This window comes from Cydia fagiglandana, chromosome 15, assembly GCF_963556715.1.
Source record: "Cydia fagiglandana chromosome 15, ilCydFagi1.1, whole genome shotgun sequence".
Classification (NCBI taxonomy): domain Eukaryota; kingdom Metazoa; phylum Arthropoda; class Insecta; order Lepidoptera; family Tortricidae; genus Cydia; species Cydia fagiglandana.
Genome location: NC_085946.1, coordinates 1,993,750 through 2,137,928, shown reverse-complemented (window position 1 = coordinate 2,137,928; position 144,179 = coordinate 1,993,750). Strand labels below are relative to the sequence as shown.

At 37.4% G+C, this 144,179-nt stretch overlaps 2 protein-coding genes across 8 annotated transcripts in view; one reads left to right on the top strand and one right to left on the bottom strand.

The window, feature by feature from the left end:
* Positions 1-46,739: 46,739 nt before the first annotated feature.
* LOC134671164 (uncharacterized) lies at positions 46,740-139,829 on the top strand. 4 transcript variants are annotated; one of them, XM_063528937.1, is made up of 15 exons: positions 46,740-46,805; positions 62,150-62,216; positions 106,004-106,104; positions 109,067-109,207; positions 128,793-129,286; positions 131,253-131,472; positions 132,528-133,158; positions 133,866-134,006; positions 134,176-134,335; positions 134,568-134,680; positions 135,049-135,268; positions 135,700-135,820; positions 137,598-137,752; positions 139,097-139,241; positions 139,472-139,822. In XM_063528937.1, exons 1-15 carry the CDS (start codon positions 46,749-46,751, stop codon positions 139,667-139,669), a joined length of 2,964 nt encoding a protein of 987 aa, XP_063385007.1. In that variant the 5' UTR covers positions 46,740-46,748; the 3' UTR covers positions 139,670-139,822. The 4 variants fall into 4 exon arrangements, with proteins under 4 accessions (XP_063385007.1, XP_063385006.1, XP_063385005.1 ...); XM_063528936.1 differs by having other exon boundaries at positions 62,147-62,216; XM_063528935.1 differs by lacking the exons at positions 46,740-46,805; positions 62,150-62,216 and adding an exon at positions 99,490-100,453 and having other exon boundaries at positions 139,472-139,829.
* Positions 139,830-142,319: 2,490 nt separating this feature from the next.
* LOC134671180 (uncharacterized) overlaps positions 142,320-144,179 on the bottom strand; it is a 24,846-nt gene continuing 22,986 nt past the window's right edge. Inside the window, exons 6-8 of one of the 4 annotated variants that reach the window (XM_063528964.1) lie at positions 143,965-144,179; positions 143,812-143,856; positions 142,320-143,758 (exon numbers count right to left, since the gene is read on the bottom strand). The exon at positions 143,965-144,179 is cut by the window's right edge and continues 506 nt beyond it. The gene's annotated coding sequence lies outside the window, so the exon portion shown is untranslated. Of the gene's footprint in view, positions 143,857-143,964 lie in introns of all 4 variants that reach the window. The other 3 variants (XM_063528965.1, XM_063528963.1, XM_063528962.1) reach the window with 3 other exon arrangements.

Below are 144,179 nucleotides of genomic sequence, written 5' to 3'. Positions count from 1 at the left end.
GAAAGATACTCGCAATTTGTGCACTTCGGTTTTCGCGGTTATAACCCAGAGCCTCAGGGAATATAAAAATTGAATAAAGGCTTGGCCACACACAGAGCGCGACGCAGCGCCGCGTCCGCGCCGCGTGATGCCGACGCGAAGCCTGGTCAAACAGGGCGCGCGCCGATCGCGCCGGCCTCACGCTCTCAACACGCCCTCAAGGCGCGCGTGAACGCGGCGCGGCCGCGCGGGAACGCGGCGCACCGCTCGCTGCCTAACGTCCGAACCTACTGATGTGACCTTGCGCGACGCGGCGGGCCGCCGCGTTCGCTCGGCGCAGCGCTGCGCACGCGCCGCGCGGACGCAAGGGGCCGCGCGGCGCGGGGCGCGACAGAAGCGGGGCGTGATACCGGCGGGACGCAGTCTGTTTGACGTCGGTAACCTGTTAGCATGTGCCGCGGTCGCGCGGCGTGGACGCGGCGCGGACGCGGCGCTGCGTCGCGCTCTGTATGTGGCCAAGCCTTTAGACTGCTTCTGAAATACCCCCCGCTTTATGAATGTATGTCGCGGGCGAATTCCGCAAAGCCTTAGGGTGGGGATTTGCGCAAATAATATTATGAAACAAAAACGGGCCATGGGGTGAAAAGGAAAAACAGCTTCTTTACTGTCACTGGAGGTTTTATTCTTGTACATTAAAAAAAATTGTGGCTGTTCTTTAATTGTTAGAAAAAAAGCTGTAGCGCGGTGGGCTAAGATGGTAAGGTGGCGTAAGAGAAACTATGGGACATGACAAAGACTTGTAGGGATAATAAATACTTTGAGATAGGTACTGGAAGATAATTACAAACTAATTAAAGATCATAGGCTGGTACTAAAACTAGAACGAATTGATAAATACTTACAACGAAGGACTTTATTACCTCATACGGCGGTTTCTTTTGCCCCGAGTAAATTAAAGTATGATCCACCTGACCTTCGGATTTTACATGATTAGTAGATTGCCTATAAATGGTCTTAAAATTAATATAACATGTCGGTTTGCTGCGATAAAATTCCATATAAGGTAAGGAGGGGTAAAGGTGGAGGTTCGCGCCGTGACAGAGACAAGCGACCGAGACAGAAGCGCGCGACCGGAGACCGCGACCATCACTTGACCATAGGCAACATATAAGCGACAGTTCGCGAGGAGACAGAGACCTCTCGCGTCTCTGTCGCCTGTATCTGTCTCCTCGTGAACTATCGCTTATATGTATAGGTCAAGTGATGGTCGCGGTCTTCTGTCTCGGTCGCTTGTCTCTGTCGCGGCGCGAACCTCCACCTTAAGAAGTTAAGACTAACATAGTTTATTTGCTCGGGGCAAGACAAACAGTATGAGGATTCAAGTCTTATCTTACCTTACCTTACCTTACCTTAATGGTCATTTTTAAGCGTGACTTAACCATGTTGCAAAAAATGCCTCTTTATTGATTATCACAGTACTTTTATATAAACAAAATAATAGCTGAAGAAAGAAAGGATATTAAATCTTATTCTTTCACGCCGCCTTACTTTGATTCCCCGGAAATTGCAAAATATACAGATTTTTATTCCATTTGTGTTAATGTGCATTGGAAGTGGATGATAAAGATATTATAAGTGTTTGGGGGAGAGAAATATGAATTTAAGAAGCTTTTGGATATACAGAGTGTGGCTTGCAATTGGGGCAAATTATTAAATTGAGGGGCGGCTAACGCAAAATTGTAGTTTTTATACCCCATTTTGTATAAACGCATAGTACGAATCTAAATATATATTAAATATTATAGCTTTAATAAACATACGCTTGGAGTTTTATGTTTGAGCATTAACATTCAAATTCGTAAATACATATATACGTGTTTATAGTCGTAAAACCTTACCAAATTGGGAGCTTCCACGGAGTTTTAATTAACATTTAATCCGACTTTAACACAAAATTGGTGCGATTAAGAAATTTGCGTATATGTTTGTGAAAATAGACCTTAATGCAACTTGGAACGGTCTAAATTCCCATTTTATTACAAGTTTCACAAGGCTCCTTTTCGCGACGAGAGACAAATTTATTTTAACGGCAGGATTTGCTAAATATAAAGGTTTCCGCTTTTAGATTACTTCCGATGAGGTCATCAAAAGTTTTCATGTTGCTTCAATTATTATTATAACATAGAAGACAGGTATCTTCTATGTATGTAGGTAGGTACAGTCAACTGTTAAAATATGGGTGCATAGCTTTTATGTCAGCGAATTAAGAATTATGGGACATATTTTTGAATAATTTGGCTGCAACCATATTTTTACAGTTGACTGTATATACCTACATATTTAAAATGCTCGTTCACGACAATTAAAACAATCATTAATTGTATTAAATTATCAGATGCCCCACGAAAACAAATCTGAATTTCGATACCTGTCTCTCTATCGTTCATCAGCAGCTATAGAGGCAGATAACGAAATTTCGAATTTGGTTTTCGCGGAGGCCCTCCATCGAGTCGTTAAGCACGTCGAATTTTGTAGGTAAAGTACGCCCTTAAGGCCACTTGCAACCCTGGGTTAGCCGCCAACTCGGTTTGTACTGGTCACTCCGGGTTTGTTAACCAGTTAACCACGAGTTAGTGGCAAACTCTGGATGGCGCAAGTGGCCATAAATGAACTACTTTCACGATAAAAAGAAAGTCAAGATAGACACAAGCACATCACAGCCTAGATACCGAAATACCTACACATGGTTTTATTCGCTCGAAAAGCCTGGCATCTATTTCTGGACGAGGGTCACGCAGCTTTACCTAGAGGTTGATTCTAATTTAGTAATTTGTTATGGTTTTGATACGACATTGACGATCGGTGGAAGCGCTGGTGGCCTTGCGGTAAGAGCGTGCGACTTTTAATCCGGAGGTCGCGGGTTCAAACCCCGGCTCGTACAAATGAGTTTTTCGGAACTTATTTACGAAACATTGTTTGATATTTACCAGTTTCTTTTCGGTGAAGGAAAACATCGTGAGGAAACCGGACCCGAACTAATCCCAATCAGGCCTAGTTTGGGTTGGAAGGCCAGATGGCAGTCGCTTTCGTAAAACTAGTGCCTACGTCAAATCATGGGATTAGTTGTCAAGAGCGGACCCCAGTCTCCCATGAGCCGTGGCAAAATGCCGGGATAATGCGAGGAAGAAGATTGACGACCTTGGTGATTGGTGCGCATCTTACGCGCGATTTTCAATCACCGCCAGCGATCTCCGTATCTGAACAAAATCAAAACCGTAACAAGTTGTTAAGTCTGAATTGGGTTACTACTCGATAACAAACCTCGAAGTAAAATGACTGGCACAAAATGACCAAAGGTAGGTAATGGGTATAATCTGCTAACCGTTCTATAAAGCGACATTAAAGCACTCTACTGTATTAAAGTGTCCCGCGGGACAGAGCCGTGGGCAAATTTGAACGGAATGGGCGTTTGATACGGGGGAAATAGCACAGAGGGCGATAATGGGGAGCTTAATGAAATTGCTGATGTGAATGTGTGCGGTTTCATTATACTTTTCATACATTTTGGCGCGGCCGTGCGGCATGTGACGTCCTGACGTTGTGACTTTGTGTATGGGTACCGTGTGGCTTTTGTATGCACTGCGTCACACTTATTTTCGCAAAGTTTCTGAGGTACAATACTAGATAGCAGGTTTATTAGAAACATATAAATATCACGGGATAAGATTTAAGAGACAGCATTCTATTTTAGTTTAATTTAAGTTAATGTAGTTAGTAATTAAGTTAATTTAAGGTAGTCTTATTTAGTACAAATTTAATGTAATGTATTATAAGGACCCATTTGCATGCTGTCAAAACAGCTAAAAAGGCTTGGACATGTAACTCTATAACACCTTATTGTAAAACCCTTTTTATGTGCAAATAAATGATTATGATTATGAAAAATCGATTGACATCTTTCGTACAACTAAGCTAGTAGGTACCTACAGATGTAGTGCATAATTGAAGGGATGTTTACAAAAACAACATAACTGCTTAGAGCGGTTGACACTTTTTTTAAGAACATTGTTAATCGTTTCAGGTGTCAACCAGTGTAGTCAGTTATGTTGTTTTTGTAAACATCCCTTCAATTGTTTTTCATAGTATTTTCTCGGAAACGTTCATATTTGTTATGCTCAGTGTTGCCAACTCGGATTTTGAAAAAATGCTAGACTAATGTCTAGATTATGCCAAAATTATGCCAAAGCTTTTTGAATTATGCTAAAAAAAAAATGCTAAACTGTCACTTGAAAATAAGCATTAAAAATAATATGGTGTCTAAAAATATTCAGTAAAAAACAATTGTCTGATCATATCTGCAAAACGGAACTCAAATATGTCAATCCACGAAAACATCAGAGGTAAATTTAACTGAATTTATTTGCTATTTTAAAAAAAATTACACATATAAGATAGTCCGTCGACGTCCATCCGCCCACAAAAGTCAAAATTCATGTGAAAATATGAACCACTTAAGGCGATGGCGCATATTGCTGCTGCCAAGTTGGTGCAAATTTGGCTTAGACTAAATTATGCTAAAAAATATGCCAGATGCTAATTGGAAAATTTTGGTGCCAAAGCTAGTGAAAATATGCCAGATCTGGTTATGCTACTTCAGTCAACCTCAGTAAGTTTTGTACCGAGACTGACTGAAATAACAAGACACATTTCCGTGTAAAAACGATGGAAAATAATTATACACTACCTGTGTAAATAGGTAGGTAGCTTATTGCGTTGCTTTCGTTCCCGCATAAGGCACTGGTCCCACCGCGAGCTAGTAAGCTATGAGCTATCGGCTATAAACACGAACAAAAGACACGGCGATATTTATAGCTCACCGCTGGGCGAGCAACTATAAATATCGCCGTGTCTCTTTTATTTACACGGGTGTTTATAGCCGATAGCTCATAGCTTACTAGCTCGCAGTGGGAACAGTGCCTTATTGCGTTGCTTTCGTTCCCGCATAACTGTCGCGATTGATGAAAAGGCTTTATAATCATTACAGTCGTTAGTCGTCTGTTTTCTTATCTACTTGATAATTCTCATATCCTTTTGTTCCGTTTACTTTACAAAAAAATACTTATCTATTCAAGCCATTTCAAGTTGCATTAACATAATATTACTTATCATGAAACTACATAATTATATCCACAGTAATGAATAAACAAACCACCAAACAGTTTAACGTAAAAAGGGAATTTCGCATAAAAAAACCAATAAAATATCATTTAACGAGGCATTACCGAACCCGGTCACGAATATATGGGATATTTTGGCATATAACATGCAAATTTGGCTATACATCCGTCGTATTTATGCCGTAAAAATGTCCCTCGTGTATTAAATATACGAGTTCGTAAAACTATATCCCAGTGACCTTCGTGACCCAAATATTGGTTTTGGTCGTAATTGTTTCCTGTCATAGAGATTATAGAGGCATGTGGTATAATAGCTTTTTTATTACACGGAGAGTTTTTAGAAAGACATATTTCGCGAGCTGTATACACGGTGGCCAAAAAATAAGTGCATTCCCGTATCAGGGAGGTTTTGGAATTATACTGAGCAACTGTTACTATGGAACCTACGCCGAAATCACGAAAAAAAAATAACCCTCCCATAGAAAATGGACCAGCCAAATGTGTGTGTATGAAACAGGCAAATTTTTTTTTCGCGATTGGTCCCATAGTCTAAGTTGCTCAGTATATTCCCAAAACCTACCAACGGGAATGCACTAATTTTTTGGCCACCCTGTATAATATAATAATACCTCTACAACTCGCGAAGTACCTTTACCTAAAAAATTTCCGTCTCCACAACAAGTGGCCTACGATGGTCATTTTTAAAGGCCTCTTGTTACTTCTTCCGCTTCGTACTAAGTAGGTAAGCAAGCTTCTTCTCTTCTTCGACCTAGCGTTTTCCGGCCTCGCGCCAGGGTCCGGCTTTCCTTTCCAATCTTCGCCACGTTGCCCGGTCTTCGGTATTCTCTGGTGTGAGATTGTTCTCTTCCATGTCGGCTATCACGACGTCCAGCGCTTAGCCTACCGCGGCCGCGTGATTTACTAAGCAATCAATAAAAAATATTTCTAGTATATTTTCCATTACCTACAAACTGAAATGGAAAATATGTCTGCAATCAAAACTAACGAAACAAACAAATTAAATGTAGCAATATTGGATTTTTTTAGACCCAATCGGGAATACTAAAAACGATTGGTCCGTCGTTTAATTGATACGAAAACACTCTGCGAATAAAATAACCATTTGTTTTCGTAAGATTGAAACAGATTGATTTTTAAGCTCAAATTGGATTTTTTTTGCGATTGCTTTGAAGTAAACTAAAGTTTAATTGAAATTAATAAATACTATAGGAAAATTTTATACAGTTAGACCTAGTCCCACAGTCCAGTGTTGTGGGTATTAGACGAATAGTGAATTGCAAAAAAATTGTACATAGTTAAGCACCTGTAATTAATCTAAAGTTAATTGATTCCAGTGTGTTACCACAGTTAGGCCAATTGTGTTAAAAGTTAGATGCATGAAAGTATGTTAGCGCATGCTATATTAGAGTTATATGTGTACGAATTAAGTACAATAAACACAATTTACATAGTAAATTTTCGTAACACAAATGAATCAATTAAGTTAAGACTAATCGAGTAGCTGATAATTAAATAAGCCGTTTCTTAACTGCGCTTGGTTACGTACAATTTTTTTGAAATTCACTCACAAATATAATTAAAATAGATTATCAAGCCGCTGCTTTTAACTCCTAATTTCTTATAACCCAAAACAGAACTAAAAATTAAAAAAAAACAAACAGAAATAAGGCGACCGAAGTCCCAATGCTAACTTTTAATTAAAATTAAGGAAGCCAAGGTTTCTGCGGCGTTTAATAGAAATGTATTAAGACTTGGAGGGCACTCGAACAACGATTATTCATTCTCGTTTTGCATAATCAAATTCGTTTCTATTTGGCCCTGAGGTTTGTGCGGAAATGGCGAATAGATTTTAAATGGTAAGTGTCAAGTCAAGAGTTCAATATTTCTTCCTAACAATTGGTAGTGAAAAGTTTAACCTTGCGACCCCGCAATATGACCGCTTTTCTATACAAAGGTCTTCTATACAATGTCCCGGAAATGGGAATTCCAGGTTATCGCCATACAAACTGAGGGCAATAACCGCGAAAATCGAACTTCGTAAATTTAAACTATCTCTGTCACTCTAATCAATCCTTAATAGGAGTAAAAGCAAAGCAATGCCCGAATTTTGCGAATTTCGGTGTTCAGGGCAGGCCCTCTGTACAGGGAGCAGTTTCTCCGTAGATTCCAATTCAATAGTGACTCTTGTTATCGCTTGAAAACCAAAGCGAACATGAAACGTACAAACAGCAACTTAACTGTCCATCGGTGGACCTTATGCCTTTTGTAATAAGGTTTACGAACTGTCAGTTAACAGTGTGCGTCATATCAAACACCAAAGATCCGCTTCAAGATGCTCAACCTTTTCCAAAACGCAAACTTTGCTGTCCCACTTTGAAAAGTCGTTAAGATATTAGTGTAGTTATATAGCTTGAAAGAATCCTGAATCAAGTCTGCAAGCTCGTCCTATTGCTTCTGACCATTCCTTTCAATCGGACTAACATAAGCTTGAGCTGTGATTACCCATTAACAGCACCAGCTTCGAGCTCAAACTTAAAATAGTTTTTCTATAGTAAATATCTTGTAAAATAGGAATAACAGCAATGTCAGACGACGGTAAAGTTATTCTAAACACGTCCCGTGCCCTAAGTGGTCTCAGCTTGATGCAATTTCTTGTTTAAAGAAAGCTCCATACATACGGTGTATTTGTGGAGATTTTTACGGAGCTGGAAAGTTCGAGAAAATTCATGAAAGTCCGTGAATAATTCAGTGATTGCACTAAGGATGTGTTCTATCAACGTTACAGTTGAAGTTAACGTGTACCTACTAAGTAATACCTGGGGCATATGTATAGGATTATAAATAGTACAATATTGTTCCAGTCGACGGCGCCGAGTTCGCTAAGGTCTTGGTCTAAGGTCTGCACTTCGTCTCTCCAGCGGCTACGACACGCGGCCACTACAGGTTTGGACATAATAGCATGGATGGCCAAGATTCATTTCGGGTCGTTGCGCCACGGCAGTAAGTAAGTAAGTAAAATATTGTTCAGAACGCACCCTGATTGACGTCACAGACGGCAAATTGCCTCCAAAATACGAAGATCGGCGACCAACGGATACATATAAGACTGCCGAGTGCAATCAATGCCAATCTTTCAAAAATCCATTGAACGACAAACACGAGTTGTTGGTACTGTAATTGAATTCTAATTTATAAATTAATCTTTGTAAACAAATTTATATAACTAGTCTTCATTAAGGATCCAGTTAGGCATTCCTGCACTTCCTAGAAAGGATCCTAGGCCTCGACAAACATGTTAAAATTCATATAAAGCTAAGCTAGCATTTGCAGAATTATATTTAAATATAGATGACTTATGTAAAACCGTTTTCTATAAAATTATCTACATAAAATATACTAAATGAGTAATTGAGTAGGCATAAAAATATTATGTTAAACGAGTTGTATTATCCGAAAGCAATATTATAATCCTTTTCAAAACATTATTTGAATTTGTCTTTACGCGACATTGCTAATGAGATTAGACTAGGCGCTTTACTTAATTATTGTCAAGTCACGAGTAGATGAAGAAAGTCTATATGTATTAACATATGTTTGTAATTAGTAGAATAAATATTATTTATCTACATGATATCTCGTAGTACCATCGACATGGTTTGATTAAGTGAGACAGATGATCGAAGTTATTTCTTGAACTACTTTATGGCTGCACAGAACAAAGTACTTTTTTGATAGTTTTGTAGCTGCTGAGCTTCATGCTGAGCTAAATAACCAAGTATTGCTGGCACTAATTATCACCTATAAGTGCTTTTTAAAAGTGCCAAAGCCAAAGACTACAGAAAGCAGAAAGCTAGCTGCGCGCACGCTGCGGAAGCAGACCGGTTGTACCGGAAGGCCGGCGCCATATTGTTTTAAAGCTCATTTGAATTTAAATCGCCTTCGCAGATAAGATGCCGCGATAGGGAATTGTCTTAAAATGGCCGCTGTAAAATGTTGTGAATAAATTGTTGACGTATTTAATTGTCTTTACATTGTAGTATTGTTCCTATATACTGCCGCCTTAAGAAAAAAAACCATAAGTGACAATTTTTGCGAAATTGAGTTATTGACACCCTCGAAATCAGGAAGAAAAATGTGATTTTTCTATCTAGCAGTTATTTCTTTATCTCTAATAGGTCACGATTTAGACAAGCATAACTACACGCCATTTTGGTAAAACTACTGCCTTTTCGAGAAAGAAAAAGCATAAGTATACATTCATAGACAGAAAAGTACTAAATTGACGACTTGTGTTTTTCTCCTTTGTCTTGAATTTGAGCCCAACAATTATTTCAGAAGAAGAAAAACCATAATATTGGTTTTATATAAAATTTCTATGTAAAAAACCCATAAGTTGACAGAAGTATTCATTCTTGTTAGTATAAAATTTTGGAATTCACGGGCCTACAAATCCCGGTCTTTTGATAGGCTTGCGTGGGGATATAGATCCAACACGTAGAGGCCCCTTGGAGAGCTTTAATGTCATGTAGAACGCCTGCTGGAACCCGTTCACAGGCGCAACAATAAACACCCATGAACCGGTCGCAGCAGGCATTGGGACTATTGCAGAAAAAGTGAATAGTATACCGGTCTATGGATTGAAGTTTGGATGGACAATGAGACTGGGCTATTGTAGAGAAGTCCGGACACCTGCCATAACAATGCTAAAACACGTTATCGAGGCAGGTGGTGACTTGCCGCTGACTAGATGGGCCCCTGAAACTGCCGTCGCGAAGACGACCAGGAGCAACATCGGTGTGAGCGGCTCAGGGGTGTCGAGAGGTGTGCGCCGCTTTCTACCCAGTGGCTGTTAACAGCCACTGTGCCAACTCGCGTCTTATGCATCTTTCACTTCCACCCCTGGAGCATATAGCTCTAACGACTCCTCTCTGGACGGCCAATGAAGGCAAGCTAGAGCTGAGAGTCCTGCGGGTCCCCTTGATGGGGTCCACTCCGACCGACGAAGACACGCCGGAGACGGAGACCCTGACCGACTCTTGGGAGCACTCGGGTCCGTGGGGTCGTTACTCCCCAACAGCTCGCCACAAGCTGCCCTGCGGGCAAATAATAACAGTATAAAATAATTATTAGTCATAACTCTGGGAATCTGAAAAAACATAAGTTGCACGTTATGTCTTTTCTATCTCGTATGACTCTTCCTTATGCTTTTTCTGCTTAGTGTCGGTTGCAAAAAAGTAAACATGTGCTTTATTTATTAAACGTTGTGGTCAGTTATGCTTTATCAGGCTAGTACTTAGTCCCCCTCCGGTCCCCTATAAGGACAGATTTTGGCCGGTTAACTCCTGGTTATATACTTCCCTTCGGAAGAGGTTGCGCGTACGACGCACGTATTAATTACTCCTAAGCCTACTTCAAAAAATATTAGAAGTGTTAATGTGTATACGTGATTGTAATACGTGTAAAAGTTATTCGTAAGTATACCTTTATCCATGTTACGTTTCTCATATTGTCGCGTATTCCAGATTTTGCCAATATTTTTGAATAACTTTAGGTAGGTATAGTTGTCGCGGTCATTCTAGTAGGTACTACGTTAAGGCTTGGGGCGCTTATTCAAATGTATACCTATGCGTATCTGTAATTAATATTATCTATTTATTTATATTGGTGTTAAGTAACTTGTCTATTGAGACTGCTGTTGAACATATTATAAACCTAAAACATATCATACCTGTGAAACATATTATAAACCTAACCATGAATTTAAGGTACAATGGTTTATAATAACGTTCCTTTGAGTTTCGGTCCTATGTATGATCACACCGAGCTTTATGTATGTTGCAAAATAACACGTACAATTTTACATTGGCACATGGCTTAATTTTAGTACGGGATACACCGCTCAAAGTCATGAAACAGGCTTTTCCCAACTACTTATTTTTCATTATGTTTGTTTCATGAGTATCGCTTTGTTGTTATTTTTATGATTGCAAGTTTTGTTATAATGAAATAAAATTGATAATTTTCTGAGTGTTTGAGCTGTATCTAACATTCTAATTCTAACCAAATTTTATTCTAGAACTCAAAGGCTGTTTTTGCTTGCTTCTTGGCTGTGGGTGCGTTTTTTTTTGTTTTGGTTATCAGGTTACTAACGATGCGGCAGTCGTCCAGGAGCAGACGGTTGCTTCGTATGGCCAGATGTGACTTTCAAGAAAATAATGCAAACACAAACATCAGCAGCATCTCAATAAATTAAGGACTAGTACTTAGTACAATCTACTTGTACCTCATTTCAGTTTTATATTACATTATGACATTTTAAAGGTCTCTAATAGCATTTGTAGGTACTTAGGTAGTGTAATCTAATTGTGCAATTTTTTAGTTTTATATTACATTATTAATCAAATATCTCTAAAAATATCTCATTTATTTTCTTTTAATAATAATTCTGTCCCTTCATCGTATTTTTATGAACTCCTTTAACGAGATAATTTAACAACAAGATTTAATTTTATAACGTTAATTAAGCTAAAAAAAAACATAAAGTACGCAATTGTGCTTTTTCAGCTTCGAGATCGGTCAGTAACATAAGCACAACTGTGTACTTGTGTTTTTATTTCTTAGAGATCGTAGTGCAAAACTAACACAAAGACCATAAGTACACACTTATGTCATTTAATGTTAGTAAAGATATTTTTATTTTATTTATATCACGAGGCAGTAACTATTTTTTCTAAATAACTTAATTAAATAAAAAGATAATCGAATAATTTACAACGCATAAAAATTCTACACTATTACTTTGTTCATTAACAAAAGTTTCAACTTTGTACTTTGAATTTAACCTATCTGAACAGGAGTGCAAAGTTTTTTGGCTTTTTCTCGAAACTTACTTTTTGTCAGTTATGGTTTTTTTTCTTAAGGCGGCAGTATACGTAGTAGTAAGTACCTAAAACAGGATGGTTTTTATTTAAATTGTGAATTAAAATAATAGTATATCGCTAACATATTATTATAATATTGTGTTACAGACTACATACGACTATTTGCTCCACTATTGCGTCAGTACCGTCACGTTCCACTTACGAGTTTTTGCCGCCTGGCGACTTGGTCACGCAGGCGGGACATGGCAACTTAATTAAGAGCACACCCTTAACGGCACCACACGGCACCATTTCATAAGTGCTGAAACAGAAAAGGCATTACTTGCATTAATAAAAGCAGTAAAAACAATAGTATTTTAATAAAATATTCAACCATCGATTGATATTTTTCCAAAAATCAACTCAGTACCGTAAAATGGGGTGAGTTGGTTGAAATTTGACTTTCAAACCTCGATAAAATTTTATTTTTACATGTGAAAACTGAATGGCGTATATAATAAGTGGTTCGGACGTTTGTATTTTCGTTTGTATTTTATTTTGGGTAGTTCCGTTTCATAACTTTGACGATAAAGAGGAAAACCAACCTCACCCCTTAGTGCGTCGTATTTGGGGTGAGGTGATGAGATTGTTGGATCGATTTTTTTTATTATGCGTATTACTATAGCCCCATTTTAAATTGGAATACATTATTTTTGTGGCAGTAGCCTTAAAATCCCTTCTCACCCCCTCTCAAACCTTCTCTCCCCATTCATAACCCAACTCTCCCCGCGAAACCTAACTCACCCCGTTTTACGGTACCTTACCTACCTAGTTTTAACACTACCTACGGATTGAAAAAATCAGTACCTACTTAACCTTTGGTTTTTTTGTTGTTGGCATAAATAAGGTTACGATGCGAAGAGTTACATAAAGCTCACATTACAAGTAGGTCAGTAAGGTAACGAATTTCATCCCAGCACGACATCGAAATTCAATTTTGACACGACACCTCATCGAATTATTGAGAAAAGGAAAATGCAAAAATGTATTAACATTCAGGGAAGTCGCTTTATGAAATGGAGGGTGACAAATGAGGACTTGATAAAAGGAGAAATATACCTGCGAGTGATGGAATTAATAATAATAACATTTAACAATAAAATAATGTAGGTACTTCACAGTACTTTTGGTGCTCCAATACGACACCTTGTGCTATAATAAGCACTTAAATTTTAAGGGCCGTAATATATTATGTAGGTACTGTAAAACATTGTATACGATACACGTCCGAATAGGTAATTTACAACTCGTCACTCGTTGCAAATTTCGCACTTGTATCGTAAAAATTTAATTCCACAATCCACAACCAGTATGCTATAATTGTATAGTTTTCGTTTCCTTTTAATCTAAATTTAATTTTTCGATTGAAAATGTAGGTAATAAGTACGTAAAAACCCTGTCAATAAAAATAAACTGTATCGGGTACTAGGTAGGCAAGTTTAGTGAGGATAATCGTGGGAACTCATATTAACGATTTATTTTATATGACTTATTGTCAGAATAAATATTTGCTTTGCGATAACAGATAAATAAGTTAATAAATTGTAGGTTAGAACGAATTAATGGCTTTGAAGGAAGTAATTAATTTTAAACAATTTTTTGTGTAAATATATTTTTATTGTGTAATAAATAAAACTATTAAAGAGGCAATAAAATCTACGTTAAAATTCGGGATTTGAAGATAAAGAACAATTTATCTTAAAGCGAAGTGGCTAGGCAACGTTGACTTGCTTTATTGGGGTCCTAAGACATCGAAAATATATATGTGTATCTATATGTCGGCGGCCGATCGTAAGGTCAGGCAGATCGTAATCTTCCTGTGTAATGTTTTGACCATAGTTAAATTAAACCAATAAATAGGTAGGATAGGTTCGTTAGGTTGTTTCAGATGCCCGAAGGGCAAACTGCCCAGAAATAGGAGCCCCGCGTAGCGGGACTCAAGGAACGAGTTAAAGATTTTCAAGATATGCCTTGGAATTTCACGATATGCCTAATCTTACGATCGGCCGCCGACATATATATAAAAAAAACCTTATATTATTATCCTCTTATAAATAAAAGTTGACACATATATTTTGACCCGGGTATGTCCTTAAACTATATACGTCCAGGACCCGGGTATGTCCTTAAACCACGTCCAAGACCACCGGTGGATGGGCAGCAGCGTCCCTCAAATTCGGTGTACTCAACTGCGATCGCCAACCCGCCATCGCAGTTGAGTACACCGAATTTGAGGCCCGCCAAGCGTGGCGATTATGGCATTCAACCCCCAAAAAAGAGGGAGGCCTATGTTCAGCAGTGGATGTCTTATGGCTGAGATGATGATGATGACATATATTTTACACTCGCAATGACATCACGTCACTTTATATGGAATTTAAGAACCCGTTTACCAATAGGTACTACCATCAATTTCTTTTGGGTGTTACTAAGTGTAATACAAAGATAGTATGATTCTCTCTGTCTATGTTTGAAATGAGAAAGTCCTTTGACAAACTATACATATTACAGTTTTGTAAACCAATTTTATTTCGGTTCGAGTAACAAACTCCATATTATTATGTTTTAGGTAAAACAGCACTCAGAATTCACTTTTGATTACATCATCGTCTCCCAAATTAATATGTCGCGCGTTCACGTCCCATTTCCGAGGATAAATTTGGCGTCAGGCGTTCCACAAGGTAAAGTAGGGGTCTTAAGGCGTTCGCAAGGCAAAGTACTTGCTATCTACACTCCAGGGCAAAAGTATGGAGACAAGCATGACAATAAAAAAACTGGTTTTCATGCTATGGATTTGTATACATTATGGCTGCTCTACACGATGGGCCAACGCCGGCCACTCCAAGGGACGCAGCCATGCGGTAGGATGAGATAGCTCACTTGCTCCCTCTAACGCATAAAAGCGTCCCTTGGAATGGTTGGCGTTGGCCCATCGTGTAGAGGAGCCATTAGAAAACAAAATACATACTAATAATGATGTAGATGGTAGTTTAGGGACGCCCGGCCGAAAGCAGGCGGGCTGTCGATCACGTGTCGCGTTCATTCAGTAATAATTTTGTAAATTCTGGTTATGATAATTGCCAGTTCAACATTATGCGTTTATCTTTTTCAAAATTTCTATGTATTTTTATATTTTCTACAATTACAATATTTTTGTATTAATTATAGGATGTTGTAATACTTAGGGTGTATTTTAATATTGTGAAGTTGCCTAATATTCGTAATGATAGTTTTGGTTACCAATATACAATAATAATAATATAAACATGACATATTAAAGAAAACAACGCTATTTCCATACTTTTGGCCTGGGGTGTACATCGCAGGTCGTTTGCAAGGAGTGCTCGGGTATGTCGTAAAAGTGAGACACGTACTGCGAGATTGACTCTCACCTGCTTGCCTCCCTTCCTTGTCTTAATATTTTGAACAAATCCTCCCTGTGATTTTCATCAAATAGAGACATCATTTACCTAAGTGTTAATATTTCAGTAAGTATCGTCCTTCTAAAGGGGCCCTTATTACCAGTTCGCCGGACGATATCAACCAAATTTGACAGCTCCGAACAACTGGCAGGCTGATATCGTCCGGCGAACTGTTAATCTGTGGGCCCCTTAAAACAAAAAATCCAGCCGTTAATTTTCAATCAACCCAAGAACAAATGCAACCTTACCGTAATTCGACACACAACATATGCAAAGGAAACTACACTTAAGTATTAAATTATTCCATTCTCGCTCGTTATGATTTATTTATTTATTTATTAGTCAAATAAGTAACACAGCATTACAGTAAAACCAAGGCACTGTGAAACTACAAAATAAAATACAATAAGTACAAAGAAACTACAAATAAAAACCAAAGACAAATTAAACATTAGATTTGGGCGACGACGTAACAGCGTGGCTCCGTTGCGTCGTTTGACTTGGTGTAGGATTCGGCAGGTTGTTGATATGTAATTAAGTTCAAATTCTTTCGCATAACTTTTACCCAAGCGTCTGCCGTATGACACCTTATTCTTCGTCCTTATACAATTGTTATAAAGTTCCAATTCCAATGACATTTAGTTCCAAGACGGCAAAATAAGTTGGGGTATTAAGGGAAGTTCACGCATTGCGAAGCCAACTTTTTTCCTTTCTTAACATATCCTATCTCACGTACATATCCTGTGTCCGGCGAATATATAATTATTCTTATGACAAGTACAGATTGCGGTGGTGAGGTTTTAATATTCTGTTTTTGACCAACTTCACTATCTAGATCAAATTGTACGTGGACACAATGCCTGGGGGAATAGCCAACAAGGCAACAAAAGATGGCAATCGATAGAGAACACCACTCGAAACTTAAATTATGTATGGAAATAGGAACAAATATTCGTGATATACATACACACAAATAAATTCCCTTACCGGGATTCGAACCCGGGACGTCCTGCTTCACAGGTAGGGTCACTACCGACTAGGCTAGGCGGCTAACAGCCGCCTATCCTAGTCGGTAGTGACCCTATCATACCCTCATCATCATCTTCCTCGCGTTGTCCCGGCGTTTTGCCACGGTTCATGGGGGTCCGCTTGGCAACTAATCCCAAGAATTGATGTAGGCACTAGCCACTAGTTTCTACGAAAGCGACTGCCACCTTCCAACCCAGAGGGCCTTATTGGGATTAGTCCGATTTCCTCACGATGTTTTCCTTCACCGAAAAGCGACTGGTAATTATATCAAAGATATTTCGTACATAAGTTCCGAAAAACTTATTGGTACGAGCCGGGGTTTAACGAGGCTGTTATATTTGCGCATTATTGTAAGTTTGCCGTGTGGTGGCCGGCTTTAGAATAGCGCCAACCTTCACATAGGATAGTATGTCGTACGAGGCGACTAAGTCCACAAACGAAGCAAGAAGCTATTTCGTCACAGGGGAGATGGTCCTCTTAGCATTGGTTTGCAATCCATCTAGGAGAAGGATACTCCAAAATAAAACCAGGAATGGAGTTTCCGTAAGGCGCGAGTAGGGTCCAACCTGAAATATGCGGCAGATTCCTGCAGCTGACCTGTCTCCACAGGTATTGGCTCGCCTTTCCTGTGGGATAAGACAGTGAAGCCGAGAGGGTAATGCAGGTGCTGGGCATCCATGCCCATACAACCATTTCCAGTCGCCGTTACGACGCGGTGTAGACACATCTTGTGTCGACACCGTCTGTTTCGGTCACAATTCCAGTCGCAGAGTCGTCGCCGTGTCGACACAGTTACCAGAAATGGGGAAGGGTCGACACATGACACAAAGTGACATAAAGTGTGGTCGCCGTGTGCACACATTGTTACTAGTTTGCGACTACTTTATGCCAAAATCATTCGTTCATTCGTTCATTTTGTTCCTGTCAAATGGAAACTGTCAGATGGAAAAATAGTTAAATAAAAATAAGTGACATTAATACGCCATCTCTAAAACGGATTACAAGACGTAATTATATATTGTTTGCATTTATATTACAATAGGACTTAAATTATTATGGGGAATTAAACTGCTCGAGTGATTTGATAAACTAAGTGTAATATAATCAACGCGCCACCACATTGTTTTAGTTTAGCCGGAAATGAAATTGTTTACTTCTCAGTGCTTGTGTTCATAAATATATTATTTGATGCATTTTTAGTACTTCGATGCGTATACTATACTTAAATAACAGAAATAACGCTTTACATACTACGAAACTTGTTAGTTATGATGTATAAATATGGTTTAAGGCTGAGAAATATTGCAGTCACAAAGTAGTCGCAAATGTTTCGACTTTGTGTCGACTCTGTGTAGACACATGACACGCGCTGTCAAAAGTAATAACAAAGTTACTGGATTTGCAAAATGGCTCCTTGTGTTCATTTGTTTTCAGATATTCTCAAAGTGTAAAAATGACGTGGTCAGAGATGGGACTTAATAGATTAACTGTTTATTCGACTAATTAATGGAATAAAAAAAGTTAATCCTCAAATTTTAATCACGATTAGTTTAGTCGACCTAACATAGATTGAAATTGAATTAATCTGAACATTAATCGAATAAATTATCGATTAAATCTCGGTTGGAAGTTGACAGGGGGCCATTTTTGTACGTAAAAATAATAGAAATGTCTTGCATGCAGATGGTAGCCAAACACTTTGTCATAAAAGTCGAGATGGGTGTCGATTTATAGGTTTTAGGGAGTGCCGATTTCGAAAATGATGACCATTTTAGAATCCAAAATGGCGGCCATGCACTGTGTCATAAAAGTCGTCATGGATGTCGTTTTATACGTTTTAGGGGGCCCCAATTTTGAAAATGATGACCATTTTGGAATCCAAAATGGCGGCCATGCACTATGCCATAAAAGTCGTCAGGGGTGTCGTTTTATAGGTTTTAGAAGGCGCAGATTTCAAAAATGATGACCATTTTGGATTCCAAGATGGCGGCCATGCACTATGTCATAAAAGTCGTCATGGATATCGTTTTATAGGTTTTAGGGGGCCCCGATTTAGAAAATGATAACCATTTTCGATTCCAAAATGGCGGCCATGCACTATGTCATAAAAGTCGTCATGGATGTCGTTTTATAGGTTTTAGGGGGCCCCGCTTTCGAAAATGATGACCATTTTGGAATCCAGATTCCAGAATGGCGGCCATGCACTATGTCATAAAAGTCGTCATGGGTGTCTATCTTTATTTTCAGATCTAACAGATTGCTACAGAATACCAAGGACAAAAAAAGAAGCGAGGAGGTAATGAAACAAGCAAAAATACAGATGATTCCTCGACGCAATGGGATGCTTCTTAACCTCTAGCCGCCCAGAGACCTATAAAAAGGTCTCCTGTTCCATTCGAATTAGAACTTTGTATTGACAAAATAAAATTTAATTTCGCTTGGCAAGGTTTGACGTATGGGCGGCTAGAGGTTAAATTGTGTCCAGATTTTTTTGTCATAAAAGTTTTTATTTTTCACGTATTACTCTCACAAGTTCCGTGACATTTCGACCTTGTAATTTTTTAAGTAAATGTTTATGTTTATCTGTGAGGATCTCACTAGAATAATATAATCAAGGAATGTTTATATTTGATGATTGAAATAGTAACGCAAAAAAAAAATATTTGTGTCTTATATTCCTGCCGAAGACTTTTATTTTTCCTTTTCCTTCTACACAAGTTTGGTCAAGTAATAAGAATTTAGGGCTCTCAATTTTATTTTGACTTCTACAACAGTAAAGCTACGAGGCCATGTTTGGTATCGTTTTCGTATAAATTCGCAGTACCAAATTTAGTTATGGTATCACATTGACACCATTCCAAAGCAAAAACATATACCTAAACTTACTTTCTTTTAAACTCCTCTTCACGCAACTGCTGAACAGTTTTAATTTAAATTTAGTACACATATATTTTGAGTCCCGAGACAGGACATAATAAGTTATCTCAAAAATCATCCTTCAAAAGTGTGAAATGAGGTGTAGGGGGGAATTCAGAATTGACTTCTTGAAGTAAATACTGTTTAAGTTTAGGTTTGAAGTCATGTTTTTTTAATCATTTTTAACTAAATCAAAGATGTAGACCATCCCAAATTTAATATAAATCGGTTCATCGGTTATTGATTTTCCGTACAAATTTCCACGCCACTTTTCACACCTTCAAAAGATGATTTTGGTTATAAGATCTATCCTATGTCCTGTTCCGGGACGCAAACTATTTCTATACCAAATTTCAACGAAATCGGTTCAGCGGTTAAGCGTCAAGAGGAGTTTAAAAAAAACCGACCAAGTGCGAGTCGGACTCGCGTATTAAGGGTTCCGTACATTAAGTCCGACTCGCGCTTGACTGCACATTTTTAATAGGTTTTCCTGTCATCTATAGGTAAAGAACTATTTTGTGTATTCAGACAGACAGACATACAGACGCACGAGTGATCCTATAAGGATTCCGTTTTTTGCTTTTGAGGTACGGAACCCTAAAAAGTTTTTTTTTTTGTGGAATGGTGTCAATGTGATACCTTAAATGGATTCAGCAACCCAGATTTATACGAAAACGATACCATACACGGCCTAGCACCTTCACTGACGTAGATATATCAAGATAAAATTGAGAGCCCTAAATAAACTTTCAAGAGCGGATATCTCAAAAACTATTCAACATATCGAAAAAATTGACTGAATAATTTTGTAACAAATTAACTTTCATTTTGTATAAGTGGCCATGTTGCTAAGATGCATAGTTTCCGAGATATAATCGAAAAACCGGAAAATGGGACCTTCAAAGCCCCCTCTCTTCTCCCCGCTCAAGGGCTACGGCCGGGGACTTTTGATATGTTCACCTCCTAACTTGTCCAAACCAAGTTACAGAGTCAAAAATTGTGTTCCGAGCATCTTCCCTCTACAACTTTTTTGAGCATTCGTTGGCTGACCTAAGTAGCTTATTGCATTTCTTTAAAAACTTTTCTGTAAAAGGTTGACGGGTGTTGGGTGTTTATATGGTTTTGGTCGATTATTATCATTTGCATCGCCCATGATGACTTACTAGAATTACTTACGAGCACACGAGACACTAATAGTAGTTTGACAAACCTTGGTTTTCAAGAGGTATTTTATATTGACATTTGCTGTCACAAATTTGCTGTCAGATTTAGTCGCAAACCGCACGCAAAGTGCACACAAATGTGTCGACACCTTGTTACGGAAAAGTGTACACACGGCGACGACACTTTGTTTCGAAACAATTCTAGACACATTGTGTGGACTCTGTTACGACACATCTGACATTTAGTTACCACTTTGATGATTCTGCGACTGGAATGGTTATATGGGTGGGTTTCCTTAATTCCGTCCCAGGCGGTGTAATGTATGTTACACCATAAATCGTCTGCAATAGACGCAAAGGCCAATGATTGTAAGCAAGAGAAAAATACTGACGATTCTCAGTAATTCACCTGTTTCTCTATAAAAAGTATGTCTATCTACTTATAATAATCCAATAAACATTCTTAGCATTTAATGAAGTAGGTAAGTATTGTAATGGAGAAATTCGCAGCAGCGGCCAATTCGAACGTAAATCTTTGACATCGAAATGATCTCATTTAAATCATTCACTCACTGATTTCCCTCGTACTTGTCCGTACATGTATTGGCGCGAGCGAGACGCACAGGGGAATGAGAACAAAATGATATCATTAGAAATATCACGTTGATGTCAAAATCTAAGTTTGAATTGGCCTTACATACACATTCAGTTCAGTAGCTCTCAAGTAAAACAATGAGCCGTGGGAACTATCTCAACGGGTTTTTGTTGTAACGCTGTAAATTACTGAGGGCGTACCGCGGACACCGAAGTTCGCAAATAGCGGGCATCTTTCTCTTTTTCTCCAATTAAAGCGTAATTAAAGTGACAGAGACAGATGCCCGCAATTGACGAGCTTCGGTGGTCACGGGTAGGCCCTCCGCTTGCCGTTATCATTCCGCTTCATTTTGTGTTAAATATGGAGTATGTCCGGTTTTTGGGGACACTCGGAACGGTGATTGTCCTTTGCTGTGATCATATTTTTTTGTGAACGTTCTGCGTATGTATTATGGATGGCTTTATCCACGTTTATTCACGTGATAAAATAACTATCACCTTTAACAACGTGGGATGGAAAGTGACTGATACCGTTTTATCACGCTGTCACGTAGACAAAAACGACCATCACATCCGGGCTGGTTTGGTCTTTGCTGTGTTTATAGGTACGTAATAGGTACTCGTTTGTAAGTGATACTGCACTGAGTGTGACGGAAGAAAGTGTATGGCGTGCATTAAGAGCCAATAGGAGTGGTCATTCCTCCATACAAACGTAGGTACTCCTCGTTTTCCTCCGTGGTTTTTGAGGCTAGAGCAATGATTTTTTCAACACAGATTAATATTGTCAATATCTGTGTCGGACCGTTTTGCTTTTTTTGATATTTTTGTTTTTTAAGGCGCTAGAGCCCTTCAAAAATGGCCAAAATGGCCTAATTGACTGTGGCGCAATGAGAGCCGTGGTATTAAAAACTGATATCTATTAGCCAAAAAATCAAAACGGTCCGACACAGATAATTTCATAATCATTTAGATTTCCAAATTTGGTTACGATTGGTTAAGTTTTGGAGGAGGAAACAGAGGAGTACGAAACCTCGATTTCTGAGTTTTTTACGCAGGACTTTTCGCCTTGTCCTTATCGCACTAGTTTTAGGAGCCGCTTCCGTTAGCGAGACGGGTATATTTGCCTAAAATGTTTAAACCTCAGCTCCTGATTCGTCTTAACGCTGGCACGGTCTGGGTCCGGGCCGCCATCTCGTCATAACTCAATATCGACAATATGGGCCTATCGCCCATGTATTGACATATAATAAAGTTCAAAATAAAGTATTTATTCATCATCATCATCTCAGGCATAAGACGTCCACTGCTGAACATAGGCCTCCCCATGTAATTTTGTATTTATTAGAAAAAATAAAAATATCAGCTAACTACGACCGGTCTAGCCTAGTGGGCAGTGACCCTGCCTGTGAAGCCGATGGTCCTGGGTTCGAATCCCGATAAGGGCATTTATTTCTGTAATGAGCACAGATATTTGTTTCTATGTATTTAAGTATTTGTATATTATATACATCGTTGTCTGAGTACCCACAACACAAGCCTTCTTGAGCTTACCGTGGGACTTAGTAAATTTGTGTAAGAATGTCCCTTTAATATTTATTAATTTGTTTAACTCTATTAGAATTTTGGCTATTATCTATAGATGCTCTTATAGTATTAGTAGTTAGCTTAACTCATAATCCCATCAAAAACATAAATGTAAAAAAGGAGAGCCAAGTTCAATACAAAAATTATGCTTGGCTGTGGGGTTCGCCGCAAAAAGAATGGAGATTTAAATGAGTGCCAAGTTCTATGCAAAATCCAAATATGTATTTATAGGAACAAAATAACATTATAAACAAGTATCAAACTCTATTTCTTTGCTTTATTGGATACCTATAACAATTGCTGTTATTTAAAAAAAATGCGAGATCTTAAAGCAGGTTAGATTTGACTTGGCCAGTTTTCATTACATCAGTCATTTTATAAAGTTATTCAACATATATATTTTGTAATTCTGATGAAAACTGGCCAAGCCAAATCTAACCTACTTTAAGATCTCACATTTTTTTTAAATAACAGCAATTGTTATAGGTATCCAATAAAGCAAAGAAATAGAGTTTAATACTTGTTTATAATGTTATTTTGTTCCTATAAATACATATTTGGATTTTGCATAGAACTTGGCACTCATTTAAATCTCCATTCTTTTTGCGGCGAACCCCACAGCCAAGCATCATTTTTGTATTGAACTTGGCTCTCCTTTTTTACATTTATGTTTTTGATGGGATATCAATACTTTTTGTAAAGAAAATTAGGCAGGTATTGAGATTTAATGTTTTTTCTTGTGTTTCCGCTGCATGTTTTTTACTTCTGTTCTTTGTATTAATTATGTGGTGCCGCGCGCCGCCAACGACACACCGTAGGCCGGTTGTTTAGCGTGTATTACAGGTTTTTTGTATGGGGACCCCCCCTATTTTTTAACTTTTTTTATTTTTAGATTTTTTCCTACGCTTACACACAATTACCGAGCTGGATTCCAAATTTCATCCTTCTAGGTCATCTGGAAGTAGGTTAGGTTTAGGTACTATATGTCAGTCACAATAAAAAAGAAATTTGTATGGGGACCCCCCCTATATATTATTTTTTTTTGTTTTTAGATTTTTTCCTACGCTTACACACAATAACCGAGCTGGATTCCAAATTTCATCCTTCTAGGTCATCTGGAAGTAGGTTAGGTTTAGGTACTTATATGTCAATCACAATAAAAAATGGTTTTTTTGTATGGGGACCCCCCCTATTTTATAACTTTTTTTATTTTTAGATTTTTTCCTACGCTTTCACACAATAACTGAGCTGGATTCCAAATTTCATCCTTCTAGGTCATCTGGAAGTAGGTTAGGTTTAGGTACTTATATGTCAGTCACTATAAAAAATGTTTTTTTTGTATGGGGACCCCCCCTATTTTATAACTTTTTTTTATTTTTAGATTTTTTCCTACGCTTTCACACAATAACTGAGCTGGATTCCAAATTTCATCCTTCTAGGTCATCTGGAAGTAGGTTAGGTTTAGGTACTATAAGTCTGTCAGTCAGTCTTAAAATTTACGACTTTTTGACCTTCATATCTTTATAACCGTTTGAGCTAGCTTCATGAAATTTGGGCTTCTAGATGTCCTTATGGATATAATTAAACACACGTAGTTTAATGTGTTTACGTTAAAGATGTTTTGAGTTACAGAAGGGTCAAAAGTGGCACCAAGTGGTTCGTGTAATATTACACTTGGCGCTGGCTAGCCAGTTCCTTTGCTTGAACTTGGCTTGACACGCTGCCGCGTGTCTAGATATTAGTAGTTACAAATACGACCATTGAATATCCATTTCGACTGAAATATATAATACTCACTCGGAGAACGTAATAAAATCGCAATCATATATTTGTTCGTTACATAGACGAAGAGCTCTGAGTAAAAGAAATGCGATACGAAAATGTCTTATTCATTTCTATCGAAAGCTTATCCTTGTAATACCTCGATTCCGTTTTGATCAGAAGCAACTAATGAATTCAAGATTCTAGTGTCAAAATCAAGTATTAATTTGAAGAGCGAGTCAATAGCGGAAAGCAGCTTTTATTTAACTTATTGAAGAATTTTAATTTGGTGAAGTTTTTAGCTACATTAGCGGCTCTATTTGATGCTCCAAATAAATAAATAAAATAAAAATTTGACTTTAAAATATAGAAACAGAAGATAAAGAACTACCTCTCTGAATATACATTATATAGTAAAATGCTTTTAAAAATTTGTATGGAACTGTTTTCACTCCTAACTTATAACAGTTATAACAATCATAAAAACGAAGGGACAAAGCTATGGTCATACATTAAATTGTGTAAAAATATCTATAATGTCATCACCCAGGAAGGAAAACGAGGACTACATTTGTATGGAGCATCGATCGTCCCATTCGTCCCCTTTCCTCTTAACAAAGATTTTCTTGCTAGGGCGTGTCCATTGTGACAGATGATGTGGTTAGGAGGTAGTCGTCTCTCGAGAACGAGTGAGCGCTTTATGATTTCTATATAGTTAGACTGTAAAAAGACTGCAGTGATTTTGATAGCCCACGCAGTGCAAGTGTCATATTAAACGTCAAACTTCTATGAAATTATGACGTATTAATAACACTTACACTGCGTGGGCTATCAAATCCGCTGCAGACTTTTATTGGTGTGACTATACCAGTCCACGACGTTTCATCATTAAACATTTTATATCATTGAATATTTGAGAAGCTTTTTTGTCTTCCAGCTGATCACTCCTTAATTTTGGTGGCCAGCCACTTTTGTTCACTTTTCTCTCGTATCACAAAAAAAAATCTAAAAGAGTTGCTCTCAGATTGTGAACATCTTTAATTTGCTCTCCGAAAATAGTTGTACACCTGTTCAATTAAAATATAGACTCCAAAAGAGTTAAACCTTGCCCTCGCGTGCCAACACGCAGTCAGTAATCACCGAGAACAAAAGATCCAATAAATGAGTTTATTGCACACGCCGACACGGACGGTATCATACTGTATCCTCCTGAGTCCCGTTGTCCTTTTCAAAGTACATATAAAACAAACAATTATGAACCTTTTTTCCTAAGGCATCGTAAGCTCCCGAAAGAACAACAAAGCTCTGACGCAATAAGATTGAAATTTCGTTTATTAATTCTTTGTGTCGGGGACTTAGGAGGGTATGATCCGAGTTAATTGGAAGACATTCTCGACATGTCCTAATGCCTTGTGGCCATATAAACCGCACAGGGATATATTTAGAAATATAAAGGGTGTTTCGGTCACAGCTGGCTATGTCCAATAATCACGACATTCCCGATCAAGAGAGACGGTTCGGAGAAGATATATTATAAGTAACTAGCTTTTGTCCGCGACTTCCTCTACGTGGAATCAGTAACAGTAGCTAAAGTATAGCGCCTGGATAAAGTGTAATAGCAATCATTCAATATGATAATAAACTTAACTGCTTTCATCAATTATCAGGCAATTTATTGCCTCTCTCAATTTCACCCCCCTTTTCACTCTCTTTAGGGATGATTTCCGACATGAAAACAATTCTATGTCCTTCCCCGGGATTCAAGCTATCTCTATGCTAAATTTAAACTAAATCCGTTCAGCGGTTTAAGCGTGAAGAAATAACAGACAGACAGACAGATACACTTGCGCCTTTATAATATTATATATATATATATTATATAAGTATATGGATTTATTTGTTAGGCTGTTATGTTGCCACTGCTGGGCAAAGGCTTCCCTCTTTTTCTTTAACGCGTCTCGTTCTATGGCAATATTAGGCCAATCTTTCCGAAAGACATCAAGATCGTGCCGCCATCTCCTTCGAGGTCTGTCGTGACGCCGTATGTTTGGTGTCCAGTCGGTAGTTTTCTCCTAATAGACCGTAAGTTTACAAAGTTAAATCTTTTACTTAACTGACAAAACGGAATATTAAACACATTTCGATTCTATCTGTATTTTCTTTTTGAAACTCAAACAACTTGATGGTTTATGTCGATATCTAGCCGAGCCGAGGCGAGCCGAGGGAGCAAAGTGATATTTACCTACTTACTGTATGTAATCTAATCCATCGCCATATTTTATTCGTTGGTAAAAAGCCTCATTAGTCTCCTATAACACTTCCCATACTTCCACATGCCATACTTAGAGCGCTGGGGTGTTATCCATTCGCTCACAGAAAAGAAAAGTAGACCTCAACCAGTATAAAGTATGCTCTTTCATTTTGTAATTTTCTTTCATCTCGTCTATCTGCGTCCTTGTCTCCCAAATGAAGCAAGAGCGATAAAGAAGGAGATAGACATCTCCCACAATTTCCGAGCGTTCTCGTTTGCGTCTATGTGATGGGAACACCATCGTCGATACGAATTGACCATTCGAGAACCTTATTGGAATGGCACAAGGACTAGGGTTAATGTTGCTTTTACTACACGGCGTAACATGATGTGCGGATATCCGTAAGCCTTGCGTAAATACGCATAAAAACTAGCGTACCAACTTGGTTAGCTTCTTAGTTTGTTTTGCTATTCCCGGAACAGGGATACAACACTTCAAGTAAGAAGCCGTATCTTTCAAATAAGAATTTAAGTACGTTTGCCATCAGATATATGAGATAAATCAGAGCTGGTCGCTCACAAATATCTCAACACGCCTCTGTTGTCAAGACATTAGAGAGCGTGTTCATGTTTTGTGAACACCTTGGCCGCTCCGATATATGATTCCTATTCGGTAGTACTGAAGTAGGTACGATTTGATAAATGTGCTTTGCACTCTCCAGATTTTTTTTGTCATAACGAAAATTGTTTAAGTTTTCATATAATTTCCGTTAAAATCCTGAAAAACGCTTTTTACTGACATTATTTTGCCAAGCAATAATTTCCGCGCCGATGCTTCCTGAAGATCGACTTGAAATTATTAGCTCGAGCGAAACGCAATGTTGGCGATTTGTTTTGTTACTGACCCTGACCTGACTAATTTCCAAGGCTTATAGACTAGGAGGCGTATTCTGATTGTAATAATAGGTTATGAATTTGATCTGGATTTTTTATCAATATAATCTACCCACTGACAATGCATATGATGGCAAAAACGACATATGTTTTGACAAAAAAACGTCACTTTTGACAATGAGAGATCACATCCCAAGTGAAAAACCAAATTTATAACCTGTTGTGACAATCGTTTATAGAATACGCCAACTGAAACTTTAATAATGTAGGTATGGAAATGATCAAATGCATCTGTTACCCTCACCCCGTACATTTTTACTACCAATGAAATGGCAATGAGGCTCCAATTGTTTTGATTCTTCTTTTACCTTGTCCGTGGGACATTGCATATGGGACATGTCCTCAGAACAGTACCAATCTAAAGCAGGTACAAAATTAAGATTTTCTCCTATTACATTATCTAATACTTAGCACTATCCTTTCACAAATCATAACTTTTCAATGGTAGCTTCTCAAATAAAATACTATTGGTATTTCATTTTCTTACTCGTATAATTCAGCTGTCCATGAATTCAAACAAAGTAAATATAAGAAAGATACTCGTAGCGAATAAAAACAATAAATCTCATGAAATGTTGCCTATAAGATTTATCGTTATTTCCTTTGATCTCCTTAATAAAATACTTACTATTTCGTTTTTGTCCTTGACTGGAACCACTGGGTTATTGGGTGTACATTATTATTTATTACCCATTAAAAAGCCATAGTCGGCTTTCCATAGTAAGTTGGCCCTTAAATCAATTTGATTGGGGTTTTTTTTATGAGTATGGTGAAGGATATTTTTGCTGAGTATCAACATCCTACTAGTGACAGTTTTTGACTTATGATTTTTTTTTCTTTAATGTATTGTTTTTCGGGATGTATTCAAGCGATTTGCTTTTTTTTTTAATAGTGTTCTTTATTTAGGTATGCATCGATACTCAAAAAACGAATACCAGTTATCATATTAAAAAAAATCCTTCATCATAAGAGGTACTCACAAAAAAAAACCCGAATCAAATTGAGTTAAGGGCCAACTTACTATGGAAAACCGACTATGGCCTTGGTTTCTGTCAACAAAATTTAATATTGAGGATTTTTCTAGTTTTAATTTTATAATAATATAATATTTATATGTAAGATAGTGCAAATGATGACGTAATTCATAAATAAAAATATTGTGACCAAATTGTAATTTTTGCTTCGCCCAAAAAGGTCAAAATGACCCACGTGTTTCTCGAAAAATCTACATTAATCTATACAAGTATACACCCAAACATTTTCAATGAAAACTGTATTTGTTAATATGTATTTACTATCGAACATTATTTTAGAAACCGGTTACGTATGAATCTATGAACGCGACGCATATTCTGCTTACGATGCGATGAAAATTGCTGTCTCTGAGGCCAATTAGAACTTAGGTAAGTACATTTAGATATCAAATTGATGTCATTTTGTTTGCTTTAGCTCGTATATAGACTGGCGCGAGCGAGACGCACATGGCACGTGCGGATGATGTCAAAATGACATAAAAATGTAGGCTCGAATTAGCCTCCTTGTTCCAAAATTGAACTCTAAGCTACAATTTACACGAATCTGAAAACCTATATGTTACTAATACCCGTGTAAGTATTAACTTAACTTATATTGGCATCTATAGCTTTACGCAGCTTTCCAGATGCGATTTGATTGGCTTTGATTCCCAAAGTCCTTGCTCCACAATCAAGTCACAATGTTCCTCGGACGCGCGCACGCCGCACGCGTTCTCCGAATCGCGCGCGCCGCCCCGTGACTCGCACACTGATGCGTACGCGCCGAATGCGCGCGCAACTAACAATACGTTCTTGTGTCAAGTGTTAGTGATGTCCTTTTTATATGTGAATTATGACGTATGGTTATGTCAAGTGGACATTTTATTTTAATTTTGGGTGAAAACTGTTTCTAAAAATTTTGCGTTTTTTTTTGTGACTTTGAGATTAGTGGCATGTGTTAATTTATATTGTGTGCTTATAGTTATTAGATCAGAGTAGAAAAGTAAACGGTAAGTTTATATTTCTTTACGGTTCTGTAGCCATAATAGACAAAACGGAAACCTTATAGTTTCGCCATGTACATACGTCCGTCCGTATTTCCGGGTCCAAAAAATGTACAGCCATATCTTTTACTCGAAAACTATAATATAGATATATTTTAATGAAATATTGAACAAACGTGTATTTTGCGACTTTCTAAAGAAGTTAAAATAAAAGGGGCACAATTTTAATAAATTTAATCTTTAAACTTTTGTGTTAATTTCATTTGCAAGTTACACGCAAATTATACACAAACAAACTACGAAGTTTGGAGATGAAGCACTACTCAGACTTAAATTTTAGCAATAATAAAACTTGTTTTGAATGAGATAAGCTTGAATACGGAATGTGTTGACATTCACACAACGCATGTGAAGGATTGCGATGAGTTTTTGTCTATGTCTACGTTTCGTTTTTGTGCTTCCGGAGGGTCTGGTCTAATGTCTTATTTAAATAGTCTTCAAGCGTCGGCGAAAGGGATTCCATTCTATTTTTAACAGTTCTGTAATATTTAATTTTTATAAAATGAATGTTTAGTTAGGATTTTTCCTAACAGACTTCGTAATATATAAGTACAGTTTAAATTTCGGTTTCAATCCTCCTTATCTTATATGAATTTGAACTGAATAAGTGTAATTTATCTCATCTATTACGTTACTGCCAAATTGGATAAAAAGAGTTATGATATCGTCTCGTCTACAATACACAAAAAGTACACCTCTATTTGACTCTATATAAGACCTCACTTAGCCCGGACAATAAATGCAGTATTACAAAATCTTGTCCTAAAAGTAAGTATTCCAGGATTTTATCCTATAAAGATGTATTGTAGATTGTAATCAATTCAGCAGGTCCTTATATTTTTTTTCATGTTTTTCTTGTAAAAGTACAATAAATAATGACTACCTACTTTAAGATTTAATGATAAAAACAAAACAATTTATTCTAGTTCACAGCAAACTAGTTTTGCAGCAAGATTCCCAGTCGTAGTACCAATTTTAAAATCAAGTGGCTGGAATAATCGTCTGGTCCCCGCCCTAATTGCGAAGATATTGTTCGAGGGAATTAAGAATTACAATCTATTTTGTATGTAATAAGCGGGTACTAGGAATCCGTAGCTTTGCGCATTCATGGGACTGCTTGTAGGTGGGTGATTCATAAATTGTGTCCAAAAAATTTTTTTTCCATAAACGTTTTTATTTTTTCACATATTATTACATATATCAAAAGTACATACAAAAAGCAATTTTTTGATACATATGGTCAAGCTTAATACTCTCAGGAAAGGTAAATAAAATGAGTAAGTACATAAACACGGTTTTGACAAAGTGTCCCTCAGTCGTGACATTTCGGCATTTTGGTGGCCAACTCAGCTATTTTGATTTCTATAGTTATTTTAACATAGCCTTAGTCACTCCTATGACTACGACAAACCTAGTGACAGCTCAGACGTTGAAATCCGTCAAACTATAAAGGCTGTAGAGCGTGATAAAGAATTTGATACACATCATACATACATACAAGCGAAAAACATTTTTTTTTGCTTTGACAGTCGAGCAATAATAGCAATAAGTAGCTAATAAAAATGCATTTCTGAAAAAAGCATGTGCCTCTAAATTAATCAAACGAATTAAGAATGACACGACCATGTGTCTATATGTCACGAATGTGGACTCAAAAGTCCGTGGCTGTGACAGATTTTTGAGGCCACGGTCGTGATAATTTGGAACATGTTCGATACGTGAGTGACATAAACATTTCCTTTGATTTTCCAAATGTTAGATAATTAGCTTAAACTGCAATGTATGAGGTATATCGTATGTTACAAACAATAACGTGAAACTGCAACTTACTTTTAAAACTCTAACACGGCGGTGACGCGTTAAGGTTGACCGTTTTTTCAAATGAACACAAATAAATAATTTTCGACAAAACTTCTCCCTTCAGCCATTTGTAAACCTGACAACAACACAGTGTTGCTGTTCTAAAAAAACTTTAATAAGGCTGCCAGTAGTAAAGACAATTTCCTACCGAGTACCGCATGTGTATATTACCACGCGCGGTGGTGACGCGAAAACTAATCACAAAATGTATGTTGTTTAAAATGATATAAAATCGTTATAAATCCATACAATTTTTAAAAAGTGATGTAGGACAAGGATTATTGTTTTATATTTGATATAAATTATTTCAAAATCACTTTATAATTTTTCAAAAAAAAAATATCACAAAATCTAGGGAAGTCACACTACACGATCCGTGACATTTCGCACTTGTAATTATTTTTTTATATGTTTCTAATACTCTTAGGCCAATACCTAAGGTTGACCTAAAACTAGAGGTAAATTGCTAAGTATATTGATATAGAGTTTACCTATTTTCACAAAAATACATGCTATTCTTACGTGTTACACAAAAAATGCATAAGAATAAGAATTACCCAGGTAAAATAACTATCAATAAAGTTTTATCGTTATTTGCCCTAAGAACCTACTTATTTTTATTTGCACGTATTAAACATAAGTACTTAGATTTATATCAAACTAGTTTATAGGAAAAATTACATGTAGCGCAAAATTTTTATCATAAATTTGTATGTAGGTACCATTACCATATCGATGAAATATGTGAACGCATATACATAATACATAGGTAAGTAATTTAATTTACGGAATTGGGTAATTTGAAAAAGTTTATAATTCTAACTATGTATGCATGATATATAACCATCACTGTAGAATTTTGTTTAAAAACAAATGGCCTGTTTTAATTTAGATTTCTTCTCGGTTTCACCATATCAATCACCATATATGTCATTATGTTCATAGGTGATGGATATAATGTCGCAAAACCCATACAAAATACATAAAAAAAACGTATAAATTCGAAAACATCACCCCCTCTCCTCCTTAAATCCCTTATTTGTTCCGTCAGTAGGATAAAAAAATGTATGCAAACGACTTCACAAACGGTTTTTATCGTATTCAAATCTAACCATGCCATTGAACAATTCCAATAACACATAAAACTATGCCCAAATGATCGTCAACTCGCACGAGTACGTGTTTAGGCTGGCAAGAGCCTACGGTCGTTACACCAACTTATCTAATACTTAAATCACCCGGGAATATAAATAGTGACATACTGTTTAATTCAAGGGCAATCAACTTGATTTTACGGCTTTTAAAAGAATTTACTGCTTTTGGGGTGTGTTTTTTAAGTTTGTTTAGACAATTTTAGAGAACTGAATAGTTTAGGTAAGCAGATTATACCTAATCTGCTAATAGTTTAGGTAGTGAATAGTTTAGGTAAGCAGATTATACCTAATCTGCTTACCTAAACTATTCAATTCTCTAGTAAGTATAACTAAAATTTACAATAAAATAATCCTTGAAGAATAACAAAAAAAAATTTTTCGTTATAGGTATAGAAAAAAATTTAAAGTACCTAATATTACATGTATTACATAACAATATGAATCTTTATTACATGCATTATTAACGGTTATTGCATATATTGTTTATATTTTTTTTGTTCAATTCTGACTCGACAACCTTGTTGATTTTATTAAAAACCCTTGTCGTTAGTTTGATGCAAAAATATTTTTTGCCCTAAACTTTTAGTCATCGGCACCACTGGGTGCCTAAGTGCCTATACAAATTAATACAATGTGTATGACACGTACAAACACTCACTATGGGCCCGATTCGGATTTTGAAATAGACATCTATTAGATATCTTTTAGACATCACCAAGATACGATAAGGATATGATTAAAATCTAACTTGTCAAAAATGTCAAATTTGACATTTGCGCGATTCTGAAGATACTCTTGAACAATTTCCTCAGGATATGACTTAGAGATCCAATTCATATCTAATAGATATCTTACGCTATCTAACGTAAAAGTGACATTGGTTGTCGGAATTGCGCTGCAAAAGAGAACTAGTTGATATCTAAACTATAACGTATCTAGAATGGATCAAGTACGTGTCGTATCTTGTGAATATCTTGAAGTTCGAATACGGCAGTATGTGTGTCAACATGACGATGGGCGTTGCTGTACGTTGATCCGATACTGTCAAGTGTCAACGCACAGTGAATCTACAGGGTGGCCTATAACAAAATACAAATAATTTATTGAGAAAAGTATAACAATTCGTTGGCAGAGATATTTTTGCGATGTTTTATCTCTTACTTACACTTACCTTACTACAAAACTCAAAAAACACAGTAGACACGTCCAAGAAATAAAAATGTCTTGTATTATAAATCTTGGGGCAAGGATTACTTTCTTCTATCAAATAAAAAAGGCCAGATTTTAATCAATATGTATTTTGACATATACATATATGTTTATCTTGCATCCACATATATCAGATGAGAAATATCTGGTTCTTAACTGTTTCAATTTGTGATTGTTTGCCATCGAATTTTAGTTAAAAAATGTCCCCGACCTATAAAGACATAGGCAATTTAAATTTCTATTGGCACAATATGCGTAGTAAAATACTTTCTATACTTCGCAATACAAAAAGTAAGTAAAATAAAAGCTACTAAAGTTTTTATTGCAAAGTGATACAAACTGAAATGGCAGTAGCCTTCAAAGTCCCTAAGAGATTTACCAAAGGGCAAAATGAGTTTTTGAGTGTTCCTTTCCCTCGTTTCGAATGGAAATGAGGTATTTGCTCTCCGGCTATTTAGGAGGTATTTCTTATATATTTGAGGTTAATTTATAATAAGTTTTCAAACGAGCTTTTGGATAACAGTGTTACTTAATAGACTTTGGGTCAGATACGGCCGAGTTCACAAACATGACGTTCACGGAAAATTATTAAAAAGTGCAATCGCAATAATGCGTATTTATTATTTACTGAACACATTACTCAAATTTGTGATAAAATGTGTTAGTCTCCGTACAAAGCTTTGGTACAACGAGCACTTATTTCCTAGGAAATGATTCCCAAAGGGGGTGAAATAAATGATATCCTTCGATCTAATCTCGATAAAAACACCGAGAATCAGACCCACCGGAAGAAACCGACTCAAACAATTAACTTTAAAAAACCGGTTATCGCTTCAAATTCAATGAATGACCAATTAAATCTCGTTCAAGTCCGTAGTTAAAACGAAGCGGTTGTAAAACTAATCTAACCTACAATTAACTGCACGCGATACAAAAGAGCACTTTTATTTAACAAAATTACGGCGCTTACGACGTTTTAATGTGAGCGTCACAATTACTGCTCGCCTGTAAATTGTGAATGCAGCCATTATGTCGAGATTTAATGAAATTATACTTTAACCTTTTAATAATAAGAGTCAGATTGAAATGAGTAATTAAGAGAAACGGGTCTTTGGCGCCAGGAAAGTGTTAGGTTTAGGGCTTGTTTATAGTATTTTTAACAGGTTTTCAACTACGTATGACTCATCTTTATACAATTATAACCAAGAGAGTTCGCCAAGTATAACTACTACCTGTGATATTCAGAAACTCATTCGTTTTTTTTTATAAAGCGTCGTCCTCATCTGCCCTTGTCGTGTTGTTAGGTAATACGTAGTCAGTTCGACCTATATAAATTCTCTTGTCTCCGCTACCTACCTAAAAGATGTCTGGAATATCGCACTTAAGCTATAAGAACGCGTAATAAATATGTTCCATAAAGTCAATATCCAGAGAGAAAAATGAGGACTAATTCCGACGACCGTTTCTGCGGAGAAACGGTCGTCGGTCGTCGACCACTATCGTCTTAAAACGGTCTTCAGAACAGAAGAGAAAGATGAATTGTGTTTGACGCCAAACAAAGGTACATTAAACCGTTTGTCAGGTATAAGCACCCCTAACTAGGTAATTCAAGAGTTAAGAGTGTTATTGAAATCGCTAACGACCCCAGGCGAGGTTTTGCTTCAATTAACTAAACTTATGAGTAGTTGAGTGGTAGAGTTATGGTGCTCGGAAAAGTGGAAGGCGAAAGACCACAGAGCCCTTCACCAACTAGACAAGATGGTCTGACCAAGTTAAGAAGGCCACCTCAAGCAAACTCGATCAAGCGGTGAGGGCTAGGGGATATCGAGACCGATGGAGACAAATCACAGGAACTGCAAGACTTAGTGCCAGTTGCACCAACCACATCTGTCTAAAGGATAACCGTCAGCCGGCGCGCCCCGGCGCTTTAGGTACTGAGAAACTTTCCATACATAAAAATTTAGCGAACTCTTTAACGATACGAACACTTTGGGACCACCGACCCTAAGTGGTAAAGATCCTCCTCGATTGTTGTACTAACCTTCTCTTGTAGTGACCAACAATTGATAGAAAATCAGGCACCTTTCTGGGATGTACGATTACGAAAATCCAGGGATGATGGATGATTATCAAATTTCTTAAACTGTCGATCTGAATCCCTGTCCCTAAAATAAAGCAAGACTCCGACATGAGCTCGATTTTAGAAAACCGAATTAAAACCCTGAAAACTTTGAAGCATAGCGGAATTTGCATGACAACAACGCTTACGTAGAGTTTTTTAGGATTTCAAATTTCGCGAAAGCTGTCTACCGGGCTGAGATTGGTTCTTCTGCAGCGATGGCAATAACTACCCAGCTAATCCACACGAGGCAGGCTCATTCACAAAACTGCCCGTAATTGCCATATTATACACTAGCCCTTAGTTGCCGTTCTGTTCCCTTTCCAAAACTGGTTGAGTCGAACTCTCAGAAGAACCAAAATACAAATGAGTAGCAAAATTTGTGAGATAATTGTGCTTTCTGAATACACATACCGTAAAATGCGCCTACTTTCATTTATTACAAAACTTCATTTAAGTGTTAGAGTCTGGCTACTGAAATTTTACTTAAATGTTTGGCGGGAAATTAAAAAAATCTTGGGCTGGTCACACTTTGTGGAGTAGGAATTATAGTTTTGATACTAGACGATATTTTTGATATTCTGTGCACAAGTAAGGTACCTAAGGAAATAAGTTAAATAAACGTTTACGTGCACTCAAAGTCAGCTCATATAATTTCTACCACTATTTAAAGTACAGTCAACGACAAACACATATGTTTACGTTCCAATATTTAGATTTTATAGATATTTTTCAGAACTTTTAGTTTATCCGTTTCTTTATACACTTGTCCTATTTATGAGATTCGGGCATTAATAAATTCATGTACTTAATCAAAGTAATAGGCAAATGTTAGAACTAGTACTTGAAGTATCAAAACATTTATAGAGCACCAACCTCTAATTTGTTTACATTTGGTTAGGAGTTGTAAACATTGCAGTTTTTCATTATACAACGCTACACGTCAACTTCGCACATTGTCGTAATTATTTACGACCTTAAATAATAGTTTGCGAACCTCACTCAGTATAGAAATTATTAATATTATTTAAAATAAACGCCTTATAAACCGCAAACAATTTGAATGAATGACATAAATTGACAACTGACTTTTAGCTTTTTTTTTAAATCATAGACAATTGGTGATACAACAACGAAATATCTGTCAACAATTTTTGGCTAGCCAGACTCTACAACATGACAGTAGTGATGGTCATACTCTACCTACTTTAAATCGGCATATATATTTATCAACAGACCACGCTATAATAATAAAAAAAATTTTTTTAAGTTTTTTTAATTTTGGAACAAAGTAGGCACATTTGACGCTATACTGTCTTTAGGATTCGACTCAGTTGAAGACTCTATTTCTTAAGCAGGCCACTGACCAGCCTTCCAAATGGATGTCGTTACAATTGATTTATCCAAATGGACGGCATCCTAATATTAAACGTTGTACGTTTTTGACATTCACGGACCGATTTTGGATTGCAGCCACGCAATTTGGACTGTTGGAAAGCTTGTCAGTATACCTTTAGGTAGGTATTTCGTTGAAGCTTAACCTAATAATAGCAGACTACAAGCCTATAGGGTACTTGTAAATTGTTACTTCATTAAACCGGGGTTCACTATACACTGTTTCTATTAAGATCTCGATTAACCCACCAACATAACACAAAGTGCAAGACGAATATTACCTTAATAGTTCCCTCGTTTGGCTGAATTATAGTGGTGTTTTGGATGGGGTTTTAAATCTAACTCCGTTCTGGTTCGGCGATTATGATGCGTTTTGTTTAGGTTCATTGTACTTTTTGAGATGACCTTGTAGTTTTTTTATAGGTTGAAGATCCTTTGGATAGGTTGTCGGAGAAAGGGTATTATAGGTAAGTAATGTTTTTTTTTATATAAAGGCATTCCATTTCAGGGTGGCTGAGGATAGGGTCGTGATACTAGTTTTTTTTAAATTGTTTAGTTAATTATTTTTCATATTAAGCCCAACCTAAAGAGGGTTGAAGGAACTATCATAGGATCCATTTTTCGACGCGAGAGTTATCGATTAATAAATAAATCGTATTAGACTTCGATCTCACTCGAACTACTAAGGAGATTAATTAGTGAATTATTCGTCTCAATCAGCGACTTCCGACAACTAACTAGTTGCCAACAAAGTTGTCGAACAACTAGGAAAGCATGGGAACGGACGGTAATGAGGTTTACAGGCGACGGAATGTACCTAGTGATCGTGTCGGAGTCGTGACGTACGGCTCGATTCTGAAAATGTATTAGATCTCTACTAGACCTCAACAAGTTACGATATGGATAATTTAAAGATATTTGTAAGATAGATATGTCAAATTTGACGTTTCCGCGATTCTGGAGGCCCTCTTGAACGGTATCGACAAGTTATGACTTAGACATCCAAGTCACATCTAGTCGATATCTAATGTAAATCTAGTTGATCTCTATATCGTTTCTAGATCTTGTGATTATCTCGTTTCCCGAATACGCGTGGTAGTCGCGTCAGCAAACTAGGTATATGTGTTGACCTGACTGAGCGCCAATGCTATTGGAATCCGTATTTTACAAGCTTTTACATAAGTAACTTCCAATTCGATTGAGCTTTGCGTAAACCCAACTTACGCAATATTTAACTATGGTACCATCGAGCTGATCTTTTGATGAACACCGAAGGTGGCTATAGAAACATTAGGAACTCTATGAACAACGCATCCTCATTGTTGTTGTTAGAATTGTCTCAATTGATTGATTGTTAAAAGAAAGATACAATCAGAGATAACCTGTATTAGAACTGAATTTTTTGCCAAACAACTTATTTTGCTTCAATTAGCGCCGAAAGTTAGAATAACGGCCATAGAGAAGATCGAAGCGCCCATCAGGCATCACATCACAGTGCTTCAACTTTATGCACTCATAGTTACAGTAACGTAACCGATCAAGCGGTACTGCCCTTATATGGCACATTCGTGACTAGTACTATTCACCGAACGGTCCAGAGTTGCAATCTATACTGACTTAACTAGTTGAACTAAGATCTCCTCACACCAATGTCATTATTGTTCGAGCACTTAGAACATTTCCCGCGCCCGAAAAGGCCATTATTATGACTATTTATGTATTACGAGTAAGATATCTTTACTGTTTCTTTTTCTTTTCTAAAATTTCACCCGTAATTAACTTCTCATATATCTGTATAACCCAGAATTAGGCGATTAGGATCCGTCACATGAGTTTCTCCCTACGCATCACATGCCCGTATTACGCTAGGCGATTTGATCTTAGTTTTTCTGTTTAAAATAAATATATTATCTATATCTATAATTAACAGTTAATCACCGAGTAGCAGTAGTGGCAGTAGGTAATGCCGGCGTGAACTTTTCCAAGTAAAAAACACTCGCGAACAGATATCAATATCATCGCTACTCGATTAACTACATCGTATGGTCGACTTTTCGGATCTGAGGGCCTATCGGGAAACGAGAAAATCGAAATTTAGGTATCAGCCTCTTTATCACTCTAATAGCAAAGAGTGATATAGAGTTTAGATAACGAAATTCCGATTTTCTTGTTTCTCCGTAGACCCTCTGGTTCCAATTCGCCCGTGCTCTGACAGCTCTAGGAATATAGCCCAATACAGCAGAGAAATCGCATTGAGAAATGTTACCGCTCATTAGAACACAGTTTATTGGTACTGGCGCGTTTGAGATGGCTACTGAATGCAGTTACTGTATAAATAAGTGTATCGAACGGTGTAACGATATGCACTTTCGATTTAAACAATTTAGAACCATGGGAATATGTTGCTATTTTGTTGTGACTTGAAACGTAGTCCTCATTTCCTTATCTGGAGAACCTTAAATTTGTATGGGTATTCGTTTTTCGCTTCTAACTCTTATAATAATCACAGTTTGAAAAAGTCAAACGACCCTTTTTTTGCTAGCCTTCTTTGTTGGCTATATAACGTACATTAAATTGTGTAAAGATATATATATATATATATATATATATTAGGTCCTTACATATGAAATTGGCGTTTCATATGGCAGAAATGAAAACGATTTTTTTTTATGAAACTATTTTTTTATTTAGTCAAAGTATGTACCATGGCTATCTATGCACTTTTGCCATCTCGAAGGTAGTTCATTGATTCCTTTACTAAAAAAAGTGTGTGAGCGAGAATCAATAAAATCTTTGAAGGCCGTTTGGACAGCCTCGTGAGAATTGAATTTTTTTCCTTGCATGAAGTTGTCCAAATTCCGAAAAAAATGGTAATCAGTTGGAGCAAGGTCCGGGGAGTATGGTGGGTGTCGAAGACATTCCAGTCGCAGCTCCCTTAGTTTTGCGGCCGTCAAACGTGCCGTATGTGGTCGAGCATTGTCCTGAAGCAGCAGTGGGCTAGATCGATTGACCAGTCTGGGTTGTTTAATGGCTAGCTTTTCCATCATCGTTTGCAATTGTTGACAATACACATCAGCCGTGATTGTTTGCCCAGATCTTAAGAAACTGTAATGGATGACACCGGCACTAGTCCACCAGACACTTACCAGTACCTTTTTCTGAGTCAACTTTCGTTTCGGGCAGAATTTGGCTGGTTCACCTGGGTTCAGCCATTGTGAAGAACGTTTCCGGTTATCGTACAGGATCCATTTTTCATCACAAGTAACGATACGATTCAAAATGCCTTCATTATTGTGCCGGTTGAGAAGTGAAACGCAACACTCGACGCGTGTTTCTTTGTTTGCGTCGCTCAATTCATGCGGTACCCATTTTTCAAGTTTTTTCACTTTTCCAATTTGTTTCAAGTGAATCAAAATGGTTTTATCACTCACACCGAAGCCTGCCGCTAACTCTGACGTGGTTTGCGATGGATCTGCTTCCACAATTGCTTTTAATTCTTCGTTATCAACTTCTGTCTCCGGCCGTCCACGGGGCTTGTTCTGTAGGTCAAAATTTCCAGAACGGAAACGTTGGAACCAATAACGTACCGTATTTTCTTTTGCAGTAGCTTCCCCATACGCATTGTTAATCCTACGAGCCGTTTCTGCAGCACTAGTGCCGAGGTGAAACTCATATTCGTAAATATAGCGATATTTTAAGTTCTCCATATTGTGAACAGAACGATGTGAAAGAAAAACAAATGACGCGATAACAAATAAATTTCGTAATTCGAACACAGAAATACATGGTCTTAAATTTGAAATAAATTTGAATTTGGAATTCCTAGCCGAACGCCACATATTTTGAACCAAAGTTGCCAGTTCGCCAAACGCCAATTTCATATGTAAGGACCTAATATATATATATGTCGGCGGCCGTTCGTAAGATCAGGCAGATCGTAATGTTCCTGTGTAATGTTTTGACGATAGTCACATTAAACCAATATATAGGTAGGATAGGTTCGTTAGGTTGCTTCAGATGCCTGAAGGGCAAACTGCCCAGAAATATTATAGGAGCCCCGTGTAGCGGGTCTCCGTCGACTCAGGGAACGAGTCAAAGATTTTCACGTTTCACGATATGCCTAGGAATTTCACGATATGCCTGATCTTACGATCGGCCGCCGACATATATATTTATGTCAAGGCCCACTACCTGTACCTATACATGGTTTAGATCGGTTTTCTGAAGTATGGTTTTTTTATCAGAATAAAAATAAAATAAAATCAGTTACTGCACGTAAATATATATTGAGGGTTCCCCACAGCTTGGGTGTTTATTTTACATGAAATCACTTATTTATAATTTGTGTTATAACTTATAGCGTCGCCACACCAATATGTAAAATATCGTATTATGATATAATGATAACAGAATTGTTAAAGCAACAACATATTTTAGTACTACCCTGAGGTTTACACGTCTAATTAAATATTTCCTCCCCTCGTTCTCAAATTAACATGTAACGAAGCAATTCAGAAAGGAATCCTGAATTTTAACGACCTGCGGTAAACGGTGAGAGCGAAACATATATTTTAGTATGTTAAATCCCGAAAGTACATTCGCCATCAGATATATCGGGGCGGCCAAGGTGCTCACAAATATCTGAACACGCCTCTATTGTCAAGGCGTTAGAGTGCGTGTTCAGATATTTTTGAACATCTCGGCCGCTCCGATATATCTGATGGCGACTGTACATGTACAAATTATTTCGTCTATCTCTTATCTAACACAAGCCTTTCATACAATAATCGCCCGTGTTCTTAGTACATTAAGAGTTAGTATTCCGTAAAAAAACATAGCTACTAGAAAAGATTTGAGAAAGTGAGTAACTGAGTAGTGTGAAATATACTTACAGGTTTGTTCATTCTCTCTACTTCACTGTTTCAATATTAAAATTTAACCACTTGTTAAGATAAGATAAGATAAGATAATCATTTATTGCATAAAGGTGTTACAGAAAGGTGGATTACATGATGTATATATTTTAGTTGACTCACTATAATTTGCCTGTCAGGCGTACAATATTTGTTTACTTAAAATCTATATTAACTATAACTATAATCTATGTATATTAACTATTTACAATGTTTGTAATTGCCATATTTTTCTTTCTTAGCCTAGTTTTACCTAAGAAGGAAAAATAAGGCACGTGCTATCAACTATCCTATTACAAAGTGGTTGAGAAATCTATATAAAAAAAATCATTTATATTGTAAGGCATCTTCTTTTTCAATATGTGTACTAAAGATTTTTTAAACGCCTTTGCATCCTGATCTTGAATTGAGTCAGGTAATTTATTAAATAATTTAACAGCCATTACGTATAAGCTTTTATTATAGTAGGCGGTTTTTACAGGGATTTTTGGGAGTATCTCATACTTATTTTGATGATTTCGGGGCAAGTTTTTTTTCTATTTTTCTAAAGAGATTTATATTTTCTTTGACAAATACGCACGCTTCCAGTATAAAGATTGAAGGGAGAGTTAAGATATCAAGTTTATTGAATAGAGGCCTGCAACTATCATTATATCTTGCTCTTGCAATAGACCGAACACATTTTTTCTGTAGAATAAATACGTCATTTTTATTACAAGAATTTCCACAGTGCAATAAACCATATCTCAAGATAGAAGATACTTGGCCATGATACGCACAAAGTGCAGTTTTTTGGGAAGACATAGTTGAGATTTTCCTAAGAGCATAAACATATTTACTTGGGTTTTTACAAAGATTATTTGTATGTGCTTTCCAGCTTCCATGACAGCTGGAAAGCACATACTGAACTTGTTACTGAATTAGTAATGTTTTCAGCTATTAGGTACCTTTGATTACTAGCCAGGTCTAAACTAAGGTCTGTCAGATGGGTTATGTACAAAAATTTAGTAACATTTGGCGTTTTTAGGGCTTCTTTTATTTTGAGCTTTAAAAAGTAGCAAATAAAATTCCTCAAAACCACGCCGGCGTCGGGGTCAATTTTTCACGTTATGTCATTACCAAAAATTGGACCCTTGTCCAGCAGATATTTAAAAAAAAAGATATTAGTAGTTAGTAGTAGTAATCATTTTATTGTTGTTGTATATTTTTATATTTGTATGCCAATTGGTAAAACATAGTGAAACATAAATTATTGTATAAGATCTTTATTTAACCTATGTTTACAAATAAATAAATTTTGATTTTGATTTTGATTTTGACACTACACAGGTTTACAAAAATAAATTACAGTAATGGAAGTACAAAGGCGATAAGGGATCTCTTCCAACTAACCTTCGATTAGATGAGAGGAAATTGTTGTCTACTCTTGTATTGTCAACTTATAAAATAATAAATAATATTATAGAATAAAATACATAAAATACATACTAGCATACATACATACAATACAATATATATATACAAGTTTAAAGTAACTAGAAATAAAGGTTAGTACTTAACCAGATCACGCTGATTGGAAAGCCACAGTTTCTTCAGATTAGTTTTTTTTTGTCTTTGTGTACTTGTATCGTATATTTGTGTAGGCAGCGTCACTACCGACTAGGCTACCGAACAACATTTTTACAAGTTCAGAAGTTTTACAAGGACAGATCAGTCTTGTTATTTTTTGTCTATGGTCAGGATCAGTTTTGGGCGATATGTCACAACCAGAAATTGTCCAGTAGTCTCAACTTCCGGGTATCTAAAGAGGATATTATTTATTTCTTTGTCTTTGTACTCGTAGAACCTACTTATAAAAAAAGTCCGTTCACACAGCCGGTCGATGGCTCGGCATAAGCCACGGGGTAAAATAAGCCACAGACCACATCCGGCGCTGATATTTTATTGACCACTTGCACTTGCTGTGTCTGTGAATTATTACTAGATTATACTTCTATACTGCGTTCTACAGGGTGTTACTGACCATCGGGCTTTAAATTCAGGGCACTATTCTACTCGCTAAACTGAGCTACTTTTATTACGGCACCAACCCCGAAATCTCGATATTTTTTTTTGTACGTTTTCATACATTTTGTCTGATCAAATGTCGATGGACTGATGAATTTTTCTATGGAAAGGCCAAAAAAAAATTCCCCGATTTTAGGGTTGGTCCCATAGTAAAAGTAGCTCAGTTTAGCGAGTAAAATCAAGCCCTGGAATTAAAGCCCCATGGTCAGACATACTGTATAGCCGTAGGGTAAAATATTTTATTTTATTTTTGTTGTATGGCAGGTGGGAATAAGGTAGGTAGTAGTTTATTTTAATATGAAAGTTATTGGCAACCGAGTGCTGTGTCGCTTGATTTTATTAAACTCGTACTATCGATCTTATGGTATCTTATCTTTAATCTCAATATAACATAAATTAAAGTTCTGTTACGGACAGAACTTCTGTATAAACGAGTTGGTACACAATATGTGACGTTATCTATGAAAAGGGACCTTATTGTCGATGGCGCTTACGTCATTATTAACGATGCTCCAATATAAATACAATGCCGCGCGACACTGTGCTGTGCGGCGTATGCGCCATCGTCAATAAGGTCCCTTTTCATAGATGAACTGAACTGAAGTATATATATATATATACATACATATATATATAGATAATGCCCCCTAATATATTTAAATTTATTCCAAGGCATAGTTTTATGGCCCAGCAAAAAGAAGAGTGGCGATTACTCCACCGACAAGAGCATAGCTCTTAAATACTGATGATGATAGTTTTATGGAACAGATTTCAAAAATAAAATAAATAACCTGCAATTATCAATGGGATCCTACAGTAGTTGTCAGTTGTACATATTTTTACAAGAGGTATATCAAGGCAGGATTGAAATACATATATATAATTAATATACATAATATCGAATGTTTGATGCTTGAATATATTTCAAATATTAAAAAGTGCTCCTACTACAAAAATGTAATCGAAGAAATTCAGACAATGAACGAAGTTACTAACAAAAACAAGATTCAAATGAGCTACTTAAACAAAAGAAATGATTCTAGCGGCTCCAGGCGCGCTTACAATGCTGTGAAATATCTACTCACGGTCTTTCGAGAGGAAAATGAATGCTGTGAAAACTAGGCTAAAGAGAAATACGGGCTTTAAGACCGTACTCGAATGGAAAACTGTTACTGAGACTCGAACATCACATCGATATAGTTACACCAAACAAAGTCTGCAGCGGATTTGATAGCCCACGCAGTGTAAGTGTTATGTATACATAATTTCATAGAAGTTTGACGTTTAAAATGACACTTGCACTGCGTGGGCTATCAAAATCGCTGCAGACTTTTTACGGTTTGACTATACCTCCTAAGTATACTGAGATTCGAACAACACATCGATACCTCCTAAGTATACTGAGATTCGAACATCACATCGATACCTCCTAAGTATACTGAGATTCGAGCATCACATCGATACCTCCTAAGTATAGTGAGATTCGAACATCACATCGATACCTCCTAAGTATACTGAGTTTCGAACATCACATAGATACCTTCTAAGTATACTCGGTAAGTGCAAAATCAGGATTTTGCAGGAGAGCGGTTCAAAGCTAGAACGAAACGTAACTTCCTTATTTGTTAAAGTAAAATTCCATAAAATTTTGAAATTGTTCTGGTTATGTCTGCAATAATGAAATTCTAAATTTTATCGTTGTGTATGACATAAGACTTATAACTTATTTTTGAATAAGTTAGTTTATATGTATGGCGTGAGCACTCTAAAAGACTTAGATACTTTCTTCTCAATGCTTGATACTAGAGCTAGCTTGAGACCAAGTTTCGTAGTATTATAAGTAGGGTACGACTGGACCAACAACGCTAACCTCTGTAGGACTTGTAAGTACATAATAGTAAATTAAAATATTTTGCGACAATGCGTCTAAGCTTAGTAAGCTTATTTCGCTCTCTTGTCAAACTTCTCAAAGGCCGTTTTCTTATTGTGTGTTTCACATTCAATTGTTTCTTTATATCGCAAGCCACACAAAAAAGGTTACACTTTTACGTTGTAATAAAACTCGTAAAAAGTTGAAGACGTTCCGATAAATATTCAAAAGGTGTTTTTGTATGAAAGTTATGAAAGGTTTTGGCTGTTCTGAATACTGATAATTTTCTATTGTTACAGGTATCGGAAGGAAAATGCAAACTAAAAACATCAATCTTAGCCTCGATCACGCGCACCACAACAGTGATAAAGTGAGTCGATTTATTTTCATACTGAGTGTATCTTTTAATGATGCTTTTATTTGCAAGGACGCCTTCAGACTGAATTATTGTGGTTAGCATGTAATACAATCAGCAGCAGAAGTTGCTAAGCGGGCGAGGTGTTCAAAATTACCTTGGCACGATGTTATTCTCTTAACAAGAAATTCGCGTCAAAATTATTTTGAATACCTGGCCCGCTTAGCAACTTCCGTTGCTGACTGTACCTATGTAAAATATTTACTACCTTGCAAGCAGTGCTGATTACAGCTACTGATTTTGTTTATACTATTGTATAATTCATTTAATAATTCAGATTTTTGTGTAATTAAAAAAAAGAAAGTAGATTTTTAGGCGCACCTTATTATTATACTCATACTTAACTGTGTTGAAAAAATAAATTTTGTTTAGTAGCGCCATCTATACAATAACTTAGTAACGTCTTGGGATCGTACACCACTTGTGGGTTTACTCGAATGAAATGCTGTACTTTTATTAGTTCAAACGGACACGCATAGATGGCATTATTCTCAAAGTATTATTTTGCATTTATTTATAATTCCAGGATTTTCAATTTCCAGGATTAGACCAGCGGTGGAACAAAAATGGGTTTTGATAACATTAAAGTTTTTTCTTTTTTGATATGTTATTGTAAGCATGTTAAATAACATTCATGTATATTTTAGGTGGAGCGTTCGGTCATATTTAAATTTTCAATTTTTGCTAAATAACTATCTAAATATAAAATTAAAGTTACAAAAAACTTTAACATATTCAATAACACTTTAATTTATTCACAATATTCGGTTTTTAGAAATCTGGAACAGCTGCTTTCTGGTGAACGTAAAAACAGGAATTATTATGTAAATACAGAATTAGAGTAGCTGATATTGCAAAATTACGATATTATCTATCAACTTAGTATACATGTAAAAAGTTAGAAATGTAGACAATGTGCTTGTCTAGATATTGATTTCTCGTTAAGCAGTATAGCCAATATTGAATTAAAGTTTGTAGAGTTAATATTACACGGTCATAATAAAGATCTTACTTCTCACACAAAAGATTAGAAATATAAAATCACGGCGACACTAAATACTGATACGTAAGTATGCATTCCGAGCTTATATTAAGTTACATTTCAAACGCGCGGCGTTTGCGCGCGCCGCGCTGTGCGCCGTGGCAGGAGGCAGCGATCGACGGTCGCGGGCTAGCGGTTAGCGCGGTGCCCTTAAAAATACGCAAAGCGTTTATAAAATTATTATCAATGGTAAATAGTTATTTTACACAGTACACTAATGGAAACTTACCTTCCCTTATTTATTTCTATATGTACTAGGGATTGCCCGCGGTTTCGTTTACGTAGAATTCGTTATCGTGTTAAGTATAGAAATAATAGATACATTTGAAAATTATTTTAGGTGCATACAGATAACTACCCTTATTAAAGTATTCTTCAAATTCAATACACAGGTGTCATGTCAATATAATTTTGCGTAATTTGGCGCTTTTAGGTTATAAATGACTAGCGACATATATTTTTTAAGAGCGATCTCCGATAATATTTACTTAATCATAAAATCAATTTCAAACTAACGTTATTCAATATTTATCATTTTAAAGTCAATATTACCAACCAACTGATCCAATTTACCTACGGTAACAACTCAAAATTTGCATCAAATTAAATGCCACTTTTCTTATCCGTTTCGAACAATCAAGAGGGCCTTTACGAGCTGATGTGGTGAAAATTTTATTTAACCTTCGTTCCTTGAAACCTTCACTACGCTCAAGGTTTAACTTTACGAACCACTCGCTACGCTCGTGGTTCAATTTTAGAATGTTTGAATTTGTTAATGTGCTTCCTGCCTCGCACAGCCAAACTGTGGAACGAACTGTCCGATACGACCTTCAAACCTTCAAAGACCCCCATCTTAAAGGTCGGCAACGCGCTTGCAACCCTTCTGGTGTTGCGGGTGTCCATGGGCGGCGGTAATCGCTAACCACCAGGTGATCCGTCTGCTCGTTTGCCTCCTATTTAATAAAAAAAAATGTTTCGCTTGTTTGGGTATTAATATTAGCACGAGCGGTTAATCAACAACTTTTCCCCTTGTAAAACAAATAAATAAGGTAGGTGAGGTGCAGGCATATGAGGCCCGGCGGGTAACAAGGCCCAGCATTCAAAAATAGCAGTTGCTCCCTAATATTCCCAATTATTCTGAATTTGTACTTGTTGCTAAGAAGGCCCACTGTCAGTGCAGGTAAAAAGGTCTAGTCCCGGGCCTTATTGAACGTATGAGATGAAATATTAGATTAAAATATTTTAAGATAATTTTCAATATTTTTAATCTCTTATTAATAAGGTCGATTTGAAGAAACTTCTATGAAATTATGACTTATAAATAATACTTGCACTGCGTGGGCTGTCAAAATTGCTGCAGACTTTTCTTGGTCTAACTCTAATAATTTTTCACTTGCTTTATTGACCTAAAGACGTTTTAAAGAATCAAAAAGTCTAATAACATTGAGGCACTTATACTTTTTAAAGGCAGTAACTAATTACAAGTGACTTTTTTTTGTTAATACATAGGTAGGTATTTACGATCATCATCATATATTTAAGAGTATGACTCTTGTCGGTGGAGCAATTTCCATGTTTGGCGGTCCTCCACCTTCTCTTTGACAGCCCGATACGACACGACGTTGATCTTTTTAACCGACTTCCAAATCTCAAAGAAGGAGGTTATCAATTCGGTTGTATGTTTTTTTTTATTTTTTTTATTTTTTTTATGTTTGTTACTCCATATCTCCGTCATTACTAGACCGATTTTGAAAATTATTTTTTTGATTGAATGTATATGCATACAGATTGGTCCCGTTTTTATCAAAACCCAGTTCTGATGATGGGATCCATGAGGAATCGAGGGAACTCCTCAAATCTTAAAGGCATACATATAGTGATTTTTGGGTTTTTATCAACAAATCAAGCATATACATCCAAAAAAGTGACATTTGATGAAGTGGAACTGCTGATGATGATCAGAACGGAACTCTTCAACGACGCATAGTTCACGGTTGGCGATTTGTCCTCTTCGTTACGTTTGTTAAGCAAGTTAAGTTTTTAAGCCACATTTTTGTCAAGCTCGAGTTCTGATGATGGGATCCATGAGGAATCAAGGGAACTCCTCAAATCTTAAAGGCATGTGTATAGAGATTTTTGCATTTACATCAGAAAATCAAGCATTTTCATTAAAAACTGTTGCATTTGATGAAGTGGAACTGCTGATGATGATCAGAACAGAACTCTTCAACGACGCATAGTTCACGTTTGTCGATTTTTCCTTTTCGTTATGTTTGTTAAACAAGTTAACTTTTTAAGCCACATTTTTGTCAAGCTCGAGTTCTGATGATGGGATCCATAAGGAATCGAGGGAACTCCTCAAATATTAATGGCATACGTATAGATTTTTTTGTATTTTCATCATAAAAACAAGCATTTACATTAAAAACTGTCGCATTTGATGAAGTGGAACTGCTGATGGTGACCAGAACAGAACTCTTCAACGACGCATGGTACACGTTTGGTGATTACGAATTTCGGTTTTGACTTGGACTGGGACCCGGACTCGGGCTCATACCCGGATCCGGTTCGGACCCGGACCTTGACCCGGAAAACCACTATGATACCTTAACTAAATAAATCACTAAATAAAGTATGATGATGCCAATCTTACTAGCCCTTCTCGCTTAAACCCCCGTACACCGCACCGCATGCGCCATTAAGTGGGTTAGGTTAGGTTTGAACTGCGATCCTCACAGAACCGAACTGCTATCTGAGAAGTGGGTTAGGTTAGGCTAGAACTACGACCCTTATGGCTCCTCTACACGATGGGCCAACGCCGACCACTCCAAGGGACGCATTTATGCGTTAGAGGGAGCAAGTGATATTGCTATCTCATTCTACCGCATGGCTGCGTCCCTTGGAGTGACTGGCGTTGGCCCATCCTGTAGAGGAGCCATTACAGAAGCGAAATGCTAGTAGAAAAGTGGGTGGTTTTACCTCCTTTTCTACGTAGTGTACCAACTACAATAATCTTTCACCGGCCCCCATGGAAGTCGGTTTTTTTTCTTAAAAATTATCCTTTATTTGATCCATGTACGCTCTCCTTGGTCTTCCCCTCTTCCTGTTTGCTTCAACTTTCCCTTATATGATACACATCTGAGCATCGTGAGGCGTTGGTATGGTGAATTTAGTAGAGACAGTATTATTCTAGATAATGATTTTCGTGAAGGTCGACCGTCCACGGCGATCATTCAAGGAAACGTGGCTACTGTGAGACGACTCATTGAAGAAAACCCACGAATCACCTATGACGAAATTTGAGGACAATTAGGGATAGTTATGAGACAAATACAATACAAAAGATTTTACAAGAATATTTAAAAGTCGGGAAGCCTTGTTGTCTTTGGATTCCTCACGAATTAACTTCAGTCAAAAAACAGGTACTTTTTGACTGGTGCCGAGAAATGCTGCGTAAGTATAAGCAAGGAAGTTCAAATCCTGTATATAACATCGTTAGAGGAGATGAAACCTGGATTTACTGCTACGATCCGGAAAAAAGGCATTAGTCCAGTCAATGGGTCTTTCGAAGGTGACAGGAGGCCCATAGAAGTTCAACAAGCCAAAAGCGTTGCCAAACATTTTGATCGTCTGTTTTTTTTAAACGCGACATTTTTGTACCGTACTTTTAAATAATAAAAGAACGTTAAATACTGAGTAGTACACTACCATTTGTGTGCCCGCAGTCATTGAAAAAGACCGCGAGAGACGACCGAGAAGCTGCATCCTCCTGCGTCATAATAATGCGTCCATCGATACCGCAATAAAGGCAAAAATATTTTTTAATTACGAAAACGTGGAAAATGTCTCTTATACGGATTATAATCCAGACATTGCACCCTGTGACTTCTATCTATTTCCCAAAATTAAGGATTTAATTTGGGGTTTGACATTTAAGACCCCGGATAAGGCAGTTACTACGTTTCATCACCACGTCGAAATCATGCAGTCAAGTGATTGGGCCTCATGCTTCCAAAAATGGTCCGAGCGAGTGAATATGTGCATAGAATGTAAAGGGAAACATTTTGAGAAGCAATAAATGTATTATTATGGTTATAAATGGTTTTATTCAAAAGTTACGCAAAACTTTCAGTGTGGCCCTCGTATGCGTAAAACCTCTTCGTTAGTTTTCTTTTCTTTTACGATAGAATTGCGAAAAATAGATATTTTGCAACGAGTGACGAATTTTAAAACACGGTCAAAGCCGTCAAAGGGAGTGAATAAATATTTATACTGTAAAAAAATATCCCACCGAACACATTTTCATGTAAATTTTGTTGCTAAGACGAAACCATAAGACTCGCACTGTCAAAAAGTTGTCAGATCTCTTGTCGAGCCAAGCTTCAAACTCTACAAGCCCTAACTTCACTAACTCTATACCTTAGTCAAAATATGTGGCTTGGCTGTTTCGCTACCGCCACATGGGCATAAGGTGAAAAATTTATTAAATTCATTATTTTTAGGGTTCCGTACCTCAAAAATAAAAAATACTGAACCCTTATAGGATCACTCGTGTGTCTGGCTGTCCGTCTGTTGCAGCCTATTTGCTCCGCAACTACTGCACCAATAAGTTGAAATTTGGTGTACACATGTAAGTCTATAGCCCAAGGACATACATGTAAAGTAAATAATAGAAATTCAAATAAAGGGGTCACTTTTGAGATGAATGATAAATAGAAGAAAAAAAAACCATATCTTGTTATAATTAATATAAGAGAATTAGAATAAGAATGAATATAAGAAAATTTTGCTAGAATTTTAATTAGTATAAGATAGATATGTATATTGTCATGTTATTTTCTCGAACTCCCCATCGGCATACAAACCTCCTCAAGGTTTTGCCCACGATGGGTCTTGTAATAATAATGTACTTTATTTGGCTTATTGTTCAATAAATTAAAAAAATATATATATATATACATATATATATCAAATGAAGGGGCTCATTTTAAGAATCTCAGATATATTTTTTCATAATTTTAAAATAAATAGTTTAGAAGTTATTTAAGAAAATACGCAAAAAATGACCATCCCCCCCCTTATCTTTGAAACTACTGGGTCTAAAATTATGAAAAAAATACACATATTAGCTCTTTTCCTATAGATGACAGGAAAACCTATAAGAAATGTGCAGTCAAGCGTGAGTCGGACTTAAGTACCTAGTTTTCCGATCCCTACGGGTTTTTTAAAGACATTTTACTCACTTTTCTCTAAAAAAATATATTGTTAAAAATTGTGTAATGTACAGAACCCTTGGAACGCGAGTGCGACTCGCAATTGAGCGGTTTTTGTATTATACTTACATACAATAGTTCTTGTAGAAACGAAACGGCCAAGCCACACACTTTTGGTGTAGAGCTAGTAAAGTTAGAGGGCTTGTAGAGTTAGAAGCTTGGCAAGAGATCTGATAACTTTTTGACAGTGCGAGCCTTATGGTTTCGTTTGGGCAACATTTTACATCAAAATGTTTTTGATGGGATTTCACTTCTTTTTGTAAGTTGTTTATGACAATCTTCCATCCCCTAATTTAAAGGGTTGGGGGTGATTTACTATTAAAAATCCTGAAATAAGTATCTGGGGGCATCTGTTACACAATGTACTTCTTACTGATTCCCCATATAAACCCTTCACCCCGTAAGGGTAAACTTTGGGGTTGAAATCTGCCTTCACCCCGTAAGGGTAAACTTTGAGGTTGAAATCTATTCTATATCCTTCCCCATAACAATACCTATCTACATACCAAATTTAAACTAAATCGGTTCAGCGATTATTGATTTCCCATACAAAATTAAACCCCATCTTCATCCCCTTAGGGATAAATTTTTTTTTAATTTATTTGTTGTTTATGTACTAAAACTATCTTACATACCAAATTTCAGCTTCTTAGAGGACTTCAGGAAGTACCCGGTATTGATGATCATCAAGTGAGTGAGTCAGTGACGAAATCGAAGTTTTTAGATATGAATAAAATCTAAAGTATAAGAGCTATGCAATTGATATGCTTAATAAGTCCGAGAACTTTGTTTATCTGGTATAATCCAACCCCAATTTATGAGGGTTCCAAAAAACGACGAAGCGCTTCGAGAAAAGGTAGATAGTGCCCTTGCGCTTTTCTCGTCTTGGCGGGGGCACTGCCGTGCCCCCAGATGTTAAAAGATGAGACTACTGTAACTAATAAAGATTTATGTTTAGTTACCTACTATTTTCGCGTAAACTAGACAATTTTTATATCTTTAGTTATTAAGACCCAAAATAATTATTTTCACTTATTATAAATAAATCCTCCTGTTATGAAGTATCAAATATTGTTATTTGTATATGTATAACTCTTAAGTTAAAAACAATAAAATCTGTTATTACCTACTGTCAACATGATTATTTTTTGCGAGATTAAGTAATACACTGGTAGTGTTCAATAAGGCCCATAATAGGACTTTTATAAAAGGTATATTTTCCAAGAGTATCGTAATATTTTTATAACTATTTTGGTATAATGAAGAAACTTAAATAAATGAGAAACCTATTTGAGTGAGTTTTTCATACTTCATATCCTGTTTATTAAAAAAAAAACCATTTTAATTTAAGGTGGGCTGTATATAGGCATATACGGCCCACACGGAATATACAATAAGGTAAGTGAGGCCACTTACCTTATTGTATATTCAGGATGTATACCGTGTAATATTGAGCAGTTGGTTTATAATATACATATTATGATATTGACATTGAATAGGACAGGACATGACAATAGGAACCAGAAATAGGTATAGTTGGTCAAACCAATTTGTCAGTAAATAAAAACAAAAAACTATATTCATTCTTTTCTTTTGGGTGCTAGTACTAGTGTAAGTCAAAGATAGTATGATGATTCTCCCTGTCTATGTTTGAAATGAGACAGTCCTTTGACAAACTATGTATAGTAAAAAATAGTTGTGAATATCTTGTACATTTTTATTGCAATATTAGTCAAGATAATGAAATCATCATCATCATCATCTCAGCCTATATACGTCCCACTGCTGGGCACAGGCCTCCTCTCGAGCGCGAGAGGGCTTGGGCTATAGTCCCCACGCTAGCCCAATGTGGATTGGGGACTTCACATACACCTTTGAATTTCTTCGCAGATGGATGCAGGTTTCCTCACGATGTTTAATAAAATGAAATATACAATAATGATAATGAAATAATAATAATAATAATAGCGATGTGATAATGAAATATACAATGAAATAACACTTGCACTGCGTGGGGTATCAAAATCGCTGCAGACTGTTCTTGGTCTAACTCTACAGTCCTACAGTGTGACTACCACCAGTTTGGCACTGACATAAACGTTATTGAGAACGTAACTTACTTTCTATGCATCTCGCTCGTACTCGCATATTATTGTGAGCGAGATGTCTAGAAAGTAAATTACGTAGACGTTAGCGTAGGTATATAAAGATGGTCAAGCAAATCTTGTCACTAAAAAAAGGCGCGATATTCAAATTTTCTATGGAACGATATCCCTTCGCGCCTACATTTTTCAAATTTGCCGCCTCTTTCTACTGACAAGATCTGATTGACCAGCTGTAGGTATTTTTACTTAATAAGATATTTTAATTTCACGTAATGTCCGCATCTAATTTATATATGTGCACGGTAAACAAACAAATGAATGATAAGAAAAGACAGACAGTGTTACTGAGCGGGAGGTGTGGCGAGGGGCGAGGTATAGGTAGGCTATGATAGGCTCTCGAGCGCCGCGCCGGCGACTGACGGACCAGCGCGGCGTATGTATGAATTTCGCGCCTTTTTAACTAGATTTTACGATTACAATGCAAGCTACACACAGAAATTTCTTACTTTCCATAATATGACTGCGTATATTATTTTATAGTAATAGACTTATTTTTACAGACTCTAATTCAATATTAGATCTTATAGGACAAAAAACGCATATTAATTCTAAAGCATATATCTTATTCTTCTAGCTTTTTAGCTTACCTATTAACTTATAAATTTAGATATGTTGTTGTGGATTTATTAAACTTTAATTCAATATCGACAAAATAATAAGCTAATTGTAGTTTGACAAAGAAGCACGTTAAAAAAATTTCTAATAATTTTACATTATAAAGCGTCACACATATTATAAACAATGGAACTTAAACATTGCACTTTAATTCAATATTAAAAAATCATTACTAAAAATATATAAATACCTAATTTATATCTAACGCTCGTTCTAACTTTTCATCATATATAGCATATATGCTTAAAAATATGTCCTATATCAGATAAGTATCACTTTTTCAACTTTAGAATTATCAAAACTTTTAGTGCAAAAATCCGGTCCCACTATTGAGCTAGATTACTCTTTAACAGTGTGTTTATTTATGCATTGTACACAATAATAAAAGTGTATTAGTAGTTTATGTGACTGCTACATAATGAAAGGCATTAAAATACGAGTGTGGGTTCTTAAAAGGATCACACGAGTGTTTTAATGCCTAATTATGTACAGTTACATACACTACTTTATCTATACACATATTATTACCTTCTATTATATATTCACTAACCTCATATTTCAACCGACATCCATCGTTGCTGTCTGACTTAAATCGCAGATTTGAGAGGTGGCGGCTCCTAAATATCTCTTTATCACTCATTTTACACGATACTTTTGCTTAAAGTTTGTTTAAAAACTGTATGATCTTCAATAAAACGAAAGTAGAAAGTCTACGTGTATTTATTAACAACGTTCTCTTAAAGATATGCACAATATTATTAATATTATATGAGAGCAAGCTGTGTACCATGTCAAGGATAATGGCATAGAGAGAGCTGTCACAGTGACACTTCCTAAGGTTTGACAGCACGTCGTATTTACAAAGGATGTTATGAAAAGTGCGTTTATAGAGTATGCTACATCTTTCCCTTTTCAACGAAAATAAGTTTACAATTTTCAATTTATTAAGTTTTAGACTATTATACAATTAGCAATACAAGTTGTTTACTATTATACATTGGTTTTTCTCCTTCCCTTAAAACAAAGACATTCTCTATCTATTAAGCTAGTAAGACTTAAGATAATAACATTACAAACTATTATATACTAATTACATGCAAACTAGAACTGCGCATTCGACCGACCTGGTGACTGTTTGGCTAGTCTGGTGAAACATCAAGTATTCATGCCGCCCTTATATGATACGATGTTCTCGTATATTTAACATTATTTTTATCTATGAGATCATACGACCTCATGCCATTACAATTAGTTATGTTACCCTGTAACCATACATTTTTATTAACATCTTTCTTCCACCAAACATCTTGACCCACAACAAATGGTTGCTTATTTCTAGATCTCTTATTATAATTTATTACATTATTATTTCTAGTTTTATTAAATATATTTTCTACATTTGTGATGGTCTTTGGTTGTAAATACTGTGAAGTAACTAGTAACTTTGTTTTTAAATTTCTATTCATTAACAGTTCACTAGGAGTGACATTGGTGCCAGATGTGGGTGAAGCCCTATATTTTAGTAAAGCTGATCTGTAATCACTTTTATCTTCTAAACATTTGTATAGCATTTTTTTAGCTATCTGAACACCTTTTTCCGCCATTCCATTTGATTGGGGATATCTGGGACTTGTATATGTAAACTTAAATCCCCATTCCTGTGCAAAGTCCCTACACTCCTTAGAGTCAAATGGAACATGGTCAGATACTACTTCCGCTGGAATTCCAAAATTAGAAAAAATATCTATTAATGCATCAATTATGGATTTGGAGCTTTTATTTGTTATCTTTTTGATGTCCAACCATTTTGAATAATAGTCGTAAATAATTAAATAATTCTTTGTTTTAAAATCCATAATATCAACAGCTATTTTGTAAAATGGTAAACAAGGTATGTTGTGCGACAGTAGTGGCTCTTTAACATTATTATTTTGAAAAGTTTGGCAAGGGAAGCAACGCTTTACATATTCTTCAATATGAGAGTCGATATGTGGCCAATAATATAAATTTCTCGCCAGTTGCTTCATTTTTGTCACACCGATGTGTCCTTCATGTAAGGTTTTAATGTATGACTGTCTCAAACTTTTAGGAACAATTAATCGATTATTAAAAAATATTAAATAGTTATCTATAGTCAGTTCACCTCTTAATTTATGGTAACTATGTAGACCATCAGGAATATCCTTATTATGAGTGGGCCAGCCATTTGTTATGAAATTCCTTAATTTCTGTAATTCGTTATCGTTGGAACTTTCATTTATTAATATTGTTTTTTGTTCCTCAGAGCATTCTAAATTATGTGCTAAGCCCATGCAATGTATCACCTCATACATGTAAGACTCATCGGTGTCCGGTGACAATTGATAAGAGCGTGATAGCAAGTCCGCAATGTACATAAATTTACCTTGTAAATATTTAAATTCTATGTCATATCTTAATAGTTTTAGTTTCAATCTTTGTAACCTTGGTGACGGTACTTCATGAAGATGTTTCTTAAGTAAACTTTCTAGGGGTTTGTGATCGTTAAGTATTGTTACTTTACGTCCATATATGTAGTAATGAAACTTACGTGTAGACCAGGTTACACTTAAGAGTTCTTTTTCAATCTGTGAAAAATTACGCTCAGCTGATGTTAAACTTCGTGAAGCGAAACAAACTGGTTTGCCATTTTGAAGTATACAACATCCAAGGCCATCTTTGGATGCGTCACACTGTATGATAATGGGCAAATTATCATCAAAATTTTGAAGGACCGGAGCTGTACTGATTTTATTTTTAATATTATTATATACATCTTCATGAATTTCCGTCCAAAGCCATTCAACATCTTTTTTCAGTAACAGTTGTAACGGTGCTGCAATATTAGCTAGGTGTGGAATAAATTTTCTTAAATAATTAACCATTCCGAGGAAAATTTGGAGTTCTTTCTTATTAATAGGACTTTTCATATTAACTATAGCACTGACTCTGTCTGGATCAATTTGCATACCTTGTTCTGAAAAAATATGGCCAAAATACTTTACTTGCTTTAATTTATATTGAAATTTCTCTTTATTGAAGCGAACATTGTGTTCTCTGGCCCTACTAAACACCTTGTCCAATATTGCATCATGTTCCTGTTCGGTGTCTGCACATATTAAGAGGTCGTCACAATAAACAATAACTCCGGGGATGTCACCAAAGGCAGTTTCGCTATATTTTTGGAATACCTCAGGAGCTACCGAGATCCCGAAGGGACACCTTAAAAATTTGTAACAGCCAAACGGGCTATTAAAAGTACACAAGTCACTTGAACTGTCTGTCAATTTAATATTATAAAACCCGTCTGAAAGATCCAGCACAGAAAATATCTTCTTATTATTTAATTTTGACACAATGTCCTCTAAGGTTGGTATTAAGTGGTGCTCTCTTATTAGCACTTGATTCAAGTCCTTGGGGTCTAAACAAATTCTAAGTGAACCATTTTTCTTTTCAATTATGACTAAATTGCTAACAAAACTTTTAGGATGGTCTACCTTAGCTATGACTTTATGCTTCACCAGAGCTGCCAGTTTGTCCGCGAGGCGCGGCTTCAGGGAGTTGGGTACCCGCCGTGGAGGTCTCACCACAGGCTCAGCATCGGGTCGAATGCGCAGTTGCAGTGGCGTTTTGAACTCGCCAACACCCTGAAATAGTTCAATGTTTTTATTAATGATACTGTTTTTACTATTATTATTAGTTATCAGATCAGTCTTTGAAGTATTAGTGGTGACATGTTCAGTTTCAATTGTATCAATATTAGTATTATTCAATAACTTCAGTTTTACTAATGAGGCTAATCCTAAGATTGGTCTGACACTTTCTTTAACAATTAAAAAATCAGTCATGACTTCATCACTTTTAATTGCATTAGAAAAAACTTTTAGTGTGACTTTACCTAAAGGGAACAATTTTCCACCACCGAAGACTTTAATTATTACTCTTGTCTCAGATATTTTAAAATTGTTATCATCATTGACAATTTTCTTAAAATCCCTGTTACTAATTACGTTAATTTGGGCTCCTGTGTCACATTTAAAACATACTTTTTTATTTTCTACTCTGAGTGTCTCAGTCCAATCATTTTTACCCAAATCTATGGAATAAACCTCATAAGTAATATTATTTGACAGTCATAAGTCATGAACATTGTTACAGGCTTCTTCGCTGTCATTGTTATTAATGTTATCAACCCGTCTCTTATTGAAAGTGCAACCCACACTAAAATGATTTGGCTTGTTACACTTCGAGCAGGTCTTACCATAAGCAGGACACTGTTTAGGACCATGCTCGGTGTTACACTTTCTGCAGTTATAAAACCATTTATTATAACGACCCTCCATATTAACATTTCGAGACATAGTCTTTTTATGATTACTGAAATACTTAGCTTTATTGGGCTGCTGCTGCTGCTGTGCTGCCCGGCCCGTCTGAACTGCGTGCACCTCCGGGTTGTTGAGCGTCTTCACAAATTCTCTGGACAGCTCCGCAGACCTACAGATGTCGATGGCCTTCTCCAAAGTGAGATCCTTGATTTCTAGTAGCTTCTGTTGAATACGTTGCTCCCGAACACCAATAACAATCTTGTCCCGAAGCATCTTCTCTTTTTGGTCTCCGTAGTTGCAGTTCTCCGCTACTTTTCTTATTGCTGTGTAAAAAGCATCAAATGTTTCTCCCTCTTCTTGGTTCCGCTTGTTAAGATTGAATCTGTTTATAATTTCATTTTGTTTCGGCTTGAAGTAGTCGTCGAAAACTTCGATCACCTCCTCCAGCTTGTCCTTATCTTCCACTTTAAGGACGTTAAAATATAATTCTTGCGCTTCGTGGCCAACGCAATTAATAAGTATTGCAGCTTTTCTTGTTTCTGATATTCTTTCTAACCCCGCCGCCAGCACGAAGTTGCGAAAAGCTAGCTTGAAACGTTGCCACTGAGGCCAGCAGTTATCTATATCTTCTAAATTGAGCCCCTCGGGCATTTTATATTCGACGGCAGACATTTTGTTAAAATTTTCACTTGTTTCTTCACTGGTTTCTTCAAATTTCATAATTAATATTAGAAATCCTCAGCCATTTTAGCCGGTATGTATCAATTTCTTTGTTCAAAGAAAATGTGCACTCAGTAACTATTTGTAGGTTACCTTATCCAATCCAGTTTAATCTTCCTGAATTTGACTCCTTTTCGGCTGCGCCATGTATGATCTTCAATAAAACGAAAGTAGAAAGTCTACGTGTATTTATTAACAACGTTCTCTTAAAGATATGCACAATATTATTAATATTATATGAGAGCAAGCTGTGTACCATGTCAAGGATAATGGCATAGAGAGAGCTGTCACAGTGACACTTCCTAAGGTTTGACAGCACGTCGTATTTACAAAGGATGTTATGAAAAGTGCGTTTATAGAGTATGCTACAAAAACAACTATCAAATCAATTTTATAACCTAAAACTAATTAAAAGATGAAACTGTAAGTCAAATGGCGGTAAATGAAAACTTTTTTTCACAAATGTCACGCATCCGTAGTTTTTTTTAATTCATAGACAAAAGAATGAAGTCCCTATTCTCATGCCACTCGAGATCAAATGTCGTACGGTTTATATTAAAAAAATATACCGAATTGACGTTTCGTATCGATGATTGTTTTAATATCTATGGATACTAGAATAGACACCCACTTGAGTTTTGACAGCTGTTCCAAATTTAAAATTCATAACCTTACAAAAATCTGTAAAGTTATAACTTTAAAGTACAAATTTTACCTACTACCACAGATAAGAAAGTTCTCATAGTAAAATTGGTTGTGATAATGCTGGTCATTTCCTACGGTTTCTGAATGCATTTTAGAGCAGTAATGATATGTGCGTAGATAAAATATTTAATTGTTATACAGATATCTTGTTTACATAATATAAGTAAGTAAGTATAGTTAGGTACACCAAGACTGGAGCGATTTTGATAGCCTACACAATGCAACTGTCATTATTACGTCATAATTTCATAGACGTTTGACGTTTAAAATAACAATTGCCCTGCGTGGGCTATCGAAATCGCTGCAGAGTTTTCTCGGTCTGACTATATACAAGGTACATCCATAATTCGTATACCTACATCAAAAACTATTTAAATGTGCCTGAATTATGTAAAAGTAATTTGACGCTTCATAATTATTTTAATTGTTTCAGAAGATGGGTCACCAGGAGCAAATGCCGCTCCCGAATGCTGTCATGGAGCCCACGATCCCGACATATCCTGGTTAGTAAGTACATACAGCCGTATTCGAACAATGAGATACGTCAAATATTAGATATTGAAACGATATGGATTAGATATGTCAGTGTCAAACAAGTGTCAAAATTGACATTTCGTCAAGCAAAAACGTCACTTTTGACACTTGTTTGACACTGACATATCTAATCTATATCGTTTCAATATCTAGTATTTGACGTATCTTATTCGAATACAGCTATAGACTGATAGACTCCAACCACGCTAACTTTACACAAATTTGGCAGTAAGAATACATAATATTTATACATATAAGTTAAGTTTGACGTAGTATTTCGTCCTTAACATGAAAACTTAACGTGGTCCAACTTTATCTACCTATATTGGCTAATATATGCGGGGTGCGGGAACCAAAAATATCGAATATTTAGCAAAAATATCGGCTGTCGCTTAGGTTGGTATTCGACCTATCCAATTTCTTGGTTCAAAGTGCATTGTGTATCACCAATAGAGGGGTCCTGTCATGGTAAATGTTGTAGTCACTGTAAATTTACTGCCATCTATCGACATACGACTATAACTCAAAATAAACACGTATAAAATTATCAAAAAAATGAATATTATATTATTTTTATATCATTTTGACCCATGTTCATTCACTGATATCTATGTGTTAAAATTGTTAAATATGAAACGGTGTCGTCACACCATCTAGCCGAGAATAGGCTAAAGGTGTGTGCGCCATCTATCGGAGAATGACTTTTTTTTTCCGAGGAACGTTTTTTTCTTAGACTTTATTCATCTTATACGAAGTTACATATGTCTTTAGTCTCACTAAGCAAAATTGAGACGCCAATTATACATATTGGGCAAATAAATTGGACAGATGGAATCCGAATTTTTATACTACCAGTATAAAAAGATAGTGTCATTGGAAAATCAGTTAAGTAAATTCAACTTGTAAACAACCTAATAAGTACTAATGAGTAAACAACGAATATTATAACGAATTATAATAATTCGCAAACTGTTTTCGAACCATTTAGGTTCTAGCGTGTGATGGCTCCTCTACACGATGGGCCAGCGCCGGCCACTCCAAGGGACGCATTTATGCGTTAGAGGGAGCTAGTGATATTGCTATCTCATTCTACCGCATGGCTGTGCGTCCCTTGTGACCAGCGCTGGCCCGTCATGTAGAGGAGACATGAGGATGAATACCCTGCCGAGCCGACATCGACATGCCAACCTGCGAAAATTTAATTTACAGTACCTACATATGGTCCTATTTTCCCGCACTAGTGCGGAAAATAGCACTTTTCGTGCGATGTCAAAAGTTTAAAGGGCCATTTGTACTGTAAAACGTTGTACGATACACGTGCGAATAGGTAATTCGCAACTCGTGTCGATTTAAAACACTCCCTTCGGTCGTGTTTTAATTTATCGCCACTCGTTTCGAATTTCCTCTTTTTCGCACTTGTATCGTAAATAACTATTATGTTGGGTTGTTAAAGCATTTGGACGCAAACATATGTCCTTTCACCCGTAGGGAGACACACCTTTCGGGCAAACTCGGCTCCATTCGGCTCAGCATTGCTCCGAGCGATTATTAGGATCGGCACCACTTGACGTCCCATTGCGTGCACGACCACAGATAAGATAATGACTTGAATTTTGACAACCCTGAATAACCGAAAGATATAGTGCCGTACAATAGAAAGGGATAGCATGATTCGTCCCTGAATCGCTGTCTAACTTCGGTTCTGTGGGAAGTGTCCTTTCTGTGCGGTAGTATTACTATTATTTATTCTGTGCTTTCACTCACTCAAGATTGCCAGCCTGCCGTATTCGAACTTCAAGATATTCACAAGAGACGACACGTACTAGATCCATTCTAGATACGTTATAGTTTAGATATCAACTATGTAGTTCTCTTTTGCAGCGCAATTCGGGCAACCAATGTCACTTTTACGTTAGATAGAGTAAGATATCTATTAGATGTGAATTGGATCTCTAAGTCATATCTTGTGGAAATCGTTCAAGAGTATCTCCAGAATCGCGCAATTGTCAAATTTGACAGGTTAGATCTTAAACATATCGTTGTCGTATCTTGGTGATGTCTAAAAGATATCTAATAGATGTCTATATCAAAATCCGAATCGGGCCCTGCTTCTTATGAATCGACTTGTACTTTCTCACGAATTATAATGATGAATGGAAGTTTAAGGAAACATTTCTGTTTGAGAAAATTGGCCAATCAGCGTTTGGCGTGTTTGGGTTTGAAAACGTTCGGCTTTTAAATTGAAGTCGTTATTTTTAACAGACTTTCAAAATACAAAGTAGGTTTAACCCTTAACCACCTACCTACCGTCTCACAGACTCATTCAATAAAAAAAAAAGGTATGTTTCTAAGTGTGAGCATCGGAGAAACGTGTGTGTCCTTGTACCTTCCTCCCTCCCGCCTCAGTGCCGCGTCACCGCTCGCCGAAGTCGGTCGTGCACGCGTTTAGTTTTGGTGAGTATATTTCTGCCTCGGCCCGTCTCTGAGACGGGTGGTAGGTGCTTACGTTTTTTTTTTCTTGGGGTCTCGGAGACGGGTTGTATGAGGCTACGTAACTATGCACTCTTATTTTCTTTACCAAGGCAACTGTTTGTCTAGTATAATAGTCGGTGACCTTGTCTTCGTAAAAGTACACTTATTATTTTATGAGCGACGAATATTACTTTAAAAGTTTTAAGTGTTTTTCTATGCATCTAAGTAGGTTTGTAAATACTTAAAAATGCTCTAAATCGCATACTTTTCCACAACTACAACGATAATTTGCCAACACTCCAAAACGCTAATGGTGTTGAAGAACGCTTGGAAGTGCGCAAAACCTGCTCTACGTGTGACCCGAAGAAGAAACGCAGAACCCAGTACATGTGTTTCGAATGCAAAAAACCAATTTGCCTAGAATGTGCGAACAAACTGTGCATTCGCTGCCGCGAAAAGCAGTAACTTTGTCGTCTGCAATTTTATTAAAATAGTGCCTTTTTTGTAGCGTTATATTGCTAATTAGCTTTGTTGATTATTAAATAATAAGAAATAATTACTTGGATCTCTATAAGAAGTTATAATTTTCGTTGATCTCACCTTTTAAAGGATATATTGTTCCTAGAGTAAAATAAAGACTGGCGCCATATGTTTAAGAGAAAAATATGTTATGTTCGTGTTTCTGATGTTATTTTTATATTAATAAACAATTTAACTTGGGTAATTGTTGTTTCTATTTCCAAAAACCTATATAAACCATAACATTTAAAATATAAGGTCGATATTATGTAGCCGTCCTAAGGACGGGAGGTAGGTGTATGTGTAATAAAAATAGTAGGTAGGTACTTAAGGGTTAATAAGCTAAGCTGATCCTAATGATTTGATTACAAAATATTTTTTTAAGCGCTGGTGGCCTAGCGGTAAGAGCGTGCGACTTTCAATCCGGAGGTCGCGGGTTCTAACCCCGGCTCGTACCAATGAGTTTTTCGGAACTTATGTACGAAATATCATTTGATATTTGCCAGTCGCTTTTCGGTGAAGGAAAACATCGTGAGGAAACCGGACTAATCCCAACCAGGCCTAGTTTCCCCTCTGGGTTGGAAGGTCAGATGGCAGTCGCTTTCGTAAAAACTAGTGCCTACGTCAAATCACGGCATTAGTTGTCAAGCGGACCCCAGGCTCTCATGAGCCGTGGTAAAATGCCGGGATAACGCGAGGAAGAAGATATCATGTATGAGAAGATGATGATGATGATGACAAAAAACCTGTTATGATTTTGATATGAATCTACTCATTAATATAACTACTCCAACCTTTTAACAACACATCTGAACCAAAAGGAGCCCATTCAAATACACCATAAAACCCTGTTCCGGTGCATCGGCCATGCAAAAAACACCCCAACCCCGTAATTTGAGCATCCCAAAAAACACGACAAGGATAAAAACACCCACGCATACGTGGAAGCGAGAAGGCCGAAACCTTGTGTTGTTACTATTGGCTATTGAGCGTTCGCCTCGCTATTAATTATAAATTACTTATATACGTGGTAGCGTAATTCGTCAATAACTGGCCACTGTTTAGTAACTGGTCACCCTAAACTACAAAATGAATTCTATTCACTTATAAACAGAATTCATTTTTGTATAATGTGGCTAGTTATTGAAAGGTGGCCAGTTATTGAAGCCAGTTAATAGCCGGTGGCCAGTAATTGACGATTTACCATATTTGACTTTGTTAGGTAAAGAGATCCTTTAAATTAAAATATTTAGATTACAACGGTTAAACTAACTTGTATTTTTACCCCCGTCTTCATAAACGCCCTACAGACCTCAATTAGCTAATAATCGTTTGTCCTTATCGGTCATTTTGACTTATGTATTTGTAAGAAAGGGATAAAACATAATTTAACTATATCAGGCCCGTAAAGTTTTATGAATGGGGTTAGTCGCTATTGGCGACATGTTTCGGGCCCGTCGGGGGTCCTTCCTCAAGCTAAAAATACAAGTGAGCCAATTACTAAAACAGGCCAGTTATTGGCGAATTACCCTGTCTAACTACTTAAAGTTTAATTTCGATCATATTCCTATTACGAAACTGGAGATCTTGTTACACTGGACGGACTCCAACATCGCAAACATCGGAATAACACCAGAGCTAGGGCCTACCGCGAACCACTTTCAACGTGTTGTCTCCCTGTCACACTTACGTACGAATTTACAAGTGCGACAGAGAGGCAACACTTCGAACGTGGTTCGCGGTAGGCTTCCAGGACCTTGCACACGCTTTCCACTAAACAACATGTGTTCAGTTTGCACCAACTCTGAGCCGACTCCGCATTTTAGTGTTTTTGGGCACCGTGTCGCGTATTATGTGCACCCTGAGACCAAAATGAGACTTCCATTTTGAGATCAATGCGATTTTGATATCGTTCGCGCGTGTATTTAGCTGCTACTTTTTCGTACATGTGTTGCTGCGACCGAGACATGACAAAATAAAATCATTTTCATGTAAAAGTGAACGATCGAATTGGCCTCCATTAACACCGTGTTGTGTATTATGTGCACCGTGTCGTTTTTAGGTGCACTGTGCTGTGTTTTAGGTGTGCTGTGTATTTTAAATACTGATTCATATCAAACAGTGCGTGATTTGAAAACAAAGCAGATTCAAATCTTTGTTTTTATTGAATACTCGTGTTAACAAAGACAAAACCAATATAACACTTGCAATTTTTAATAAGTTCGTTTATTAACAAAAAAGTGTGGTGCTTTGTGTAATTGTATGTGTCTTTTAGAAGTGTTATTAAGAAACAAAACAGAAGATTATTTCTCGAAAAATTAAGTCATACTTAAGTGTGATTAAGCAAAATATTATCTTAGAAAACGCTTTAGTGAAGTGTCTGGTAGTGTTTCGAAGCTGGATCCTCGACGTAGAGCTATTTTCGGGTCGTCAACCGATTTGGATTACTTGTCATGTTACAGCGGTGAGTAATTGTACTACTTGTTAGGGTTCCGTACCCAAAGGGTAAAACGGGACCCTATTACTAAGACTTCGCTGTCCGTCCGTCCGTCTGTCACCAGGCTGTATCTCACGAACCGTGATAGCTAGACAGTTGAAATTTTTACAGATGATGTATTTCTGTTGCCGCTATAACAACAAATACTAAAAACAGAATAAAATAAAGATTTAAATGGGGCTCCCATACAACAAACGTGATTTTTGACCAAAGTTAAGCAACGGCTGGAGGGGTCAGTACTTGGATGGGTGACCGTTTTCTTTTTGCTTTTTTTTTGTTTTTTTTTGCATTATGGTACGGAACCCTTCGTGCGCGAGTCCGACTCGCACTTGCCCGGTTTTTTTGTGAACCCTAGGCCCTAGCCCAGGGTGTGTTTCGCGGTAGACCCCCAGATTGTGATGGATAGTGATTGTACAGTCTTATGTCTCTTAGTCTGTACATGCATTTCGGAATCTATCTAATTAGCTGCACGTACATGTCGTACATGCTATTACGTGGTTATAATCCATATTAGAGTCGCACGTTCTTCACGTCTTGTCGACCAGCAACTCTAATGGCGCAAACAAGATAATCAACGATATAAAAACTGCTGTACAGGCAAGAGGGATATAGACGCATAATAGATTCCTGAGAAGAAGGGTCACCTTCTTAACTTGTACCTTACTTTACAATATATATATACAACTGCTGTTTGCCGTGCTGCTCACCAACAACCCACCTGAAGCTACTATTACTAGTGTACCTACCGGCTAACTGGCTGCTACAGTGGTAGTGGCGCCCCCTACCCAGAGTTTTGCGGAATACCCCCTATTTGTCAAACCTCTGCAGCTTAATCAGGTCTGCTCAGGTACAAAATTCCTAAGAAACGATCGCAATTACGTGGGCAGCAGAGATCGGCCTTGCACGCGAACCTTTAAGTATGTTTTATGACCACTTAATAATAATAACATGCAAGCTAATTAATGTTAGGCTATTAAAGTTTTGTTCGGAGTTAAATTATCACGCTCTGTATTGATATTACTCTTGTAAGATTAAGTATTTAACTAGGTAACATGGTAACAACCCAACAACATCATAATAAGCGGATATTGAAATAAAAAACTAAAACTACAATTAAATTAAATTTAACACAAACTAAGGATTCCCCCACATATGTCGACGCGGTATCGGCAAAATCCGATTGGAAGAAGCTTTATGTCTGCGCAATAAGAGCGCTCGACGTTCGGCTCGGTTCGCATTGCGCGGACATAAAGCTTTTTCCTATCGGCTTTTGCAAAATGCGCGTCGATATATCTGGGGAGACCCTTAACCGGCCGACGCTGTGGCTGACCTAACCAGGCCCAGGTTTTCAAGCGCCTCAAATGTACCTTACAAGGACTACGAGCCTGCGGTGCTCGCAGAGGTCCGAGGCCGAATGCCCTTTGGTCAGCAGATCTAGGCCTTTGTGAGGGCTCTGTCGGCACGGTTAACTGACTCCACAGGGGACCTCTGGGCTGTGTGGGCGTAAGCCCCATTTATACGGTTCATGAACGTGCAACAGGTACATTGCTAACTATAAACTAAAATGAATTCTGTCGATCGATCAAATAATGCAAGTTCTTGAACCGTCTAAATGTGGATTTACGGTTTCAGTTAAGTAATGATTGTTAAAACAAACGGATGTCGGCATTCCGAAGAGGAATTCAGAACAATAAAACAGAATGCATTCTTACGTTATTGCTAATCAAACCAAATATTTACTTGACTAAGGTCCGTAGGCGTTAATGTCTGTGCAATTGTGTGGCCATCTAAGGGACCGCGTCTGTTGACCAATGCCGATATGGTATAATCGTTTTATTGAGACGTTTGTTTGGGTTGTTTAGTGCTTTGTCATTGCAATCGGGAGCTTCATCATCATCATATTAGCCATAGAAACGTCCACAGCTGGACATAAGCCTCCCTCAAAGAGTACCACAATGACCGGTCTTGCGCCACCCGCATCCAGCGGACTGCCGCGACCTTTACCAGGTCAGTCCACCTTGTGGGGGTCTACCCACGCTGCGCCTTCCAGTACGCGGTCGCCACTAGAGAACCTTACCACCCCAACGGCCATCGATTCAACGTGCAATGTAGGGAGCTTATTATTGTTAAACTTTCAACAACATACCTAACATACTTATGTACCTATATCTTAGGGGAAAAACTTACTTGTCTTAAGGTACCTACTGCTGTGGCGCGAAGACCCCAAGTAGATCTTAGTCTGTTGCTGTTAAGCGCCCTCCAGACTATGCGCGTGAATCGCGGGCGAAGCCGCGAACGCGAGTGTGGAGTCTAGTTCGCTGATATGCGAAATCGACTCCAGACTCGCGTTCGCGGCTTCGCGCCGCGATTCGCGCACGAGTGTGGAGCGGGCTATAGGAACAGTTCCACTCTCAATGAATGCAGAACCCTGCGGACCGGATTGGAACGCGTCGCGGGCCGGGTTTTGGAGACCCCTGCTATAAAGTGTAAAATTACGATACAATTACGAGTGACTTCCTTACGTATGAATGGTCAATTTAGCGTCATGAGATAACACAAATAAATTACATTACTGAACGCGTTAACCTAACTTTCGCACACTCGTATTAACATTGACATACGTTGGAAATTGAGGCTTTATTCCAATGAAATTTGGTTGTTTTTGCAACGATGTATGTCAGAAATATAGGAGTTATTCAGACATGTAAGTTACCTAAGTATGTTAGTAGGTACCTCTAAGTCTAATCTCAAGTGTGGGTGGACACTTGGACAGTACCTATGTTTCTTAATCGATTAGCGATAAAAAAAGCTTGCCGTATATAGTTACACTAAAAAAAATGTGACGTCCTACGGGTAAAGGTACGGCTACCACCAGTTTTGACATTGACATAATTAGCTCGCGTCTACATAAATTACTTTCTATACCTACATCTGGCTAGCATAAAAGTAAATTTAGACCGCACAATATGCGTATGCGACCATTTTGGTTTCAGCCTTCAGGGGAACACCCTGTAAACAAAAAACCTAATTTCTGGTAGGTACTTGAATTGCTTCAAGGACATTGATTACGACGTGCGCTAATCTGCTTAAGTTTATTATAAGATTATAACTATTATAAGCCTGCATACGAAATTATTTAATTATACTGTCAGCAACACAAGTCCATGAAATTAATTTAGTTTACAAATACAAATACAAATACAAATTCTTTATTTGCCAGAATACAGTGAATATGTAGATGGTGACTTAAAATTAGTAGTACAGTGTACTCTACTCACAATTGAGCATGCAAAACTTATAATAGGTACATAATGTCATGCGATCAAATTAAATAATTGGAATAGCAGAAACCACAATAAAATAAATTACAAATCATTAAGTCAATCAAGCTGGATAAATTATTCTGAGACATTTAAAATACTAACACACGTTTTATAACACTTTAAACAACTCTCGCGTTTTGTACACATAATTATTTAACCCTTTACCTACGGGCTATTAAATCGCTCCGTCACCGCCCAATACGGGCATGTTTTGGCGAGAGTCAGCGGTTAGGCATAATTTCACTTACTTGTAACTTTTGAAGTATCACAGCTACACACTTGAAACTTCACAAACACAATAAGTGTAATGCGTTTAATCAATAAATAATCACTTGGAGTAATAATATTCACAATTTTTTCTGCTATCAAGCAATATACCAGTCACTGAGAAATTGAAGATTTTTAAGTTACCACTCGCGGATTTCACAAGTTTACGTTTAAGAACATTAGTTTATAATATACTTTACACAAATAAACACTTAAATAACGATAATTATGAAAATAATGCATAAATATCAGTGACAAAAAACGTTGCACTAAAACAATTTGCCACTTATGGAAAATAGTGATGTGCGTCTATCGACACATTTGTCGATATATCGATAGCCTAGTAAATGTAAAACTGAAATTTAACAAGTCATGATTGTGGTGAAATTATTATTAGGTACAATAGTACCTAATAATGATTTCATAACATGTTAAATTCCAATATTTGAACCAAAAACGGTAAAAAACACTATAAATAACACTCCAAACACTCCCACGCCGTACTTTCATATCGACAACAAGTCGATGAAATTTGAAAACAACACTATTGTCCGCCATATTGAATTCAATTATTAGCATCTCTGCAGTACGGGTGTCAACTCCAGTTGCCAGCAAAAAAGCGGTAATTTTAAAATTATGTTTATGTCAGAGCCATCTACCGAAATATTATGATATTTTTTTCTTTGTATCTATACTAATCACAGTGCATAATGTGACCGCTATTACCAAGCCACAAGGTCTCGTTTTGTTTAAAAAAAATGTTGAACACGACCATTACTTCGATCAACTATAGTTGACACCCGTACTGCAGCGGTGTTGCCTTACTGGCAACTCTGGTTGACACCCGTAGGTAAAGGGTTAATTACCTACAAATACGGGTCTACCGCGATATAATTTCATTGTTTTTACCTTAAATTCCGACGTTTGCTGGTGCAAATCAGCTGAAACTTTTAATTGTGTGTAAGTGGAATTTAAGGTAAAACAACTAAATTATATCGCGGTAGACCCGTTTGTGTAATTAAGGCGATATGATTCGACTCCAACGAATCTGAGGGGGTGAGGTGCGCGGCAAACCGTGAAGCCCCGCCCGCGCGTCCCGACCCGCTCGACGAGCTCGTGAGCGCGCGCTGTGCGCGGCGGCGATAGCAAACGGGTCACAGTATAAGGATCTTATGATGGCAGTATTTTAACCATACCGTGCAAGGGTCACGTTTTTATAGTTTTTATTGTATATGTATGTATTTTTTTCATTACGTGTTTCTGATCATTATATTTAGAATTATTATTTTCACAGAGCCATGTGCACTTATTATTTAGTGATCGGTAACAACGTTTTAATTTAATGGCAGCGTAGTAGAATTAAAGTACCGAAAGGAAATAAACATTTTTAAGGTGACGGTCAATTAAGGTAAGGTATTGTTCATATAAAGGTAAGGTATAGGTAGGTAGGTAGGTAAGGTAGGTAAGTAGGTAGGTAGGTAGGTAGGTAAGGTAGGTAAGGTAGGTAGGTAGGTAGGTAGGTAGGTAGGTAGGTAGGTAGGTAGGTAGGTAGGTAGGTAGGTAGGTAGGTAGGTAGGTAGGTAGGTAGGTAGGTAGGTAGGTAGGTAGGTAAGGTAGGTAAGGTAGGTAGGTAGGAAGGTAGGTAAGGTAGGTAGGTAAGGTAGGTAGGTAGGTAAGGTAGGTAGGTAAGGTATAGGTAGGTAGGTAGGTAGGTAGGTAAGGTAGGTAGGTAGGTAAGGTAGGTAGGTAGGTAAGGTAGGTAGGTAGGTAGGTAGGTAGGTAGGTAGGTAGGTAGGTAGGTAGGTAGGTAGGTAGGTAGGTAGGTAGGTAGGTAGGTACGGTAGGTAGGTAGGTAGGTAGAACCTTAATCAATCGGGGTGAGAGATAAGCATTTTACTCTTAAATACGACAACCTGATAAGAAAACGCAAACATAATCAAAGAGTTTGTATACTACATTGTAAAACACCGGTTGAGTAGAGAGTAATTTTTTTTATATGACAAATGGTATTCGGTTTTTGAGTATCGAGGCATACCTAAATAAAGAACACTATTCAATAAATTTCAGCAAATCGCTTGAATACATCCCGAAAAACAATACATTAAAGAAAAATTTTATATTTATATAAATTTATGATTATGATGATGAAATTGCACGCTTGACGGGCCTGGCACGTTGCATGCAATCCAAAGCCGGGCGCCTTCGGCACCCTCATACTAAAAGCGTAACACTATACATCCCCATACTGTGTCAATCCAAATAAATAATTTCTGATTTTCAAAGGAGTCAAAGAGCACGAAGGAATATAATCATTTTGCAGATCTGACGTAGGTATATCAGTAAAGGTGAAATACTGTAAATATATCATACTTACATACTCACAATTATATTATCTAGGAATATAATATTATTTACCTACATTGAAATTGGTTGCTGACCTAGTGAAAATACTGAAATATTTTAACTGTTGATGTAGTAAAGCTAGGCGCTTTCAAACACCTCGTAAAGTATTAGATGCTTCTGTTATCAGAAAGTGTGTTTTTATAGCACTTAGTGACTTTTTCTTGCGTTTCATATGCTTTGTTTCCCATTGTTTGTAAATGGTAAAATCACGTGACCGCGCGGAACACACTGACGCAGGTCCGTCCTCTACAAGCGCTGCCGCGCGACTGAAGAGGGCGTAAGTGCGTTCGCGAGTGATGGCGCTTGCGGATTTAGTAGGTATTGAAACATAGAAATGATTTTAATGATGTTACCGAGACAAAGTGATCCAAAACATCTAGATTATCTTATTACCTATACATTTATGTAAAAAACAAGTCAAAAAAGTTTGTATTGTAGCTCTGGTTTTGATTTATTGTTAAAAAAAGGCGTAACTTTGGAATTTTTTTCTATCGAGCAAAGTTTATCTAATCATGTTTTTGAGATCCAAAACGTATCTGCCAGATCCTTAAGTATAAGATATATTTTTTTCACAATTTTAAAACATTGTTTCTTATATTTCTAATGGATTCAAAAAACTGGTTCGCTTAGCTCCTACGGAAAAAGCACGCCTTAAAATATTTTCTCGACTTTACTAGCAGTAATGCAGTCGGCAGCATTATAGCCGTAAATGTCAATATCGAAATGATTACAATTCATGTTTAATATCTATTTCATAGGGCTATGTATACACTTGTGCAGCACACTGTACTTCAAGTACAATCATACGAATTAACTTTAAGCAGGTACATAAGACTCATAAGAACACATAACGATTAGTCCCAGTAATCCCAACCGTGGGCGGACAGCTTATGGTTTCTATCAACAATGAAATTAATAGATCCGATCCACTTCCCTATTACGAGGAAATAAAAAAAATGTCAGTTGATCTATAAGTATTTTATATCTATAAGCCTTTATACTGTAAGTAGGTACACAGACACCGCATTAAAACGTGTCAAAATTAAATATGAGTAGGGTAAAAGTGGGATAGTTGCCCCACTTTTTCAAGGATTACTAATATGTTGCATAAAATTTATTGTCATATTTTACTTTCGCATAGCAACCCTTGGCAGAATCATCATTTCGCAGAATTACTTTTTGCATAAGTTTCATGGCATACTGTTGTTTCGCACAATTTTGTAAAGCAGAATAATGCAATGGCATAATCTCAATTTGAAGAATAATACTATAATCGAATAATTGTTTTGCCGAAAATTGCGTCGCATAATATGTACTTGGCATACTGTCTTTTCGCACAATTTCCTTAGGCAGAATAATTCATTGGCATACTGTTGATGAGAATAATATTTTGATGGATAGTTAGTTTCTCGCCGAAATAGGTACCCTACTACACCAATGAATACCTACTCCAACAGTACCTATTGAGCAGGGGTCGCAGTTCTAACCTAACCTAACCTACACTTCTGGAAGCAGTTTCTTTTGAGCAGGGGTCGCAGTTCTAACCTAACCTAACCTACACTTCTGGAAGCAGTTTCTTTTGAGTAGGGGTCGCAGTTCTAACCTAACCTAACCTACACTTCTGGAAGCAGTTTCTTTTGAGCAGGGGTCGCAGTTCTAACCTAACCTAACCTACAGTTCTGGAAGCAGTTTCTTTTGAGTAGGGGTCGCAGTTCTAACCTAACCTAACCTACAGTTCTGGAAGCAGTTTCTTTTGAGTAGGGGTCGCAGTTCTAACCTAACCTAACCTACAGTTCTGGAAGCAGTTTCTTTTGAGGGGTGTGTAATGATCCGTATAACAATTTTTGATATATTTTCAAAATATATAACAACTTTTGATATAATTTCATGGTGTATAATCACTTAAGCGGTATAATGAACTTTTGATATAACAACAAAATAACTATTTTCATGGGATATAATGTTTAATCGATATAAAAGCTATTCGATATAACGTTTACTGGATATAATGAATATTTGTTATAAGTATTTATGGTATAATGTATTCAAATGTATAATAATAAGTTGAGGTTATAATAAAAAAAGTCGGTTCTGGCGCTTCGCCGGCCGCTACCGCGGCACGCTCGCTTCGCTCGCTCGGCTCGCGCGCTGTAGGGTCGCAGTTCTACCTAACACTCCTCCTCGCTTCGCTCGTCGTCGTACCTAACTGAGACCTGCCTTAAGTTCGAATACGTAGGTTGTTATAATAGTAGTAAATATTACAAATTATACCAGTACTACATTATGCCAACTGAGCGTTATATCGAACTTAATTATATACGCTGTTAATGTTAGATCAGAAGTTGTTATATTACAAGTTCATTATACTTGACGATAGTTAGACTCTTTAAGAATATACCATGTATTGTTATAGCAAAAGTGCATTATGTCCCTCAATCGTTATATCGACTAAAAATATATCAAAAGTTGTTATATGGACCGTTACGCACCCTCTTTTGAGTAGGGGTCGCAGTTCTAACCTAACCTAACCTACAGTTCTGGCAACAATTTCTTTTGTGTAGGGGTCGCAATTGTAACCTAACCTAACCTATAGTTCTGGCAGCAATTCCTTTTATGTAGAGGTCGCAGTTCTAACCTAACTTAACCTGTAGTTCTGGCAGCAATTCCTTTTGTGTAGGTTCAGTCAGCGACATGAGTATTATGCGGTAACAATTTCGGCAGAACTTTTATTCTGCTGCATAACATTCTGCGAAATTCAAGTCTACAATATGAGCAATATGCCATAAGAAATTCGGTGTAATGTAATTTATGCTACATACAATTCTGCGTATGTAAAATCGACGATAGTAGTATTCTGCTATTCAAAATTCTGCCAAATGAATGTTATGCGACATGACAGTTATGCTAATTATACAATTATGCAAAAGTATCATTCGGTTAAAAATGTTTCTGCGAAACCTGCTATGCGAAGTGTATTTCGGACAATCGATATTATGCAAGATAAAGGGAAGCCCTTTTTCAAATGTCCAATTATTTTGCAGAAGATAAGCTTTGAATAGCCTCAAACATTTTTTTATTATTAGTCTATGTATTAACGAAGAAAGTTATTAAGATAATTTGATTCTGCGGATGTTCGTTGTTAAATAATGAATGTAACAAAAAAACCTCACGTGAGAGGATAGATGCCTACTGTATGGGTTAGATGCCCCAGACATATTTTGATCCGGGGGATAGTTGCCCTAATAAATAAATGAAAGAATATTTAGATTTTTTAATACTTTATTCAACGTTAGCTGAATGGCACCATTAAAAACTTTTTTCGTGAAAGGTCTTAAAGTCCTAGATGGAATTCCGTTACTCTCAGCGTTACTTCTGGCTGCCTACTTCATTTATGGGACATTTTTTATCTTTAAGGTCCTGAAAGACTCTGTCCACAGTCCGTGGGGTCGCATCCCGGCTTTTTTCACGTAATTTCGTGGCATCTGTATAAAAAAAGAAAATATTTTTTATTACAATACAATGAAGGATAGATGCCCTTAAGGCGTGCTTTTTCCGTAGGAGCTAAGCGAACCAGTTTTTTGAATCCATTAGAAATATAAGAAACAATGTTTTAAAATTGTGAAAAAAATATATCTTATACTTAAGGATCTGGCAGATACGTTTTGGATCTCAAAAACATGATTAGATAAACTTTGCTCGATAGAAAAAAATTCCAAAGTTACGCCTTTTTTTAACAATAAATCCAAACCATATCTACAATACAAACTTTTTAGACTTGTTTTTTACACAAATGTATAGGTAATAAGATAATCTAGACGTTTTGGATCACTTTGTCTCGGTAACATTATTAAAATAATTTCTATGTTTCAATACCTACTAAATCCGCAAGCGCAATCACTCGCGAACGCACTTACGCCCTCTTCAGTCGCGCGGCAGCGCTTGTAGAGGACGGACCTGTGTCAGTGTGTTCCGCGCGGTCACGTGATTTTACCATTTACAAACAATGGGAAACAAAGCATATGAAACGTAAGAAAAAGTCACTAAGTGCTATAAAAACACACTTTCTGATAACAGAAGCATCTAATACTTTACGAGGTGGTTGAAAGCGCCTAGCTTTACTACATCAACAGTTAAAATATTTCAGTATTTTCACTAGGTCAGCAACCAATTTCAATGTAGGTAAATAATATTATATTCCTAGATAATATAATTGTGAGTATGTAAGTATGATATATTTACAGTATTTCACCTTTACTGATATACCTACGTCCGATCTGCAAAATGATTATATTCCTTCGTGCTCTTTGACTCCTTTGAAAATCAGAAATTATTTATTTGGATTGACACAGTATGGGGATGTTACAATATATGTATAGTGTTACGCTTTAAGTATGAGGATGCCGAAGGCGCCCGGCTTTGGATCGCATGCAACGTGCCAGGCCCGTCAAGCGTGCAAATTCATCATCATAATCACAATTATACTAGAAATAAAAATAAGCTTGCTATCAGAAAGTTTCGTGTTCGTAAAGTACAGAAGTCATTCGTTGGGCAATGCATTCATTTTTATAACAAGTTACCTGAGGATGCTTTAAGATTACCCTTTCCAGCTCTTAAGAATTACTTAAAAAAGTCATTGATGTTGAAGGCTTATTACAGAGTCGAGGACTACTTGACAGACAAACATGCATGGTCCAAACCAGAAACTGTAATAACGACAAGTAGCAATTAAAAATATTGTATTATGTGTAGACTTAAAGGTGACTCAGCTCAGGTAAGAAAGCACATCAAACCTACCTACCTACCTACCTACCTACCTACCTACCTACCTACCTACCTGCCTACCTGCCTACCTGCCTACCTGCCTACCTGCCTACCTGCCTGCCTGCCTGCCTGCCTACCTGCCTGCCTGCCTGCCTGCCTGCCTGCCTGCCTGCCTGCCTGCCTGCCTGCCTGCCTGCCTGCCTGCCTGCCCGCCCGCCCGCCCGCCCGCCCGCCCGCCCGAAAAATGGTGTTAAAAAGTACTTAATTAACATTAGAAAATAAATATTCAAGAGATATACAGACCACAATAACAAAAATATAAATACTTACCCTATCACATCAAAAGTTCCGAGCGCGCAAAAATTTAACGTAATGCAAATCCACGAAATTTTCGTCGTGTAAGGGTCTCCCCAGATATATCGACGCGCATTCGGCAAAAGCCGACAGGAAAAAGCTTTATGTCCACGCAATAAGAGCGAAGAAGCCGACGACGCGTCGGCCGGCGCCGGCCGATGCGAGCCGAGCCGAACGACGACTTTTTCGCTCTTATTGCGCAGACATAAAGCTTTTTTCCATCGGATTTTGCCGATTCCGCGTTGACATATTTGGGGGAACCCTTATATGTTTCCCGCGTCATAGCTCCGCTCGGAGCGCTCGGCACTGACCGGCGGGAGGGAGGGGGCAAGCTTGCATTTGAACTAAAAATCGCAGACCTATTGTTCGCACAGGTTGCTACGTGTAAAGTGAGGCATGTATCCCCCTTCGGCATCTATCCCACTTTTACCCTATTATTAAAAAAACGAAACCTCGATTTCTGAGATTTGTACGCAGGATTTTTTAATGATACACTATGCGCTATATGCTCTATCCTACTAACCCGGGTTTAACTGGTTAAACTGATAACCCAGTGTCAAGTTGTACTGGTAACCATGGTAACTCCAGGTTTTAACCGGTTAAGCCCGGGTTAGTGGGATGGTCCAAGTGCCTAAGAAGAATCTATTACCGCTTTGTTTTTGTCGTGAGAAAGCATAATGTTGTGGCATCCCTAGCCTGCAGGCATAATTTCATGGTACCAGAGGGCCTACCGCGAACCACTTTCGACATCTTGTTTCTCTGTCACACTTGTAAATTCGTACGTAAGTGTGACAGGGAGGCAACACGTCGACCCCGGTTCGCGGTAGGCCCCCAGTTATCGGTAATGTCAGGAACGGCACGCAACTATCAACTATCCATCATAAAAGTATCGCTAATTACTACACGTCTCGTATTGGAGCTGATAGGGCTGGCAGATAGATAATAATAGGTATAATTAATTTAGATATGGATCTAAATAGTTCGATGTAGCTTGCTTATGTTACGAGTATGAAAACGTATTAAATTTTATTGAGTAACTGCATGAATTGAATTTTAACTGTTCTGTTTTGTTATTTTAGTTTGTACTGTATTTAGTGTACTTAAAAATAAAAATGTAAACTGTAGTAAACAGTGCCAAAAGAATAGAACACTAACAAAATATCAAAGATGATATCGAACGTGTTGTGTACTTCGCGGTAGCTATGTCATTATACAGTGTTATAATATATAAATATCTATGATATAGTTAAGGTAACATCGATAACAGGCATGTCGATATTTCATTTTGTCAATCACTTTATTTTGCCGCAATAACTTCTATGTCTCACCACAGAATAAATAATAGTACTAGGTACAGAAGACTCACTCTCTAACAAAACACGTCTGTTACGGTCAGGACAAATATGGCCGCTAGATGGCGACAGCGCCATGCGCGGCTTATGGCTAGCCACCAAAATTGGTGTGGAATGGATGTAGCTAAAAAGCTACCTGTTGCAAAGCGACGAAATCGCGGTGTGAGCCACGCCTGGTCTCTCTATAATATAATATTCAATACCGAAGTTATGGGCAACCCTACGTATCGAACGAAAGTATGCGAAATAATATCGAACGCGTGATTATCGTAATAACACCTTGCTAATAACATAATAGGCCACCTTGAGATAAGCAGATAAACTGTAGGTAATTGTACAGTGGGTCACTGGGTACCAGGCATGAGGTCTAATTACATGTTTAGGATGTACACATTTCTATGCAAAGGTCAATTATCTATGCAGCTGACAGTACCAAAGACTAAGTTGTACCTATTCGTATTCATTATTTTATTATACGAGATATTTACATATAGGTATTTTATCATGCGAGAGTGATTCAGAATGGTAGTAAATGTACAGCGGTTTGATATCAATTTGGTAATTGATCGAGCATTAGCGAAGGTCTCCGTTCAAAACATTTTCGTGAGTGAGAAACAGGCTGGTGACAGACAGACGGACAGACAGACGAATAGACGGAAAGTGAAGTCTTAAGTTTGCCACTGACGAGCCTTAAAACAGTCCAAATAACGTGGCCTTTTATCCAAAATCGGCCCGTGAATGTCAAAAACGTACAATGTTTAATATTAGGATGCCGTCCACTTGGATGAATCCATTGTAACGGCATCCATTTGGAAGGCTCGTCAGTGGCCTGCTTTAGTAATAGAGTTCCATTTTTACCCTTTTATTACAGAACCCTAAAAACAGAAAAATAGACGATTATCATAATATCGCCCTTCATCAAAAGGTGTATCAGAAAAATTAAACAGTTTACTTTGTTCTCATTATGCTCAGACGAATCTAAATACCAAACGTTACATGAACTTTGTTAACCTGTAATTTAGCCGTTGTGACAGGTGCGTTTGCACATCGAAGGGGGGAATAGGGGTTGCAAATATCAAGGACGAGGCACCTGTGGGGGGAGTAATGGGGAGGGGAGAGAGACAGATGGTTTGTAAAGAAGCGTAGTAATAATTTGAAATAATCATAATGGTTTCATGTAGGTAAATAAAGCGGACGGATATAGGACGTGTTGGTGTATTTGATTTCTAAAAGGAGTTATCCTACTATCACCAAACATAAATTATTACTACTTATAAAATTTTAATAGTAGGTATAAAGGTATGTACAATGTGTTTATTTTTTTTAATACCTATCAAAGTAACAATAACAAATGAATAATTATTATTATTCTTTGTTTAAAATTACTTTAATAAAATAACAATATCAGTCACTCATCAGTTTTCTTCTAATATTATTTCCGGTAGTATCATAGATAGTAAGACACATGTGCCATATTATCAATCTCACCTTAGGAATAGGTATATATTTTCAGTTTTAAAATTATAAATATGTAACTCAAGATCAACAAATAAATTTTAAGTACTTCGATACCATGCGTTTTCATTATAAAATACCTTACGGCTTATTTTAAGTCGCCATTCCTTTGTTTTAATTATATATTCGGCTTATCAACACTGTTACGTTACGGATTATATTTTACTTAGCCAACCTGAGCCATAAAGAGATCAAATCACTAAAGTATTAATCACATAAGCGATTGGTCAGTTCGACCTTCGCACACTTCCACACGGCTCGTAATACGTGTAATTACACTTGTAATAACGGTTTAGGGCCGTGGATCATTAATCTTGGCTGGTTAGGCAGGTATAAAACCTTTGTTTGGAAGTGCACTGGTTTTATTTTTAGTTTCTCTGCACCACTCCCCGTTTTCAAGCACACAGCATCAGTTACTTTTTTCAGCCTACGTGTGTGTCTCAACTGTCTCTGTCTCACTGCTGGGCATAGGCCTCCCCTCTCGCCTTCCAATCCTCCCTGTGCTGAGCAAGATCCCGCCAATCCCGCTAGAATGCAAGTCGTCCCGCCATCTCTCGGTCTGCCTCTGCCACTACACTGGGGATGTCAGCTAGTGGCTATTTTGACCCATCTGCCATCATGCATCCAGCAACCATGTCCAGCCCAGTCACACTTTAGTTGTTGTGGTAACTGCATGGAATATCAAAAGTTAACATAGACGGGCTTGTTGAAGAAACCCCACACTAGCGTCTCCGGAGCGTCGACGTCTAGTCAACTCTATGGCTGCTGGCTCTATGGCCTATGGCTCTATGGACGACGCAACATTGGCGCAACTGCGCAGCGACTCCATTTTCCATAGCGCTGACTAGACGCTGACGCTCAAAAGTGTTTTGTATTTTAGGTACTTACCTCATAATGTGCGATGCTGTTCAAATTTACACCCATGTGCAAAACTGCACCTCTATTTTATGAATCAATACGTTCATGGGTGGTGTCCATGCAATTTTGCAGCTTACTGTACAGCACCTTCTACTGTGAAATTCCATCATTTCGTTTCTTAGTTTAAGTTTTTTTTATTGATTCATAAAATGTACACAGAATTGCAGCGGACGGATACACTGTGAAATTTATAATAGACAGTATTTATACAAACAAGTCACATGATACAGTCTAGAAAGTCTTTCATTGGGGAAGTGGGCAGGCGTTTGAGAGAGGGTGGTCATGACCCCCGCTCCAGGTCGTTCCTTATGCAAAGGTTGTCCATCGCGGTTCAACGTGGCAACGCGGCGAGCGTGATAGGCTCCTTTGCATCTGGATGGACTTGGAACTAATTTTGTGAATAGTTTTTGTTTTATTAGTTGTTAGTTTAGGTTAAGAAATGAGTAATTTTTGGATTTGTATTGTATTGTATTGTAAATTGTAAGATTTGTATTGTATTGTAAACTTTGACATCGTTTAATAAATCTTGTCTATAAAGGACAAACAGAACAAATGTGAGGAAGCTAAACTAATACAAGACAGAAGATTCACGCTTTATCCATCCCCTCACAGAACTTCATACATTTTTATATAGTATCATAGATCCATCAAACTATACTAATAAGTCCAATTATATTGTAAGCGGTAAAGACAGCTGTTTCTTAATATTTAATTTGCCTAGTGATTTGTAAAAATATCGAGTTTATGCAAACTTCCGTCCTACTTAACTCATATAATTCCCAATTGATTTTAACTACAAACTTACAAATACCGTTAAAAAAACACTACAAACTAATAATGGAACCACTTTCGCATTATACAAATCGAGTGCATAATTTGCCGACCAAAAAAATTAAGTTGGTAAACTATAATGATTTACTTAAACGAAGCCATAACGTAATCAAATTATTTGTATGTAATCGTTCACTTGTAAAAAGTGCAATTTGCTATACAAGATTATTACATTGCGTCATATCAGTTACTAGCGACCCGTCCCGGCGTCGCACGGGTTAATAAATTATGCACCTAAACCTTCCTCAAGAATCATTATATTGATAAGTGACAGCCGCATGAAAAAAAAAAATCTGTTTGTAGTTTCTGAGTTTATCGCGAACATACAAACACACTAACAGACAGACGCGGCGGGGGACTTTGTTGTATAAGGTGTAGTGATTGATGTAGAGTAAACAACTGTCATTATTAAGTGGTTTTAATATAAGTACCAGAAAAGAAGTTCAGAAATTATTTAGAGTTAGACCGTAAAAAGTCTGCAGCGATTTTGGTAGCCCACGCAGTGCAAGTTTCATTTTAAACGTCAAACTTCTATGAAATTATGACGTATTAATAACACTTCCACTGCGTGGGCTATCAAATCCGCTGCAGACTTTTATTGGTTCGACAATACACACTTTTTTTTAGCTTCACTCCGCATATTTGTAATCAAATTCAAATCTTGGAAAAAAGAAACCTACTTTTTAGGGTTCCGTACCCAAAGGGTAAAACGGGACCCTATTACTAAGACTTCGCTGTCCGTCCGTCCGTCCGTCCGTCCGTCTGTCCGTCTGTCTGTCACCAGGCTGTATCTCACGAACCGTGATAGCTAGACAGTTGAAATTTTCACAGATGATGTATTTCTGTTGCCGCTATAACAACAAATACTAAAAACAGAATAAAATAAAGATTTACCTGGGGCTCCCATACAGCAAACGTGATTTTTGACCGTTGATGGGTGACCGTTTTCTTTTTGCATTTTTTTCCGTTTTTTTTGCTTTATGGTACGGAACCCTTCGTGCGCGAGTCCGACTCGCACTTGCCCGGTTTTTGTTTTACTCTCGGTAAAAAACCAACCTAAGCGGAGAAGGGCGATAAGAGATGAGTAAGAAGAGACGAGAAGGGAGTACACCATACATACTAGTTCTCGGCCTGTCTCGGGGTCTCTCGGCGAGTGTGAACCTATAGTTCGTTTTTTTAGCATTAGAAAGAACTTGGAAGAAGAGAAGCGATTTTGACACGTCTTTTAAATCAAAAACGCTTTTTAAAAATCAGTAACTATTACTTATGAAAGCAGAAGATTATAAATGATTGTATTAGATTAATAAATGTTACAATTTTCCCGTATCTTATTTTTAAAATGTGTTTTTCAATTAAAAGACACATCAAGATTGTTTACCTTATTTCTAATGCTAAAAAAAACGAACTTTACAGCCGGCATAAAAATCACAGTTTTCTTTGTTTAAGTACCGACAGTACTACACGTGCCTGTTGTTTATACACGCTGGCCATAACTGTTTGGTCAAATATTTGCCTAACGGTGGCATGTATGCAGTGCAATGTTTAAGTGACTAACTATTGGTACACCTGTAAACTAAGATTAGTCCGATTTATGAGGATATGATGGTCGCACTTTGTTTATGTGACAGCGTGATAAAGATTTTTAATCTTTTTTAATCCCGCGGTGTTAAGAGGTTAAGAGGGACTAAAGCATTTTTTAGGGTTCCGTACCCAAACTAAAGGGTAAAACGGGACCCTATTACTAAGACTCTGCTGTCCGTCCGTCCGTCCAGCCGTCCGTCCGTCTGTCACCAGGCTGAATCTCACGAACCGTGATATATAGACAGTTGAAATTTTTACAGATGATGTATTTCTGTTGCCGCTATAACGACAAATACTAAAAACAGAATAAAATAAAGATTTAAGTGGGGCTCCCATACAACAAACGTGATTTTTGACCGAAGTTAAGCAACGTCGGGCGGGGTCAGTACTTGGATGGCTGACCGTTTTTTTGCCTTTTATGCATTATGGTACGGAACCCTTCGTGCGCGAGTTCGACTCGCACTTGCCCGGTTTTAATACCTACTTATTGCATTATTACACTTTACAACTACGTGTAAATGCCATGGAAACTAGACTTTAAAGTTGGCTCATAGAAAAAAAACCGGGCAAGTGCGAGTCGGACTCGCGCACGAAGGGTTCCGTACCACAATGCAAAAAAAAAAAAACAAAAAAGCAAAAAAGAAAAAAAACGGTCACCCATTCAAGTACTGACCCTTCCCGACGTTGCTTAACTTTGGTCAAAAATCACGTTTGTTGTATGGGAGCCCCATTTAAATCTTTATTGTATTCTGTTTTTAGTATTTGTTGTTATAGCGGCAACAGAAATACATCATCTGTGAAAATTTCAACTGTCTAGCTATCACGGTTCGTGAGATACAGCCTGGTGACAGACGGACGGACGGACGGACGGACGGACGGACGGACAGCGAAGTCTTAGTAATAGGTAATAATATATTATATAATATAAAATAATAATCCCGTTTTACCCTTTGGGTACGGAACCCTAAAAACATGAATACCTTTACAGCTACCATCAGTTTGACACTGACATATTAGTCAGCGTGTGCGTAACTTACTTTCTATGTATCTCGCTCCTACTCGCATATAAGTTACGCATACGTTAGCGAATATGTCAGTTTAACACTGCTAAGGCAGTCGTGGTAAGGCTACATGGTACTGTAAAATGTTACTAACAATGTACTTTTCTGTAAAATGTATATGTACGTATTTCGTAACATTTACACAATCCCAATACCTAATCTGACAGGAAACAGTAGTTTATCTTGTCCTATTATTCTGCGACTTTTTCGCCACCTATTGTATTATTCAGCTAATAATGGATCGAACAATGTCATTCCGAACACCTTACAAGCACTCATTTACCCACAATTTTGATCGAAGTAGAAAGGTAGTAAGTAAGGCTTGTTCACGTAATAAAGTAGCCACCTAGAACTAAGTCTTCACAGGAATATAGAAACTTTTTGCAATGCTGGTACGTGACATTCCAAAAAATATATAATAAAGTTTAAAAAAAGTATAAAATAGATGTCATTGAGTAAATAGAATCAAAATGCCGAGAATAAATGAAAATATTCGTAAATTAATTATTGTCGCCTATTGCAGCGAAAAGGGTGTCTCGATACGACAATTAGCAAAACGATATAAAATATCTAAGGATGGTGTGCGAAAAGTGATCAATAAATTTGGGCAATTTCATATTCTACATGATCTACCAGGTCGCGGTCGAAAAAAAGGCTGCGTGAAGCCTAAATTGGATGCCGCAATAGCTTCCTCGTTCCGCCATAATCCATCGGCCTCTGTTCGAGATATCGCCAAAAAGGTAAAGACATCGGTTGGAAATGTACAAAACGCTAAGAAGAGAAATAATCTTGTGACCAGAAAGAAACAAAAAATCCCAAAAAAAACCCCTGCTCAGATCGAAAGAGCAAAATGTCGTGCCAAAATTTTGAGCAAGTTTCTCAATCAAAATCGCGACCGATGCATTTTAATGGATGACGAAACATATGTAAAAAAAGACATGAGAACTTTACCGGGGCCTCAATTTTATACGTGTGTGGCTGGCCAGGATGTATCGGAAGAGCATAAGTCCATCGCTTTTGAAAAATTCGCCCCCAAAATCCTGGTATGGCAAGCTATTTGCTCATGCGGGCTGAAGAGTTCGAGCTTTTTTACTACTGGCACAATCATCGGAGATGTCTACCGACAGGAGTGTATTATGAAGCGAATTTTGCCCTTATATAGGAAACATGAACGGCCCCCTATATTTTGGCCTGATTTAGCTTCAGCTCATTACGCTCAAACAACCTTAAATTTGCTCGATAATCAGAATGTTATTTATGTGGCGAAAAACATGAACCCGCCAAATTGCCCAGAACTTCGCCCGATAGAAAGGTATTGGGCGAACATCAAGCGATACCTGCTCAAGAAAGGTGCAGTAGCGGACAGTGATGCTGACTTCAAAAGAATATGGAGCGCAGCCGCTCGTCAGTTCACTAACACGTCAATAACTACACTAATGGCAGGCGTTCGAAAGAAAGTAAAAAAATTCGCCAGTTCTTAAGGATTCCGCAAAAAAATGCATTGTATTTAATTTTTTAAATGTTTTCTTATATAATTACCTGTTTTTGTTATCTGTAGCGTTTGAAGTAAACGATTAATTTACATTTGCATATGGCTACTTTATTACGTGAACAAGCCTTATACAGATACTAATTAAAAATATAGAATAAATGCGGCTTCATGTGCGTAAGGACTTTTCCATCAGAAAAGAGTCCTTCTATTCCATGTGAAGATAACTATGTAAGCCACATATTATTATATTCTCAGAATTCGAGCAAATTGTGTAAAATGGTGTCTCTTTGTGGACCAGTAAAATATTATATTGCACGTTTAACTTTAACGGTTCTTGAACTTTCGCGAAGTAATAGAAAGTAATATAAGTCCCAGCTAAAAATACGACTAAGGTCTCACAAAAACAAGGCTATGTAAAGACGTATCTTCGTGTGGAAGCAGTAATGGTTTACTTGTCTTTGGTAAATATTAATCCCTTTTTAAATTTAGAGTTATCTTTTCCCCACTGTTTCCTCGAGTAGAAAAACACCAAAACATATACAACCTTTTTAATTTAAAAGCTAGTATAGAAGAAGGCGTTGCAAAAACTCGCACGCTCTAGATTGAGGCTGGATATCATTCTTACAAGTGAGTTCCTATTATTATGGCCATGAGTTTAGAATTCTACAGGACAGTTGCCTTCCTCTGACTGAAGCTATAAACGTGAGAATAACACGCGTGGAAATAGTGCATAGACGTAAAATAGGTACATATTAGACTTCAATTGGATACCTACCGAAAAAATTGGTTCGTCCCGCCGAGTTGACATATACTTCGGCCTAATACTATCACATAGCTTAGACGGTTAGAGTTCGTGCGGAAAGAGAACAGACGTCAATGGGCTCGCTTATATTCAACGACTCTTCTCTTTCCGCTCAGACTTTAGCATTAGCAACCACGTTTCGGCAAATAGATATTGTATTACCTTCTTTCAAAACAGGCTTTGGCAGTTATCTCTTTGATTGGGAAACAAGCTTACGGCTCGACTGATAAGCCGTTACCATAAACGATTTAAACTTGCTAAACCCTTCGACAGGCAAATACCTTTCGTTCAACAAGATTCGAACAAGGTTCATGATGACGCGCCGCGTATTCAAAGGATTAAAACCCTGCTGACGCCTAAAAAGCCTGTAGTCGCCTTTTTTGAAGTGCCCTATCCTATGCTTTTGTCGCTTCAATTGGGACATATACTAAACCAATATGGAGACGTGTGGCCACCCTAACCAGAGCGCCACGCGCTGCCGAGCGCGTCGTGGCGCAACCGTGAAGTAAGAATCATCCATCATGTATAATGTGATGATTAGCTTCGGACATAACGTCGTGTCCCGATTTACTCGAAACTCGCCCACTTGTAAGAGACAGGCCAAATTAAAACTTACAATGCATTGAGTTATTATTACGTGGGCCATACTGAAAGTTTCTGGATTCTGATATATGAGAAGACTTATTTTTTCTAAGTGGCCAGTCCAGGAATTTTCAGTATGCCCTAAGTACTATAAAGAAGTCAAACCAAACTATGAAATTGTTGCAATCATAACCTGTACCACGCGGCCAAAGCGTCGTAAGCGCAATTAAATTCATGGCGCTTACGCGTTTAGGTCGCGAGATTCACGCTCCGCTTCTATGGTTGGATGTCAAAACAACATCAAGTCATGGCGCGAAATAGGTTCTGGTTCTCTGTGCCGGTTCTATACGTTAGTAATAATACATAGTTCAATGTTACAATGTGATATCGAAATAATATTTAAATAATGTGTAAAATTGGATATCGTTTTGATGTTGGATGTTGGTTTTGTAAGTATTGGCCTCTTACATTCTGACATCAAGATGATATCAGAATTAGTATTTAGTTTATTTATTTCATTAAAAATATAGGTACGAAAATCAAAACACAATTTTAAAACAATGTTTAAAGAGTATGTTAATTATTGTTTCATTGTGTTTTGCATATATTAGCAAAACGAAACAAAAATATTCATGAAGACACGTTCTAGTAATATGCCCAATTGTGGAACTCATAGAACTGCATCCATAACTTATACCATTCCCAGTAATTCTGAGTTCCATCTTCCTAAAAAGGGCTTATGGGACTCTAATTTACATGACGCTTACGACCCTTTTAACATTAAAACCGCATCGGCACCTGAGCGTGTTAGAATGCGCAGGCTTCCGCCAACTCCCACTTTACCCAACATGCGCGTAACTGGTTATGTGTTTGTGATTAATTGTACTCGTTTGTTTGGTTATAATTTGTGACACGACGTAAAGTTGGTCACGTTTGTCTGATCGCATGAGGGTTGCGACTTTTCTTGCGCTTTTTCCGTTGTATGTAAAATAAATTTTTTATAAATAAATATTTCAGAGTACTTCGTAGTCCATAAATAACTGAGTAGTTAACGAAGAAAACTAAATCAAAATAATGTGTTAAAGGGCCCATTAGTTAGATCTTTCAAGTAGGGATTGCCATTTTTACTTGGGGTTGACACGCTTGTGCGCTCAAGGTGATGGCTCCGGGCCTTTGGCCCTCCGCCGAAGTCGGCCTTCGGCCTCCGAGCCTGAAGCTCGCTCTTCGGCCTCCGAGCCTGAAGCTCGCTCTTGGGCCTCCGAGCCTGAAGCTCGCTCTTCGGCCTCCGAGCCTGAAGCTCGCTCTTCGGCCTCCGAGTCTAAAGCTCGCTCTTGGGCCTCCGAGCCTGAAGCTCGCTCTTCGGACTCCGAGCCTGAAGCTGGCTCTTCGGCCTCCGAGCCTGAAGCTCGCCCTTCGGGCTCGCTTAACCTACTTGGAAATTTGGCTTTGCCCGTGTCCGCCGCCGTTTTAGATTTTTATTTGAAAGGCTCGCATTATACCAAATATCACAGAGCTCGGACCAACTTGAAAAAAAGTAGGCATTTAAAATAAATTCAATGCAATATAATTTGTCTCGAGGCCCTCTATGACATATGTCTTAATATACGCCCGAGTACAATATGGAATATTAAATATCATTTTCAAACACCATAAAGTGGCTAGCAAGACGGACCTTACCAGTTCAACACCCTTCCATGGTAAAGTTTCCGCAACTACCTTAAGCCCATACTCTCCAGCAATCCTCTGCTAAAAACAACTTTATGTTATCTCCTTACGGTTTAAATTTGAGTGTAAAGGAGTTAGAAAGAAGGGCAAAGATGATTGCGGCTAGTGTACCGTCTTACACCTTGCGCAGTGGACCCAGACCGCATATTAGCCGACGCAGCGATGTATGACAGACGGTACTGCACAGGTAATGAGGGATAATGAAGCTTTAGAACTGGCGTACCTTAGTTCATAATAAATATCAGAAAAAATCTTTTTTAATTTTATTTAAAACCATATGACCCTGCCCCAACTCAATATTTTGGTTTAGCCTAAGTTATCTGTTAGAGACTGTGTTTTGGCATTAAGTCCGCCATTTGTACTTTCATATATTGTCACAGAATAATTAATAGTGCAATGTGACGGTGTGACAGCGGTTCAGGGTCAAATCATGCTGTCTCTTCCTAATATACGGCACTATCCCTTTCGGCTATTTAGGGTTGTCAAAAATCAAGTGATTATCATATCTGTGGCCGTGGTTACCATATCTTACGCAAAAGGAAGTAAAGTGGTGCCAACTCTACTTAATAATTGCTCGGATCAATGCTGAGCCAAGCGGAGCCGAGTTTGACCGAAGTCAGGAGTTTCGCAACCCTGGTATTGTGCAATAATGTTTAAATAAATAAAATAATAAATCTCCGTCCAGAGTGTCCTGTTAATTGACACTTTTGCTTGCTCCTTTTCTTTCTTGCCTGAAGGTTTTTTTTTTCTATTATGACGTTTAATGTCCTGCAATTACCTGTCCTGCAACGTTCTGATAAACACCTATTCGCTTTTGCCTTCAGCCAAAATTAAAATAACATTACATTCAACAAAAGTAGCCACGAACCTACTAACAAATACAAACACTAGATAAACTCTTTTCAATGCAAGGAGCAAAAATACTAATTAATAATGAATGATTTACAGTACCTAGGCAGTCATTAAAAAGTCTTGATCACGAAAACAATCACACTTAAACAACAAAAAATATCGTTCTTTTAACGTTAACTCATGACACGTTATTCCATATGCACTGTTTATTCCATCATCCTCGCTAAAAATATTTTTCAAAATTCACATGCATCTAGGTCAACCCAAACCTTAGCTGAGAAAAACCTTAATAATCAAACAATGGTTATACAATACACGGCCGTGTCTGTTTTTGTGCCGCTCTACGCAAGAAAGCGAATCTCAATGGCCGAATGTACGCAACGTTCAGTGTATTTTGTGCTCTTGCGCCTCTATGAGGTCCTCAGTCTGATCGAAATCGGTTCCAAATTTAAATTTCAATGCAAATATTTGGTTCGCGCGCGAAACGTTTGAGGAGACTCGAAATTTAAAATTTTCGTGCGATTTTTTTTTGTTTTAGTGTTGTGCCAGTGATACGGAAGTGTATTGAGATATTTTTTGATTTCGTAATTGGGAAAATTATTTGGAGTGAAGTTTCTTGGAAAGTGATTGTACCGTTGACAGGTTGACGTACGATCAAATTACTTGTTATGTTTGGACGTTTCTGTCATGACTATCATGAATATCATGAGGCTATAAGTACTATTAGATGCATCAAGTTATATACATATAGATAATCTAAGCTCATTGTCAATCAAAAAGATACCGTACTGTCTATGTTTATTAGCTCATTAGTATAGTAAAATAATAACCAATAATCTTAGTTTAACATTAAAATTAGGTGTAACAACCATATAAGAGCTTTTTTTAATGCCGATAATAATATAGCAAAGTAGCATAAAAAAATGCTCATTGTATTGTAATGCTACATTTTATGACAGTCCCTTAATTATAGTATTTAGACTGTTTAGGAGTTTGAAAACTATTTGTGAAATGTAGGTATTTATTATAGGTATTTTATTATACAAGGAAAACTGATACAATTTCCATACGAAATTATTATTCTCTTCTTGTTATACACATATGTTTAATACCAGTTGGATAGGCAGGTACTTAAACTGTAAAGTTATTATAATAGAGTCTATTCATTAAAATAAGTAAACTATGACTTCATAGACTCATAAACATAAACAACGTATAATACATACAATAATTTGTGACGTTCCACTGCAAAAGGTACCTTATGGCGGCTGGCGCTTACGTTGCATAGCGCCGCAATAATATTGGAGCGGCGTTAATAATAGCGTAAGCGCCAACCGCCATAAGGTACCTTTACACGTGGGACGTCTCATTTATGCTTCAAAATGTATGAATGCAAATAGCAAAGTTATGGATGCGTAAAGTAAGTCGCGTGAATTAATACCATCATATTAGTTATTTACGATACAAGTGTGAAAAACAGGTAATTCGCAACGAGTGGCAAATTTTAAATCGACACGAGTTGCGAATTACTTATTCGCACGTGTCTTAGAACGATTTATAGTACATATTATTATGGCCTTTTAAATTTTCGACGTAGTTACGTAATATGCTTATTATAGCACAGGGTGTCGTAATGGAGCACCAGATGTACTACTGTTAAAGCTAATATAGTAGGTACCTAGTGTATTTGGTTTTGAAGTTAATTTACTAGGTATTAAGCATTTAAAAAATTTTACTTTGTCAAACGGTGTGTTAGTATTTTTACATTTTTTTAGTAAAAAGTAGGTATTTTATTTACAACGGAGTGGGTATATTTAGGGACTGTTACCTATTATTATTTATTGGTAGTGTTCAAAGTTTTTTTTTTTTAAAGCGGCCGAATATATTTGATTTTGGGCTCAAAGAAAAGATTATAAATGAATAAAAATTTACAAGATTTAGCCTTGATTGGTAAATTGTACAAACTTAACGATCAAAACCTTAATGAAGGCCTTCCATCTCATTGTAGGATAAGTGCAGAAATGATGACATTTCGCGCCTCCACGTTAGGCAATGTGTTTATTTATTCTTACGGCAAGATTGTAAAGTAAACGCAAAGCGACCGCCTTGGACATTAAGCGGTGACCATTTTTGTATAAAAATGTGGCGTATTGAAAATGTGTGCCGTGTTTGAAACGAAAAGTGGGACGGTAATGACTATTTTGCTTGCAGACGGTATGAACGAATTAACTTAGTGACGTTCTTTTTTGGCAGTAATTTACGGCCAGTAAGAGTTTTAATTCAAAATCTACTTTGTAGGTAGGTACTTAGTTTTGAAAAAAAAAATCATAATCATTTATATTGATTTTATTCAATTGATTGTTGAATTGAATTGAATTGTTCAGATGTACGCCGGTTAAAAAATTTACAAAAAGGAGGTCAGAGGACTCAGAAGGACTTGTACCTACCCTACATTCTTAAAAAGTTGAAAATTCAAAAAGTCAAGAGAAAAGAATGAGGTACTAAATTTTTTTTTCGTACTCTTGTTATATTAATATGTTTATTCATACACTGATACACACAGAAACTTACACTAAGCTTAGTCCAAAATTTATTTGTAATTAAATTTATTTGAGGTTGTTTTCAGACATTTTCCCTCATTCCAAACGTGTCAAAGAGCGCCATAAGTCGTCGAACCTTAGTTTAGGCTGTCGGGCGGATTCACAGTCCACTAAACGCCAACAATGGAACAATTAAACCTACACCTATTTAATTAGTCAGCTGTACAAGAGTTTGCTAACTTCTCGTTAGCACGTGATTATGAACGGTACATAGAGGTACCTATTTCTTAACCATCACACATTTCATACAAGGTGTTAAATTAAAATGTACTTATACCTAATGCATAAGGTGTAAAAAGTTAACTAGGTACCTTGCCTATCATTGTTGCGAGGAAAATGAAAAAAGCATTTATTTTTCCAAAAAATAATGAAACGGTCGATTTTGTATGCAATGAAGAAATCATTTCTCCGTTTTGAATCAAATAGAGAAAAAGTTTTCAAAAATGCAAATCAAAACATTTCATTAAATTTAAATACTATGAGTAGGTAGGTAGGTAGTACATAGCTGTTATTTACTTACAATAAAAGTAATAATGTTAAATTAGATTTCTTTTTGTCTTAGAATAGTTACATATTTATGTCAATTTATAGCAACAATCTAAATTAATGATTGTTTCAACTCGTACTAAACTAAATATTGTCAAAAAAAAAAAACAATAGTTATTTGTATTACAAGGGGGCAAAGTTGTTGTTTAACCGCTCGTGCTAATATTGATATCCGAGCAAGCGGAAGATTCCAAACTTGAATCACGAGCGTAGCGAGTGGTTTGAAAATTGGAATCTTGAGCGTTGCGAGGGTTTCAAAGCACGAGGGTTAAACAACATTTGCCCCCGAGTGAAACACAACATTTTTCACCATACCAACCCGAAGCAAATATTAAATGTAAAATATCGAACAAAATCAAACCAAATCATATCCAAATGAATGATATTAAACATTTATTATCCAACATCATCATTTAAAAGTCAATTCTACCAGCAAAGATAAGTAAACAACTCAAAAATTGCATTGCTTTGCTTCACATGTGAATAAAATGCAACTTTGCTATCAAATTTGAAGTGCAAAGTAAACATTTCCGAGCTGGTGTGGTGAAAATTATATTATTATAATGCCAGTATTTGTTGTGAAATTGTCTGTGGGAGCGAATTACCAAATTTAAAATGATTATTGTAGCTATCGAAAGCCTTATCGCAATGGGAAAGAAAGCAAATTATTATTGTTTGCAAATTATTTTGTTATTACTAAAGAAAGTAGCTTTAAAAGTAAAAGTGACACAAACAACATCCAATATTAAAGAAAGTACCTTTTTTAGAATTGCTTTTTTAAATTTGATTACAACGAATATGGATAAAATGGATACTCCAAATGTTGATAATATTGCTCGTTTGAACCATAAAGACTTTTTTAATGAACAAAAACATGCCGATTGCCGCTTGTCTGACAAAAAATAACAATAATCGTTATTTTTTGCGTGGAGGCATAAAAAGGCACAAAAACTGAATTAAACGCTCATTTCCGTAGTAAGTAAATAAAGGAAAAAGGATTGATATTTAAATAAACCACACAGTAAGGCCAAATGGGGTAACTGGAGACAGGTGGGATAATATTAGACTTCATACTACGCATGGTATAATAATATACTCCGCCTGGTACTCTCTTCCCGTCTTTTCGTGGTCACGTGACTGACACAAGCCTACGTCATCATGCGACAGCGCTATATGATAATATGCGATAGCGCTGTATAGCGGCCATGTTATTGTGACGTAGGCTTGTGTCACTCTGGGAAGAGAAGACCATGTTTTATTAGACTATGATTCTACGCTCTCCGAAAAATGTAGCACAAGTGACCAGTACTTGCTATTGTTTAATTTAACTCTATCCTTCAAGCGGTAAAGATTATACAGGGTGATTCAGGAGACGTGAGCAGGACTAACACTGCGTATTTCGTAAATTATAAGCAACTGTTTCGTATCAGTATTAGTGAGGTTAACGTTAATTTTGTAGTCGTGTTGAAAAAAAAAGTTATTAATTTATTTACGACATGCATGGTCACCCTAAAATTAGAATACCAAACTACCGATATTCTGTGTCAAATTGAATGTCATCATTGTCATCACGGTCTGGTTACTTTTGAAAACTCGTATCTCACCAAGTTTGACAGTTTATTTTCTTCGTAATCAAAATGCTGTCATTACGGTAAAAGAGGTTTTATGTTTATTAATTAGGTTTTGTAGGGTGACCAAGATTGTAGAGAATTAAATTTGCCCTCACCAAAAAGTTAAAAAATACGAAAAAGTGTGGTTGTTTCACCTAAATACTACGGTGATCGATCAATTATCAGTTACTGAGTGTGTAGGATTAGTCCTGCTCACGTCTCATGAATCACCCTGTATCTGTTTAGAATTGTTGTTATTGCATTTCATTTTGCACAGGCAATTAGCGGTTTGGTTTAACAAAAGATAACAATGCCATTAATCGTCAGGTAGTTTCTCAAATGGATACCGACATTTTAAAATCATCCGACTATACCTATAGTGTTTGCTCGGAGCAAAAAAAGGTCAACCACGGCGTTGCATGATGAACAAGAGATTTTCTTTTCCCGTCCACCGGTGGTCTTGGACGTAGTTTAAGGACATACCCGGGTCCTAGACGTAGTTTAAGGACATACCCGGGTCCTTACTCCTTTGTAATAAGGCGAATAATTTAAACATATATTTGACGTCGACTGTACCTTTTAGGCCTTATTTGACCTTCATACATAAAAGGAAGTAACTGCCATACAAGTTCAGCATAATTTCGGCATTTTGCATAAAACTTAATGATTATGTCAGTGAACAGCAAAGCGTGGGTTTTTTATGGGACAGCCGCTACCAAAACGTCATTGTTGGGTTGTTTATAGTGCCCTAAATAAGGGGAGTATCCATGCAAAGTGCAATATAAAGCAATAAATGCTATAAAGCCAAGTCACAAAATAAAAATTAGAGATGCCACGAATATTCGGCAACTATTCGGTATTCGGCCTATTCGGCCACTTTGCCGAATATTCGGTATTCCTACTGAATGTTGCCTACTATTCGACCGAATACCGAATATCTATTGCACCTACTTAAAAAAATACAAAAAAAATAACCAAAAAAACTAGGTATATTTAATAATTAAAATGTATTCTTGGAAAGTATTTAAATACGAAGACACGTTTTTGAGCATTTGTTGATTACAAAATATTTTATTTTTAACATGGATCTGATTTGATTGACTCTATTAACTACATTAATTAATTCAATTCAACATAAAAATATATCTTAGCAAAAGTTGTGCTTAGTTGGTCAGTTTTCATAATAATTGTAACTCAAAATATTCGCATGTCATGCCGAATATTCGGTCGCCGAATATTCGGTATTCGACCGAGCGAGGGGCCGAATATTCGGTATTCGGCCAAATTCATTATTCGGGGCATCTCTAATAAAAATGATATGAGCTAAGTTTTTTTTTAGTTTATTTGTTAGAAGAATTGCCAACGTAATTGCATATCCCTCATAATTTGCACACATTGATAATTCTCTCTGTAGCTAAAAGAGAGACAGAGACAGAGATACCTTTGTCTTTCTACAGCTAGCTTTTAGCAACCATGCAAGTATTGATGCCTGAGTGAGCACTCTATTGAAGTATATGTCCGTGCTGATCTAGTACTCAATAATAGATTAAAACGAGTCTTTAAATTCTAATAGGCTTCTAGACCTTATTACAAAAGGCATAAGGTCCAACAGTGGACAGTTAAGAGTGTTGCTCTTTATACATATATTTTTGTATCACGAATTGAAAGTCGTGACTTCAAAGTCACCCTACATTGATTAACTTACATTCTACTGTTTTATATTTTTTGACAGCCCTATTATATCGCTGATATGAATTTTGTCAATTCCAATCAATACGATGGCGAAACCTGCCGCTTGTCACCGGACCCAAAAAACCGTAACAATATAGAGACACTTAAGGTCATGGACCACCAATAAAAAACCTGTGATAATCGTGATACTACTCTACAAACATATATTTTACCACCACTATTACACATTGAAACACTTAAAGTCTTGAAAATAAGGTTTATTTTTCAATGGTTTCTGGGAAATCCCCGGCAATTGTAATTAAGTCTGACAGTACCGTATGTAAATTGTAAGTCGAGTTGTCAGTCACTGGTGTAATAGTGTCAGGTTCCTCCTACATTGACTGGCGATTAAGATTATGTCAAACATATTTAAATCTGTTAAATTCATATTATGTCATCATATTTCATTTCAACTTTGTTACACAATATATGTTAGGTACTCGAAATGTGGTTCAAATATTTTCTCCCAAACGTATCAAAAATATTTTTAGGAAACTAAATCTCGTATAGTTTCGCCATGAGTCTTTCTGTCCGTCCGTTGCTTAGCTCAGTCAGTGTTGGTATGGTAGGTACTAGAAAGCTGCAATTTGGCTACAATATGGGTATTTGGTATGGGTACATTTCGCGCGAGTGACTTAAAACAAGTAAGTCTAAACCGTAAAATTATTCAAAACTAATAGTATGGGTACCCATGTTTATGGTTTATCATGCAGACGGAGTGGTAAAATGAAAAGAAGAAATCAATAATAAATAGGGTACCGTACCGTACCATGTAAAGTGGGGATGAAAACTATTCCGAACATAATGTATTAAGCCATTTTTGGGTTTTTGTGACAATTGTATGTATGTACATTGCTCTGAACTATTTTCTGGTAGTCGTAAAATATAACATTGTTATTTTGCAAGTCTATAACAAGTAAATATGATATAGTTTAATACATTTTAATGATCCGTTTAGCAACAAAAGCACGGGTTAATTTATGTGACAGCATTATGGTTGAGGTAAATCGCTTCGAATTACTAGACGGTATATTTAGACTTTAATGGGGCAAAATTTATATTGATGATAGTATTATATTAAAATATGGTTGTTTTGATATCTAATAAGTGTACCAAAATCTGTTTAGGGTTAGGAAATATATTGAAGCAAAATGGTATATTAGGTACCTACTAAAGCATTTGGTAAAAGCTATATTTTGTTTATCGTTACCAATACCTAAGAAAGTTTCTCTTCATTGATTAATTTATGTATGTAGTTGAAAATTCAAAGATACGCTTCAGTTTTAAGATGATAATCTCATTTGACTAGATTAACCTTGGCTTAAGCTCCATGTCACAATATAATTACTCAATCAAATTACAATAGACGACAATAGCTCTTATGACCTATTTTCCCGTGCACTCGACACAAAGGACTTATGAAACTATCTTACTGTGCCATATCAGTGTCTTACTAAATATTATTATTAGGCTTAGCCTTATATAGGACATTTAATGGACGCCCTACGCAAAATACAACATGAACTTCCAAGAAACTTCAATACAAGTACCAATCTGGTTTAAACTTTTTAACGATCGAATAAAATAGGACTAATCGACCGGTTAATTTATTCTTCACCTTTTTCGTCAAGTCAATCACGAAGGCAATTAGATTTAACACCGCTGAAAATTAAAGGAATGGAGGTAAAAAGTGCAAATGTTGAAGCAATCATCATTAGGACAGCAGTAACAATGTAATGGCCAGCAGGACCGTGCGGAGGGTGAAACGTAAAGGAAAAGAATCTGGTAAAGCCGCTCAGGACACCCTCCCCGCCATAGTTGTCACTCCCCCCGATATGAAGGTCAAAGCACCGGGCACACGCGATGACAAAACTGTCAAAAATAATGTCAACGAAGCTACATCATCAACAACTACGGTAATGGAAGAATTCAACGTAAACAAACTCATAGCGGAACTCTCTGAAAATTCCAGAGCATCTAAGGGCGAGATAGAAAGCATACAGAGAAAATTACTACAACAAGCCAACGAGAACGAGATACTCAAAGTGAACGCTTTCGCCAACCCGGTCCCCGGACCACGAGTCATAGACAGCGCACAAAAATATACAACCAATCAACCCGTTTATGGGAGGATACCGACAGTTATACCGAGAACTATGAATCAAGTAGATTTAGATTCGCGCCAAAACCTGAATCAGACTAACATGGCGGCGAAGGACACTAAGGACAATCAACTCAGCGATCAACTAGTTCCAGAGAAGCTACAAGAGGGTCCCGTGTTCCCGGGAACGATGTGTGGCAACCAGGGAAATATGCAAGGGGCCGGCGCGGCGGGAAGAGGCATTTTTTCCTACGAAACAGGTTCCGCCGCGAGCCGCCTGCCCGCCAGTGCGCGCGCCGCTTCAACAAGAGGTGAATGTCTTATTCCGTTTGAATACCAATTCTTTTTTGATCGTACACTCTGTGTTTTTATCATCTGTCACATGTGTTTCGGTTGAGTCACTTTATTCGGTGAAGGTTTCGTTTTTGGAGGTTTTTAAGGATGTCACAATAGTGTTAATGCGCGAAAGCTTGGAAAGCTCCGTATGTGGCGATGCCGATGTGATTGTAACCGTTACAACTTATCAAGAAGTTCATTGTTCTAGACCGGTATGTACCTATTTTACTATTTTGTTACTTTTGGCGAATACTTTGCTTGTATCCTCAGAAAGTTAAGGGAGTATATTATTCAAGGTCGGCAGCTTTATCCCTCCATAATTAATATACTTCAATCATTCATACGCGACCTAACTGCTTTTAAAGCAGATTAACTGGTCTCTAATTAGTATTCGTACTATGTGTACAAGACATGTTAATGTAAATTAAGCTAAACAATTGCTTTTTCCCAGGAGAGCCATTAAATTTAACGAATCAACAAATCTTGTTTCTCTATGCTATTAAACAGCGGACGACATGACTATTTCTTAACAATGCAGGGATTCTACAATATTAAGGTGACAGTCCATTTCCAACGACAGCTGCACTGCTGTTGCGACGTTACTGTCATTAATTGTCTTGTCATTCATTTTACTATGGAATTTGACAATAACATCGACATTTCGGAGCAGTAGTGCAGCTGCGGTCAGAAATGGAATGTTACCTTTACTCAACATTGTTAGTTGTATCTATTGACACTAGTGTAGCGAATTGACAAGTTTATTATACAAAAGGTCAGGTTTATTTGGCAACATAGGGCTAACACAACATCAACTTAGCGCCACTTGCACCATCTCACTAACCCGGGGTTAAGCGGTGAAACCGTTAACCCAGTGTCAAATTTTACTGGTGACCATGGTAACTCCAGGCTTAAACGGTTAACCCCGGATTAATAGAATGATGCAAGTGGTCATGTCAATAGACAACCGTTTGCATTAATTGGTGGAGTCACTGCAAGTTATCTTTGCACCGACTTGGCAAGCATCAAATACCAATTAAAATAATTATGATGTTTATAATGGACACCTCTACAATTTCTTGCTACAAATTTTGTTGAATCTTAGACTGACCCTAACAAAGGAATTAATTCAATTACTGATGGATTGTTAACTGGACAACAATATAGACAAGTTACTAATGCTCGATCTTATTCATAGGTTATGCACCCGGCCAATCACTAAATCTACATTTTCTACATGTTAAGCTTAAATGCAGAAGGATGTCAGCAATTACACAAAATTGAACTGCATCATTTTTACAGTCATAAAGTTCATCATTGTGGTAAACACGAGTATGTATGCCCCTTGCCTTATTAAATGAACTTTCGAGAAATCCCATGCTCATATACTCAATAAGAAAAATTTAACAAAGAGACGGTCATCGACTCGAGATTTGTCATACCACCATTAGGAACCAGAATTTGTGTTTATAGATAAAGAGAGTTTTTCATTCCTTATCAACTTTTAGGATAAAGTTTTAGCTACTTAAAAGGGGCCATGTTTGACAATTCAAACTCTAAAACAGGTGCTTATTCGGCACGCACATCGACAAAAAAACCCAGGTTCTTACACCTGTCTCAACGACCCTTGTCGTCGAATTTGAAGACAAACAATTTTCGTCTTTCGCTGTATAATATTTAAGTTTAAATTTCAACCTCAAGTCATTCAGAGTTTGTTTGAACCTTCCATTGTTTTGAGTCATTAAAATATCTAAATGCAATTGCTGGACATTTGCGTTTAGGTATTTTGTTGTGATCCTTACAATTGAAGGGATGTTTACAAAAACAACATAACTGCTTAGAGCGGTTGACACTTTTTTTAAAACATTGTTAATATTAATCGTTTCAGGTGTCAACCAGTATAGTCAGTTATGTTGTTTTTGTAAACGTCCCTTCAATTGTAAATAGACCCAATTATTAAATAGAATACTTTTTTTATTAAACGAGTAATACCTACATTATTATATAGTCAAGTAATTCCGGTTATATAATTTGTATCTGATAATGTGTAAAGAAAATTAACTTGTCAATTGAATGCGTCATGATAGTAACATAATTTGGTAAGGTGTCAAAATAATATTGCATAATTAAACCATAACAAACCTACTTCCGACGTATAATCGACCTACTACTTTGTTGCGCCTCTCTCTCACAAACGAATAAGTCTTATAACACCAAATTTCAAAGAACGAAGCCACCAAGCAGATTGTCCGATGGTACATTAACTCGGTTACTGAGCGAATCGATGAATAAAATTGAATTAATCGATGATGCAACCGATTAATCCGGAAAACATGATTAATTGATCGTAAATTTCTTGCGCCGAAATCTAAAAGTAGAACAGTAATTATGTAATTGTAATCAGATATAAGTATTGCATAAATATTGAAAACAATAGAAAAAAGTTATATGCGAATACAAAATGGCGGATATATCAAGAACTGACGAAGGCTCTTATCTAGTTGTATAGTTCATAGGAAAATCAATCTTAATTCATGTGGATAAAGCTGAAATTTGATGAACTCATTTTGATATCTCATGGGTATTTAGCAGTTATGGGGAAACATCTGACAGGAAGCAATGTGGGCGATTTATATTGTTATTGTTTTGTATTGCTTTCGAATAATATCCGTGATAGGTTCGTTATTCGATATATCGTTGTAAGTGGTTACGTAATTTCTGAGAAGAATAAATTATTGGTTGGGAAAGTAATGAGTTATTGTTAGGGTTTTCCTAGTGTGTCACTGTAATAAAATTAACTTTCAATCCAAATTGTTGGAATAGGTAGAATTGTAGATTCGATAACAAAAAGGTAATAATTTTGAGTGTACAACCGAGGATCTTACAGTTTCTGGAATAAATAGAAGCTTTGTCGATTTTGCCGTTTTACGGAAGAGGTTTTTTGCTTCTCCAAAAGTTTTTGTTCATGTAAAAAAATATTTGTCGTCTATCAAATGTATTCGTTCTATGTATGTAGTAAGAAAAGTTTTATCTTAACTTCAATAGTATTGGAGTTTAAATGGATATATTTTTTAAATTTTCTCTAAGAAACATGGATATTAATGGATAATAACGTTATTATTAATATTAACATAGCAAAAAATTATCTAAATTAAACAAATTCCCCATAGTTTTATTTTTATTTTTTAATTATTATCAGAATACGGAGTTTACGAAAATTTGCATGAAATTATTATTTTCGCTCCTAAATCTCTCTCCTTTGTATGGAGAAGCGTTTGTCCACAATCGTCTAAAGTTGTCGGCATCGCATCGGTAAGCGGTGTCTTCAATGGGCATATCGAGAACCGGTTACCGATAACACCAACATGCTTCCGATTGTTCCGATGCTCTCAAGTTTTACAACTTCATTTAAACTAACAGGTCAATTGAACTTACGCTTGACATCAAAACGATTTCTACATAAGGTCAGTCGCGCGTGTATTTCGCTCGTACTTGTTCGTACATGTATTTTTTCAATTAAAAGACGAAGGTTTAAGACCGAGGTTTGTTTTGGACGAAGCATGTTGCGGATTTGCATTTGTAGCCACCTGACGAAGCCTGCGTTGTGGATATCCTAATTAAAAATTCGATCATAATTTTATAGATGTTAAATAAAGATGATTTTTTTTGATAAATAAATAAATATTAAAAGAGACATCAAGATTGTTTATACCTTATTTCTAATGCTAAAAAAACGAACTATAATATAACCAATAGTGCCTACGTAGGATCTTGGGATTAGTTGCCAATAGCAGACCCCAGATGATGTTTTTTTTATATCGTTTTAATCGTATTCCTATTTTATTTTTGGTTTCCTATTTACTTTATCTTCACCAGATCAAGTTTGTGATGCCCTGATGGCAAATAAAATTACAATTTCACTGAAATAAAAACTCCACCATTCAGAATTTATTAAAACATTTGATCTCAGACGTTTAAAAAATTTTGCTTGCACAATTATCTTTAAAGTAAGTTGTTTATAAACAAGAGAAAAGAACGAAAGCTTGAAAGTATAACAGCGGAAAAATTAAAAATAAATATAAACAAACAGGTAAAGCTCAGTAAAAGCGTGTATAAATGGCTGACATTAGTGATTTCGTACAAAAATGTCACTTTCTGTACATCCACATGATATTCACGGTCATAAACAGGTATAATTTATAACAGGAAATGGCCACCGCAAGTTTCTCAACAAGACTTTGAATGGCGGCTGCATCCTTCTTGAGATTATGTTATGAATATTATGATAAATTTACTATATTTAATACTTTAAATATAGGTAGGTACTGTTATTCCGATACGCTATATATTTATGTGTCCAAAGGGTCAATATCAATACAACTAATCCCAAGAATGGACGTAGGCACAAGTTTTTACGAAAGCGACTGCCATCTGATCTTCTAACCCCGAGGGTAAACTGGGCCTAATTGGGATTAGCCCAGTTTTCTTACGATGTTTTCCTTCACCGAAAAGCGACCGGTAAATATCAAATGTAATTATAATTATTTGGAACCTACATAATTTTGGAAACGGAGTTTGAACCCGCAACCTCCGGATTAAAAGTAGCACGCTCTTACTACTAGGCTACCAGCGCTCTGACGCAGCGCGTATTGACTCCCATATTCCTTAATAGTACATTACATACTGAGGGAGGTGAATTCGTAAGTGCTCCAGTACGGTTACCATCAGTTTGTCACTGACATAAACGCCGTCGAGAACGTATTTTACTTTCTATACATCTCGCTCGCACTCGCATATTAGTGCAAAGGGGATGTATAGAAAGTAAATTACGTTCTCGACGGCGTTTATGTCAGTGACAAACTGATGGTAACCGTACTGATCGTAGGTGTTTCTGACCCGAACCGAATGTGAGGCTTTACGAATTACCGCCCGTGGTTTGTCTATGGCTCCTCTACACGATGGGCCAGCGCCGGCCACTCCAAGGGACGTAGCCATGCGGTAGAATGAGATAGCAATGTCACTTGCTCCCCCTAACGCATAAATGCGTCCCTTGGAGTGGCCGGCGCTAGGCCATCGTGTAGAGGAGCCATAAAATTTTAATTTTGCCACTTAAGATTTTCTTCTCGCGTAGCGTAAAATATTTACTATCGTACATAAACAGCGCTATTCGGGAAATGAATAAGAGATTAACTAGATACGATATAGTAAAGATATGTGACGTCCCACGGGTAAAGGTACCTTATGACGGTTGGCGCGTAATAGCGTATTATTAACGCCGCTTCAATATTATTGCGGCGCTATGCGACGTAAGCGCCAGCCGCTATTAGGTATCTCTTTCCGTGGAACGTCACATATCTTCACTATTTCATATCTAGTTAATCTCTAATTAAATTCCCGAATTGCGGCGCCAGTCACCTTAAGGTACCTTTTGCCGTGGAACGACACATATCTTTACTATTTCATATCTAGTGAGTCTCTAATTCATTTCCCGAATCGAGCCGAATAAAGTTACACGTATTTTTTCGCAGGTGCGGACGTGCCGCCGTACAGGATGCCGCCGGCGCCGGACGCGGCGCTGCCCGGTGCGCCCGCGCCGGCTGCGCTCCATACACACTCCAATAAGTTTCCTGTAAGTTTATTAACTATTTTTAGAATGGCAACTTATAGAACCTTAATAAAATGAGGACGATCTTGGGAACCTTGAATACGTAGTTTACAAAAAAAACTAATGAGATGGTGTAAGAATCACAATAAAGGCCTGGCCAAACACAGAGCGCGACGCAGCGCCGCGTGATGCCGACGCGATGCCTGGTCAAACAGGGCGCGCGCCGATCGCGCCGGCCTCACGCTCTCAACACGCCCTCATCGCGCGCGTGAACGCGGCGCACCGCTCGCTGCCTAACGTCCGATCCGACTGATGTGACCCAGCGCGACGCGGCGGGCCGCAATGGCACCTTTTGTCGTGGAACGTCACATATCTAGTGAACCTCAAATTAATTTCCCGAATCGAGCCGTATGTCATTACTAGTTTAAGGATCAAATATAACTAGTGATCTGTTAAACAACTTTTTTGAACAGGTATGGTGCGGGTAATGACACTAGATAAAACTTACGTTTTAAGATTACCTTGGAACGTTGAAATTGTGATAATTGATGGAGTTTTAGTAACTTGTTCTTGGCTTTCAAGTTAGGAAAGTACGAAGTCTTTGGAATAATACGAGTAAGTGTATATCATGTAGGTATGTACCTATTAAAATTCAGGTAGAGTCAGACCAAGAATAGTCTGCAGCGGATCTGATAGCCCACGCAGTGAAAGTGTTATTTTAAACGTCAAACTTCTATGAAATTATGACGTATAAATGACACTTACACTGCGTGGGCTGTCAAATCCGCTGCAGACTTTTTTTGGTCCGACTCTATATTATTGCTGTTAGTCCCAAGATTCCAATTCAAATATATTATAATAATATGGTATGCTAATCTTTACACTAAGGGCCACTTGTATCATCCCACTAACCCGGGGTTAACCGGTTAAACCGTTAACCCGGTGTCAAATTGTACTGGTAACCATGGTAACTCCAGGTTTAACCGGCTAACCTCGGTTTAGTGAATGGTGCGAGTGGCACTACGAAGTATAAAGTCTGTCTATATCTGTCTGTCTGGCTGTCTGTCTAGCTATCTGTCTGTCGGTCTGTCCGATCGTCCGTCCATCCGTCTGTCCGTCTGTCCGTCCGTCTGTCTGTCTGTCTGTCTGGCACCAGAATGTATCTCATGAACCGTAGTAGTAGTTGGAAATTTTCATATATGATGTAATGTATTTCTGTTGCCGCTGTTGCTATAACAACAAATACATACTAAAAACAGAATAAAATAAATATTTAAGTGGGACTCCCATACGAAAAACCTGATTTTTTGCCGTTTTTTGCCTACGGAATCCTTCGTGCGCGAGTCCGACTCGCACTTGTCCGGTTTTTTACCATCTTGGCTTAAAAACTATGTACCTCTGTAACGTATATTTTAATCTCCCAGTAATTACATACAAGCCGCGGTTTCTCTGCTCTCGCGCAGTGAAAGTGATCATTGTTCGCGCTTTATTGAGTACCGGTATACCTGTCGATACGTTCTAACGTTACGGTACACGTGGTGAGTGGTAGCCGAAATAATCGGTAAAGTTCGATGACTCACACTAATGCGTGAGGCCAATTCAAACTTACGTTTTGATATCAAAATAATATCTAGATGATGTCATTTTGTTCTCATTTTCCCATGTGTCTCGCTCGCACTAAGTAGTACATACAAGTACAAGCAAATGCATGCACGAATGATAGCTCTAGGTAAGTATTAGATGAGTTATCGGGCCTCCCGTGTCATATTTCCTTGCGTAAAATATAAAATGAATAAATGTAGTGTCAATAAGGGCGAAAATAATTATATTTACTTAAGTATATATATATATATATATTTTTTTTTATTAAATCTAATTATCTCCACCACGGAGTGGGTGCCCCATGAGTCGAACCGGAGATGCGGCAGACCTCGTCGGCGATGGCGGGATAACTTAGACTCCTTTTTGAGAGACTGGCCAGATGCAGCTCAAAATCGGGAAGAATGGAAGAAGAGGGGGGAGGCCTTTGCCCAGCAGTGGGACACAATGGGCTCGTAATAATAATAATAATAACCCCGCGGGGGCAGCTTGTGGCGAGCTGACGGTGAGTGGCGACACCGCGGACCCCTATTCCAGAGGGCCCTGTCATCTGGCCCTCGCCTCTGTGCTTGCCTTGATTAGCCGGCCAGAGTGGAGTCGCAAGAGCGGGACCTATGCTCCAGGTTGGAAGTGTAAAATGTCATAACGCCGGCGGCCTGCTGAACGGATTACCGGGATCTGGCACACCGCAGACTCACCTCTCGACAACTTTACAGCCACTCCAAAGTGTTGCCCTGTTGTCGCACTGTGCGTGCGGCCATTGCGGGGCCCACTCAATGAGTTGGCGAGTCACCACCTGTCTTTAACAATATTGAGACTGATTGTTACGACAGGTGTCCGCTAGTCTCATCCCATAGCCCGATATCCAGTCCATCCAACATTCAAATCAATAGCCTATGACCTTAGTTCCCATCGCAGCACAAAAGTGCTGCACTGCAATAGTCTTTGCACCTGGCGGGGACCATCTCCGGATGTATCATATTGTGCGCTCGGGGATGGTATCCGCCACGTGTATCCCTTGCTTTTAGAATAAACTGTCTTAAAGGGCCTCTGCGCTGTTGGCTTCGGCCCCACGCACGCCTCCCAAAAGTCCGGGACCCCATGGTCCCGAGATCTGGAAAGGACAAACAAATAATGATAATAATAATAATTATCTCCACCTGTAGCTAAGTACTTAGTAAACATTGATATATTTTTTATATTTATTACCTAAGCTGAGAAAGCTCCCCTCTTACATTATGTGCCCAGGGCGTCCCGCCATCTTTGTTTTATCTCCTTTGCCCCGATATCCATCCTAACAACAGTTTAACATTAAACAATAAACATTTTAATTGTTGTAATCTAATGTAATCTATACAATTCTAAGTATCGACTTTACTTTCAACAGATTGAACGCGAAGTGATCCTGTCGTCCGGCGACAAGAACTCAAAGGTGCCAATTCTCCAGCAAGAACGGAGGCGAGGGCGCCTCGGCGCTGTGGCGCCAGACACGCCTCCAAAGGCGCTTGCTGCTTGGACCCATGCCGATGTGAGTAGTACCTTTGTCATTCTATTCTTAAGAGGGTTGAAAATATGTCGTGGAAAATATTTTCCATTCTCCATGGTTTTAATATGGTATTGAAAAAATGAAAAACTAGGTTTATAGGTTTTCCTTTTTTCAAAATTTGCGGTACAAAAAAAGCGAAACCTATAAAACTAGAATTTATTATGCTGAAGCGATCGACATCAAAATTAAAGTGATTTGTTGAGATGTATTTAGTGGAAACCGTTTTCTCCCAAAATGGAGGTTCATAGAAAATGTACCGTTTGTGACGTTCTTTCTTAAGACTTGATGTATCTGACCTTTGAGGACTAGAACTAGAATTCTTCAACAAGAAAAAAGGCAAGGGCGCCTAATGGGAACATTCCAGTTCTAACCGCAGCTGCACTACCGGTACTGAACGCGTCGCTGTCATTGTCAATTTCCATAGTAAAATGAACAGTAAGCTGTCGTTGGAAATGGACTGTCACCTTAAGCCCTGTGGCGCCAGATACGCCTCCGAAGGCACTTGCCGCTTGGACTCATGCTAATGGGAGCTTTGCCGTTCTATGCTTACGAGGCTGCTTAGGTTGAAAATACGCGGTAGGTATTCGATTAAGAGGGGGCGGTAAGGCCAGGAAAGACAAAACCTCGTTAAAACGAAATTCGAGGTTCCACTGTAGGGTATTTACTGCTCTCAACGGTCTAATAAAAGATAGATCGGTGTATTTTTATGTAACAAGTTAAACTTGATATGCACAGTTAATGTCTAACGTCCAACAACTAGAGTAGGACATTGTCCTCCAGTTTTGCAGCATGAGTAATGTCGGAAACACAAATCGCAAGTTTGCGATATCTGGAGCAGATAGAAAATAACGGGGTTTCTCCCGACGATAGTATATACCTTTTCACAGTTATACTGCCGGATGTCCAATAATACCTTTTTATTTAATAAGCACCTTAGTTTCGTTATATTGCTGGTAGTACTAGGCATTAAGTATTTTTATAGAATAGTGAAATATAGGTAACTGGAACAGCTTTCGAGCTAGTTTTAGGAGCATGCCACAACAGTGCCCCGATTCGGATTTTGAAATAGACATCTATTAGATATCTTTTAGACATCACAAAGATACGATAACGATATATTTAAGATCTAACCTGTCAAATTTGACATTTGCGCGATTCTGGAGATACTCTTGAACGATTTTTGGGCTGACGATGTTCTATGGCTTGGCTTAAAAATCTTACAGTATTAAACCAAATCTTTTATATTCATAACGCTCTCGAAAATAATCTAGCACTTATTTAACTATTAAATATAGTACCGGCACTGCCAGTGTTTTTGGGATATAGGAGGCAAACCAGCGGACGAATCGCTTGGGGGTTTACCGCGAAAAACGGAATTCGCAAATTGCGGGGATCGTTCTCTTTTACTCTGATGAAGGTAAAATAAGAATGACAGAGTGAGATGCCCGCAATTTGTGAACTTCGATTTTCGATTTCGATCGTGAGCGATTAGGTATTTACGTACCGCCTCCCCCTCCCATGGACACCTGCAACAGAGGGGTTGGAAGTGCGAATGAGATGAAATTTGCTCTTTTTTTTGAAGGTTTGAAGGTCGTATCGACTTCGTTTTATGTTTTGATCCTCCAATATTCATTTTAGACATACAATATTTTGAAAAATAGCTATGTGTTTTAAACATGACATATGTGAAAGTATTCAAGGCGGTCACATAGAGGTAATGATGGTGTAGCTTTGATATCGCACATAAAATAAAACCAGTAACGCGTGCTTGCGGTACAATAGGCGAATTAGTTAGCTGACCATTTGTATCTTACTGCAAAGGCATAAGGTCTAAAATAGATCCGTAAAAAGTGCTGTTTTGAGTGCGATGGTGATATAGCACTTTTAAGCCAGATTCGACGACCCATTGACACTTAGCGCCACTGGCACCATCCCACTTAACCGGGGTTAACCGGTTGAACCTGGAGTTACCATGGTTACCAGTACAATTTGACACTGGGTTAACGGTTTAACCGCTTAACCCCGGGTTAGTGAGATGGTGCAAATGGCGCTTAGTAGAGATAGGTACCTAAAACACAATAAAAATAAAGAAGTTTATTGACCGGTACTTCTAAATAATCATTAGGATTTTTGGTTTTTTTTTGTCATAATGCTTTTTGGTGAGGGTCAATCGGTCCTCGCTAGGAGTATAGGCGGCCGATTGCCTTTAAGTTTGTATTACTTATTAAATGATTTTACATTATCTATGATGTATGTATAGGATTTTTGGTTAACATGGATACTCTCCAACAGCTCCAACGTCCATTCAAGATAACACTTACTAGCATTGTACTTTACTGTACAGTCAGCATGAGCAGTTGCTCAGCGGGCGAGATATTCAAAATTACCTTGACGCGCTCATTCTCTTAAGTTAACAACAAAGTCGCGTCATGATCGTTATGAACACCTCGCTCGCTTAGTAACTATTGCTGCTGACTGACTGACTGTACTTAGATTTTAGGTGGGTTATTCTGAGTAAGCTTTTATTTCTGTCGTATGTCATATTCTGCTCTTCATTCAGAATGATTATTAATTTAAATATACAGTCATTTATTATTGATGTTATTTACACTCATATTTTGTCGGGAATGGTTTCCGTATTATGAATTTTATTATTTTGAGTGCAATGGCGGTTAATTTTATAAATAATAATTATCGCTTATTTCTCTTATAGATTGTACATATAACCAATTAATCACATATGTAAAGGATAATGGATATTGCATAAACCAACCAAAATTTTGTTTAATTAAACTTGTTTAGAAGGCAGTTACTTAGTAAAATGTTTTCTGCGTTAGAATGGTTGAAAAGGAAATTCTTAGAAAATCTAGCAATGGCGGCCACCTCCAACGCAAAAAACTGTGACATTATCCATTGTAACGCTGACATTGCAGTTCCGAAGCCCCATTGAGCCCCGTGTCACTTGTTGCGACCGTTACCCTAGACCGGGTTACCCGCAACGGGATGGGATTTTAATGAGTCATTAAACTGTGTTTATTAACTATGGTACTTTAAGGTTCTGAGTCTGAGTTGGTTAAATTAGATTAAATGGGTACTCATGGCTAACTTGTTGAACATACTGCACTTATTGTCGGATGATGTTATTTGTCAGGTTTCTTCTGACAACTATTTTATGTTTTATATAGGTTTTTTTTTAATTATCACATAATTGACAAAATGTCACGTTTAATCGATGTTTACTTTGGTTTTTAATAATAATATAGTTTCATCAACCGTGAAAGGAAAATTTCCTCTCTCTCATTCATTCTTTGTTTCATTTCATTTTGGCAGATCAGATGTCTATGTCTTAGTAGTAGTCGTAGTAGTAGTAATCACTTTATTGCACACAACACAGGTTTACAAAAATGTCTTCTATAGGCGGGCCAATTTTTTCGTGTTATTCGGGTTGGTCTCATAATAAAAGTTGCTCAGTATCACCTTGCAAAATATAGCTAGAGGTTAATACAAGCCTGTATTACATAGAGCGTTTACAAAACAAGCGCACCCACCTAACGTATTGTAGTGACCTGTCTGACACCTGCATTAGCGGGGCAAGGAACCCGGCTTCGTCACGCGCGTTGCTCGCGAAGACCGTCACGGCGCCCGCGCAGGGCTCGGGCGCATTCCCGTTTTGAAAACGTAGACTTGATTTGATTATTGTTTTGATCGCAGATCTTGAATGTACAAGATTGCTTGTTAACGATCAAAAGTGCAACGAGAATCAAAATGATGTCAAGGATCATTGGAAGTATTGAATTCAGAATTAATAATATGTGATCGCATTATATTTTAAAGGATTTGCTTTTGTAACAGTATACTCCAATTATATAACTATCCAACATATCACCTGAATGCAGTATTTTGTACCTACATATTTTCCAATCTACTAACCCTTACGTTTTGGTACATCAAGCGGGAAGCTAGGACGCTACAGAAAACCCAAAGTAGTCACTTTTTGAATTGGTTGCCGCTTGCCGGTCTCTTTCGCACTCATGAAATGTTCATATAGAAATTATAGAATGTGGCTTCCCCTTTACACACTTCAATTATCTTTGAGCATAAGCGTCATTCTAGATCTGTGGTGTTAGTGCAGGTGGATGGCACTTATATTGGAGCCTTCGAGCAACACGGAAGGGAGGCGGCATTCGCACTACTTCCCCTCTGCCGAGGTACAAGATTAGCGCGTCAATTTAATCTAGCGCGGGTAATAAAACTAGTTGCACTTGGATTTTTCACTAGACCGAGTCCAGACGCGCGCGTGAACACTGCTGCACAAAAATGCCTGTTTGCTCGGTTTTTTGTTATAAAAAAAGGTCGGGGACATCAACTTTACAAAAAGAAAGTGTTCCATTTCACATGTAATATTTTTTTACATATCATACGTTAAATTACATTTAAATACTACTTACTTACTTACTCCTCTGGCGCAGCGACCCAAAGTGTGTCTTGGCCTCCAACACGACTGCTCGCCACTGATCCCGGTCCTGCGCCGTGTCTCGCCAGTTCTCAACCCGGAGCTCGCGCAGATCAGCGTCCACCACATCCGCCCATCGATACCTAGGTCGACCAACCGGGCGGCGTCCTATCGGTTTTCCCTCAAACGCTCTTACAAACAACAAACATTAAAACATTTTTTAAACATTTAAATACAATTATTATATTTTAGTCTCAAGTAATTGTTGGATTTATCGATTTTGCTCGCTCAGTACAAATTGCGGATCGGTCGAGCGACAAATCCGACTTCTCATCTCTCAGAAGACAATGACATACTTCAACGAAAATGTGTTAGTGTGCGTGTTGTGACACTAGTCACTCGTCCGTACACAAAAAGAGATCGAGGTTGCAAGATTTGTCTTTGACGTGTGTCATTTTCTATGTATTTGTGTCGTCATTACAGATTGGATTTTGTATGTAAGTGTGTGAGAAATGCGACTGTGTGCACCTTTCCCGCCGCGAAAAATGGCAGAAAGATTTGTACGGCGAGATATCGCTTGGGCCCCTCCCTTCCGACATGTCGGAAGCCGGTGTTGCTCGAAGATTGGAGCGTACAAGATGGTTTTGAAAGTAATGTGAAATCAAGATCATATTTTTAAAATTGGAATGCGCCTGCAGGTATAGTCATACATCATACATTGATTACAACTTCACATTTGTTAGAATTTTAGGGTAATACCTACAGAAAACTTCAACAAATAAATTATTTGAATTGAATTGAACTGAATTTGCACTTTGAGTTTTAATAAAGGGTTTTCCAATAACGAAAAAAAACGACAATAAAAACGATGAAAAAGTCTACTGTATGTTTTTTTAGAAAGATCGATACGATGATTTTTATTAGATTTTTAATTTTTTTAATTTTTCTTGTATGGTGGACCGCTAATAGACAAACGGTTGGTAGATCTGATATCATCCTTCACACTGCAAGATGTCGATTTCTAAACCCTATTACAAAGACATAAAGACCATCGTTGATCAATGATACAGTTAGTACTGAGGTCGACACAAGGGTCCATAAAAATTCACAACAGCACCTCAGCGGTTAGTTAGCGTACGTAGAACCAACGGTGATTGGCAGCGGGTGCTGGCTCGTTGCGACGAATTTACGTTATTTTCGGGCTATATTTATTTATTTATTTATTGGATAAAGGCAACAGGGCCAATCTAATAATACAAAGACGTTAAACATTTTCAAAACTTAAACCTATACATTATTATGCGACAGAACGGCATGACTCCATTGAATCGTTTGTTCTTGGTCGGAAATTTAAGGGTGTTACCACACCAATCGATCGATGGAATTTTTAAGTTTATTAATGCACTAAGATACACTAAGTTTGTTTTAGAAATGCGGGCAACTCTTTAGGCATTATAAAGGATGTATCATTTTAGGTTAATTGTTATTTACAAGATGTGAAGTGTAGTGAAGTGTCAGACAGGAACTCCTACATTTATTATGTAGTGTGTGCAGTGGCGGATTTGCAGTCTTTGCCGCCCTAGGCCCCAAGCCTTGTAGCCGCCCCTTTCTCAGCATCAGCACCCATCATATTGACTACATTTAGATCAGGCAACAGAAAGATATATTATAGAAGGAAATGCTTGGGTCACATTTTTTACTTAGTAACTTTTTTGGACTCGTTAGGAGGTGAACATATCAAAAGTTGGGGGGTTTGTTTTGAAGGTCACATTTTTCGGTTTTGCGCTTATTATATCTTAGAAACTATAAGTCCTTGTGACATGATCATAGGACCTTAGGTTTTACGAAAAAGTTAAGCAAATACTTATTCATTTTAAGTGACAGTTTTACCAATTACATTGACTTTTATGTACCTACAAAAACATTAAAACCTATTTTCTTGAATAACTGCTAAACTATTTATCCTAAAATTAAATAAAAAATAATTCTGAAATTCTTTCAATGAGCTCTTTGATTTGATATTAGACCAGCGGTGGAACAAAAATGGGTTTTGATAACATTAAAGTTTTTTCTTTTTTGATATGTTATTGTAAGCATGTTAAATAACATTCATGTAAAAAGTTAGAAAATTTTAGGTGGAGCGTTCGGCCATATTTAAATTTTCAATTGTTGCTAAATAACTATGTAAATATAAAATTAAAGTTACAAAAAACTTTAACATATTCAATAACACTTTAATTTATTCACAATATTCGGTTTTTAGAAATCTGGAACAGCTGCTTTCTGGTGAACGTAAAAACAGGAATTATTATGTAAATACAGAATTAGAGTAGCTGATATTGCAAAATTACGATATTATCTATCAACTTAGTATACATGTAAAAAGTTAGAAATGTAGACAATGTGCTTGTCTAGATATTGATTTCTCGTTAAGCAGTATAGCCAATATTGAATTAAAGTTTGTAGAGTTAATATTACACGGTCATAATAAAGATCTTACTTCTCACACAAAAGATTAGAAATATAAAATCACGGCGACACTAAATACTGATACGTAAGTATGCATTCCGAGCTTATATTAAGTTACATTTCAAACGCGCGGCGTTTGCGCGCGCCGCGCTGTGCGCCGTGGCAGGAGGCAGCGATCGACGGTCGCGGGCTAGCGGTTAGCGCGGTGCCCTTAAAAATACGCAAAGCGTTTATAAAATTATTATCAATGGTAAATAGTTATTTTACACAGTACACTAATGGAAACTTACCTTATTTATTTCTATATGTACTAGGGATTGCCCGCGGTTTCGTTTACGTAGAATTCGTTATCGTGTTAAGTATAGAAATAATAGATACATTTGAAAATTATTTTAGGTGCATTGTCATACAGATAACTACCCTTGTTAAAGTATTCTTCAAATTCAATACACAGGTGTCATTTCAATATAATTTTGCGTAATTTGGCGCTTTTAGGTTATAAATGACTAGCGACATATATTTTTTAAGAGCGATCATCTCCGATAATATTTACTTTATCATAAAATCAATTTCAAACTAACGTTATTCAATATTTATCATTTTAAAGTCAATAGTACCAACCAACTGATCCAATTTACCTACGGTAACAACTCAAAATTTGCATCAAATTAAATGCCACTTTTCTTATCCGTTTCGAACAATCAAGAGGGCCTTTACGAGCTGATGTGGTGAAAATTTTATTTAACCTTCGTCCCTTGAAACCTTCACTACGCTCAAGGTTCAACTTTACGAACCACTCGCTCCGCTCGTGGTTCAATTTTAGAATGTTTGAATTTGTGAATGTGCTTCCTGCCTCGCACAGCCAAACTGTGGAATGAACTGTCCGATACGACCTTCAAACCTTCAAAGACCCCCATCTTAAAGGTCGGCAACGTGCTTGCAACCCTTCTGGTGTTGCGGGTGTCCATGGGCGGCGGTAATCGCTAACCACCAGGTGATCCGTCTGCTCGTTTGCCTCCTATTTAAAAAAAAAATTGTTTCGCTTGTTTGGGTATCAATATTAGCACGAGCGGTTAATCAACAACTTTTCCCCTTGTAAAACAAATAAATAAGGTAGGTGAGGTGCAGGCATATGAGGCCCGGCGGGTAACAAGGCCCAGCATTCAAAAATAGCAGTTGCTCCCTATTATTCCCAATTATTCTGAATTTGTACTTGTTGCTAAGAAGGCCCACTGTCAGTGCAGGTAAAAAGGTCTAGTCCCGGGCCTTATTGAACGTATGAGATGAAATATTAGATTAAAATATTTTAAGATAATTTTCAATATTTTTAATCTCTTATTAATAAGGTCGATTTGAAGAAACTTCTATGAAATTATGACTTATAAATAACACTTGCACTGTGTGGGCTGTCAAAATTGCTGCAGACTTTTCTTGGTCTAACTCTAATATTTTTTCACTTGCTTTATTGACCTAAAGACGTTTTAAAGAATCAAAAAGTCTAATAACATTGAGGCACTTATACTTTTTAAAGGCAGTAACTAATTACAAGTGACTTTTTTTTGTTAATACATAGGTCGGTGGAATTTCCATGTTTGGCGGTCCTCCGCCTTCTCTTTGACAGCCCGATACGACACGACGTTGATCTTTTCCTTTATTTGATCCATGTACGCTCTCCTTGGTCTTCCCCTCTTCCTGTTTGCTTCAACTTTCCCTTCTATGATATTTTTGATAAATTCGTCGTGTCGTATCAGGTGCCCAAGCATCCTTCCTCTTCTATTGTCTATAGTTCTTAACAAACTCCCCCTCTCTCCTACTACATAGGCCACACTGAATGTTTTGCACTATTGGCCACTGGTAAACATTTAAATTATGAATTGTATATTTAAAAAAAATACAGGCTTTTGATTATGGAATGTGACAAATGTTAGCGACAAATCGATCGTCTTTTGTTTTTAATGGCTTGTCAAAGTAAGTCAGTGCGTTGAACGTGGCTTTAACGCGAAAATATTTTTAGAGCTATGATTATGTTATGATTTTAAAAGTTCGCTTACTCCGCAAGAGTGTAGTGCTTGCCTTCAAAATGCTTTTGGGATTGAAGCACCACATCTGAGCATCGTGAGGCGTTGGTATGGTGAATTTAGTAGAGACAGTATTATTCTAGGTAATGATTTTCGTGATGGTCGACCGTCCACGGCGATCATTCAAGGAAACGTGGCTACTGTGAGACGACTCATTGAAGAAAACCCACGAATCACCTATGACGAAATTTGAGGACAATTAGGGATAGGTTCAGACAAATACAAAAGATTTTACAAGAATATTTAAAAGTCAGGAAGCCTTGTTGTCTTTGGATTCCTCACGAATTAACTTCAGTCCAAAAACAGGTACTTTTTGACTGGTGCCGAGAAATGCTGCGTAAGTATATGCAAGGAAGTTCAAATGCTGTATATAACATCGTTACAGGAGATGAAACCTGGATTTACTGCTACGATCCGGAAAAAAGGCATTAGTCCAGTCAATGGGTCTTTCGAAGGTGACAGGAGGCCCATACAAGTTCAACAAGCCAAAAGCGTTGCCAAACATTTTGATCGTCTGTTTTTTTTAAACGCGACATTTTTGTACCGTACTTTTAAATAATAAAAGAACGTTAAATACTGAGCAGTACACTACCATTTGTGTGCTCGCAGTCATTGAAAAAGACCGCGAGAGACGACCGAGAAGCCGCATCCTCCTGCGTCATAATAATGCGTCCACCGATACCGCAATAAAGGCAAAAACATTTTTTAATTACGAAAACGTGGAAAATGTCTCTTATACGGATTATAATCCAGACATTGCACCCTGTGACTTCTATCTATTTCCCAAAATTAAGGATTTAATTTGGGGTTTGACATTTAAGACCCCGGATAAGGCAGTTACTACGTTTCATCACCACGTCGAAAAATTGCAGTCAAGTGATTGGGCCTCATGCTTCCAAAAATGGTCCGAGCGAGTGAATATATGTGCATAGAATGTAAAGGGAAACATTTTGAGAAGCAATAAATGTATTATTATGGTTATAAATGGTTTTATTCAAAAGTTACGCAAAACTTTCAGTATGCGTAAAACCTCTTCGTTAGTTTTCTTTTCTTTTACGATAGAATTGCGAAAAATCGATATTTTGCAACAAGTGACGAATTTTAAAACACGGTCAAAGGGAGTGTTTTAACTGCTTATTATAGCACCGGTGTCGTAATGTAGCACCAGATGTACTGTAAAAATTATGTTAAAAGATAATACTTACTGTTACGAATAAATATTTATACTGTAAAAAAATATCCCACCAAACACATTTTCATGTAAATTTTGTTGCTAAGACGAAACCATAAGACTAGCACTGTCAAAAAGTTGTCAGATCTCTTGTCGAGCCAAGCTTCAAACTCTACAAGCCCTAACTTCACTAACTCTACACCTTAGTCAAAATATGTGGCTTGACTGTTTCGCTACCGCCACATGGGCATAAGGTGAAAAATTTATTAAATTCATTATTTTTAGGGTTCCGTACCTCAAAAGGAAAAATACTGAACCCTTATAGGATCACTCGTGTGTCTGGCTGTCCGTCTGTCACAGCCTATTTGCTCCGCAACTACTGCACCAATAAGTTGAAATTTGGTATACACATGTAAGTCTATAGCCCAAGGACATACATGTAAAGTAAATAATAGAAATTCAAATATATATATATATATATCAAATGAAGGGGCTCATTGTAAGAATGTCAGATATATTTATTCATAATTTTAAAATAAATAGTTTAGAAGTTATTTAAGAAAATACGCAAAAAATGACCATTCCGCCCCCCCCCCCCCTTATCTCCGAATCTACTGGGTCTAAAATTATGAAAAAAATACACATATTAGCTCTTTTCCTATAGATGACAGGAAAACCTATTAGAAATGTGCAGTCAAGCGTGAGTCGGACTTAAGTACCTAGTTTTCCGATCCCTACGGGTTTTTTAAAGACATTTTACTCACTTTTCTCTAAAAAAAATATATTGTTAAAAATTGTGTAATGTACAGAACCCTTGGAACGCGAGTGCGACTCGCATTTGGGCGGTTTTTGTATTATACTTACATACAATAGTTCTTGTAGAAACGAAACGGCCAAGCCACTCACTTTTGGTGTAGAGCTAGTAAAGTTAGAGGGCTTGTAGAGTTAGAAGCTTAGCAAGAGATCTGATAACTTTTTGACAGTGCGAGCCTTATGGTTTCGTTTGGGCAACATTTTACATCAAAATGTTTTTGATGGGATTTCACTTCTTTTTGTAAGTTGTTTATGACAATCTTCCATCCCCTAATTTAAAGGGTTGGGGGTGATTTAATATTAAAAATCCTGAAATAAGTATCTGGGGGCATCTGTTACACAATTTACTTCTTACTGATTCCCCATATAAACCCTTCACCCCGTAAGGGTAAACTTTGGGGTTGAAATCTGCCTTCACCCCGTAAGGGTAAACTTTGAGGTTGAAATCTATTCTATATCCTTTCCCATAACAATACCTATCTACATACCAAATTTCAACTAAATCGGTTCAGTGATTATTGATTTCCCATACAAAATTAAACCCCATCTTCATCCCCTTAGGGATAAAATTTTTTTGAATTTATTTGTTGTTTGTGTACTAAAACTATCTTACATACCAAATTTCAGCTTCTTAGAGGACTTCAGGAAGTACCCGGTATTGATGATCATCAAGTGAGTGAGTCAGTGACGAAATCGAAGTTTTTAGATATGAATAAAATCTAAAGTATAAGAGCTATGCAATTGATATGCTTAATAAGTCCGAGAACTTTGTTTATCTGGTATAATCCAACCCCAAGTTATGAGGGTTCCAAAAAACGACAAAGCGCTTCGAGAAAAGGTAGATAGTGCCCTTGCGCTTTTCTCGTCTTGGCGGGGGCACTGCCGTGCCCCCAGATGTTAAAGGATGAGACTACTGTAACTAATAAAGATTTATGTTTAGTTACCTACTATTTTCGCGTAAAATAGTCAATTTTTATATCTTTAGTTATTAAGACCCAAAATAATTATTTTCACTTATTATAAATAAATCCTCCTGTTATGAAGTATCAAATATTGTTATTTGTATATGTATAACTCTTAAGTTAAAAACAATAAAATCTGTTATTACCTACTGTCAAAATGATTATTTTTTGCGGGATTAAGTAATACTCTGGTAGTGTTCAATAAGGCCCATAATAGGACTTTTATAAAAGGTATATTTTCCAAGAGTATCGTAATATTTTTATAACTATTTTGGTATAATGAAGAAACTTAAATAAATGAGAAACCTATTTGAGTGAGTTTTTCATACTTCATGTCCTGTTTATTAAAAAAAAACCATTTTAATTTAAGGTGAGGCATACGTATTCCGTGTGGGCCGTATAGGCATATACGGCCCACAGGGAATATACAATAAGGTAAGTGAGGCCACTTACCTTATTGTATATTCAGGATGTATACCGTGTAATATTGAGCAGTTGGTTTATAATATACATATTATGATATTGACGTTGAATAGGACAGGACATGACAATAGGAACCAGAAATAGGTATAGTTGGTCAAACCAATTTGTCAGTAAATAAAAACAAAAAACCTTTTCATCCTTTTCTTTTGGGTGCTAGTACTAGTGTAAGTCAAAGATAGTATGATGATTCTCCCTGTCTATGTTTGAAATGAGACAGTCCTTTGACAAACTATGTATAGTTTTATCATTTATCAAACATTACGCAGATACCACAGACTAATAGCCCCTACAATCACATTTGGCAACAAACGCATAGCTCACTACCCCGTACCTCGCTGTAATAGTGCATGGTCTAAAAGGCATTTTTCATTTTTGGCACCATACTTATATAACAAAGCACACAAAACCCTTAATATAAACAACATTAGTAATTTTCAATTAAAAAACAAAATTAAGATTTGGTTAAAATCATTAAGTTATACTGAAGCAGAAGAGCTATTACGATGCGTGTTCTAGTACATACATTCTAAAATAACCAGACACACACGCGCGTAAACACACAGAAACACACACATATTCTAAAAATCAGACACAGAATACTCACACACGCGCGCGTACACACACATCACAGTTTCATCTTTCTTTAAAATTAATTTTAATATTGTTAATATGTCATATAAAATGTCTAACATTGTAACATTACCTACGCTTGTAATTGGGAAGGAACTGGCTCTTGAGACACAGGGAAACCTACTTTGAGAGCCAGGAACCAATGTTATGTAACAACTCAAAGTTGCAATAAAGATTATTTTATTTTATTTTATTTTATTTTATTTTATAGTAAAAAATAGTTGTGAATATCTTGTACATTTTTATTACAATATTATATAGTCAAGATAATGAAATATAGCTGGTCAAGCAAATCTTGTCACTAAAAAAAGGCGCGAAATTAAAATTTTCTATGGAACGATATCCCTTCGCGCCTACATTTTTAAATTTGCCGCCTCTTTCTACTGACAAGATCCGATTGACCAGCTGTAGGTATTTTTACTTAATAAGATATTTTAATTTCAAGTAATGTCCGCATATAATTTATATATGTGCACGGTAAACAAACAAATGAATGATAAGAAAAGACAGACAGTGTTACTGAGCGGGAGGTGGGGCGAGGGGCGAGGTATAGGTAGGCTATGATAGGCTCTCGAGCGCCGCGCCGGCGCGGCGACGGACGGACCAGCGCGGCGTATCTATGAATTTCGCGCCTTTTTAACTAGATTTTACTATTACAATGCAAGCTACACACAGAAATTTCTTACTTTCCATATATACGCTGCATATATTATTTTATAGTAATAGACTTATTTTTACAGACTCTAATTCAATATTAGATCTTATAGGACAAAAAACGCATATTAATTCTAAAGCATATATCTTATTCTTCTAGCTTTTTAGCTTGCCTATTAACTTATAAATTTAGATATGTTGTTGTGGATTTATTAAACTTTAATTCAATATCGACAAAATAATAAGCTAATTGTAGTTTGACAAAGAAGCACGTTAAAAAAATTTCTAATAATTTTACATTATAAAGCGTCATACATATTATAAACAATGGAACTTAAACATTGCACTTTAATTCAATATTAAAAAATCATTACTAAAAATATATAAATACCTAATTTATATCTAACGCTCGTTCTAACTTTTCATCATATATAGCATATATGCTTAAAAATATGTCCTATATCAGATAAGTATCACTTTTTCAACTTTAGAATTATCAAAACTTTTCGTGCAAAAATCCGGTCCCACTATTGAGCTATATGTAACACGATATAGTTTGAAAAACTTTATTTTTAAATTTTCTCATTTACCCCCCAAAAATGGCCTCCATATTTAAAATTCATTTATTTACGTTACACGTCCATCTTTGGGTCACAAACTTACATACCTATGTGTGCCAAATTTCAACTTAATTGGTCCGGCAGTTTCGGAGACCTCTCTCTTCCCCTGGCTCAAGGGCTACGGCCGGGGACTTTTGATATGTACAAAGTCAAAAATTGTGGTTCAAGCATTTCCCTCTTTTGAGTTATTTTTTGTTATCATCAGCGAATTTTTTGTCACAATTTGCCGCCCCTAATATCTTGCCGCCCTAGGCCCGGGCCTACTGTGCCTTATGGGAAATCCGCCACTGAGTGTGTGTATGAGACACCATGTCGATAGGCGATGTGGTACTATCAGTCTCGCTTTCTCGACGCTATCGATAATTTGCATTTCACCTCAGTATGCCACGCTTCAGTAACAATAATGATCGCTTGTCACGATTGAAATAGCCTGTGGGGTTTTGGATTTAAATCTACATATTTATCTAAAAATAATTAATTAATTATAAGCCTATACGGTGTCCCACTGCTGGGCAAAGGCCTCCCCCCTTGATTTCCATTCGTCTCGATCAATTAATTATAAGCCTATACGGTGTCCCACTGCTGGGCAAAGGCCTCCCCCCTTGATTTCCATTCGTCTCGATCAATTAATTATAAGCCTATACGGTGTCCCACTGCTGGGCAAAGGCCTCCCCCCTTGATTTCCATTCGTCTCGATTTTGCCCTAACATATTTATCTAACTTCTGCAAATATAAGGTTTCTCTAAAATAAATGATGACTTGTCTGGCCTAGTTGGTAGTGTAGTGATCCTCCTAAGAAGCCGATTTCCTCGATTCAAATCACAGGGTGAGTTTAGAACGTTTCTGAGTCATTAGGTGTTTTCTACAATATGAGGCAAATGTTTTACAGTATGTTATTACACTACTTGTGTTATAGTTGAAATAAAAAAAAATGCATCGATATTATAGAAAAGCGGTAATCTACGAAGTTTTTCTAGACAAAGTATAAATCTCATCTCTTTCTTTTCAAAACTTAGGAAGTAACTTAACTTTTTATACTTACGAGTATAATTTTATTATTTAATCTGCTATTTTTACATATAAGCTTAATTATAAAATATTTTTCAAACTGTTATCATTGTCTTCCCAATTTTGGATAAGATTAAGCCGCAACATACGAGTAAATGGATACAGTGACGAACGGCGACGTGCACGCGCGAAAGCAAAGTGGCTCGAATCGCACGATGAGGCGTAGATGATGCGCACACGGCTGCTTTGCTATACTTTCTACGACGATCGGTATAAAGAGACGATAGGTACTTAGTTTTCAGACGAGTTTAATCAGAATACTTAGAAACGATTTGCTATGCTTAGACTTGGAACTCCGGTAGCTATTTAAGAAGTGTAATGCCCTTGCGGTAGATGTCCCTAAGACGCGTAATATGAAGGATGTGGTGGAAATATTCGCTGTCAACGAAGTCTCGGTAGCTTAGTTGGTAGAATGGCGGGTTAGTATCCCGGAGTTGCGAGTTCGAGTCTTGCCCGAAACAGTGAGTTAGATTAGGTACAGTACACCATATATGGTCGGCAACCTTTTAGCAGTCAAGGGCCACATTAGTAGTTAACGAAGTTGATGCGGGCCGCACTTTGTTAATATTGATGACTTTATCAGACATTGTCGTTTGTCGTAAGTGAGAGGTGCCAGGCCACATGCGGCCCGCGGGCCGCTTGTTGCCGACCGCTGATATACTGCATTGCAAGACCGCACCTTTTATAGCACACCTACAAATACAAGTAGCCCCAAGTGATCGAATACACACTCAGTTACGGCAAAACCGATATGACATTTATTTTAAAAGGTTTCCTGGTCATAAGGCGATTGTCATTTCTCTGCTCACCTAAATGAAAATATACACTGAGTATGGCGTAGGGAAAGTCACCTGCATGCTACTCTTCAAAGGCCGCAAAATATGTGACACGCTCTTATGGCTCAACAAATAAAATTCTACCAGATATTTTTGCGGCCTTCGTTGTGTAACATATTATTGCAGGTGGCAGGACAACGCATCGCTCAATTTACGAACAGAATCTTTAACAAACGGAATGCTAATGTATATTATAATATTCTTTTCTGTGACCTTTTACCCCAGTAAGTACTATAATATGATCTGCATGATTGTGATCTGTGACTTGTTTTATTTCTATAACCCTCTTCTTTTTGTCGAATGACGTCGAGATTCTCCCGCCGCCCCCCGGTCTATAGACAAAGCCAGTCGGCGCGCAGTCGCATACGCATCCGGTCTAGCGCAGGGATTTGTGTTCGAGTGGATCAAGCCAGTGTGTGAATATGCGTTTAGTTTTGTGATAATAATTTGGTAGTGAGTGGAAAATGGTGGAGTTTGCGCTTGAGAATGTGAGTTCGAATGATATATTTTTATTTTGGAGTAATTTGATTAAAATTATGATTATTATGTTGTCTATTTGAGATGGGCGTGGAACTGCATCGAAATTATATTTTATTTTCCTTAGGGCCAGTTGCACCAACCACATTTGACAGACTGATCATCAACGTCAGCCGGCGCGCCCCGGCGCTTTATATGAAACTTTCCATACATAAAAATTTAGCGAACTCTTTAACGATACGAACAGTTTGGTGCATCCGACCCTTAGTCTTGATCTTAAAAGCTAGTGATGATGAATTATATTACGCCTGAAAAATATTATTTTTAAACTTTTAAACTTAAACTCACTAAGAACCAAATAATATTATGACCAAGTTATAAAATAATGTAGTTTTGTGTAAGTATAACTAAAACAACAGCAAGTTAAAATCGGTAAATATTTTAATTTTTTCTCAAGACAGTAGTTCTCTCTAAAAATATTTCTTACACGATTATGTTATAAGTTTAATAAATAATTAAAGTACCTAATATCTTTATAAATTTTTGTTTCAATTATTCATAACCTACTAGATATTTTGAATACTTAATGGAGTCATTTACCCCGCGTTCAAACGAAACTTAAGTAAACAAAATCTTAATTTCCTAATTTATCACTCTGCGTCTAGTTTCTACTAGTATTAAATTCCCCGTTAGTAAGTCTTCATAAATAATTTATTTAGAAAATCAATTATTGACCTAGCGTTAGCGAAAGTCTCCGTTTCAGCTTGGGCAAAAATGCTTTCGTATTTCCGGATGGTCTCCTCTACAGGTTGCCATTCTCAAGCGATTCTCGTGAAATTTTGTGAGCAGGTTCGATGATTGAATATATATTTTTTGTCGATCCAGTTTTTGGAAATCTTGCAAACGGCCAAACTATACATTTATTCAATTTAAAGCTACTCTCGCAAGGTTAGTTTAACCAGCACAAGAATAGAGCCTCTTAACTGCGGAAGCCAGTCATATTGGTAGGCACCATAGTTCCGAAGGACACATTCTATTGTGCCGTTGACTGACCCATTAATATTCCATGGACCTTTGTTTATATTATCTAACTTGGGCTTTGGACAAGACGTGCACATACTTATACAGGGTGTGACCTGTAAGGATAATTGTGAGAATTAATCAGAAGGATATTATTTGGGAAACTGTAAAAATATTTTTAACATATTTGATTCGGGTCATATAATTTTTATTTCAAGTTTTAAACCATTGTAATAAATCCCGGAGGCTACTTAACAAATATTCTCAACATTAGACCTGCCTAGACACTACTTTAGTAAAACTGATCTGATATAATATATACATAATATATAGCTTATAACCGCCCAATACCTAGGTACTTATAAAATTCTCAATCGGATTTAGAGCTATTTAAATTTTAAAATTGAACAAGGTAAACGCTGCGAACACTACTTTAGCAAAAATGTGGCTAAAAGTGAAATGCCAGGATCAGTAACTTTATGTGTAGGTATTTAAAGCAATTAAACGCTAAAAATACATGCAGAACAGTCAGCAGTCCATCATCATAAAATAGTCCCAACATAAATGTACCTATAGTTCGTTTTTTTTAGCATTAGAAATTAGGTAAACAATCTTGATGTGTCTTTTAATTGAAAAACACATTTTAAAAATAAGTTACGGCAAATATGTAACAATTATGAATCTAATACGATCATTTATATTCTTCTGCTTTCATCAGTAATAGTTTTTGAATTTTAAAAAGCGTTTTTCAATTAAAAGACATGTCAAAATCGCTTACCTTCTTGCAAGTTCTTTCTAATGCTAAAAAAAACGAACTATAATTAAGAGCATTAAAAATCTTAAATTCCTCAAACAGTTACGACCGAACCGTTATGCACGCAACCCTTCAACGAAATAGTCGTTGATTACTTTTATGGCACTATTACCTAACAATAAGTCACATTTTTCTCTGAAACGTATTATTCAACGAACACTGTATTTAGCACAACTATCTCTTATACAGTGTCGCCATCAGATATATCGGAGCAGCCAAGGAGCTCACAAATATCTGAACTCGCCTCTATTGTCAAGGCATTAAAGTACGTGTCCAGATATTTTTGAGCACTGCGGCCGCTCTGATATATCTGATGGCGCCACAACTTGAAATCTCTTCTATCAAATCAGAGCGTCCCATTGTTTTGCAGTTCCCAGGAAAACAATAAATATTTAACTAACAGTTTAACTGGCAGAGGTTATAACCCAGTGGAGGTACAGTCGTCAACAGATATATCGGAACGGTCGAGGTGCTCAAAAATATCTGAACACGAACTCTGACACTTTGACAATAGAGGCGTGTCCAGATGTCTGTGAGCGCCTTGGCCGCTCTGGTATATCTGATGGCAACTGTAAGGAGAGGTCGTTGGTTCGACCCCTAGCAGGTAAATGGAATGTAAAGTTTTCTTAAATCTGAAATTAATGCTTCTTCGTTGTTGATATTTGTTTCTCTTATACGAGTATGTATGATAAAACTATTGATATGTTGAAAAAGGTTACTCGTTCTTTATTAAATTATGCAACTGAAGTTTTTTTACAATTTTTATAAATAAATGACATGGACACGGCAACATAATAATCTTGATATATTTACGAGTATATTAACTGTCGAGTGTTTTGTGGTGAGGCATAAATTAAAGGACCCGACAATTATTTCATTTACCTTGTTAAGTCGCTCTAAAATATTCCTCATCCCCGTACCTATTATAGGATAACAAAACGATTTTTTTTATAACCTCCTTCTCTTATTGTACATTTTTTTTTTAAATAATGCTCAAGTTATTTCATCTATTATTACAGAACCAAGCGGGCACCTCCGGAGACATCAGGCAATACCACGAGCAAAACTATGGCTACGTCATGCAAAACTCCGCTCGACCACAAGGATATGACACTCCCAAACCACCGGTACCCACCAAAAACTACAGCCCAAAAACAGAACAAAACAATTCGCAAATGATCACAGTCACCGTCGAAACAGGGAAAGACAACACACGTGACGCTCCTAAAAACGCCAAATCTGTAAGCAAAACCTATCATACTCTTAAAGATATGATATCTAGTAGATTCAAAAGTAAAGAAAACAATGAAAGTGAGAAGGAGCCTGAAGTGAACTTGAATAATAGTGAAGAGAGAAAGAGAGAACCGGAGCCGACCAGAGAGCCAGCGAGGAAGGAACAGATATATGGAAGGCCTATGACACAGAATAGGCCGGAAATTCAGAATAGGCCAGAGATGCAGTACAGTCATGGAATGGCGAATAATGCGGCGTATCAGAGTCCGTCACCGCACAGGTACTTATAATAACTTATCTAATTCTTTGTTTTTCACTTGCATTATTAACAACGGAGTAACTATACACGTAAGTATCAGTGTTTATGTCTTTCCATCATAACTAGAAGTAGTGAAGGTTTTGTCTGAGTTTGTCTATAAGTATGTGACTAAACCTCTTTAAGAGCCCTTCAACGTGCACACTAGCGCCACAGCTAAATAATCGTGATTATTTAAATTTGACTAAAGATATTGAAAAAAGGGGGCCGCTACGTACTGTATTGTGTATTTAAGTACCTTTTGAATACATCAGACTAGTTTTTATGTTGCTGGATTCGTCAATCTATGCGTCCAAAGTTAAAACGGCCGTTTTTGTTTTGAGTTCCTAGATCGACGAAACCAGCTACATAAAAACTAGTTTGATGTATTCAAAAGGTACTTAAATACACAATACAGTACGTAGCGGCCCCCTTTTTTCAATATTTTTCGTCAAATTTAAATAATCACGATTATTTAGCTGTGGCGCTAGTGTGCACGTTGAAGGGCTCTTAATCTTTGAATAGTCAAACATCTTAATGTGCGGAGTTTCATAAGATTTGTCTTCGTAGACGTGTTTCTAAAATTGTTTTTACTTTATTTCTTAATCTCCTCTATTTATCAAAATCTCGCATCTTGACTGAATTATGTAAATTTGGTTCCATAAAGTGACCGGTGATGTGAAGTACGATTTATGTTATTAACTTACCTTTTATTTTGAATGACTAATCAACTTTCATTTTCGCGGATTTATCTCGATTTGCTATAACAAATTTACTTCAGATGTAATTTTTACGTAACATTGATCTAGCTGCTAGCTGACAAGTAGCAGGTACCAACTTTATATAACCTGTAGGTACGTCTAGAATCAAACCTGGTCAGTAAACCAGTTTCAGTACTTAACTGTCGATGGCAATTAAATACTTTATATTTCCGATAAAAGTAATAAAAGCGTTCAATTGAATAATTTATAAGTTGTTCGGTCAAGTCCATAACACTATGCAAAATTGTATTAAAATCTCTGCTTCAATCAGATATGGATCGCTAGATAAGATTAATAAACATGTTAATTTTATTCTATTTATCGAATGGGTGTCATTAATTACTATACTACTGGTTGGAAATTTGATATGATTAAGTGTCAGATTTACAATGTTATATTATAAACTCTAAAATTTAAATATTTTGGTAAGGATCTTGGAACAATACTAATGAATTAATGATATTATCACAGGCATTTCAACCGCCTAAATTCTTTTAATACATTTTTGTCCATGTAGAGAAGATTTATTGAATGATATTTTTAGTGGTTTTGTCAGGGACCTCCACCAAAAAATCACCAGACCACCAAATCACCAATAACCACACCATCATCATCTTCCTCGCGTTGTCCCGGCATTTTGCCACGGCTCATGGGAGCCTGGGGTCCGCTTGACAACAACTAATCCCATGATTTGACGTAGGCACTAGTTTTTACGGAAGCGACTGCCATCTGACCTTCCAACCCCGAGGGGAAACTAGGCCTTCTTGGGATTAGTCCGGTTTCCTCACGATGTTTTCCTTCACCGAAAAGCGACTGGTAAATATCAAATGATATTTCGTACATAAGTTCCGAAAAACTCATTGGTACGAGCCGGGATTCGAACCTGCGACCTCCAGATTGAAAGTCACACGCTCTTACCGCTAGGCCACCAGCGCTCCACCAATAACCACACCAGAAAACCAAAAATATCATCAAAATTTGGAAACAGTCCTTCAATAGAATATTTAAAAAAATAGTTTGGCAAAAAATATATGTAGGTATTGATTGAAACTTGATGTCAGTGTCACCAGTACATGTTGATTTATTTTTTCTTCTTTTTTACTATATCAAATATGAATATGTATACCTATCCGTTTGTTTACATATTAGCGTAAAATAATAAAGTAAAGTAAAATAATTTTTAATTCCAGGCAGTTAATGCAGCAGCAGATAGTCCATCAGCAGATGCTCCTCAGCGCAGCCAGGTCCCAGGAGATGCTGGCCAGCCCACACAGACCTCAGGCCTTGGGAGCCGACGCTTTATACCAGCAGTACGGACCTCCTGGACGAAGGAGTGCGGTGTACCAAAGAGACATGGATGTCAGGTCAATGGCAAACTTTACCTCTTTGAAGACAGGACCGCAGACACAGGTAATTAAGTTATTCGGGTCATATAATTACGCGGGTAGGTTATGAGTATAAATAAGTACTGCATTCATGTAATACCTACAGTGTTCTGTTACAATCTCGGGCATTCTTAGTTGATGTCACTAAAATAATCATAAGACTGAATGTCGACAGCAGTGTCTAAATTTTGGTATTTCAATGAAGTTTTACAAGACCCTGGAGATTTTTAATGTATACTTTAATAGTTGCGATTGCAAGTCATATTCCAGATAAACCAGGTTGCAGAAATTTAAGTGAAGTGATGGCTTAAATTTTGCATTTGGAAATATATATTTATCTGATGATTTGCAGAATCACGTTTGACACAACCTTAAACAATAAGCCTCTTTCCGCAAATGTCGTCAGAATTACCTGCCTTTAGAAACTTCCCACATTTACTTTTACTATAAAACTCATGAAGCAACACTTCGTTATAATAAACACTTCGTTGTAATGGCTGACCAAAAATCACGGAATAAAATTACGGCAGCTCTTTCCAGCGTCCCTGTAATTCTTTGATCTTTCCCACTGAGACAAAGAGCGGGTTACAATAGTTCCCAGCAATTAATGCCTTCCCACGGCAGCTTGCAATTATAATAACAACCGCGCTTGGTTTATCTGGAATGGGTTCTTGCAGTAGTTGCAGCGTAACAAGAAATTGATATACTGGATCATTGTTCTGTTTTTGGTCAATAGTCGTTGGCAATGTCGTGATTGTCTTCCTTACAGTTGCTGCGTTAGTGTCTTTTCATTGAAAGTTATTCTTTACGAGTGTTTGATTAACATTACAATACAATGCAGTGAATATTTTGTTTGAATATTAGCATTTTACAACACCATACATAGTTCACACACGATATCAAAGACGACTTTCGAAAGTCTCACATTCACACTCTTTAATTGTTTTGCACGTTAAGACATTTAGGAGAAATTACTTTTGTAAATTCTGTTTGATCATAAGCTTAAAGGTTTTCATTCCTTCACTATGGTTGTTATGTTACAACAGATTCGTAACCTGTTTAAATCGCTTTCATTTTCAGTTTGAGTCCCACTCAAGACCAGATCTCAGAAGCCCACAGCAGTTAGAAAGAGAAGTCATCAGACAAAGATACCTGACAGACGACCGACGTGCTTCATCTCACCCTCACTTACTCGACGAGCCACGACAAAGACCTCAAGTAACCACACCTCAAATCTACGACAGATCAAGAAGAAATTCTCATGGAAATCTTCTCGAAGGCACATCAGTTGACAGTCCTCAAGGAAACTGCGATGAGCGGGAATCAGATGACGGTGGGTTTAGAGCCCGATTAGCTCAAGATAGAGCTCAAGGAAGATCAAGTTTCGAAGAACGTATCAGAACGAGCGGTAGATCTATAGAGTCTAACCGACAAGACAAACAGGAGAGCTACAGAAAAACACCCGACAGTCATAAAGAAAGGAGAACCCCGGATTCAATTAGCCAAAGACAAAGAGAGGAAGCCTCGACGTCAGCCCAAATTGAAAGAGACGAAAGAGCCAGTCAGAAATCTGCTGATAGTGTTTATAATTCAAGTGGGAAAGCCGAACCTTACATTCCACAACCGTCCTCGTCGAGACAGACACCGAACAGGATAGAAGATCTGAAAGCGCATGGGAGAAAGGGGGCTAACGGATCCGGCGCCAGTTCAGGTATGTCGTTACTTTACATTCGTTAGCTCTGACAGATTGTGGGAGAATGTTGTATGGACAGAGGCACAACAATAAGCTATTTACATTTAATGGCTCACTTAAAGCAGATCGTCAAATGGACTTTCTCTGAATTTATCGCTAGAGTTCCGCCCGGTAGATTTATTGCACAGGGTTAGTTTTAACTCTGGTATAATACGATGTGCCTCCTGTCTCGGGCTAGGCATATCGTATAATACAGATAGAACTTCACTTACAGGTAAGTTCGTTTAATCTGTTAATTAACCACCAAAAAATAAGATACCTAGTGAAAAATTAAATTTCTTAATGTTCAGTTGTCACTAGTGTCACAACAATATAACATCGACGGCGAAGTACCTACCATGAACTCCTAACTAACATTTTTAGTACCTAATAAACATTTTCATTAATTTAGTAAACATAGGAGTTCATGGTACTTCGTTGTCGACATGTAACATTGACGTTGTAACGCATGTTAAAAACAACTAACTCATCAAAGTCCAGTCATAATGAGTCTGATTTCAAAAAGGGTAATTTACTTTATCGACAAAGCTTCCTCTAAGAAAAAGTAATCAAGTCAAGCTTTTGTACAAACAAATTGCAAATGTGCATCTCATTAGTGAGTCTTTTGCAAACGGGCGTGTCTTGGACCTTTAAGAAGACTTTTCAGTCCAAATCTACGTTTACAGATTATGACAAGAATGGTGGGCAATCTTCGAATGTGGATTCAGGTCGCGGCAGTGCTGCATATTCGAGCGGACGACGGCCTGAGCCCGGCGCTGACGCTGCAGACTCGGATCGGGCACCGCCTGCGCAGCAGCAACCGCAAGGTAGTCTTTTGACGCCGACGCTACTTCACGCCGGTCTCTGTGTCTATAAAACCAGTCTATTTATGTATTTTCTGGCTTTATGTCCACTATTAACTGACAAGTTGCAAATAAGGTCTACCGATCAGAGTGTTCCAGCACGTAATTTAAACTCTATGTTTAAACATTCCAGCTGAGAACGAATGGGCGGACCTGGTTGAGTGCGAGCTGCGTCAGATCCTGGAGCCGAAACTGGCTGGCATGAGGCTGGACAGCTCGGCGAGCTCGCTGAGTTCAGTGACGCCGCCGCTGCCACCGCTGTCGCCAGCTTCAGACCACAATAAGAGGAATAGGTAAGAAAAGCATAGTCAAGTGCAGAAAAAGCTGCCGAAAGTTACAGTCCTATCGATCAAAGAAGATACAAAAACAAGACTTGAATCAACTTTTTGACATCGATTTCACTGAAAAGTGTATGATAATTTGATATGATCGGATCCAGTCTAGATGCTGCCTCCATCCTACGATGTGGCATTGCCTTTGCATAAATACAGACAAGATGCTTAATCTTGTTTATGGTTGTTACAGCTTGCCAGGACGCCCAGAGTACTCTGACGATCGGAGACGTGGGAGAGATTCACCGCGTTGGCACTCACACAAGAAGCACTCCTCGAAGAGGGACCATCACTATAAGAAGCACCGTAAGCATTGATACAATTCTTAAGCAATAGTTTTCTGGGATAAAAATGACTCATATAATGAACTTTAGCCATTAAACTGAATATTTTAAATGTAGGCGATAAATAATATGCCTTTTCCGAAATAAATATTTGCTGTGAGAGCCGGCTGTATAATGCTAACACTTGTAAATTTCTACTAATAATTAATTAACTAATTTATTATTGTAAAAAGTATTGAAATAAATGCATTTGTATTTGTAAAACAATTATCTACATATGAGTTATAACTCGCGGGAATAAAGTTAATATCAGCGACATTAACCGCTCGGCAAATCAATGACTGAATTCTTAAAGGCATTACGAGTAACTCTCCATAACTACCATTTCAGTATTCGGCCTCGACACAACAGACATGACATCAACAACAACACGCAGCCTAGATCTCTCATCGCTGCTCGACGCGCGCACCGACAGCGATGCTTCTGGCGGAGATGCGAGAGCCATCCGTAGACAGTTGCGTGGTCTGGAGACCATGTACGCTGAGGTGCTGCAGTTGCTGGGTGTGAGGAAGCCGGCTAGCTTGGCTAAGCAGCCTACGTGGGAAGCAAGGTATGCTTTTGAGTTGGTAGCATCGTTTTAGCTTATGAACGTATTCATGAGAAATTATTTCGTTTCTCGATTGCTATGAGAAAAACTAAGGGAACAAACAAAAGGAAAATACTGCATGCTGTATAAGAAGGGCACATTCTACTAAAGAGGGGCCTTGCCTCAAGATATTAACTCAATTTAATTCAAAAGTTCTGTGGTAAAGTTAGAGAGGGCCAATAGAGAGTACCCTCTCCAGACGAGTGTTAAGCCTGGGGATCGAAGTGCAATGAGAGTCGGTCAAGAGATATATAGTAACTGACATTCGGAACTCCGTATGCGCGACGTAGAACAATCTAACGCCATCAGATAGAATATTGTGGAACGACGTTGAACAGTGACAGACGAGACGCCACAGTTATCTAAGTAATCCAACCTAATCCTGACTGTTTCAGATTGACGTCGAAGCGCCGCTATGGTAGCATGTCTTCCCTACCTTCGAGTTCGGTCAGCAGTCGCCCAGTGCGGGAAAAACGACGAAGTTCCAATGAAAATAGGAAAAAACATGACATCAAGGTACCTACAGTTGCCATCATACATATCGGAGTTCCCAAGATGCTCACAAATATCTGAACACGCCTTTATTGCCAAGGAGTTAGAGTGCGTGTTCAGATATTTTTTAAATGCTCTGCTGCTCCGATAATTCTGATAGCGACTGTACTGTAATGTTTAAAACTTAATGTCTGACCATCAAAAGTTGATGTACCTATAGATGTAGTGCATAATCAATTTTTTCATCGTTTTTAGGGTTCCGTACCTCAAAAGGGAAAAACGGAACCCTTATAGGATCACTCGTGCGTCTGTCTGTCCGTCTGTCCGTCTGTCACAGCCAATTTGCTCCGAAACTACCGGACCAATTAAGTTGAAATTTGGTACACATATGTAAGTCTGTGACCCAAAGACGGATATGTAACGTCAACAAATGAATTTTAAACATAGGGGCTACTTTTGGGGGGTAAACGATAAAATTAAAAAACAAAGTTTTGAAAACTATATCGTGTTACATATCAAACGAAAGAGCTCATTTTGGGAATCTCAAATATATTTTTGTTATAAATTTAGGATAAAAATTTTAGAAGTTATTCAAGAAAATAGACAAAAAATGACCATTCCCCCCCCTCTATCTCCGAAACTACTGGGTCTAAAATTCTGAAAAAAATACACAAAATAGTCCTTTACCTAAAGATGACAGGAAAACCTATTAGAAATCTAGAGTCAAGCGTGAGTCGGATTTAAGAACATAAATGCGGTTAACGTTTTTTTAGGGACACAGCCGCAATGGTTTAAGTGAAACGTGATGTAGACAGCTATTGCGAAGGCCATAGGCCGATATCCGCATAAGGCCGAAGGCCCGAAGCGTCCCAAAGTGGCGTTCCTTTAGCTTCAAGCGTGAGTCGGACTGAAGACAAAAAATGCGACTAGGCTGTAACTGGCACATAGCCGCAATGGTACTTGTAGTACAGTCAACAGCAGAAGTTGCTAAGCGGGCGAGGTGTTCAAAATTACCTTGACATGCTCTTATTGTCTTAACTATAAAGTCGCGTCCAGATCATTTTAAACCACTCACCCGCTTAGCAACTTCTGTTGCTGACTGTACTGGTTGATTAGGTTACTATTGTTACGTGTTTTAAAAAGCACTAGGTATACAGGGTGGCTAAAAAATAAACTAAGCGTATTCCCGTTGCCAACGTGCAACCCTGAAATCGCGAGGAAAAATTTGGCTGTTTCATACATTTAGGCTGGTCCGTTTTCTATGGGAGGATACTTCTTTTTTCGCGATTTCGGGGTTGGTCCCATACTAAAAGTCGCTCAGTATAATCCCAAAACCTCCCTGGCTACGGAAATACACTTTTATTTTTGGCCATCCTGTAGGTATTATCTCTCTTCGGCCTTCGCTTTTAAAACACTTTCGGAAGTTGTAGGAAGCGCGACCCATCGGACGCTCGAGTTTTCACTGTTTTCAGCTCTACGCATTTGGACACCTTGTACTATTGTTCGGCATTTAATCTTCAGAGATGTAAAGATATAAGCCACCACGACAGAAAACTTCATGTTACATCTGGTTTTTGATTGACCCATTCGGGTTTTTCAAGACGTTTCACGTACAAAAAATGTTGAAAATTATGTGATGTACGGAACCCTTGAAAGGCGAGTCCGACTCGCACTTGACCAGTTTTTTCACAAAAACTTACGAATGTGTCTTGCTTTTCCGTCAGTCTCGGCACAAAAAGTAATGAGATTGACTGAAGTAGCACGACAAGTACGAATATTAACCGTGTATCTGTGTCCACAGGGCATCAACAAGCGTTTCCAGCGTCTAGAGTCTCACGTGGTGACGTTGGCGCGCTCGGTGGCGCATCTCTCCAGCGAGATGCGGACCCAGCACCTCGTCATGCAGGAGATGGACGCCATCCGAGCGGAGATCACTGCGCTGCGGCATATGTATAAGTAAGTGATGATATTTAGAAATGAAGGAAAAGTTGAAAAACTCATTGTCTCGGGCCATTGTGCTCTAGATACCGAGACTCCCGATGACAGCGCATATTTCCGCCATATCCTTTATATACGCTTTAGTGGGATGCCTAGCACCATCTACCGTATGAATATCGTAATACCGTAAGAATACTTATTACACTTCTTAGTGATTTTGATTGGAAGTATGAACTAAAGGTCGGTTCGGTCTGGATAAAATATATCAAAAAGCGGGAAAGAGAGCGCTACACCCTGCACTGAGCACGAGGGACACTCAACCACTAATTGGCCTACTTACATTATTCATATTTCAACCTCTTTGCTACCTATGGCCTCTTAGCCTAGTCGGTATTAACCCTGCCTACGTAGAAGGGGATCCCGGGTTCGAATCCTGGCACAGAATAAATAATAGTACTAGGTACTGAAAACTTAATCTCTAACAAAACGCGTCTGTTACGATCAGGATAGATATGGCCGCTAGATGGTGACAGCGCCACGCGCGGCTTAAGGATGACTCACGTTAGACCGGGCCGTGTCCGGGCCGGAGCTTCCGGGGCTTACTTTTCTTTGACGTGACAGGTGATCACGTGATGCTTTCCATAGAAAACGATGCGCCGGAAGATCCGGCTTGGATATGGCCCAGTCTAACGTGAGTCATCCTTTATGGCTAGCTACCAAAATTGTTGTGGAACGGATGTACTTTTAGCTACCTACCTGTAGCAAAGAGACGAAATCGTGGAGTGAGCCATGCTTGATCCTGGTAAGGGCAGGGTGTTTATCACAAATATTTGTTCCTGAGTTATGGATGGATATCATCGTCTAATACCCACAAAACATGTCTTAAGGATGACTCACGTAAGACGGGCCGTGTCCAGGCCGGAGCTTCCGGCGCATACTTTTCTATGACAAATGACCGGTGATTACGTGATGCTTTATACAGGGTGTTACTGACCATGGGGCTTTAAATTCAGGGCTCGATTCTACTCGCTAAACTGAGCTACTTTTATTATGTCACCAACTCCGAAATCCCGAAAGAAATATTTACTTATCATACATTTTGGCTGATCAGATGTCGATGTTTTCTATGGAAAAGCCAAAAATTTTTCCCCGATTTTAGGGTTGGTCCCATAGTAAAAGTAACTCAGTTTATCGAGTAAAATCAAGCCCTGGAATTAAAGCCACATGGTCAGACACATACTGTATATAAAACGAAACGCCGGAAGCTCCAGCCTAGACCCGACGCGGTCCTTCCTTCCTTTATTGTGTTTACCATTGTTGAATTGTCCTATATCATTTGTTTATTTATTTATTTGTCTACAGGTCCCAGCAGTACCTCCGCACTGGTCAGCTGCCACTGTCAGATCCATTCTCCTTCAGCAACCCGGACCGAGTGAAGCGACTGACCAAGTTCTTCGGAGATGAGCCGCCGCTCATGAGACTGTTCCTTAAGAAGCTCGGATATGAGGTCAGTAACCTTAAACTCGCTAAGGGCCACTTGCACCATCCCACTTACACGGGGTTAAACAGTTAAACCGTTAACCCCGTTTCAAAAAGTACTGGTAACCATGGTAACTCCAGGTTTAAGAAAAAAAAATGTTTTCATCAGGACTCTTCAGGATCACTCTTAAATCTTGTACTTAAACCAACCATACCATAAACAGAGTTTTTCAACAATAATTTTATTTTTATCAACAGAAATACGCAGCTCTGCTAGAAAAGGAGAAAGTCGGGGCAGCAGAGCTACCATACGTCGGAGAAGACAAACTTCGGGCCCTGGGGGTGCCCCTGGGGCCACGCATGCGGATACTGAAGGAGGCCGGGATACACCACGATATGCATCACATGTCGAGAGACGACCATCACAATACTACTACTACACTGGCTATAGTTTAAGTGGCATGATGTCATCACGTGGCTCTCCACACCGCCAAGGACAGAACCAGATGGAGAGAGATCGTGAGAGAGAAGGTGATTCAAAAGGGAGGTCACGACCCTCAATACTGTGGGTTACGACGCAAGGAGGTGTCAATACATCCTGACCGGCTACATGAGTTTTTTTTTTCCACAATTGTGTGCTTCTTAAAGTCAACCAAGTCCATGGTCTATTCAACTGACTTGCTAGCATGAGTTGCGTTCTCGCGCGCGAGTCCATACTTGAAGTCGCGCTAGATGTATGGAGTCGCGCGCGAGAGCGCAACTCAATCATGCTAGCAGGTCAGTTGAATCCATGGATTTGGTTGACTTTAAGTAGCACACAATGGTCAAAGATCTCTCAACTCAGTTTAGGTACTTGCCGTTTACCACTACACATTTCTTAAAAATATATTTTTTAGGTTCACGAAATTTTTGGTCGCTGTCGGATTATTGCAGTTGAGGATCCTCGTTATGGATCGAAACGTTGAGGGAAATTAGACCAACAATTCCGTGAGTGACCAGTTATAAATATTGTTTTATGTGTAGGCATGCTATTTTTACTGAACATTAGAATGCGTAACCACAAATTTGTAATTTTGAGAATCATATCACATTAAAGGAAAGGTAAGTAGCTCATATGAAAAGAGTGCAACGATAAACATCACACAACGAGTATTATTAACTAGCCTTACTAATTGAGTATTCTTTATAATATTATGATTATCTGCAGATACCCTGTCTTTACAAAAACATTTCTTGTCATTTTGCTATAAGGTGTATTGGGGTATTACTGAATGTCGGATAATTCCGAAATTCAGATGAAAATCACCCTTAATTCCATCATAATAAAAGTCTCTTTTCGGAATTATCCGACAGTTTTCGACATTCGGAATTACCCGAGTAAACCTTAACACGTTCGCGGACACGGATTGCATAGCATCCGTTTTTGCACTACTCCTGGTGACGCGTATGCTATAGCATCCGTTATTCGTTTTAAATTTCTGCGTTGAAATGCTTATCAATCCGCTTTACCACAGTATAATATTATTCACCAACTTTTCCTCTACCAGTCACCAGAATCAAAGTTTGCATACTGCCATATTACATAGTTTTATCGAAGTTAAAAATTATCCTGTGACGTTTCCAATTGGGCCCCCCTTTCTGTGACGCACCTGCTTATGCATTCGTCTTTGTATGGGAGCTCCCTTAGTAGCCCGGCAGGTGCGTCTGGGAGTGGACACATGAAATTTGGGTGATTTTCGTGCGCGATAGCGATTTTGACGGATTTTTATAAAATCGTAATTAATGTTTTTCTTACAATTTCTTTAAGTTTTTCAATGTGTTTTAATAAAAGAACATGTTTACTAGTGGTTTATTGTGCTACAATCAAATTTTGATAACGGTGAATGTGAAAAAGTGAGGCATGAATGTGTAATTATCATTCAAGTAATTACGTTACTAGTCATAGTTTTGATGGTATAATTGTGAATTATAAGCCTGCTGGTGCTCGATCATCACCTCTTACAAGGTAAGAACCCTTATGACAAGTATTGTGGCATAATTCTTATATATTTCACGCCTTATGTTTGGTGCAGATGCATTCGAAAAATAATATAAAGTTGGGTGAATCATCGCCTGACAGGAAAAGTGGTGGACGCTTTACGTCCAGAACTTAACGCGGCGGTGCCTTACAGGGAACTCTAAAAGTGTAATGCGGACGAGATTGACGCTTTTGAGAAGTGGTGTTGGCGTAAAATGCTGCGTATACCTTGAACAGCTAGAAAAACAAACCACTCTATTTTAGAGAGCTCAACATTGCCCTTTCGGCTCTCTGCAATATGCTATGAGTGGGCCTTTAGATTCTTCAGACATATGATGCGGTCTCCAACGCAGGATGTGTAGTATCACATAATTTTAGGTCGAATAAATGGCGAACGTGCTTGGGATGGGGCATGTATGAGATGGACACAATATGACAATGATAAGCAATGAGGGAACAAAACAGAAGTAGAAAAATGTTTGAAGACGCCAACAATGAGTCTTTAGAGCAAAGATCTTGACTCTAGGCAGTCAGAATTCTCAGCCATCAAGTTCATCGACCACGATGAATGAATGCTATAACATGCGATGTCATATAAGATCACATCTTGACTACGTCATGTGACAGACATGCTTATGCATCCGAATTGTAGAGCATTTGTTGTCATATAGCGTATAAAAAATATACTTCATATTGACGCGGATTGCATAGCATTCGCCTTGCATAGCATTACGCGTCATATACAAACCTAAAATATATATTTGCAGTGACAGGAATGCTATAACAGTCCCAAAATCTCCATACAAAATTTAGGTGTCCAAACGGTGTGACTGAGCGTCCGCGAACGTGTTAACTACCTTGCAGTTTAATTTAATTTACATTTTAATAAAAAAAAAAAGATTTCATTTAGCAATCGTCGTGCGTGCATTTTGCATGTCTTGGCTTGGCCTCTTGGGTTTTTGTTTATATATTTGTAACGTCACGTGTCACGACTACCCTTGATACAAAAATTGCGTTTTCAAAAGTAAACTACGTTCTCTTGTCACAGTTCTAGATCGTAAAAAGATTATGTAAATAAACTCAAAGAAAAATACTCCGCTTCACTTTATATTATTGTAAAACATCAATGTAAATTTTATTTTATAAACATAGACTTAAAACATCGTAGACTAAATAAACTAAATAGTTATTACTTTGTACATTTTACGCCATAGAGGATATAACCAAACGGAGACGCCTTGTCTGTAATATACCTACGGTACAAAACAGTCTGCCGATTTTTGCTGGGGAGGGGCACGTCAAATGAAAGTATAGGTACGTAACGTAAAAATGGCCATATCAGATAAACGTCAGTCCATATAATGTGTATGACTATTGGTCGTCTATTTTCGACAGAGGGGAACGCCTGTTAATGGCTACTTCGTTTGGTTATATCCTCGAACTTTTACGCACTCTGCAATGGCATGCCAAAGAGATTATTTCGGTGTGTGTAAAATAAATAAATGATCAACCTAGGAATGCCAATATTCTTTTTCAAATGATAAGGGCATGGTCTCATGGTTTATAAAAACGAATAATGGGAAGCATGATGTACCTAAATTAAAAAAAAATGCACATAGAGGCCATCTTATTAAATTGGAACAAATACTTCCTTAATCTGAATCAAAATACCCGTTGAGTTTCAAATTTGACATTTTTATTTAAGGTAGTATATTCCTAATATAATTTTCGGGCTGTAGAGTCACATTTAGAGACGTTCCCATTAGATATACACGTAATATTTACTCGATAAAATGAAACTGTGTATAATATAGTGGATTATTAAAAGCATAAATTAAATTTTGGCTAAAGTAGACAATACTTTTCAAAAAGTGATATGCGTACAACGAATAAAATAAGCTAATTATTAAAAAGTCTTTTTTTAAAACCGTATTCTGTCAGTACTTTAACTACGCTCACATAATTACAATAAGATTTTGGATATCCATATACCTATGTAGAAAAGTGTACATATGTTTTTTTGTAAATATAATAATTAATAGTTACTTTATGTAGGTAAGTACCTAAATAACGAAACTATTTCAATGTACTCAATAGACAATAATATTTTGTACATAACTTTGTAATAAAAACATTTTTTATATATCTGCTGTTTTTTTGTAACCTTTTTACTCAATAGACAATAACATTTTGTACATAATTTTGTAATAAAAACATTTTTTATATATCTGCTGTGTTTTTGTAACCTTTTCACTTAGTTGCTAAAATAAATTTTATTTTGTATGTTTATAAAACCAAGATACACAAAAAATAGATAATCCAGCTTTTTATCAATTTATAAAGATAAAAGATTTATTCTTCATACAAAATAGTGACGAAAGATGTTAGTATTTTTATACATATCTTCTTTTAGTGTCTACTTGACAATGATCAGACCACCAATTTACTAACACATACATGCACCTAAACCATCTGGCTTGCCCACTGGCCACCTTATTGCCCACCAACAAAGAAGTAGTCAGTGATACCTGATTCAGATTGTCAGTTTCAATACACTCAGTAGTCAACTAGTCAGTGATACCTGATCCAGATTTTCAGTTTCAATACACTCAGTAGTCAGTGATACCTAGGGTTTGCACGACGGATCCGAAATGTATGGGAAGATCCGCGGATCCGGATCCAGATCCGGATAATTTCATACATATCGGATCCGGATTGCAAACCCTAGTGATACCTGATTCAAATTTTTAGTTGCAATACACTCAGTAGTCAGTGATACCTGATTCAAATTTTCAGTTTCAACACTCCATTGTGTAATGCTAGATTTCTTTTTCGTTTAATATGCCCTTATTATACTCTTTGGTTTATAGCACTCTAGCCTCCTGAGACCCAAAAGCATTGTTTTTTTTTTATTTGGAACCCTTAGTTACTCAATAAAAGTTTAAAATA

Excerpts from the sequence above, each read along its gene's own strand:
- LOC134671164 (XM_063528935.1), top strand. The coding sequence starts at position 99,778 with ATGGCCAGCAGGACCGTGCGGAGGGTGAAACGTAAAGGAAAAGAATCT. Across the intron at positions 129,287-131,252 it reads CAGAGTCCGTCACCGCACAG|GCAGTTAATGCAGCAGCAGA; the intron begins GTACTTATAATA and ends TTTTAATTCCAG. Across the intron at positions 131,473-132,527 it reads AGACAGGACCGCAGACACAG|TTTGAGTCCCACTCAAGACC; the intron begins GTAATTAAGTTA and ends TTTCATTTTCAG.